Source organism: Trichoplax adhaerens, genomic scaffold (genome assembly GCF_000150275.1).
Source record: "Trichoplax adhaerens TRIADscaffold_3 genomic scaffold, whole genome shotgun sequence".
In the NCBI taxonomy this organism is placed as follows: domain Eukaryota; kingdom Metazoa; phylum Placozoa; class Uniplacotomia; order Trichoplacea; family Trichoplacidae; genus Trichoplax; species Trichoplax adhaerens.
In genome coordinates, this window is record NW_002060945.1 from 5,357,047 (window position 1) to 5,473,835 (window position 116,789).

Sequence of the window (116,789 nt, forward strand, 5' to 3'; positions counted from 1 at the left end):
TCTTGTAAAGATAAAGGAGTAATATGCTAACCGTTAAAATAGAAATTGGAGAATTATTTAAATGAATATCAGTTACGAGCACTTAATTATTGCTCTCAACCTTAATATAACTAAAATTAAAAGAAGTTGATCTATGTCTAAGAATATTATTTCCTGTTTTTAAATAGCCGATGTTACTAGATAGTTATAAATTTGATCTGCGTGTCTACGTTCTCGTTACGTCTTGTGATCCATTAAGAATATTCGTCTATGAAGATGGTTTAGTTCGTCTAGCTACAACTAAATATATTGATCCTACTACCAATAATGTGGTAAGGACTCTTTTAAATTTATTCACCTTACCGGCTTGATCAATAGTTCTATTATATTGTTTTTAAAATATGCATTGGCTAAAAATTTCAACTATGTATCGCTCTTGTATCATTTAGGATAATACCTATATGCATTTAACTAATTATGCCATCAACAAGAATAGCAAAGATTTCATTCGCGATGAGGAATCCGGTAGTAAAAGGTACATCAATTCATTCTCAATTTTTTAGAAAGTAAATAAGAATCTTTACCCACATCCAAATCTACAGAAAAATTAGAATTTGATAGAGTACCTTTTACCCACTCCGTGGTCTATGATTACTGTAAAACTCTTTACTTTTGAGCAAAAATGATGATAACATTTGAAAATTAACGCATTGACTTGAGCTGGAATTTATAAAAAATAGTCGACGATTCTTTCCTATCCGACAATCAGTAGTCAAAATTAAGTCTAGTGCATCTTTTATGTAACATCCAAGTGATGACATCCTATTTGTTCGATAGGAAACTGACAACGTTGAATAAATGGTTTAAGAATAATGGTTATGACGTGGATAAGATATGGAAGGATATCGAGGTAGAGCCTATACGAAAGCCTTTTTATATTCTTGCTGTTGGGTATTTTTGATCGTTTTTTCCAAAGCATGACTAATCATCTGCTTTTCATTAAATCTTTCTAAACACTTTAGGATATCATTATCAAAACTTTAATTACTGCTCATCCCATCCTCGTCCATAACTACAGAACTTGCTTTCCGAACCATAATAAGGGATGTGCTTGCTTTGAAATATTAGGCTTTGACGTAATCCTGGATAAGAAATTAAAACCATGGCTATTGGAAGTAAGTTCTATCGTAGCTATAAATGAAGTAGAATTCGATAGTAAGGTTGATTAATGGATGAACTCTCTCTAATTATCAAGGTTAATCATTCTCCCAGCTTTCATACGGATCATAAGCTGGATAAAGAAGTTAAAGAAGGTCTTTTATACGAAACACTTTGCCTGTTACAATTATCATCATCGGATAAACGAAAGTGCATTGAAGAAGATAAACGAAAAATCAAGGAACGTTTATTCAAAAAGCAAAGCAGCTTTGGAGCCAAGTAAGTCCTTCTTATTAGCAATTGATTTTTACTCTACTTCTACGGTAGTTGTAAGCAAGGTGTTATGAAATACATTTCCTTACTCTGCTATGGATAAGTGTTTAAAAATCTGATAATATAAGATAATTTAAATTGCTATGGACATAATTAGTTCAGTAAAGTAGCTGCTCACGCTTATGATATAGATGTATAAATAGTAATTATTTAAGTTTGATAAGAGTTCAATAATTATATATTTCTGACACGATATTTCTGATCGAATAGGCGAGAAGAAGCTGCCCAAAATTATGAAAAACAACAGAAAGTTTCTAAAGACTATGAAGATAAAAACTGCGTAGGATACAGGTAAATCTTGATCGATTAATCTAATTTTCATCCAATTAACAGAATGAAAAGTGCAAAAACAGTTTAATTAATTAATGGCATAGTTCATAATCGATCTTAATTCTTTATGTATTTAGGCGAATTTATCCTGAAGGTAATGTGGAAGAATATGAAAAATATTTTGTAGAAAGTGGCTCATTATTTCAAGAAACTGCTGCTTCACGATCAAGAAGAGAATTAGCCAAGTAAGTTTGATCCAATCTTTATTCTATATATTGATGTAAAATGAACGAAGATTTTAATTTGCTGATATTAGCAGTAAGATTAAAGCTTATTGCCTAAAACAGACTATTCTTACTAAATTATTCCTAGTCTATCTAAATGATGCGATGTAGTTTTCATTATAGCTTACTAACACAAGAATGGCAGAGTATTAATAAATTTATTTTTACACTGTCATCACAAAACACTTTAGGGCTCAACGGGAAGAAATCAGACAAAAACAAGCTGAATTAGAATCTTTCCGAAATAAGGGAAAAGGCCAAAAGATGCAACGATCATCCTCTATTTGCGATAGTAATTTAAGGCCTGAAAGTCCTGGCAATATTGTCCGTCCAATGAAGATGAAGCAAACTAAGAAACCCCCTGTTCGTCTCGAAAATCGAATTTCCAAATGCTTTAAAACGCCCGAGGTATATTTTAATCTACTCTACTCTATTTAAGGATCAGTATTTATGATGGTCTCTATTTAATTCCATTTAGGATATCGATAATGAGCCACTTCCTGAACCTGTAGATATAACTAAACCTATTGATATCGATGATGTTGAAGAAGCTGCTCGTATAGCTGTCTTGTCGCAACGAGATCATATTGTTCGAACCTCTGGAGTAGTTGAAGTAGTTCGAAGATTATTAGCTCATGTAGCTAATTCTAAAATCCATTTCCGCTCGATTGTAAGTTTTTTGAACTATTAGTATCTCAATTCTAGTGCCTAATAGGTTGAGATGGATAACGCTAAGGTTTTACCTAATAAAATTGGCTAACAAGTATTCTACTCTGTTTTACGTAGAGGAGAGATTCGCAAGAAGCTCTATTAAGATTCAAAATGCTGTCTTTTGATCATGATTGCCTGGAATCCATTGGTAAATTAGGAATAGCTGCTCGACCGTCGTCCACTTCTTCATCTACTGCTGGTGTTCGCCCTAATACGACAGAAACGGATGATCATGATCGCTATCGAGATTGGAATAAATCCGGTTTAAATTTCGATCATGGGCAGATTTCTCTAATCAATCCTAAACTAGCATCGAATAAACGATCGAATAAAACCGATTGGAAGCAGTTATCGGTCTTGGTCGAAGTAGAGGAAGAAAGAGATCATTCTAAGCATCGAAAGGAATCGAATTTAGTAGCAGCACAATACAGACAACAATCGCAACATCCTTCTACATCTCATAATTCATCAAAACAGCAAGCCCAACATCAATCGATGTATAATATTTCCAGCAATCATGCAACTCATCTGCCCATTTACATTCCTATAACAGCATCACAGTATGTTAATTCTGCTTCTTTGCTATCAAGAAGATCGTTTAAAGGCAAGCACCAGAGTAATTTAACTGTAATTTCAAGTCCAGCACCGGTTAGTAAGCGTCCTGGACTCAGCTATATACATCCTCCACAAAGTTTTGATCCACTCCCTAACCCTAATATCATTCATCAAGATGATAAGCTTTTAAGTATAAAGTCTTATTCTAAATTGATACCATCGGTTCATCGACCGCCTACTTTAGTTTCAAAGTAAGTAGAGCTTGTTAATTTTGAGGTATTGTTATAATTAGCGTAATACAGCAGAGATCGATCTTCAATCTTGATAAATTAACCGATTGCCTTTCTATTTATTTCATTTGTTAGAACAACTAGAACTCAACGAGCACGCGATGCAATTAATACCATGAAATTAAAGGTAACTTGGATAGGAAATAATATAAATTTACCGCATTTATTCATGTCTGTGCAGAGTATATTTTTAACAAAATGATAGTTGTTAACTATTTGTCCTATTATTATATTTATAGCAACTGGAATTACAACATAGCCAGCTGGTAACCTTAAATACTAATTAAAAACGTCATTAGAGCTGTGATCATGTGCGCAATTAAAGTATATCCAGAGCGCTCGCTCAAATTTCAAGTTGTCGATCATTTCCATAATGGACTAACAGTGCAGTTAGCAAGCTGTATAATATCATATCTACCAGCATTCGCTAATTTAATCGCCAATGATAAAATCAAGAGATGAAAATCGCACCAAATTAATTTTACTAATCCATTCATCGGTTGTAAAGATGATGTAGAAAATGATTTTAAAATGTTTATGTTTATACTATATTGTATGAAATTGTATTTTTCAATCAAGATATTTGATATCTAGTGCACCAATAAGTATTCTATAATCCAATATATTAGCTATGAACTTGCTATCAAAGTGAGTGATAGATTTAGTTAAATGAGTAATAATAGCGATGATATCGATCACTGATACTGAAATAGAGTCATTATTTCCAATTATGAGCTATCGTTATCAAGATCCCTGGAAGCTGTAAGGATTGAAGATAAATTATCTGGAATATCCCCTGCATTCATGAACCAGATTACCATAAATTGACTAAAAGTATTATTAATTAATATCACGATGGAAATGTAAATAATATTGGATAGGTTACTCGTCTCATTATTTTTTATAATCATAACTGTATACAAAATTTTTCTTTATCAGCTATAATCCAACTTACTCCACCACGATCCTATATTGAGCATGATATTGTATGTTAAACGACTTTAATAGCCATTGATGGCTATCTTCGAATAATAATTATCATATATGCTATTTGACTTTGATGGTATCAATTTCTCTGTCATGGTACTGTCAAATTTATAAACTGTATTTAATACATCTATACATAATGTGATGTATAATGAAAATATGATTCGATTTTTGTAGCAATAATCATCGTAATTTGATATATTTATACGCACATATTGGTAATATACCATGATATATTCAAGTTTATATTGTTATAATCCACTGCAAACAGTGGCGAAAAATATGATATGGTAAATCTTGAAAATAAAATAATCGATTTTCTAAATTTTATTACTGTCCTCATGACATGATGTAGATTAGCTTACGCATGATTTAACTCTCATCGACTACTTTGCTATCGCAAAATATGATTTTGACCTGCATATTTATCGATTTTAAGTTGCCCTCGATTGTACATGCTATTTCAACGACATCCTTTTACGATTGATAGGTTAATCGACATAGTATTTCATAATTATCACATGTATCCATTATGGGCTACCGCATCTTATCTAGTTTCTGAGTTTATCTCGTCGTGTAGAACTTAACTTTCAATATCTATCAACTAGCAAAATTGTCAAGTTGGTTTTATTAATTATATCTTTTTTGAGTTTAGTAGATCAATCGTTTTAATGTTTACTTTTATAATTATCGTATACACCCCTTATAGTCCACCGTATCATGTCTAGTTTCTGTATCCGTATCATCGTGCAGAACTTAACTTATCTTGGTGTGGTGTTGAATACTGATACTATTAACAAAATTGTTCAAGACCGCATGGAATATTGTATCCATTAGTGTTAGTACGAACTCCTAATACTCGTAAACTACTTTAATAAGCAGTTTTTTTAATTAACTTGAACGAAATCTATCCTATCTGTTTTTTCTTCGATTCTTATCTTCATGTAGTTTATTTCCAATATTAATCAATTGGTACAACTTCTCTAACTTACATCTTCCTAATTAATTCTTGTCATAAATCAAGAATTAAAAATTTCGAGATATCTTCATATATTTGAAGTAGCCGAGCATCGTAAAATTAAATATATCCCGAAGTATCTATATCGTTAACAAAGTATAAAAATCCGGACCAATGATTTGATTGACAACATCAAGTAGCAATTGCATACTTTATTTCTGCATAAGGAGTTACAAATTCCTAGAAGCTAGCTAACTTATCACTCCTCACTTGTCATTACTTATTATGCCTATTCCTTTGTCATTGTAATTATATTTCATAAGCAATCTTCACCTACGCAGTAATTAAGATCTGACAAGGGTATAATCCACCGCTCCGAAGTGAGAATACAGGTTGGATTGGTAACTCGACAAAAAAGTGACAATATACAGTATAACACTACACAGGAACGGATAAACAATATTTGCTGTATCATAATCATTTAAATTTGGAAAAGCCAACGATAATGTTGATTGAATTATTGTTTACATGTTATTCGCATATTCTTATCTTGCTTATGCCATATTTTATCTTATTTTACATCGCCTTATCTTGTTTACGCAAAGTCTTATCTTAATTATGGTGTACAGTTTGATCAACACTAATTCGGCTTTTATCCCTTTAGCATTAAAGCAAGAAGAGATAGAAATCGGTCAATTCATTTAGCAGGTTCATTAAAGCTGAATTGATGCCAAATGTTTTCCTTTATTGAATATAAATACTCTCTAAAAATAATATATAGCTTAAATAAAAGCGGCCAGTAGCCTATTATTGCAGTGTAAAATCTTACAGACATGCTGCTATGCGTATTAGATATAAAAGATTTACTTTAAACCATGCTTTCTCTATTTTGTTAATCAATCTGTCTCTATATCGTAGCTATCATTTATTAACCTGTATAAAACTGTATATATATTTCTATATACTATATAGAACATCCATCCTTTGCTCATCTTAAAAATTGCATAGCAGTGATATAATACAAATTGATAGAATTAATACTACGTAGGTCTTTCCAGCGTTTCTAGGCAAGATTGCATATAGTCATCAATATTTTGCGTATTATGAACAGCTTCTTGAATCATATCCTTGATAATGTAAGGCCAAAAGCGTTGGACTATGCTTAACTTTCGATTAATTTTACTTGCGCCTTCGGTATACTTGTGAACTATCGATTTTAACGCTGAACGAATATGTTGATATTCCTACCATTTGATTATCGTAATTAAGAATAAATCATCTCTTAAATTATACTCTAACTGACTGTAATGAAGGTAATCTATTCTACTTACCTCTGTTTGTACTCGATAAGTGCTTGGTTCTTGATATTTTAATAATGATATTGTTGCGGATTTTGATAAGTCCTAAGAGAAGTAGAGAATGTACCATTGACCGTGTATATTCTAGAAAGTAAACTTTTTTCAATTTTTTTTATATTACGAGTACAACGTGGATAAATTATAATTAAAAATATAATTAGCAACATGTAATATACTGACCTCTACCGATTTTGGGTGGGAATAAATATAACAAGATGTTGTGGCTTGCATTAAATTATTAAATAACATTTCACAAGTATTGATATCTTCGCTTGTAATCTAATAGGAAAATACAGAAAATTGGGGAAAATAGTCTTCGTTAACTCCACTACTATGGCAATATTATTGAGTATTAACGGTGGAGAGATAGATGATTAACTGGGCCTACGAGAGCTAATTTTCAAGAGTAATACCTCCTTATGATTAATTGATTGCAACTGCAAATTCGATAGTCGAAATAAGGCATAGTATTTCCATAATTGTAAATGTACTAAACTATTGCCTTCAGGTTCAATAATAAGGTGATCGAGGCTATCCAAGGTAGAAAGTGTATTCAACTGAGAAAGATGGCGTAAATTATTATTTGAAAATCGTAATTCCTGAAAGGCAACGGAAGATAAGATTGAAAATTTTCCCTCATAAGAGTTGATTTTAAGTTGATAAGAATGACAAAATATTTATAAGTGTTGCTTTATTTGCTATAGAGCAGATGGATATAATATTATAGAGAAATTAAGCAATAGACTATAAAATCAAGGGTTGGCTTACTCTTAAGTCCCGAAAGCGATTTTTTAATTTAACCAAGTAAGGAATAATATCGTCAAAAGAAATATATTTAAAGGAGATTGTGTGAACAGTAGATGGCAATTGTAATCGTTCCACGCCTTCCAAGGCACCAGTCCCAAATAAGTGCAGACTATTTTCTTCGATGTCGATTAAATAGCTGTCGGCCATACGGCCACTCGTATCCAGTGATTTTCGACATTGGCTAAATGATACAAATATTATACGCATGTATCAAGATTTCATTTTTAAATCTATCAATTTTTAATGTAGAATCTGTCACAAGTTTTTAGCTAATTGATATACGATTGCTAGTATTAGCCCACAATGGTTTATTTTGGCAAAGCTAATGGCTCGTAAGATCCTTAACAAGGAGCTTATTGCTAACTTTTGGCTGGATTTATATATGGTTAATAGCATTAAAGTAGAACAGATTCAGTTCAATCAAAATTTCTTAACCTTACCTCGTATTGCAAATATCCGAGTTGTAACCTTCTGATTCGCCATCATAGCCATCATGAACTGAATGATTGCTATATGTTAAAGGAAAGGATTGCTTATTTATCAGATTATGTTGAAAATTTGGCATGCTGAATTTAGGAATTTACCTATTTCCAAATTCTAATCGCATTTTCATTTCCCATTCTTTTTGAGCATTGATAATAGCTAGACGTTTTTTCTCCTGATTTATAAATACATGAAAGATGAGAATAAACATCAGATCATTCTTATAATTTCTGTGCGGCCATTATCATATCTTGAATCATTTCTTCTTACTTTCATAATGGCTGCTTTATGGCGTTCTTGTTGTTTTTCTTCTGCTTTACGAGCCATAATTGCGGAGGTTCTTCTCTCTTCCATCTATATTATGTGAGAAAAGGTCTTGCATTCATATTGTCATTATATTTTTTCGCTCGAATTTTATTTTCTCTCATCAATCAAGTGCTAAAGATGTTTGGTTTTAATTTTTAGCCTATCTATGAATACTGATGCTTTATTGTGATAAATTTTTGTTGGAGAAGTAAAGTTTGCCATTTCTTATGATAAAATGAATCACTATCATGGATTAGCTTACTGAAATTTTTTTCCCATCAAGGATTTTCAAATTTTGTAAGTAAATTAAGAAACCCGATCGATATTTTGAAGACTGGATCATGGGATTATCCTCTAACGTCAATTCTATCAAGGCACCGCATTTTAAGACAGAACTTGCATGGGAAAAGCTGGAAGAATTGCAATTAAAGGTTAAAGTATAGTAGATTTTAAGCAATGTTTGATTTTCAATTTTTGTTTTCATTACTTTTAATAAAATAAAACTTATTTTGTGAAATAGATAAAATCATCAATAGTACTTAACCTCACTTTATTCAGACATTGTCTCTATCTCACCTTGCAATTTTATTATGATCTAAAAACAGACGTTGTAGCTTTGGAAGCAGATTAACTTCATCCTGTTAAGAAGTTAGATTAAAATGAGAATCTTGAAGTGAAAAAGATAACTAAGAGAATATGATTTAGTTGAGATAGCTTGTTTATCACTTTGTTACTTGATTGATTGCAACAGTAAATTAACGACATTATTCATAACGTATATTAACTAATTGCCAAGATTCCATCTCCTTTAATTTATTTTATGCTACTCTATTATTTAATAAATTATTCTAGATTGTAAAAGTAAACTATAAACATCCTTCTTATAGCACAGTATATTAACGAACTTCCAGTATTTTTAATTCTTTCAATCAATTTTCTGCTACTCTACTATTTTAATAGTATAGTATAAATGTTATTCGCAAACCTATTTAGTAAATTATCATACTTATTTAGGATTCATCAACACTATTTCAATGCTAAAATCACGTTAAATTACCACTTTTGTAATTTGATTTTTTCTTAAATTCAGCTCTTGCAAGGAGCAAAGTCCTCCAATATTACTGACATAACTAATTTGGTTGCCAGCCAAATTCAATACTCTCAATTCCGTTAAATGATTCAGATTTTCAATCCGGCTAATCTGATTGCAATGCAGATCTAGGACATCTAATTTGGACAGTTGATCTAGATTTCGAATTTGCTTTATCCTATATTAAAACCAATCTAAGATGAGTTCCTTAACGAAAGAAAAGATATGAACTTTTCAATAACTTTACCCCTATGTCATTGGCTATTTACCTATTCTTGCCCAACATTAAGACTCTTAAAAATCTGACCGATTCCAAGTTGGCAATTTCGTCCAAATCATTATCGTATAAATCAATAAATATTAACCTTTTCAACATGGATAAATTATCGATCTTTTGTATGGAATTATGCTGTAAATTAAGTAATTTTAAATTAATATGATCTTCTATTAAGGCCGGTATGGATTTTAACCCACGCCTAATGGAAATAAGATCAATATAGCATACATATATGAGTTTACAGCATATTAATTAGGACATTTTACAAAAGTAATAAACAGTTTGATGTCAGATTTATCTTACCTATCGAGATTTAATCTATCTACTGTAATATCTTGAGCTGTAATAATTGGTTGATTTTCATCAGCAACATTTTCAGTAACTGGTTGGCAGAACGAAGCAGCTACTATCATGTATGAAGAAGAATAAAGTTTATTAGTACGCCTAGTAAGCATCAAAACATTCTAAGTTTCCATTCTATCGCGAAACATAAGTTTAGTAACTAGTACTATGGATATTGGTTTCATTTAGATATAAAGGGATGATGGTAATCTACGGAAGCATACTGACAAAGTCTGAATACTTATTCTATTCTACAACTGAGCTTAAATGTAGACCGAGAAAGGGTTCGATAGAGTACTTGATTTAAATAGTGATGCAATGTGTTTTGTAGGAATAATTCAGATCAGCATATTGGGTAATTCTTAGTTAAATTAGAAATGCAGATAGATTTATTGCTGTATTATATTGAGATTATATCAACTATCAACTGCTTCTAACCTGCTTTATCTGATCTTAGCTGCAGCTGCTTGGTTAAATTACGTATAGTTAACAATCCATCGCCTTGAGTTGAGATCTTTGATAGATGTTGCCTCTTTTCTATACCAGGCTGTTCTTGTGATGGGGGTAATATAACGCAAGCATGACTCTGACTATAGCCAAATCGGGTTGTACTAATGCCTAAATTAGTATGATCTGGTAATTTTTGCCCTAAACATTTCAAGGAATATATAATTTATAGCCAATTCAATTCACATTTTCAGCGTAAAACTTTCATAAAGTGCCGTAATAAATGAGATTCAGCAATGATATACCGTTAAGTTTACTTCTGATAGGAATAATAGATTCTGAAATTACGGCGTTTCCATTTTGGCTATGGTAGGTCTAAGTTAAAAGAGAAAGCATTAAAAATGATTTAGTGTGTTTTTCGTTTTAAAACGAGCAATTTATCTTTGATATTGCTATGATTTAGGGAATAATCTCATCTTGAGTTGGTTGTAATTATTCCCACTAATTAATAGAAACTATCAGGCATCACTTAAAATTATTCATTACCTATTTCAATATAGACAAAATCGCTTAGTAAAGTTACGTTATTATTTAATTTACTTTATTTATTTCTACGAGTTGGATAGTAATTGTTTCTATCAATTTACTATATTTTAGGCTATCTGAAAATCCGATATCGAAAAAATGGCTAGGATTCCTTTATGGAATCCTTTAATTAAAACTGTGACTATATTTCCTTCCTGTTCTCATTTTTTTCAAAGTAAAACCCGTAAAACTGTTGATCATTAATTTAGCTCATTCATTTCTGCTGATTTAGTTATAATTAATCATTTCCAACAGTTGATATAGGACTAGCTAGAAGAGTCTAATGTAGAAAGTGTGGACAGTATTTTCTCATGTTCTCACTTTATAAAAGTTAAACTTTCCGTAAAGCTACTTCAATATTAATTTAGCTCAATTGTTAAATGGAATGTAGTCATTTCTAACTATTACGGTAAGCTATCTAGAAGCCTGATATGAAAAAAATAGAAACCATTTCTTTATACATCTATATTATCAGAAACAAAGCCCCTTAAAAAAGCTACTTGATTAATTATTAATTTAGGTCATTTGCTCTGCTTATGAATTCTGATGATATAAGAAATTTGACCATAAAAGTCTTAAGATAACCATTTGTTAACTAGAAATAGATCTCCTAACTGTTTCTAACACTGACTGAGTTATTAGAAGAGCTGAATCATAAGCGATTATGTAGAAAATTTACGTGAGATGATAGATTGCCATATTAAATTCGTTTCATAAGTCTTCTGAAGATGAGATGCCTTTTATTACCTCTATCAGCAACTTATGGCTGTCTAGAAATTATAATCTAAAGATGACTATCATTTCATTTCGTTCAGTTGTCTTCGCTTAGAACCAATCATATGGTATAGAAATGGATTGCACGATTTCTATTTACATTTTATCGTAAATATGTAATTAAATTTTATGTATGGTTGATAAATCGTTATTTGTCTTTCAATAACTAACAACGACTGGTTATTGCTCTAATTCAAGGTTATTCTACATGATTCCTATCTGCTAAGTGCTATAGCTAATTGAAAGATTTAAACATAGGAAGAGGTTTAAGAATGTTATAAAGTTATAGAAACTAGCTTTTTAAAATAATGACAAAAAATAGAGGCATGACAGTTCTAGCAGCAGTTATAGAAGTATAAAGTAGTTTTTTGAACTTGGCTATATCAATCCACAAAAAATTTTGTTGGAGTACTAGCTGTGTTATTAGTTTATAAGGATATGAAATTGGGAGAACTGCTAATAAACTAATTTAATCGATCATTACTCGTGAGAATTGTAATGATTTTGGCTTCTCGGAAACTAGTTAATACTTGTATTAAAGGCCATAGTGCTAATTTTTTTCCGCTTTTTTCATGGTAACAGTTACATTAAAAGAAAGAAAGAATAGAATTATCACGATTATACTACTCACCTATTTAATTTAATATGGAATTTTATTGAGAAATTTTTAGTCTATAACTTTTATCAAGGATATTTAGAGTTGGCTGAGTTAAGGTAAATCGTACTACAGTATTTCGATTCGATATTTTTTATCAATATAATCAAAAGATAGATTTAAAATCATGTACTGTACAACTGTTTAGCTTATGAAACATTTTATCGTCAAACACGCAGTATTTTATATTATAGCTGAATAGTTTCATTGTAGTTGATCATTGTGAAATTAGATCAGTTGCCCGGATATATTATTTGATAGTACTCCATTTTAATACATTTTATCACATCATTGAATGATGGTTATTATTTTGCGTGGTCAAGCATTTTGGTATAAATTTACTTTCTAACAAAATAATGTAAATACAATTAAAGATTATACAATTTGATAATTTTGATCGTCTTAAGGTACTTCAATTTGATATTTTGGATAGGCGTAATCCTAGGATAGAATCCTAGCTAATATACTGTACAAACAGTCCATAGAATTTGAAAATTTTCCTTCATAAATCTAATATTGCGCTAGCTACGCTAGATTCTAGTCTATAACTACATAATCAAATTATAGCTCACTATAGGCATAGGATTACTTCAGTCCTATTATACTTGATGCTTATGAATGATAGCTGCAGCGCTTCATTTTAATCGGTATAATCAAATTATTGAATCCGAGTTATCATATTATACAACTGCTAATTAATAAGAAATTTGATCAGTAAAATTAGGTCAATTCCTGATTTCGAATTGCCTAATGTGATTAAAACGGATGGATATGAAATTAGTATATCACAGTTTTAGTAGTATATTTTTGAATGATTTCTATCGATGCGATCCCAGCCTAATATTATTGATTTGTCGTTATAATGCATCTTCTATGAAATAATTATCCTTAAACTCGTACATTTATTCTACTATAATGTATTGGAAAGAGTTATAAATTCATTTAGAAGAATCGATTTATAAATAGCCTTAAGAAGGATGACTAATTTCAGCTCAATGGTTTAACCGGTTTAAACGTGAAATCCAATTCGATAACTTTACTAAGAATCATTTTTATACTGGGTAAATGATTCACGACTTGGCGATTACGTTTTCTTTTTCAAATTCGACTTTACATTGCTTCCCTACTCACCACATAGTAATTTAATAACTACAGTAAGTAGGCCTACCCCTGTAGCCATAACAACAATTATCATCAGCAGCAACTATAAATTAATTCTACAGGATATCGATTCGAAATTTCTGTTGCCATTTAACAACACATAGAAAATGATCATTTGAACAAGATTAAACTCTAACTGATATAGATGGATAAGTATTGAATGGATTGGTAGGATACTTCATGAACTGATCGTAGATAAAATTGAGAGAATAAAGTGATGACATTGAATAGTTAATCTTATCGCTTATCGAGTGCATGGTGCTATCTAATTGGCTTAAATTTAGTAGGGAGTTATAATGTTAAGACTAGAGTTAATCGATAATGTAGGCAATACTTTATCTAAGAGAGTTAAATTGATCAATTGTCGGCTAGATTAAAAATCAGAGAGTTGATAAATCCTACTAACGATATAGCTTGAAATTTACAACTTGTTCCTATCCTTCAACGAAGTTTGGAGATAAAAATATTTTTCAAATTCAATTGGAGTTAGCTGGTAATTGTTGGTATTTTATCATAGTAAACAAATCAACTCGGTTAAGAATACTGTTGTTTAACTATTTGTTCCTACTCAATACGGTAGGGATGACTCCTTCAACCTTTCCATAGCCATGTATAAAATGACTCATAGTGCCGCTTGTACTATCAACCGGATTGATGACAACAATTTTTCCACTTACCGGCTTAACAGGCGCATAATTCGATGGTCGATTTAATTTCTGCTTAGGTCGATGATACATGTTCATGCATGTGAAAAAGTTAACGTGGTCAAGAACCGATTTTAAATTCTTTTTCTCATCTACATCTAGGCTCTCATCCCTTCATCAATCATCTTAAATTGGACGTTATTTCTTGTAGAAAAATAACTGTATATTATATAAGATTGCTTTAGAACGTTACTGTATTTAAAATTGGGTTTAAAACAAACAATAGACGGAATAATTATCCTTGTCATTTCTTTGTATCTTCATCGAACAAAAGTATTGACATAATTTGTTTATAAGACAACAGTATGACGTTGCTAATAGAGAATGGATCGGTGACTTGTCTTATTACTATGACATAGTTCATTTTGTAGTATTATTACATTATTTTATTAGAATGGGGCAAAGGATGATGTTAGGGAGAATCCAGTTATAATCGATGGACTATAACAAGCATATGACAGATTCTGGATAGAAACAATGAGCTGCTTGTAAAGTGCGCATAATATCCTGTAGAATATGCTTTGATAGGTAACATATACATACGCAGATCAATTGAAACTGGCATCTATAATAAATCATAGACTATCAGTTTATTGTGAATAAATGCGTAGATTAAGACATGTAGGTAAAAAATATTTCATTAAATTACTTTGCGTTTTGTAATTATATGAAAGATCAATTGAAGCTGCTATAACTAATAATCCTATGCAACCAGTGTAAGAGAACACACAGATAACTAAGATGGCAGAACATCAGCGTCACCTAGCAGGAACACTCTGTATTTGTAGGCCTATCGATGCGATAGAACAGACTGGATTGCTCTAAATTGCTGCTTTTTTACTTCCAAAGAAGTTGTTCCTTGTAGTATGCCCATACTATGCTAATAATAAATACGCAGATGCATGTAATACATATAAAGGATTAGTCTCGCTGGGAAAGTGTAAGAAGCTTAAATTCAATGCTTTTTAATATGCTAAATTTGTTATGCCTCTGATTTACATATGAATGTTATAGTTATATACTGAGCTAAGATGCTAACAGATATCTACGATAGCATGAAATATGTACAACATGACTGATAACGCGCTCAATTTTATCCGATATCGGCCTCGGTTGTTACCAAGCTATCAAGTAACATATTTGATAACTTGACTGCAAAATTTACTGCATATAAATCATGATCGGATAAAAATTCAATGGTATGGTAAAAACCTAGGGAGCACGTTTAGCTTCAATTAATGGCTACCATATAAGTTGCCCTGCCATATTGCCGATAAGAAAGTGTAAATTATGTCATCCAATTAATCATAATCATATCATCATTGCTTCCAAGAATTCTTGCGGTATCATTTATAATATCGATGGAGTAAGCAAGCCTTAGACAATAAAACTGCCCCCATTTATTAGTTACTGTTGAATTTTATTTACAAATTGTCTGAAATGTGATCGTATGACAAAATTATAAAATTTCTCGTTATAAATAGTATCTACATGAGCCTTATACTAATAAAACAGCATTAATGCAACCATCATTTTCTGGATTATTCGTTACTTGCGCATATTTGCCTATATACGAGTACATGCAAGCACAATCATCATGAGTAGGAGATAGGCAAGTAAGGTTGTTAAAATAACTAAAGAATTGCAAATTCTGTAAATCTGTTTTGCTGATATATGCGTATGTTTACTCACCCCAAACTACTTTACCGCCTTGAGTTACTAAACCGAGTTCACTTACATTGACCTAGTCAATTTGAAGGAATAATGAAGTTGTTAAGGATATTACTTACAAATCCTTAATTATATTAATATGCTACAGGCATGATCTGCTAAGTTCGGCTAATACAAAAATATAGATTCTATGCGTTGTGTTAAAGCCTATACGGCGTGGTGTTAAATCCATACAAACCTCTACGACAGTTCCTTTGGTGATAACTCCCAATTGGGTAAACATGGGAGATTGAGGATTCTTTTTGACTCCAATAATTGGAAGGCAAAATGTAGCTTTCAACTAGTAATGGAATTATGTTTTAATAAGTTATTAGTTTTATATATAACTCTAAACTAGAAGCATTTCTCATTGCAAACTTACTTCAGGATGAGTAACATGAGCTTTCTTAAAACGCAACCCCTACAAGATTAAAAATTGTCCGTTTATGCCTGATTAATATTAAAGAAAGTTGACAAATACTTATGTGCTAACCAGAACTAGTATACTGTAGATTCTAAAGTTAACTAAAATGAATACCATAGGTCTTATGAATCGTTCGAATTTAGCAGGTTTTCTGGTAAAGTTTTCTCCAACATAGCACGCCTTAGTAATCATTCTTTTCCAGCCTTTTTCTGATGTTGTAACGTTGAATATGTTTTGAATGGTGATAGCATTAATACATTAATACAGGCGACAATCCTTAAAATAGACAAAACTAAAGAGCACTACGAAGGTAATATATAGAGTAAATTAGATATTTTTGATGATTAGTAGCTTACTTCTGCTTTTGCCAGTTCGAAGAACTTTAAATACCTCCTCTTCGCCAACGGCACGCACCTTTGGCAATGGCACAGTCCATTTACCCTAACGGTTGTTGAAATAGATCAATTTAGCATTATCGTTATAAGTAGCATTGAAGAACAATGCTAATTAAATGTTTATGGAAAGTAAATCTTCTTACAGCCTTCTCTTTCCGCTTCTGCTTAACCATATTACTAAGAATTTTAGCGCGACTTTGGCCTTCTCTGAAGTGATATACAGTACATAATTAAACTGCTAGAATACTTAGATTTACAAACATAAAATATAGTACGTTTATAACGAAGCAATGAGTTTCGATGCTGAAGTAGTTCTTACCTTTCCAACAGATAGGCTGGTACAGCACCTTCAGGAACTGCATCTTCTTTCTTTGTTTTGCTTTTCTTCTTTTCATGCATCTTGAGTCTACCATAATAAATGAAGTATTATTTCTTTGTATGTATATCAACAATTGAGCTATCGATCATAACGTAATATTGTCATACATGCATTGGAACAAATTATCAAGATTTGCTAACAGAGTCTATACTACTTGATTTCTATTAATCCGCTATAAATTGAAGTCAACTTACGTCTTTTGCATCTGTACTTTCTCGGAATATCTTTGTTTATGATAAAGCTTAGCTCTAAAAGTATTGATAGGCAATAAGATTCACTTTACAAATATATAGCAAATGGAGTTTAGCAGCCGGCTGGTAAATGGACATAATATAATAATAATTCAAATTTGATCAGATCAGTAGGTATAAGGTGACGTAGATGACTTACTTTATGCCCTTAAGTTTCTTGGCTTTTTGTGCTAAAGCATGGGGTTTCCTAGCTTCTCTTTTCCGCCTATAAAAGAGTAATAAGATAATTGGAAAATTAAAAAATTTTTAACATACCGCGATAAGTACATTTGATTTATGTTTGGTTATTACTGCGTAGAATTATTGCAAGCACCAATTGTGTATCAGCCAATATGAAACAGGTTGGAAAATAATATTATCCCTGGTATCATTACAGTAATTCGGATAAAGTTGAACGAAATCTAATCTACAGTACTTATTACTTTCAATGCATCTTAAATGACAACAGAATAAATTTACTGTGAGCTACAATCATTATTTCTTATGGATATTATAAGCATACTGCTAATACTTTGATCATTATACTGTATTAAGTATTGTTGATATAAAGTGTCCTGCTGTACATTTAATACTGTGATGAGTACAGTCGAATATGAAATCGATTCTGCTCTCATAGGTAGCACTACCCCTAGTATTATTACAGGTTGTAAAAGTGACTGGAATTTAATCCATTTATGACTTTCTTGATCTCCTATATCTTCAATAATAACAGAATAAGGCTGCTATTTAATAGGATCGCCATTTTATAGTGTATTATAAGTATCCTGCTGTATATTAATACTATGATGAGTACAGTTGAGTATGAAAGAGATTCTGCTCTGGTACGTAGCACTACCCCTGGCATCATTACTGGTCGTAAAAGTGAATGGAATTTAATCCATTTATCACTTTCTTGATCTCTTATATCTTCAATAATAACAGAATAAGGCTACGATTTCATAAGATTGCCATTTTATATTATAAATATCCTGCTGTATATTAATACTATGATGAGTATCGTTACTGGTCGTAAAAGTGACTGGAATTTAATCCATTTATGACTTTCTTGATCTCCTATATCTTCAATAATAATAGAATAAGGCTACGATTTAATAGGATCGCCATTTTATAGTGTATTATAAGTATCCTGCTGTATATTAATACTATGATGAGTACAGTTGAGTATGAGAGAGATTCTGCTCTGGTACGTAGCACTACCCCTGGCATCGTTACTGGTCGTAAAAGTGAATGGATTTCAATCCATTTATGACTTCCTTCGTCTCCTATATCTTCAATAATAACAGAATAAGGCTACTATTCCATGCAATTGCTATTTTTATAGACTACTATAAGAGAATTTTGGTATTTTGATCGTCTTTGTCATGTTCAAGGACACTCGCTTAGCTCGAACACGCTGTACAACACTTACATTCTTTCAAAGTGATCCAAACGTTGGCCATGGCGTTTCCTGGCCAATTCGATATATTCATTTTGAGGCTAGAAGAATTATGCAGTCATGATATTCATGCAAGAATAAATTGAACCATCATCTATACAGCCATTATGATATAATGATAGAATAGTAACTGAATATGGATACTTTACTCACCATGGTGTTCAATATTCAAGTCGGTCTAAGGTCAAGTCCAAAAGAAATAGTCTGTATACTCTAGTATCGTTTACCTTTATACAACAACTCATACAATGGATATATAATTGTCGATTTTATACAGGAATAGTAGACAATCTACAGTGATTTCAATCGATGATTTAAGGTAGATTCTACTGGAAGATGGAGAAGAATTAATGGAACAGCCAAGTCGCAATGGAGGCAGTGCTTCCAGCTTGCCACGTTATTTCGCAAGTGAGCTACAGTTGCCAACGAATTTTGACTACTACGGTATTGCTCTTGACTAGTGTTTGGTCACCACTACTCAAGATCGTCCTCGTTCAGCTCATCTTTTAGCGTCATCGTTGATTGCATTCTTGCCGCTGCACTCGGTAACTATGGTACTCAATCATTGCTCTACTTCCATACTGTACTGTATTAGGAGTACGCCGGTCGGTAGGTTGACTTCAAGGGTAATCCTAAGGCCGATAGGTCAAATGTAAGCCTCGCCATACTAAGTCAAGTACTAGTCTCTATCATGGATAAAGTGCCATACAGTACGCTACAATTCTCCACAACTTCTGGTGTCTAGTCAATACACTATATTTGTACCAAGACGGTCGTTGGAGCTCCATCCTCTAAACTATAAGTATATGTATAATTATATCTATCTACATACGTAACAATAAATAGAGTAAGATATAGACGTAGATAGTCCTGGATAAACTACGTATTGTATAATATTGTATGAAGACGATCGTTCCTGCTAGTTGAAACTAGCATTCTCCATTTTCGAGGCGATACAGAGATAGATATTAACACCCGATGAAGACGTAAATCGAAGATAGGCGAAAGTATTGATCGCATATCTTAGAGGAATATCTTGCAATCGACTCTGCATATTGTTGGGTAGATCGTACGGTATATCTTGGAAGGATACTGGATGACAGTTACAAGCTGCAGATTCGGTATTCTACAAATCTTCCACAATGATTTTTATCGTTATGGGTGTAAGCGGATGTGGCAAGTACGTATAAATTACGAATAGAATAAGCTAATTTATAATTTAGTAACAGGTCTTGATTTGCATTTGGCCTCATAAGCCTCCATTATGGTCCAACAAAGTTACTTTTGCTTAATGTATATTCATTGTGCTGCCTTGAGCAATCTGAGTTCTACAACTTAGCAAAGAATTCATTTTTCTTTCTATAGGACTACTATAGGTAAAGCGTTAGCAAAGAAGGTAATAGACATTATGAATCAAGTTTGCTCAATACAGTACTGTATATATATATATGTTCAGTAATACCCTATATTTGCAATATTGCTATAATTTACAATACTTAATGCATTTTAATCTCTTAAATGTAATTACGTAAAGTACCATACTAGTGTTTTGAGAAGGGTACTTTTTATATTGTAGTCTATTGATGATGATTCGCTACTTTGCCATATACGTGTATGTAGATAGGATGCCTCTTTGCCGATGCTGATGATTTTCATCCACCGGCAAATGTCAATAAAATGAAATCGGGAATACCATTGACTGATCAGGTATCCTATCCTAGATGATATTACCACCTTTTTACACGTTAACAAATTAAACAACATGATTGCAACTCCAATTTTCTGTATCCGAATTGAATTTTTTACAAATTAAAACGCTACTAATGTTGTTTTCATATGATACTTTAATTTTATAGTCATTTATGATATTCAATTATGCGTACATATTCATCATTTTGCATGATTTAATCACTACATTTAGGATCGTACTCCTTGGTTACAAACGCTCAATAGACTAATCCAAGAGTAAATTATGATCTTATAAATTTTGATTTTAGGGTTTATAAAATCAATATTAACTAGGTGTTTGTATAATATAATTTCTACATTATCTTAAGCTAATGGTAAAATATAGCTACTCAGCGTACCTTTGTTTAATCTACAGATGGTCTCAGCAACAATTATCTGCCGTTCTAGCATGCTCTGCTTTAAAAAAAAGCTATCGCATGATCTTGCTAGGCAATATTGGTTGTGGAAAGATTCGCGTTATTTACTTGAAGGGTTCATTTCAGCTCATCAAGGATAGGATGGTACAAAGAAAGGATCATTTCATGCCCATAGCCTTGCTACAATCACAATTTGATGCCCTTCAGGAACCTGGTGAAGACGAAAACTACGTTTTTGCTATTTCTATCGATAATGACCCTTCTACCATCGTACAGTTGATTTGTACGCAAAGTTTCATCAACACGCAGTAATTTAATGTACTATAGATAGCTGAAAATTACAAAGCTTTCCATGATAATAATATTTTTAGACATTCAATGATGGCTAATTGGAATTTCATCAATTTTTAAAAAAGTTGAACTTAGCAATCACACACCAACCGTATTAAGTGATCATAGGGTTGAGAATGACGCACGTTAATCGATATCTAATTTATTATTATCACCGTACTTGACCATACAAAATGTGTATATCATATATACTTTCATTGTTGTAATAATAATATAAATTAGTACACGTGCACTTGCAAATATACGCGAATATCAAGTTACGCCTGATATTTTACCAAGTTATGCTATAACAATTGTTTATATGCAAATTCTATCACCAAAAGCAGGGAAAGAGTTTATTTTAATTATTATAATTATCAGTTATGTATACTATGTCATTTTATGCACGAAGAAAATGATCCTAATATGAAATTATACATTAAAATGAATAAAAATTTCTTAAAAATAAATACACGTAAAGCCTAAATTATAATTAAATAGATATCTTTATAATTAGTTCCTATATTGAATTCTACAGCAGTTTAATACTTCAATTTGTTATGTTTCTATCAAAAGATTCTTAGAATAGATTGATATACGCGCAAATGTAATGATAATTATTATACATATATATATATTATACGAATATATGTACAAATATAACTAGACTTACATTACATACATTAATGAGCCTCATACAATACAGCGACATAAATTTACGTGAAAACAAATAATATAATTTCTAGTAGTATACGCAAACATTCAATTTCTCTTAGACGCAATTATAATCATGATCATCAGTGATTACTACAGAAAGGATGAAAATGTAATCGTAATATAATAATTTCTTTACCATATACATGCTTGAAAATGTGATTATAATTATAACTTATACAGGGCAATGTAGCATATTGAATAATATGACTATTAAAGGCCTTGTATACATAGCATTAAACGATTACAATTAATAATATTGTGATGACAATCTAACGCTTAACATAAATTAATTACAATATTATGAATCCAATACATGAAACATGAACTAATGAACTATATTATTCCAATATTTTCAGTTTATATCAAACCGTAACGTAAGACTGTCGTATGCAGAGCTGCTATAGTAATTTATCATGCATTAGATTATTGTTTATAAACCCATAGAAATATTATTGATATACATAACATTTTGTGATATTGACGGTACATCTTATATCTGCAGCAGTTAAAATTTAAAATTTTAATATTCTTATTACTATTAAAATTGTTCATGCTTAAAAATACAGAGTAATCAATGATTTACACAGATTCATTATTAGCTATCGTTGCTTATCACTTGAGTGAGATTATCGTCTTTGTAGTCACGATAAATTCTTCTAAAAATGAGAAATAATTTCATACGATCTCAACCAAATGCATTCCAAATAGTTTCTTTGACTTCTTGAAATTCTACAAAATTAGTCCAATTTCGTATCGTACAAATAGGGGGAATACTCATTTTGAGAAATTGTCGAATACGTCGCCCTCCACATTTACCGGTGTATATCACTACTTCTATAAAACCACCAGTACCCTAACATTTACAATATCGTTACCAAATTTTTAGTATTTGTGTTATATCAGCATTGAATGGACAAACATAATCACAACACATGTGTACACGAGTCCACAATGCCATGCAATAGAAGTAATCCATCTATATATGCTATGTTCAAGGAAGATTAAAAATCTTTTAATTATTAATGTCTACTGACTTACTCGAATCTTTCTTAAATTTAGAAATCCGGTCGCGTTAATAACTAGATTAGGTACAAATCCCTATATAGCATTATAATTAATTTTTCAGTATAGCAGAATCGTTATTAAGATTAACCTATTAAATCGATTAAGTGTAGGTATCAAATTTTTTCACTGATACCTGTTGTTTATCAATTATGCAGGACTTAACTCTCTCTAGTTTTACGATAGTTTCATCACTCTGAATAAATAATTAATATTTGAAACACAAGCGTATATTAAACAATTGCATTCATAAATTAGTTCAATAAATTTACATTAAGAGACTGTAGTTTCTACCTCGATGTTGGTATGAAATCCAACTACGTGTACATCACAGTAATCGACGTTTTCGAGATATTTTACCCTAAGTGTCAACAACGCGTCATAAAATTCATCATATGCGAGGGCAGCTTCAATTTCCAACTTTGGATCTCTGATTGAAATCCTTGGTTCGATTTGATATCCTTAAAAATTACGCAGCGGTGGCATTAGAAATTATATAATTTCATAAGGTAGAAGTATAAGTAGATATAGTTCATGTTTAGATGTACACGTTTTTATTTTCATAACGAAATCAGTCATACCATGTAACTGGTCCCAGAATATATCAGAAGGAGTTTTTTCTGCCGTTTGTACAACATCATCACACAAGCTCAATTCAATGTCTGTCATATTAGAGACATGATAAGGCTCTTGAGATTCATAGTCATTTATTACGTCTGAAATTAACAGAAGCCGTTTTAGTACAATGAACTTTATAATTACAATAATTTTACGGAGTTGTTTTAAATCACCTTCCTTTGTTTTCTCAAAAATCTCATCGATAGTCATGTCCATTTGCGTTAAGTAATTCTTTAAGTGCTTAACGTAGAGTCCGTTGGTATCAAATCCCCTTTCATAAGCCTTAAAACCTCTAATGGTTCAATGTCATTGAATAGCTAGTTAGTCAGGAAACTAAATATCGCATACTTAATATAATGTAAAATTATTTATTGTATCTTACGAGGAGTAGGCTAAGAAAATATTTTGTCCAATATCCGGTAATCTTTCTTCATAGTGACCGACATCTGACTCGTGATCCCGAACTCTACTGTAGATAGTAGTGAAATTTGAACCAAATCGAGAGTTACGATAAATAAAAACAATAGCTATCAAAAAATTAATTGCATTATTCATAAAATTACCTGGAACCACAAGTATCGCAAAGAAACACAATCCATTTAGGATCATTTTTGGCAATCAGATGAATTATATCTGGAATAGCTAGGTGTTGGCGAGAATCTAGTATTTCTGGCTTGGCATCAATTGGCGTAAAATATCGCTTCTCATTAATGTTCAATCCATGTCCAACCAGGTAGACAAAAACATAAGAGTCTTTCCTTATTAATCTATTCATCATAGCTAAAGCTGCTTCTGCTTCTTCCAGAGTAACGTCAACCAATGTCATCACTTTAAAATCCAACTCAGTCAGTTGTTTGCTCATTACAAGAGCATCATGAAGGCAGTGATTTAATTTTTGCGGATTATACAAGTAATTTTGATTGCACAGAATCAATGCATACTTCGCAGTAGCTAAAAGTCATACAAGTATTGCAGAAATAATAAAAAAAATTGCAAGATCATCTTACGTCAAAAGTATGATTAAAACAGTAGTATAAAGAATAGAATATATCCTAACCCATATGCAATGATGGATTATAATATCCATACTCGTCTTCAGCAACTATAATAAGAAATTATATTCACAGTTTAATAAACATCTCAATTGGTATACAAAGCAAACAGTAATTTTACAGAGGGACTACGGTTATAAGCTGGGAAAGTACATTACTGGCAGTTCAGAACTGAGAAATACAATGGATATGGGTAGTATTCAATTTGATACTTTTACTTTAGCACACTTATAGCTTTGTGAAGGGTCGTGTAAAAATTAACAAATTTTATTTAACATAGACCAATATAATTTATTTAATGGTGGATATTTAGCATGACAAAATTATTAATCAGTTATGATAATTGTTAGTATCAATGTCATTAAATTTTAAGTTTAATGTAGATCAGCATATTTAATATACCTTTTCGAGGTATGTCAGCAAATTGAGGTAATTTTTGATGGTAATGTCTGCCGGACTCTGCGGGATGTGGGATAGCCTCTGGAAATCCCACATCTAAGGAATCGGAAGGAGTAGCAGTATTGTTAAAAGGAATAGTTGTATAAAAATATCGATAAATGTCGAATGAGTCGTTAATTTAGGTGTACGTAGAGTTAAATTACAGATAGCATTATTAATAATTGCTGAGTCTGTAACTATGTCTTACTGTTTATAAAGAGATAATACTCAGAATTTTATGCTATAAGAATAATGCATGGTTTCATATGCTTACTTTCCTCCGAATTTGAACTTGCTAAGCTATCGTAATCGTAGTGGTCATCTTTGAATGAAGAAAGAATAATAGTTACTTTGATATCTAATCTTTTCATGAGCCATATGTACATATTGCACTATGATCTGCTTAAAATACCGTACTACACTCTTGTATTTCTACGCTTGCATTCATGACATTATAAAATTGATGATGATTGAGATGTGTTAGCAGAAAGCGTCAAAATGTATATCATGAATTTTATCACTTCCAATGAGCCCTTAAAATTATAGCATGCTTGCTTTTAGTTCCTAGATTAAACCCTTGCGCCATACTGATGTGAATTGAGCAATAATAAGGTATCGTATGATGAAAGTATTTTTCGTGAATACAACTCTAGTAGACAGTCTAGAAGTAACTGGAAATACTATACATGCGGAAGTAATACTAGGGCTGCAAAACTGTTTATTTACTATGTGTAGTAACAGAAAAGTAAAGGTAGAATGTTAATTCCTTAAGCTATTGCAGCTGATTAATTTTTACTTAATTGATAGGCGATGTATTTTATTACGTGTACACATTCCTGGAAGAGTAACAATAAGGTATATATTGAATTACTAGGAGTGTATTAACACCATTGGATAAAAATACTAAGATTTACTGCAATAATATTATCGGTTGTATTAATATCTAATTGAATTATATATGAAGTATTAGCAAACACGTCAATCTAACCATAATCATCAAAGAGAACTGGATTTCTTCCACTATCGGAAATAAATTCGACGTAGGTACTCCGGGAGCGTCTCATGATTTTTCCATTTGACACGATACATAAATACTCTCCGTTGTAAGTATGATCACCATTACGTATTTCTAATTTACTGATATTATATTGCGATGCAATGCCATCTTTATACCACTGATATCGAATTACGCCTTCGTTGCTTTGAGCAATGCATTCTAGAGTTAAATTACGCCCTCGATGTATTCTTATAGGCTTTGATTTTGGCTGGACGGCAAAAATAATAGGATCTAAAAATGTTGAAATGATGTTAAGCAGGGCATAAATAACTTTTTTTACAGGATAGAATTTTACATGTAATAGCAACTTAAGACTTTTAGTTACATCTCGTATCACAGTTATCCTCATTCTAATACTGTATAGTATATAGTACAGTACTGTACTAGCAGTGTTTGGTGTTATGTCATATTTACCGTATACCTACAGTATTAGCGATCACTAACAGTCTTGAGATTTAACGCAACATTATAATTCAAAAATTGTGCTAGTTATTTCATAAAATCAGTAGAACGTACTGTATATTGATCATTACTGTCTCAGAACGAGAGCAGAGCGATAAGCAAGGGACTTTTCATAAGTCTCCGAGTTTAATCTGTGAGTATAGACATCATTCATTGAAGTTCTGTACAACTTCATTAAGAGGCTCTGTTTTTATACTGGTACTAATTATTAAATCAATTCTTCTCCTGGTCATCAACATGAGGCACGCGTTATAAAATACTGTAAAATGCTGAGTTTGAAATTCAGGTTATGATCGGAAAAGGACCAAGGGCAATATTACGAGAATCTTATCTAGCACAATAAATAAATTGTTTTTGAAAACAAATTGAACAATAAATTGTTGAAACTTTTTCTAACTGACTATTACTGTAATCGACTACATTAGATCATATGTCAAGAATCCTGACGTCAGAGTGCCATTCAAATCATCAAAATTTAATACGCTGTTTCTTGTAATAATTATATCGAAAGTAATAAATTATAATCATTCCTGCCAACACATGTATTGCTATCTAAATCCCGCAAAATGGACCTATAGACTGTGTGTACATCGTAAAGCGTGGTAAAATACTACATCATCGAGATTCAATTAAATAAGTTTCGGAAATAAAATTGGTAGTGAAATGAGTCTAGACTCTCGGATGATTGACTGGTTAGTAAATTACGCCTATAATAATTATAATGAAACTATCGGTCTGTACTGGAGTTACTAGTTAGCGGATTACTGAACGTGCACCACAGTATCATAAGACACATCTGTGTACGAGAATTATACTTGTATACAGTGCAAGTATTGTCATTTTACACAAAATCCTATTTAAATGAATAATGTTGGCTTTTAGACAAACAGTAAAATTTCATCTCATAGCGAGACAACGATAGCTATAAGCGCAACAGTATAACCAGAGTAAGTAATACGTATACTGGATGATACTATAATATTCAATGATTGATTCCAAGATGATCAAGGGCATTCAAGGTACTGAAGTAAAAGGTGAACTAGTCAACCAAAATATATCGTTGGACAAATGTATACGAGACTAATGTCGAAATATTACGCCCATTAATAGAATAAGTGGTTATTAATAATGATAATAACAATACAAATCTTGAAAGTTTCTGAAACTACTACTGAGTCAATTATAAATAACGGATCACTATGAGAGTAGCTTGCGATTAAATATAAGGCTATCTAGTCAGAAAATTTCTGATTTCACCAATAAAGCAACTATAGCGTAAAGTATAACAGTACTGTATGATTAAACTACCGTAGAATTGAACTACAGTAGATCCATTATACGATGTTGAAATGAAAATAAAACTCAAAGTATACTTGTTTGGTTATGACGATGGCTTAATGGCGCGTGTATAAAAGTGATTGGTTTTCTTTTAACAGTATGCACGTCAATATGGAATCGTATTTTCGCTGCAAGAGTAAATCGGAATATATCGGTTGTCGGGTAGTAATGCATTAGTAATATCACGAACTACTAACATAGTGGTATTTTAGTTTAGCTCATGGTCTATGACTTTAAAAATGATTAAAAATATACTTTCAACGAGAATCAATCTATAGTATTACTGCAAGAGAATACCTTCTATGACTGATCTACGCCTGATTTATCTTTCCTTTTTTAACTCCAAGCCTGATCGATCGAAGTGCAAGTTTGCTATACACATACGAGTATTGATTTTTAATGTCGTTGGAATGTTCGGGTTTGGGATTGACCATGAAAGTCAATCTCGATGAATATCATATTGTACAATAATAGTACTACGTGATCAAGCAAGTACACGGAAGTTAGTATGGGTTCTCTTTTTTTCCTTTGTTTTACTTATCAAGTAAAATAAATGTAATAGCAAATCATTCAATACCAGTGTAAAAGATCGACATGTTAGATCATGGAGTCTCTACCTTTGCCGACAAGTATTGCAATATTTTCGATTTATGAAAAATGGACATAAGCATCATCAGTACAATGTACGAGTACAGCATCGATGATGATTTCTAGGGTAAGAAGTAAGTTGCTACTTTAGCTGATACTCAATATTATCGATTGATCCATTTGTAGGAGTCCCTTCTGACTTTGAGTAATAAAAAGACTGTTGTTGAGACTTGGCTGTGGCGACGTAAGTGGTACATTGGCACAGAGGGAAAGGATTAAAGTAGTAATATCAAGCATTCAACTTACAGTAGTTTAGTAATTCTTTACAGGCATCTTGATTTTCAATACTTGATAAGTAGGAAAACAATTCATCAACCGTCATCAATTGAGAACCATAATAACGTAGTATTCCATAAGCAGGATCTGGAGATCGATGTAATTCGTTGAGTTGGGCATTACTTATTTGATACTTTTTTACAGCTTGGACGAGTACTTGCCAATTGTGCTTGACATCATCAGTATTATCCAATATTGTGCATAATGGTTGCTTAATATGGTAAGGCATTTCATGAAGGAAATTGGGTTGATAATCATAGGTTGCATTCCAGATACTTTGCAACTCCATTTTGGATTGATCGGTAGTCCGTGAATGGTGGGGTAGTAAAGGAGGAGAAACTGGATTGAAAATGATCAAGTCTGTTGACTCAATCGATAACCACAGCAGAGGTAAACGATAGATCGGTTAAAAAGAATGCCGCGTTCAATGGTTAATTTCACAGGTTGAAAAGTACCTAATAGTACAGTACGAAGTACATCCACTTGAATACAATCCTTTAGGCCTAAAACAATTTGAAGGCAACGTGAAAAGGAAACATCAAATGGCTCAAATTCTCCATTAAACGTTTGTTATTTTGGCGTGTACGCCGTACAGTTTGATGCTTGTTTAATGCCTTTATAGGCTTGGCCACCCAATCTATTATACTGTACACGTCGTTTAGGACTGAAAATCTCTATGGGAACTCACCGTATTGAAGGTATGTAGACTAAGTCACAAGCCGATTTGGCCCTACAACGACTACCTTGTTCATCTCGCATACATTGATACTATCCCCAACCTCATGTATAGGCTACAGTAAACGCTGGGGTTGTTCCCTTCCGCATCCTTTGTGTTAATTGATTTTAATCGATGGAAAGTGATTTATAGCGCCTGGTCATGTAGAAAATAACTGATTTTGTACGGCTTCTAGGCTTGACCAGGAACTGAAACAGAAAATCAAGTCCTATCGACAGCGGGCTTTATGTTGACCGCGTTGTCTTACTTCCTTGATTGGGGAGCATCATCAGTAAATGTAAAATAATCGATATACAAGTTTTAGTAATAGTCATCCTCGTCGATGATAGACGTGATAGAAATAGAATACATTGACTGTACTGTGCCAAGTATACTTCCTTGATTGGGGAGCATCATCTTTAAATGTAAAATAATCGATATACAAGTTTTAGTAATAGTCATCCTCGTCGATGATAGACGTTATACAGTAGAAATAGAATACATTGACTGTACTGTGCCAAGTATACTTCCTTGATTGGGGAGCATCATCTTTAAATGTAAAATAATCGGTATACAAGTTTTAGTAATATTCATCCTCGTCGATGATAGACGTTATACAGTAGAAATAGAATACATTGACTGTACTGTGCCAACTATACTTCCTTGATTGGGGAGTATCATCTTTAAATGTAAAATAATCGATATACAAGTTTTAGTAATAGTCATCCTCGTCGATGATAGACGAGATAGAAATAGAATACATTGACTGTACTGTGCCAAGTATACTTTCTTGATTGGGGAGCGTCATCTTTAAATGTAAAATAATCTATATACAAGTCTTAGTAATAGTCATCCTCGTCGATGATAGACGTAATAGAAATAGAATACATTGACTGTACTATGCTAAGTATACTTGATTTAGGAGCATCATCAGTAAATGTAAAATAATCTATAGACAAGTCTTAGTAACAGTCGTCCTCGTCGATGATAGACGTTGTAGAAATAGAATACATTGACTGTACTATGCCAAGTATACTTGATTTAGGAGCATCATCAGTAAATGTAAAATAATCTATAGACAAGTCTTAGTAATAGTCGTCCTCGTCGATGATAGACGTTGTAGAAATAGAATACATTGACTGTACTATGCCAAGTATATCGTATCCGGTAAAGTGTTGAAGAGGTTGTGATGGAGACGTTAAAACCCCCTACGAGTAGAAATCGAATCAATAGTGGCCGATTGTAATACAATGCAGATCAAAAGAGCCTCTACTGGGTGTGATGGAGATAAAATTACAACGCGTATTTCACAAGCTACGATCTTGCAAGTGTTGCTAAAACGGAGACGTAATTTGAGTTTCAAGCAGTCACGTTTTCTACTCTAACTCTCTTACTACAGTAGTTTTTAAGACTGCAATAACACCAGCTATGATGGTAATTCAAATGACCGGTTTAACCGCTCAACACTACACCTGTTTACGGTTAAGTAAGAGTATTTCCCTTCAAACTCCCTGTCAAAGATACAGAAATAGTCAAAAAGTACACTTATTGTACAGCAATAACGCTACGCTTTCTCCTCATTGCAGAATTCTGTACAAGCTGCACAATCTCACAAAACTTGATTTGACAAAGTTTGTGAAATAGATAATTTTCGGCCAATTTATAATACACAAGGTTCTAGACAAAAACAGAAATCGATTATCTTTAGCGTCCATTGAATAAATTACCTTCCCATTCCTATTAATTAAATAAATAAAATTGAAAGCATAAGTTCAACCATAACGACTATCGTTATTCCACTTGTGGTGGACTCTAATGTCGTAAGACCATAGAGTTAATATGCATAAAAGACTCCTGACTCATGGACTGTACTGCACAGTACACTATACATTACTGTACGCCCAGTGTATTGTACTGCCATACTGTTTTATATACTATAATGGGACTGGTCTCTATAGAGACCGATGCTCGAAAAACCAGCAACAACTGCCAACTGCAGCCAGTGATTTAGATCAACGCGGTGCTCTTAAGTAGTAAACTATAAAATAATAAAAGGCAAACTCAGCTATCCATCTTGACAGCAAGATATAGATATCGATAGCTCTAGTCTTAATAACTCCTTTAAAAATGCCTATTTTAGTCAAGGACTATACATGGAAAGAGAGTGAAACTGCGGTTATTATCACTGTACCGTTAAAAGGTGTTAAAGCTAATAAAGTCGACGTCTTCAGCACTGATCAATACATAAAGGCACGTAAAATCTGCAACATTTCATTCATTGATTATATTCTTATATGTTAATGATGCTCGTAATCATCGTATGTACATCATTTCATAATCAACTAATCCTTATAATGATTAACTTAACCTTGGTTCTATGAAAGCTATAATATCAGTCTACTATTTTGTATTAAATGGAAATAATGAACCTAATCTAGTCTTCCTCAATGAAGTCATTAGAGGCATGATTGAAAAAGAGAGACGTAACTGCATACCGATATCGATATTTCGCATTATACCATATATGCGAATGCAGTTTATTAAGACAAAATTATCGAACAGATATATGCTTAAATATGCTCAGACCTAGTACGCGTATAAATACCAAAAAGAATAGTCATGCAATTAATTTGGGGACTAATATTAAGCGTGAAATATCCGCTATAGAACCGCATTTAACCGATCTTGAATTGAGCTATTTAGTAAAAAATCATAAATATATTTCATTAAGCTTATACAAAAGAAAAAATAAATTTACATCTGCTTTCATATGCGTATTCTCCTTTGTTAAAACCGTCGTATCTTCAATTCGAAATTATCTTTCAACAGGTGAGCTATCCTCCATACTTGTTTGAGATATACCTATTAGTACCTATAAATGAAGAAGTGAGTGGTTGCAAAGTTGGCGACGGAGCTGTTGTCTTTACTTTAGAAAAGTTAGAGCACATTGTATGGGGCAAATTAACAGAGGTTAATGAAAATGACAAGGAAGCATGGAAAGAATTACGTCAACATGCTGTAGAAAAAGCTCATGAAAAAGTAACAAAAGATGAAGAAGAAAAGGCAAAGAAAAAACGAGAAGAACACCAAATGGCTATTAAACGACAGATTGAAGTAGATACTATGCACATTTTCTATATTGAACTATTAAAGTATCCTATAATATAATAGCCTTCCATTTAATCGATTTAATAACTATATTGTGATACATACATAGTTAGAAAGTGAAGAAAAGAAACGTGTTGAACAAGTGAAAGAAGCAGAGCGTCAAAGAACCACTGAAGAAATTGAATATTGGAAAGAAACAGACACATATCACTCTAAACAAGCTAGGAATGAAAAGAATTCAAGTAATAAATCAAATTTTAGGATTATGTCTATCCATAAATGAATTTTCATAATTTTCTTTATATACATGTATTTTTTCAAACTACACAACTATAATTAAATTAAATGCTTACTTACATCACTCGCTGATCAATTTTAGTTTTTGAAGATAAAGACAAGATACCGTTACCTAGAAGTAGTGGATCGATTCAAGTCAAATTTACTTCTCGAACATTTCCAACTGCTGCTCGGGAATCTAAAGCACAGGAAGAACAGGAGGTAACATTTAAAAAATAAGACTTTTATATGCTTTCAAGGTGAATTTATACTTTGGTAACGTAGTTGAATGGTACTCATAAATTAATTTAATATGGTGATTAGTTAATTAATTAATATGATGATTTCATAATGTTTAGTGGCTGGATAAAATAGCTGCTGCAAGAAGACCAAAAGGAGATGGAAGTGAGAATCCTGAAGAAAGTGATCCAATGTGGCTTAAAGATAAGGGAAGGTTGTATTGAGTCATTTGAATGTAATTCTTTTAAATCGCCTCATCTGATAAATCAGAATATTTATACTTGTTTATAATACATATATTCTTTCTAGTTCTCTATTCAAAGCTGGCGATTATGTTTCTGCAATAAATGCGTTCAATGAAGCAATTAGACTAGAACCAATTTTACCATCGTACGTTCAGTTATGAAATCGTCACTTAATGATATCGATTACTACACATTTGTAATGGTATTATGCTTGCGTTACTGAATAATTTTTACCTCTCATTGTTTTAGGTTATACTTAAATCGATCTGCGTGTTTTTTAAAGATTGGAGACTATCCGTATTGTATCGAAGATTGTTGCAAGGTTAGTACGTTTATCACGAGCCTATCATGAACTAGATAAGATCAATTCTTTGAGAATTAAATAGCATTTATTTGTTTTTAGGCTCTTGAAAGGCTGACTCCACCAGTGCCTGCTAACGCCGCACAGAGGTCAAAAGCCTACGTACGGCGTGGAACAGCTTACTTTAAGCTAGAGTTATATGTCGATGGTAACTCAAAATAACTTAAGCAGTTTGAAAACTTGTAGTCACAGTTCACCTCTTTGTCTATTTTCTTTATTTGTTATCATAGCTTTACAAGATTATGACCAAGCAATCAGCCTCGATCCTGACAATGAAGGCCTTAAACAGGATGCTGATATGATTAGAAAAATTATTCAGGGATCAAATCCATCAGACGAAGATACAGTCGAATGATGTTCCAACCAAATACTTGGTGCAGCTATTTGTATGCAATTACATACTGTACAGTAACTGTATATTAATTATATAAAGTTTCTATAAATGCGTAGTTATTTAAATCTATAGCAGTTTGTAGTGCTTCATAATAGATATTACAAACGAAAATAAAATTTATATTACAGTAATTTGCAATTACATAATTATCGTTAGTATAATATGACATTGTCTATTATACGTGAAAAATAACGTCATTTTGGTAATGTAAACTTTCAATGTTTATCAAAGATGTTAGATAACACTTTTGTTACAGACAAGTAGCAGTTATGAGAGACCTGTACTTGAGCTAAAGAATTTGTTAAAATCAATTCGTAACAACAATTGTGATAAATGCGGACTGGCTTGATGGCTTCTGACACTTGAAAGAATTTTTAATAATAGCGAAGTTTGACGTTCGAAACACTTGTAAGAGAAATATGAATAAAATGAATCAAAACAACAGTTGCAAATTTAATTGCAATATGAACTATAAAAATCGAGGTTACCTTTGATATTTCATCAAATTCTTCTGCGCTTGATTCTAATACTTCGTCACTTTGGCGATTGACAAATGCACAAAATCGCTGACAAAGATTAAGAATTTCATCTAGGCAGTGTGACACCTAGTTTGTTTTAATGAATTCAACGCGATTATTACAGATTTCTCAATCATAACTAAATAGCTTTTATATAACAAGAATTAAAAGAATATGAAATTTTTTACCGGTTTCAACAGACGAAAAGATTGCCCAACAAGAGCACTTATAAATTGATCATGAGCTATTCGAACGTGCTCAAAATCTTTCGTTGATTTTATTTTATCCATCAGGATAGTAAATTGCCCTTCTAAAACGTCAACCTATTGCAACAAATGTTACGGATATCACTTCATACTCTACTCTACGTTTTATCCGCTATATTGATAACATACTTGCAAATAGTATTGCAGATTATCCACAAGAAAAGCCATATGATTTCTGAGATTCCAAATGTTGCGAAATTGAGTTTGTTCTTGCCATTCTTGTCGTTTCTGCATTTGCAATTTCCAACAGTGCTGAAGCTCAAGTTGTATTCTATTTACAGAAATCAGGAAACGAAATAGCACGTTGTACCTAAAGTTAAAAGACAGTAATTTCTGGTTGAGTATATCTTGCATATTTTAGCATAAAGGAGCCAAAAGATGTAATAGAAGGCTATCCTACTTTTCTAGAATGGGTTTAGTCAGTATGAGTTGAAGAGGCCACTGAACATTATATTGTAAATTTAGACATGTCCAGCCACATTCTGCTTCCTCTCTATCACTCTCTTGCTGTTCTATTGGTATATCTACAATGATGTAAAGTCGTTAATTGATCTATTATACTTTGATGTATAGAATTAAGTGCGACATTTAATAGTAAATCTTAGAGCAAATCATCATCCTGCGTATTACAGACTTTTTTGCTCTACTTCCGGCTGAATAATTTTCAGGTGAAATTGGCTAAGAAAGTCTTCATCTGGTAATATAATCTATAATAATACATATAAAGTATGCAGTATATACGCGTATGTTAGGTGTAAGAGACTATTATATTGGCACTGCAATATATAAAGATAGTATGCGGTTACAAAAATAGATAGTCAACCTTATGAGCAGCTTGCTGAAAAGCAAGATTAAGATCTGCAATAGAAATGAAAGAGCTTTAGGTAAATATCTTGAACATGGACTACCAGCTAGAAATTTGTATACGATATATACTCTATGTACGAGCGTACGTGTGACCTGATTTGGATATGTTTACATGTATCTAATTTACCATGTTCTATGATCGTAGATGGAGGTTTCTTTAAAAAATCATTGCATTGATCGATAAAAGCTAAAAATAACTCTCCACGACCAAGTAGGAAAAATTCTTTTAGAATCTAAATTTTAAGAAATTACTCATATTTATTACACAAGGCTGATGATGTAATGCTTGAAAGACGTATGTTGTTGCAATTAGCTATATGAATCTCTATTCTGGTTACCTTAAGATGATCTACAAGGTTAGCGTCATCTACTACGATCCGCCATAGGCTCTAATTTTATGTAATATTAATTATACACATCGGCAATTAGTAAGATGCTGATTACAGTAACCAATATTCATGATTTACCTCTGCTACAGTTGAGCGGATTTCGTCAATAACTTCTTCAAAAACACTCAGTGAAAATACTTGTTGTGAGCTTAAACTCTTCAATCTTACGATAATCTCATTCATCTTATCTCCGTATATAGAGTTTAATTCTGAAGCAATATCAGTTAATGTGGAGAAACATTAATAAGTTGATTACATGAACTATCGCTACTAATCTAGAATCAAGTGATCGATTTACCTCCGTTATTAAGTAACGATAGCTCCCTAGCGTTTTCAAAAATACGGACCGATTCACCAATAAATACAATCTAGTGAACAGGATAAGAGGCTAAGAGCTCTATTGTATTATTTAGCCAACCGTTGTGCTATATTGCACTACCTAACAACACTGTTAATAAATATTCTTGCAATACATACTATGTATCATCGTTTTCTGTACCTTATCTGCTATCCGTGGTGGAATGTGAGCTGGTAATACTTCAGATCTAAGTGTGTATCGAAGATATTTAAATTCCTTCATAATTCGTACAGATTCCTATTTAATGAAAACGGGTTCAGGTTATACGGAAACATAGTGATTGATAATGAGAAAGTAATAATGTCGTTTATTTAATGAAATAGAATAAAGAGTTTGCATTAGATTCCTACACTATCTACAATTTCAATTAATTCTTGACCAGAGGCGGTACTATGATCAAGGTTCGAGTCACTTTCATCTTGGTCCAACGGCCTGGCTTGGCAAATGAAAAATTCTTCATAGCGATCAACAATGAATCCATGTAGTAGCCATGTCGATAGTTGTTTACACATTGCTTTATAGCAAGTATTGATTATTCTGTATTTCAAATGGTACGTGCATATCGATTAATAAAACGGTATAAGCTTAGAGAAAATGAGGTTGAATGTTTTCAACATATAATATTAAGCCGTAAATAACATTACAGTAAGTCATATCAATGCTAATTAACCGTTGTTGATATACTACAATATGTATATTATTATATTATATTTTTACACGACTGTCTTCCTTTTTTAGTACATACATTTGGAGGCAATCTTCAACAGATTTAATTCCGCAGTTTTGCTGTTGATATAAAAGATCAAAGATCCGACAGCCATAGTACTGTAAATCGGCACAAACAGATAGTAACATAGTCAGATAACGGAGGATTGAATATAACTTCAGTATTATAGTCTTATTTAACGATAACTACAGTAATATCTAAGTCTCTATAGTAGAGATGATAACATAGAGTAAGATACGACTATAGGTACGACTATAGCAGCATAAAGAATACTTATTATTATTGATCAATCTTAAGGTGTACCTCTAAACGATAGCAATACTGTATATAAATATCTTTTTCTCTAATATATATTTTAGTACTAAGTCTAATTAAAATTAGTTACTATTAATTATTATTATAATTTTTAACAACTATGACATATATGACTGTATTACATGTTATGTTCACCTTGCCGGATGATAAATAACTTAATGTCTCAGCGAGTACGGGAAAAGTCATTTGGTACTGTAGAAGGACGTTCAAGGTATCGCCAAAAGTAGGTAATAAAAGCAAAAAATTCGTAATTCGCTTAGTCAAATATAGGCTACTTACGTTTAGCCATAGCAATGTAGTGTATTCAACAATAAGATTTACTACGGATCTTAATTTTTGATCCATTGTCATGTTACAATAGTGTAGTCTTGTATTGTAGTAACCTCTTCAAGTTGATGTTGAAGGTAAGAGATAGGTAGGTGAGAATCCCTTAAAACCTGTTGATGAATAGTTTCGTTTAGGAAATGGCACGATATCACTAGGTCACAGTACGTATTTAAAGCTATCAAAGATATTATCGTAATGCATGCTAGAACTTTTGAAGTCTACGTACTTCTTGTTCGATGACGAGTATTGCCTGACGATAAGGTTCTAGGACATTGTCTAAACCAACACAGAAGGCTGATAAGTAAACGCCCGAGCGGAGCTCATTAGGATCATCTTTTCTTTTTTCTAACAGATAGTTATCAAGTTATTAGTTTAGCAATACAACGATTGAATATACTTTTACTCCTGAATGATTTTACAAGTAACATGGTACTACGCGTATGACTGTCATTACTCTCTCTCTCTATATATATGTACAAGCAGGGATCTGCGCAATGCAAAATGATTTGATATTATTCTTGAATCCGCGTATTTCTAGATATGACTTTAAGAGTAAGGTATCTCACAGTCGATGACTTTTTGAGTCTTGTCTCTAACCTGCAATATTCCATAAATGCCTACTGGATGTACTTAGGTATTTGGTAGCAAAGGACTGAAATTGATAGTAGTAATAACCTAGACGACATACTCGATTGATCAAATCGGCCTCACCACTATGGAGAAAGTCAAGATTGGGCAACACCTAGAAGCCATGATTGAATTCAAGATAGCGTTAGAATTCAATATAATTTTGTGTTGGTGCAAATTGAATGAAGGATATCGTAAGATGAGCTAAAAAATAATCAGAAATACTTTAATAACTTCTCATGATAAAATTATTATCCGATGAAATTTTAACTTTATCTACAACGCATAACAAGATACGGGAAAGTTATCTATCACTCTTTCGATTTATTGAAGTCAGTGAACGAGTGAAGCGAATGTTGACGTTGGCTTCATTTCCCGCCTTTCATTTAAACTATTTTCCTTCGTTTTGACAGTGGATACCGTCCATATCGATGGACTTTGCTACCTAAAGGATGATATTTAATATGGTCAATTGATCTACCTTGAAAGTTTTACCATCATCGACAATAATACCGCCGGGATAACCAGAAAGAGCAAGTAAGATTTCGTGCAACATATTAATTTAACGCAAGCTGAATCTGACATGAAATGTTTGTTGATCGTTTAGTACAGTACAGTATAGTTAGTACAGTATGAATGCTGTATGAGTAATTGAGTATGCCTAGAATCGACCTTTCCGGTACAGTATACGCAAGTGCAGTACTACTCGTCGATACCGGTAAGTGATGACGTAACATACGTCACACCAGTTCGAGCACCACCTACTGTACAATGTACAGTACATACTGTACGTACAGTATTCGGTGTCATACTGTACAGTACTGTACTGTACAGTGTACAGCGTACAGTACTGTATAGTAAAGTACTCTACATACTGTACTATACTGTACTGTACAGTGTAAGGTACTGTATAGTGCGGCTGCTTTTATACAATGAGATGAGGGGGCACAGCATAACAATACATCGACCAATCAAGTCAGGACATATTCTGCCGATGTGGTTTGCTATCGACTGACTCCAAACATGATCGTTTGACCGCCACGTCAATAAGTTGAGGCATGTTGCAAGTGGGATACTATGCAACAAGTTGTAACGTGAGGTTGCAGCCAGTTTTGAGCCACCTCACCATTAACTAATAATACTGTCAAGGCGATATCTGCAGGCAAGAATTGAAATTTTGATAGCTCAACGCTACCCAATTTCCTTGCTCATTATTTTGTTCCAGTGGTAAAATACTCTATTAGCAGAAATTGAGTAGAAAGTGCAAGTCTTGCAGGTATTCAAATTGGTCAATGCTTCTTGTTGTGCTCGTCAAATTGAAATTGATTTGTTGTTGTCATTTGGTACATGCAATGCCAGACTAGGTGGTATCGAATTTGAATTTATCCAAGGTAACATTGAGGTGATACAAGTTGTGATGTGTAGAATATGGCAAGATAGACTTCTTGCCCTAACATTCCAATTGGAGCTAGCTCTAACTTACAACTTGGATTGAAAGTGATGACTGCCGACAGCCCTGTAGTAGGATCGTCATTTAAACGACGTCTCGTTTTTCTCTTATCTAATGTAGTGCTCATGTCGGTCTTGATGATCAAAAAAAAATCAACCGCCGCAGCTTGTCTACGCATTGATATATCGTGTATATCGTCTCTGCCTACTGTATAAACTGTATATGCGAAGAACGCATTTTACCTTCATTTTCTCCCATACTTGATATCGTTTGCTTCGATTATCTGCAGATACGCTGCAAAATACTGTTTCCCCCTCCTCTATTGATCCAGTTTCTGGAATGTACGCTGTATTTCGTTATCAGTAAAGTAGCAAGAAATGGTAATATTGTTGAACAAAGTGCTTATTAGAGCCTCGTTGTTTTGACTACTTATTCCTTAGTAACCAACAACGTTTGGCAGCTAAACTGGCAACATTGGATTGTATGGAATAGTTTTTGCATCCTCTTCATAGACGTCAACACATGTTGTAAATACAGTAGTGCATCTTCCTGAGGATCCTCGATTTGTTTACGCAATACAGCTGTAGATTAACACACTGTAGAGCACTGGCCTGCTAACTTTAATATCAAAATTCATTTCCTGTCCACAGATGCATCTGCGTTATTGATCATATTGAAGTATGTGAACTAATTGCAACATTAGATGAATGTACACAACTGGAGCTTATTCGTTTATGCCAACTGATAAACATGCAATTTATAAAATGTTCTACAATCTGGTCAAGGCCTTTATGGATTTTTGGAGGGAAGGGGGATGGCATTATTAGAAGTCCATTACACGTTAGCGCAATATCGAAAATTAACAATTTGCATACCGGCTCAAATGTGCAGTTAAAATAATAAGTTTGAATATTTGGCACTAAATACTTATTGCATTACAATAGAATGCTAAATATTGCAAATTGCCGCTAACGGTGTACTGATGCCTTTTCGAAACGTGGGTGTCTTAGTATACTTGTAAATGCGAGACTGTGTAAAGCAACAATAACGTTCAGTATGTAAATATAGGTCATTCCAATTGGTAGAAAGGCAATCGGAGTATATTGAACAGATTATACAATAACTAATTATAATAATTGCTGTCAAGATCAACGTGTTTGCTTTACGTTTATACCAGGAACATCGAAAACGTATTAAATAAATCACGACATTAGCCGAATGGAAAACGACTCACCACCTTCCGTAATTGAAAGTTCCCAGCAAGAAGATTTAAGTTTAACCGATAATGACACAGCCAGGTCGAAATTACTACAGGATCTTTCTCCTTTGAGCTCTCCGATAGTAAAATTGAAGAAGGTACGTGTATAAATCGTTAATAGGAACATACAGTACATAGGAATGGAGTGTGGAAATGCGTAACTTTCAAGTGAAAAAGTCGTTAGAAACAGATTAATTTTAAAAAAGTATTGCATACAGAAATTAAGGATAAAAACTTTAAAAATTTAACCTATTTTTGCAATGATTTACTACTTCATTTCACCGACTTCTGTTTTACTGACAGTGAGTTCATTTATCTAGAATCAGTTGAAACTATCCAACGAATCCATTCAATCCAAAGATAATAATGATACTACTTCAAAATATTTTAATAATGGAATTAAAATAGACAAAGCAGCTATGCATCCAGGTGGCTCGCAAGATGGCTTAACAGCTGCTGGAAGAGGTGGACATAGTCAAAGTGGAGCTCAACAAACGGGTAATAGTGAAGGAGTTACTGGCAATACCGGTGGTAACAATAATGGCACAACTGGTGGAAGTGGAGGAGACGGTGGTGACAGACGAAAAAATACTGATGATCATGGTAATGATGATGCAGAAGTGCTTGAGGTAGCATCCGAAACAACAACAACAACTTCTTCCAGTGTTGATTCCAGTCTTGGTTCTACTGTTAATCTACCGACAGCAAAAGATCCTTCTCCAATTCCTGAATCTACATCAAATATTGAATCTCGAGTTTCATCTACTGTACTTACTAGCCAGCCTCGCGGTCGTTCAGATAGTAGCGGTGGCAATAGCCCAGTAGGACCTTTACCGTCTGTGGTTACTCCCTCTTTCCGTTCTCGAACGAAAGCTGTAGAATCTGATATATCAGTAACGGTACTTCCTGTAGAACATTTGTCTCGGGCTTCACCTGGCAGCAGTCTAACAACTACAAGTTCAAGCTCTGGCCCTTCATTGGGGGCAGCGGCAACAATTGCTCACTCTTTACGAGAACTTGTAGAAGTCTCTACAGCTGCACCTGAAGATAGCGAACAGGAAGGAGGCAATGAAGGACATTCCGAGAAACACCAAGCAATTTCACAAGTTATAGAAAAATCAAAAGCTGCAAGTCACGAAGCCAAAGATCCTTCATGTCGAGTAGGCTCCTATGAAAGTAGTGACGGAAGTCAAGGATCAGAAGGTAGGCCTGAATAATTTTTTGCTAATTATGAACTTAAAATCATTTTGAATAGTCAAGAATTGTGTTATTACATCATTACCGAATGACTGGTGTTAACATCATATACGCATGGTTTATCAAAGTACCTATAGACGTTCAACGACTATCAAATAGATCGGCGATGCCATTGCAGAGTAGCTCCAGTAGTGGCTCGGGCAGTAGTGTATATCCTGAAAGTAGCCTTTCCTCCTCAGGAAAAAGTGAAACTGAACTATCGGCTGGTAAAGCAAATACTTCCAGTTCGACTGGTGAAACAGCGAGTACACACACTACTGCTTCAGGCCCTGAAGCTACTTCACAAACTGAACCCCCGCCAACAGCAGGTAAACATTTGCTGTCACTACTACTGTTTATTCTGCTGTATACTTGTAAGACTGCAGTCGATTTATATTCTTATTTTATGATAGTTTATTTCTATTACTAAAAAATGCGCGTGTACTCTAGTACTGTACTGAAATACTACAGGATTACAATGCTATGTTGCTGATTACAGTCTTATGCGATTTGTACAGTAGTAAAATAGGTAATTTAACATTTGCATTGTCTATATAAGTTGATGTGATTACCTTAGTTGCGGCTCTACTACCAAATAAAGCTAAATGATAGAGTTCTGATTTAAATGATGGTTTAATAATAGGTGAATTTGCAACCCCGAAAACTCTCGGATCTTTGACAGCAAAAAATTCCAGTAGTTCTAGCAGCAGCGCCGGTCAGGTAAAGGAAAGATATTCAATGGAGGGGGTTATCACTATAGACCCAACAGAGACCGAGAAATCTATAAATTTAATAGCAAAGGATGAAGGTAACCTATTTTATACTATTGCGACTTTACTCAAAATTTTCGTTTTCAATTTATCGGAATGAATATCTTCAGCACTGTCGTTTATAAAAAATTTAAGTAAAGACATAAAACAAATATTGCACATATTTAAAATGACAGTCGAAGTACATGGTACTCCGGAAGGTATTGAATGTCTACAGTTGTCTAAGGAATCAATATTAGTGCAGGAGAGCTTACTTGAAAGGTATGGTATGACGTTCTGTTTCTATCTGATATTTAAGTTAACTACTGTATTTATTAACAAATTCCTACTGTCTCCAGCCTTAAAATGGTACCTGGTTCAGCTGAAGATATTCTTCGAGGTACACCTCGAATTGATCCTAGCTCGCCTACTGCGGATCAAGAAGGTGGCGATGTTGATCCTATGGCAAGTCAGGATATGTTCTCTTCTAATACACCAGCAGAAACCCGTGAGATAAAACCCGAATTGCGACGTCGATCAGATGATGCCCAATCGCAAGAAGATCTAGATGCCCTAGTGGTAATGTTTCTTTGCTTGGGCCATAATGTTCATTAATTTAGACTTTCGTTGTAATAGATCGTACCCTTTTTGCGGCTAGACCTTAGCAAAACATCTCGTGTTGAAAGTATTCACTTTATTAATTATAATATATTTAGAAACGTCAGAAAGCCTGGCAGATAGAACAAGGAAATAACGTTATTGATTCCGGAACATCAGCTAGCAATAGTAGTATCGTGGAAACGAAAGTTTCAGAACCCTCAAATACCGTTAACAAAGAGTTAGGAAGAGAACAACAAGAATGGCAGTCTTTATCATTCATAGTGAGCAAAAATTTCTTAGTTTTTAGATTGTGTTCCCCTTGGAAATATTAAAATGGAAGGATTTGATTTAATGCTGTTTGTGTATCCTGCTAGGACGCTCAGCCTGCTTATACATCGGATGGAGGTGAATCATCCAAGACGAATATCAGTGAAAGAACAAGTAAAAGTAGCAAGAAATCATCTAAGGTATGCGGCGAGGCTATTTTATTTCTAATCAGAAATCTAGTCTGCTGCGTGTATAAATTTGCGCATTATTTTTCAGAGAACTTTTGACGAACTTGATGAACCGGAGCTTTCAGAGGTTGAATACAGCGAATGTATTAGTCTAAACAATGCAATAAACTGGACTTGCAGAAGCTTTAATGTACTAATTTGCAAAATTTACATTATTAGGATGTTTTTCAACCAACGATAAAGAAGGTTTCCAAATCAGGTAATGTTAGAAATACAATATAATTTTACTGTAGATAAGTTAGATTCTATATCACTGTTTTCTAAACTGTTAACAATAATTTGTTCAATAGATTCCACGGCAGCTGACATTGCTAACCCTTATACATTTGCGTCTCAAACCTCAATTTCTTTACATTTAACTCAATCCCAAGACGTTGCGCCATCTGTGGAGAGTTCCGAGAATCGACCACAAACATCGTTATCAGCGGATGAAAGCAAGTTACATACTAAAGATATCAAAGTAAATACAAGTCAGCCGCCGGAAAAGGAGTCAGTACCAATCCGTAAAATCTCAATTTTACAATCTCAGCCCAGTGAACAGTCGCAAAGTCAACCTCTTTTTCAGTTGGGACAGATATTACCGACGAGTAAATCAGTGGCTGCTAGTAATTTAGCGGAACCTTTGACTGAAAAGGCAGTTGTAGGAGAATTAGATAGTGATTCTCATCAATCTTCTGGAATAATTGGGAATACCGCAGATCCTGAACATCAACAATCATTTAGTATTGTAGCAAAAGAATCTCAACCTCATGTGGATGTTGGCAATGCTGCAGCATTGATGCATGATAGCCATAAAAACCTTGCAACCACCGAGGCGGCCGCTCCTTGTCCTATTGTTACAACTACAGTGGATTCACATCTAATAACAACTGCAGCAATAACTGTTACAACATCAACGGTATCAGCTTCTTTCGACGATTCAGCTCCTACTGATCTTACGAACGTTAAAAGTGTTGTTGAGAAAGTTGTGAAAGAAGATTCTTCTGGATCAAGCACTAACTTTCAATTTGCTTTACCAACCACGGGCACAATATTTCGATCTGGTGCTACTAAAATAGCAGAAAAAGCCCCACATGAAGTGTCGACTTCATCAATAACAAAGGAAGCCATGGCCATTGGCAAGCCTATAGCCAGGCAAAGTGATGCATCCGCTACAATGAGAGAATCAGCTTCAGTTGATAGCGAGAAATTTCCGGCATCTATATCGAAAGGCGAGTTAAAATTAATATTACTACGGGAAAGAATTACAACTTTGATCTCATTCTTGATGTTATTTGTAAAGAATCTAAATTTATTTATATGTAATTGAATTAAAAACTGTTATTTTTAGAAAAGCATAAATTAACGGGAGAAACCACAACCTCCAGCGCCACCACTCGGTAACAAACCTTACTAAAATTTAAAATTTCGCATCTCGAGTATCCTAACCATTACAAATGACTATGTAAAAATCATTTATTATTATCAGAGATGAAGAAGTGGACACACGAAACCAATCTTTACTTAATAAACGCCTGTTAGCAACTGAAAATATACCTGCACCTGTGAAACAGAAAATAACGTCGGAAGAAAATCTGTTAGCGTGATTTTGTTGCTTATGATTCATTGATTAATTTATAATGTACTGTATATAGATTGTTGACATTTAATAGTAATATTATGTACGCATTATTAGCGATCCATTTGAATTTCAAGGTAGCAGTGAAGACACCACTTTCAGACACTTTGACCAACCCGCTGATAATTTATCAAAGAAATTTGAGTCGCAGGATATTACTCTTTCTATGGAAGAGGTACACCCTGATTTCATTCATTATTTATACTCTTGGTCTTCGAACTAAAAGTACATGATTCCGTTAGCAATCTGTAGAATCACACCACACAGGAGTTACTTTCAAGAAGACAGTTATTGTTGAAAGATATGAAAATGGTCAACTCATTCATACTGCGAGAAGTGTGGTATGTTGATATTGTAATTAGTGACAGTCTTAGTGATATACTAATTGTTACGTACATCATGTCTCATGCAGGTTTGGCTTAAGGAGGTAAATTGTCAAACCAGTTCTGCTCAAACGAATACACCCAGTAAATCAGAATCCATGAATACGTCGACAGCTAAGGCTTCATTTTCGAAAACTCCTTCTTCCTTGACTTCTGCAAGTACAATAATTTTAGGAAATTCGACAGATAATAGTTTTGCATCTTCAACAAATGTAAGGATGTAATCAAACGAGCATTGGATAAATTTACTAATTATATCAAAGTTCGCAATTAATGATACACTAGACAGCAATACTTCTATACTTTTAGTGATGAATGTTATTATTAACTATTGTTAGGATAAATCTAAAAATCGGAGAAAATCGTCAAGCCGTCGGCTGCAGTGGGCAGTAAAACCCTCTTTGGATCCGACGTCTGCTTCAAAGAAAGGTTCTTTATCAAGTAAGCGCTCAAAATCTGATACTTCTGCTGTGATTACGTCGACCCCTGAGCATGCAAGTAAGTCCGTTACTCCGTCAAGATCCCTTGGTATATCGCCGACTGATTCTTCAATAACGATTGGTAATCGTGTCTTCGCCAGGTGGAGCCTGTCCGATAGTCATTACTATCCTGGACGGGTTGTACGTGGCGATCGTAGCAATAGCAGGTTACTATTTAATTTTTGGAGGCGAATATCTAATTAACTGGGTATTTTTTAATTAATGTTTACATTTCCCTTTACAGATACACTATTGCCTTTGACGATGGAACAAAATCAACAATATCAAGTAAACACATAGTTGTAAAGGTAGGAAATACGCCGTTAAGAATTTAGTTGTTCCTGTGTTTAGTACTCCTGTATGAAGATAGTTATTCTAGTAGTAACGCGCTCGTACGTTTATTTTTCATAGGAGAATCTTGCAATTGGTCAAGCAGTATTATGCCAGGCGGAAGAAAACTATTTTGATCCCGGTAATAAATTAAGTGTGTAGCGTCTATAGTTGAACTCGTAAAAGTGTCTTATCATCTTGTAATTGAATTTTTATGCACGTATTTGTGTAATATTAGGAACGATCATTAATTACGAGGATCAAGACGGCTCAATTTATTACCATGTGAGACTAGATGGAAGTGGCAAAGTGTTGAGGTTTGCTATTGAATGACAAAATCAATTTGTTAGAGGCGATATTGAATGTAAGCACCTTGTACTTGCATTTAATAGATTTCTGCGTAAGGAGATTATTTTGACTGAAAGTCAGGCCCAATCAATAAGGAGCAGTAGTAGTTCCGCTGCGACTACATCCTTATCAGACGCTAGTCCTAGCTTCTCTGGAGGTACACATGAACATACTTAATAATGAACGTTATACATTAGTATTTCACGAAATATTGATGGTCTGATCATGACATTACAGCACGGGATTCTAGCAAAGATAGTAGTAGTGTCACTAGAACAAGCAGTTCCGGAAGTAGAGGTAGCAGAACTAGCGTCCACAAAGAAATTGTTGGCATAGATAAAAATAGCTCAATAGAATCCATGAGAGACGAAATACCCCCACCAGCCAGTAAGATTAGGATTATAATTTAGTGAAAAGTTTGATTTTTTTGCATTTTAAAAGCAACAATTTGTTGTGCATATAATTATTTATAACTTCCTTTCAGAAGCAGTTTCTCCCGCAAAAACCGCTTCTAGAAAGAGAAAAGCTATTCCTATCGAAAAGAAATCACCATCGCCAAAGATGTCACCAATATCGTCGTCGAGAGGTATACGACAGACGAAATCCCGTTCTAGAATCCATACATCAGGTTTAAACGACCGTTTATACGTTTATACCTTGAAGTATGTATACTAAAGGTACCTATTCGTAATTTATATTTACGTCATTGTTTGTACTTCATAGAAGCAAGTCCATTGCAAGATATATCTGCCAAGAAGAGTAAAGTAGATACGGATACTACCGGTAAATGTTAAGTAACATCCTTGTAATGATAATTTCCGGTTCTGATGAATATCCATAACATTTTTGAAATAGAAAAAGGACCAATCCTTCAAAACAGTACAATGTTTGAGGGCCTTGTTTTTATTTTAACACGAAGAGAACGACATAGCGATGAATCTTTTGTTGCATCATGTAAGAATGTTAAAATCAACGGTGTTGCTAAAGTTAATACCTAAAGTAAATTGTCTTTTAATTCGTAGCTGAAGAGCTAACTCCAACTTATGATAAAGAACATGTTAAAAAACAAATTGAAGCAGCTGGTGGACAAGTACTGTCTTCTATTGAAAAGAGTCAGGTTAAAAATTCGTAGCTAGTAACGTCTGTCGTTGTAAGCTGGTTGTATTTTATTCGGCGGATTAAATTTCGTTTATCATAAATCGACTTCTAGATCACTGTAGCGTTGCAATGTTTTCTCATCTCTAATGAATATTGCCGAACAACAAAATATATCCAAGCCTTAGCGGCTGGACTTCCATGTGTTCGTCATACTTGGATAATAGACTGCTGTCAACGGGTTAGAGATATTTTATGTTATGAAATAGCCATTAGGTATGGAAAAACGATAGAAGCAATGGCATTGTCTACTTTATTAGGAAATCGTCTTGGGCTATCATGCGTACTTACTACCAAGTGGATATTCTATAGTAAAAAACTCTTTAGTGGAATGGTAAATAATCTAATCCCAGACTTTGTTATAATGGTTTAGAGGAATACCGTAGCGATAAATTATGTATTGGTTACGAAACCCTGGACTAAATTTATTTTTCTTATAGCTACTTCTACGTCTGATAGCTAGTTTCATATACTAACATTTATAATTGCATAATGATAATCGAATTTACATGTTGCTTACGACATGTCTTGTAGGAATAAACACGGAAAACCTTTGTACGGTCTAAACGTTTATATAGTGTCAAGTAAAGGAACGAAGAAAAAATATGGCAAGAAGGAAACTTTTAAGGCAAGCTAACCATAACCCTCATTCAAGACTGTAATTTCATTTAAATTTGTTAGGTAATGAAAATTATCTATCATTTAAAGGACACATGCGCTGGTATTCTGATGTGGGCTGGCTGCACAGAAGTCAAACGATTGCCTTCTCGACCGGCAAATTTTGTTGATAAAGGTTAATGTTAGGGTTAATACTACGCTATTAGATAAACGTCAAAAATTACGACTTGTCATGAATTAAAATCTCTCTTGCAAATAACTAGATATTAAAGCATGTGATGTAATTATCACCGAAGATAGTGGAGTTATGGATGCCAACACGAATAGAAAGGCAAATGTATGGGGTATTCCAATTATCACTTTTGAGTGGGTTATACAGTCATTAATACACGGATATAGACTGCCTTTTGATGCTCACGAAAAATTTCGTGCATGATTGTACAGTATTATAATGATAATATTGATATTAGAATCAGATATCGATTTGTGATAGATTCTTGTCCAAACGTGAAATTATAACAGTTATTAAGTGTAAATAGTTACCAGAAATCACTTTACTAAAATGTTAAAGCTGACGATACTACTCTGTCCTCACAACTGTCTTGACAACGATGAAAAAAATGGCTTTTATCACTAACACAAATTGGATGTAAATAAAGACATGTACGTATATTGTTAGCGTAAGAACATGCCAATTTACAATATTTAAACGACACGTAGCATGATTTATAAATTCAGAGTAACGAATTTAATTTCATTTTCTATCCTAAATGGTTAACAGTATTTATTTTAGTTACAAATTTGAGTTTGCAATTTATCATATAAATCATAAATGTGTTTATTGCAAGCGAAGTGTACAGTTAATTTACATAGTGTAGTAATTGCTGAAGCAAGATGCAATACTAAGACGCTGTTTGTACTTTGGTACTTGATGTTATAACAAGGCTGTAATAGACACAATAAACCAATACCGACTTTCTATCATTCATGCATCAAAAATTTTTCCTGGCATTTCACTAATTTAAAATTGGAAGAAGGAAATAATTTATAACGAAAGAACGCACAGTGCTGTAGACAATACTGCAGTACTCTGAATTCGTAATAAATCATTGCCCTTTAATAAAATATTATTGTTAATTCATAGTAAAATGCTCGTATAGCATTGCTGCGTTCCGTGAAGTACTGTAGAGAAATATTTTTGTATTTTTTCTGATTAGTAAATGGCGTAACGCCATTCTTTAGAAGGTTATCCCATTTGCAGTACATTAAATTACAATTCGCACTATCATACGTGTAAGACAAGCATTTCCCATCTGCGGTAAGTTGTTAGCACTTAAGCCGCATTACTGACTACGTGACGAATAAGTGCCCTTTCGAAATATTGGATGTTTCAAGCAATTCATTGACGTTCTCCCATGGTATAAATTATACCCTGTGGTCGTACATACGAGTCGATGCTATCTTGGTTTCTCACTATACGTACATGAAAATTTCATGGTATTTCTTTATCATGCTGGTGCTGATGTATGATTTCAATACGCTACACTACGTGTACAATCTATCACTCAAGAGATATGTTGCAGAATCGTATTTTTCTCTAACGTAACTGATAAAATGGGAAGCCGCATTTATCTAGATAAAACGTTACTAAATTGAATGCCATTTTAACCTATCTTTAAAGGCATAAGTTTAAAAAGTCCACCCATTCTATTACGAATCGTCCATATTAGACTACACTGCATGACTAATAACCGACACGAGTATCAATATATCATGATAAAAATCAATTTTTCAGTAATTATCATGAAATGATGACTTTATTACACATATATTTCTTCGTTAAAAGACAATTGTACATTGAATACATTTAGGCTTTGCTAGCGCTGTTTCTGGATGATGAAGCACGCCTTTTTCGGCTCAAATGTTCGGCACGTTTCTCTTTAAGACGCTTAGCCAATAGTTTCTGATATTCGGCAGCTTCTTCCTTATTTTTCTGTGAACGTTGCCTCTTGAGAGCCATCGATTTACGCTTACGTTGCAAGCGTACAGGCGTTACTAATCGTTGAATTTTAGGTGCTTTGGCAGTACGTTTTTTGCCTTCTTTGTCTGGTAATTCTCTACGAATAACATAGCGACGTACGTCGTCTTGTTTATTCAAGTTGAACAATTTACGAATCTTGTTGCAACGTTTAGGGCCAAGACGTCTTGGTAAAGTTCTGTCGGTTAATCCTGGAATCTCATTATCGCCTTTCTTAATAACGACCATGTTGAGTACGCTAAGATTAGAATCCACAATACAACCACGAACGGATTTACGTTTACGTTCACCAGTACGGCGTGGACGATAGCATGAATGGCCTTTAGATAGTAGTAAGCGCACACGACCATTGGTTAAAACACCTTGTTTCATGGGAAAGCCTTGCTTGTCGTTTCCACCAGTGATGCGAAGGATATATCCCTGTAAATGTATAAATAGAAATGGCGTCAACAATCACCCATCGATCTAGTAATTATTACAAGCGTTCTATTTTCAACATCAATAACTATAACCAATACGAATTTTTAATCTACAAATAGTCACTGCTACCTTTGATCTCATTTATGCTATTTTTATATGTCGAATATCAACTGGTAGAATGGCTAATTCAGCTCAGTTTATTTGATATATTACCTTCCATTCTTCGCCTAAGCATTCTGCAGAAACTTCAGCGCTTATGCGTTTTTCGTAAAATTCGCGACTATAAAGTAAAAGCATGCCAACGTTATTATTAATGCTAGTACAAGAAGCAAGGTTAAACCTGTTAGCCACTCTATTTTGTTAACAGCGAATGCACTGCAGTTAGTTATAAATATTATCAATAATGTACAGTCTATTGATAGCAGTAAGTTACTATCTCCTTGTTCACCTTTCTTACTAAGCATATAAATACGATAGCAGCCTTAAAGTTACTTTAGTATATACTGAAATTCTTACAACCTAATCACTACCATTACAAGAACGCCAATGTAAATTACCCCACTTTGACTTTATGCTTTAAATACAATGTATATCTACTGTAGTATACTCACTACTAACCAACAACATCGCTACTTTACTGTAATTAAATGATAGAACTTTGATCACACTCACTAAATCTGCAATAAGGTAAGTGCCAAGTTACTAGCAATTATTGTATTCGAACTATTTTCAGGGTTAGTCAATGTGATCAGGTGATTCAAACATGATTGCAGTTCTTTATCAATTTTCCAGCAGGTTGTAGCATATAACTTAAAGCGACTGCTTGATTTGTTGTTGCCTGGTTGCAAGAATGTTAAGTTCTAATTCATCATTATTAAAGCATTTCAGTACAACTTACTACTTGTGTTCATCTTCGATATCTATCAGTTTTTGACAACCAGTTGCCGGAAATGCAATATTCAACTGAAATAGAAGTAAAACGGAGTTAGCAAGGTTATCTCCACATCATCTTAAAGGCTATGATAACTACAATCCTTTGTGGCTTAACGTCTAGCCTAAGTTGCTGTCCATCTCTCTCTAACTGATAGGCATACAGCTATCTCCATTTTAGGGTATTTTTACGACAGGGAGAGCGCGGTATCCCTTCTATTGGTGCTACTACAGTGATGCGCGTATCGAAATGATTCATCTACAGTCATCGTTTGGAGTGTATTGATGATCATCTCATGTAATAGCGAGAATACGAAGGGATAAGTGTTTTGTTATTAACAGTAAATTCAGTTGGTTTGATATTAGCTATTAGTTCTGTAACGAGAACATCGTTTGGCCATTGACTGCACTTCAGTTTACGCCTTGCCTATTTGGCTATTACACAGTACACTATAGCGATTTCTATCATGGCTGCCTACCACGCCGTCCATGTAAAACTATCGTATGAAATTCGATCCATAAGCAATGTCATCTATGATTGAAATTATCACGTCCAATTTAATGTGATTTCTACTGATCATGGAGATGATTTTGCAGGGCCAAAATGGATTCTGCAAGCAAAAATCTCACCTTCATCTTCCTCGATGGTTGCTGGACGCCACGGCCAAAAGGTAAAAGAAAAGAAAGGGCTCGAAGATACAGCTGACCACGGCTTCGTGTTCACAAGATGTTCAACTGCGTCGGCGCAGTAATTAGTCCAGTACAGTCCAGTACCGTACTGTACAGTACTTCAAATCGTACAGTGTGCATTGTACACTGTACAGTGCACGTGCTCGTTTCTCCAGAAATGGATGACCTACTGTATAATACAGTGTATATAGTTGGTACTAAGTACTATACTTTTGTGATGTCTTCCACAGCCATGCAAGAAGTTTAAGACGACATTCTATACTGTAGCTATCAATAACTGTTGATGGTAAAGGAATGCACTAAATTAGTGCAGGTACTAGCAGGAAAGGACTCCTAAAAATGAAAGAAACGGATACAAGTTAACGTGGACTACTAGAAGAAGGAGGCCTAGTAGGTCATCGTCTTCTAGTAGTCCATGAAGTAACCGTAGATATGTGGCCTTAATAAGAGTCAGAGGCAAGAAATGGTCGTTCAGCAGACTCCAAAAATGCACAGACCGGCTGGCTACTGTATATTGGCTGGTCATTTCAGCCATAACGCATGCGTATAACTGGCCCTACTCAATCAGGGCTAGTGTTACCACTGGACGCTGTCATACTATCCACGGCTATAATACAGTCATACTAGAGTCTACAAGCGTAACACCCAGGCCCAGCCCAGGCCAGTGTGTATCATATATAACATATATACCCCGGGGTTGCGCACCAAGTGAAATGCGCGTGTGATCATATTGAAAGCACTGGCTCAGCAAGTTGGACTCTTCGCCTCCATTCCAATTGGGATATAGTTGCAAAATGAATACAGCTATACAATTATATGAACGTAGTTTAACAGCTATTAATACACCTATACCTCGTATAGTAAAAGAAGATGATGTGGTGATATGTGTATCGCATTCTGGCTTAAGTAAAATGGATGTTCGAGTCATTCGAGGAGACATCAAGATCACCAAACCAGTGATCGCTGGACGCCAACTCAGTGGTACTGTCTATGCATGCGGTAGCAACGTCCAACATATTAAACTTGGCGATCGGTTAGCCTTTACCTATTCTCAATCTTGCTGTATACCTTCTTGACATCTCAAGGGATTCGTTATTCAAACTTCTCTTGTAGTAATGGCAATAACAGTCAATAAAATCAATCAAAGTGGGTGGCTACAGTACAATGCAATACTGACTCTAGGCTAGAGAAGGAGGAATGAGACATTGTTCATCGTCGCTTTGTTCATGTTCACATCCTGCACTAATGAACATCAACCGAGTTCATTAATCTTCTCCAACTGTAAATAGTGATAAAAATTCTACTCACTTGGAAAATGAACCGACATTTTACTGTACTGTCCAATTACGATCTACTCTAGAATCATTATTGATGATAAAATGAGATCAACGTATCGACCATAGTCGTAAACTTTTAGTTTTCGTCCTGGTCAATCGATGACAGCCTATACCTTAGCTCATTCTTCCTACAGTCTTATTAATCTAGACTAGAATTTCTATCAACAGTATGCTAGTATAAAAGGATGCCCACGACCATTTTCATCATCATACAAGATGATTAACCATTCTTCATAATTCTTATTTTGTTACGTGATTCTATCATTTTAATGTTCTTTTATTTTCCCTATTCATCTTAAGTGTTATTCGATAACGACGGTAGATAGAAGGTCGTCGATCATTTTAACCAGTTTGGACGATGTATTTCTCATGGCTAGACCAATAATCGCATGTTTTATTTGATACTCTTACGGTAGATGCAAAGATCGTGGATTAATCCAACGAGTTTTAATTCTAAATTTTATACCATTATCAAACACTTTATTATGATTATTATGTTATGGATCAGTCTAGCCAGTTGTATCGATACTATAGTACTGGACTGTAGACGTCTATGCACAAGTATTGATCAATTGATTGCTTGATCAATCTCACTAATTTTCTAGACCGATGTGACTACAGTTATCATTGGTTCTGATTGATTGATTGTACTATTTTACAGAGTGGTAGTCAATCCAAGAAGCCCTCCTAAATACATGGATCGTTATTGCTGGAGAAATCAATCCCATATGTCCGAGGAATGTAGTATTTATAATGATATTGGTATAGCTAAGAATGGTGGTTGGTCAGAATATTGTCGTATATCAGCGAATCAGGTCTATCTTTTACCGCCTGAAGTACCTGAAAATGTTGCACCCTTATGCGATTCTCTCAGTTCCGTCATTCACACGTGGAATAAATTGGATAATGTTCCTTGTGATGCCAGGATTTTAGTTTGTGGAGCAGGTACATCTTAACATTCGTTGTTCTAATAAACTTTTCCGATGATAAATTCGAATCAAACTAAACGTCATCATTTAGTACTAAAGTAAATTAGAAATATTGAAATTCTTTACATGGATCTGTTAACTCAAGGTTACATACTTATTTGAGCATATTAAATTACTCAAGTTATTGTTTCTAGATATGCGAATAAATAAAGTATACAATGTACAGTGGACATCCTCATGAACGGGATGCTAAAAGATTTAGAATCTATCTTATTTATTCGCTTATATTGTCATTACAATTCATGCTATTGAGAGAACGAACTAGAATTCATACGACAATCAAAGGTTAATATACGTGTAACTCATCAATTAGACGCTTACGTCTATACGATTAAGCTACATGTATTCCATTCACTTTACTGGTGTAAGTTGAAACAATTCTGCTGTAGTTTAAAACCTATTAATATTACCTGGTAAAATTACCTCTTTGTACAATCTTCACACACCTTAAGGAAACTAAGGGTAATTTACTATATCAAATTTGCTCTGTTACACCCATACTGAAATTATTCGGGAAATAGTAAAGTATCACATTACTTGCCTAATAAATTGAATATACAAAATTCTCGTATCCAGGTGTTTACTATTGCTTCAAGCATTGTTATTACCGAAAAGTACTAAATTATGGTAGCTTACCTATATCACTGATAGAAAGAAGTCGTTGTATCGTCCATTCATAGTATTATAGTATTAATGCTATAATAATCAATTTACCATATAGGAATGTCTGGATTACTGTGGATTTCATATCTTCATTTTCGAGGCTTCCGTGAAATAGTGGTCTGTGAGCCAGTTGAAATACGACGTAGGGTTGCAGCTGCTTTAGACTTAGGGTATGAAGTAGTCCATCCGACAAAACTTGATATTTATGGACGTGACGACAAATTAGCATTTGATGTTCTTATCGATACATCAGGTAAGATGAATTAAAAAAATTCGATTGTAGCCTTACCTGTCTAAAGGATAGATATCGCATAGAGACTTAATATTGCTATATTATTTATGTAAACTGGATAATAGGAGACGGAGATGCAATCCAAGACGCTTTAGTAACGTTGCGTAAAGGTGGAAAATTGATTATTTTCAATTATGGGCTAGTTAATACTGAGATCAAAATTAATCCTTATAATATCGTCGCCAAAGAATTAACTATTATTGGCTCATCCGGCAATCCCCTAACTTTTGCACAAGCTGTAGCTGTAGCGAGAGATATGGCCAATTCTTATCTCAATGTAGAGAAACTTGGAATTCGAGTTTACAAATTGAGAGATTATAACTTAGCTTTAACCTCATTGTTACGAATGGAAATTACCCAAGCCATTTTTTCCGTTTCACACTTTGTAATATAGTTAGAGAGTTTATGATAGATAACTAAGTATACGGTATACCAAGACAGAACTATCAATATTTATAGACAATCGATCTGATCGGTATTTCTAAGTATATTTTAACTGGCAATCTGACTCTATATAGTTATCCGAAACAAATTATCGACGTCAATTATATCAGTAAGATTACCTATCCAAGAGCATTAGTTGTAGACAATCCACTAAATATTCGGCAATCAGTATATTCTAATAGTATATTTTACGTACTAATCAGGCGATATATATTCATCATTAATAAAGGCGTGCAGGACATCATTTAGATGATGTTACAATCGCTAATTTGTACAGTGTTTCCTTCTGTTCGTTATTTTAACCCTTCCATATCATTTTTAATAAATATTATTATGTATGAAAGTTTTGGGCTGTTCTTGTAAAGTATTACCAACTTGGAAGTAGACTACCTTATTTAAAGAGCTGTGCAAGCTTAACTATTTCTACAGTATGATCTTATTGCCGACACAATATGCTCATATTATATTTTTTATACCTATCGTAACTTCGCCTAGAATTATTGTTGGACTAAATGCTAGCACATAGCAAAGCCAAGATCAGAATTGTAACTTTCACTAGTGTTTTACGGCAATACGTATTATCAGATCTCAATCAAGAAATTCTAATTATGTAATAGATTTTATTTACGAGGAGTCAACACTTAAGTAAATCTATTATCCACCGTAAATGATAGCCAATTATTATATCTTTAATTAATTATTAATATTATTTACAAAGCTTTTGTTTCAGTAATGATAGTTCGTATTACTACTTTCTCTTAATCGATTAGTTATAAGATATTACTGCCACATTCATTTTGTGATCATCATTGCTAGATCCTTTACAAGTCTCCGTTCGATAACGGATGGTAATCATAGTCTAAGCAAAACTATATTTGATTTACTGATAATATTTACAAAAATTTTGCCACGGTACATACTGTTAAAAGTATTTTCATCCCTTGATAAACAGTAAGATGTAGCGGTTGTACAGTATTAACTGTTATCGCTGTTTACAAAGGGTTTTTATAGATTTTGATTGATAAATCTCTATATATTACTTGTGTAGCAGCGAATCTTGATAAGTTGTAGTTTCTGCTCATTTCTAGGCCATTATTTGCTGCGATTGTTAATAATAGATCAATATTCAGTCTTCTATTCTGCCATCGTTGTAAAATTCAACGATTTTAAATATTATCCGCTAGGCGAAAGTGAATAGATGTGCCCCAGAAATGGCTGCTTCTTTTAAGATCGCTAGAGTTCGTATCTTCTGCTAAGAGAGCATACACAAATATGAAATTAATCCATATGAAGAATATGTATATGCAATTACACTGAAACAATTATACTGTACAATGCACATTCTAGAATATATTCACGGTGTAGCAATTAACATAGCTAATTTATCGATACTAACCAGAGCACTTGCTAAAATCGGATAATTCTGGTGCAATTCTATTTTTTTTCACCTCCTAAGAGTAATCAAGATATTTATATCGTCAGCAACATGCTATTTTATCAGAATATAATTTACTGAATTAGTTCTCTACCTTTGGAGGTATGGAACGTATGACAGTTGGCATGATTTGCGAGTGGCCATCACGATTTCGTTTAATTTGGAGTCTCTTAATAAAATAGTCTTTCACCTATAAACAAAAAGAATTCCATTTTGACCATAGAATAAGAATTTTGTAATGCTCACACAAATAGGTAGATCATATTTTAAATTAAATATTATTTACCTGATGATTTGTGGCACAGTGAAAAATGAATATGAGAAAGCCCTAGTCATCATCATATTACTGTTCATCAGTATTAATTTAAATATGCTTTCACATATACAGTACATATATACAGTATAAACGTAACTTGAACCTAACTATATCTATACCAGTTTATTCTTAATTACATCGGATTATACCTGTAGAGAGTTAATTACGACGAACAAATATCCAAAGGCCAAAGTAGTGCTATTAAGAAAGAGAAGTCCAAATAGCCAAGTCAGGCCAAATAATGGTAATAAAACAATACTTGCGCGGATAGACTTTCTGCATGTTCGATATCAAACGTGGTATGGAATCGAAATCAGGATTAGATTCGGTAAATTGTAGTATCATTAATATTACTATTTAATATACTTCTTCGCAACCTAACAAAATAGTTGTATTTGAATTCGGCTAATCTAGCTCTGTCATGGAATTTAATAGCACTAGCTATGCATTAACTATCAATCTCTTGATCGTCAATATTCATCTAGTTTTAAAAACCAGCAGCAGTTTTAGCTAATCTGTGGCTATAGTATTTTAGCAAATAGTGTGCCATTTATATTTACGCTTATGATTGTACACCTATGTATTTCAGATATATATGATTTGTTGTCTAATCTCACTCAGTTACGGAATTTAATAACGCTAGCTTAATATCGATTATAATTATCAATCTCTTGATCGCCAACATTTCATTTTGTTTTAAAACTACCAGCAGTTTCGATTAATCTACGGCTATAGTATTTTAGTAATATATTCTGCCATTTATATTCATACTTATGATTGTATACCTATATATTTTAAATGTTCATGATTTACTATGAGCTCTAAATAATTACCTATTATTACTATAAACAACTAATTTACCAATTTTAGTTTACCTAACTTTTACAAGATTCGATCTATCTGATACCAACTTCAACGTTAACAAGGACCGAACTGCTAACCCTAAGATAATCCCGTTGATCTAGGTAGAAGGTGATAGAAAAATTACAGTTACAATATAGAAATTATCGTTATAGAGATCCTATGTACATGAAATATCTATACCGCAATAATGATTACAATAGGGCCAATAAAAGCAATATTTAGTCCATTTTTATGGGATATCCAACAACTAAGAAATGAACAGAAATAGGTAAGACTGATAAAAGTATCTAGTTAGTTAACAATTCTTCAAACAACTGTGCTACTTTCAGACATACTAATTGGGGTTACGATAAGTTTCAAAATAAGCTGCCGCAGGGATAGCCACAATAAGAAGCGGTATTCCTATAAGAATTGATGATAGAAAATTTCATTATATTACCAGAAAGGCTCGATATTTCCCATGTAAGTAAATGGTGCAACTTACCCCATCCTATTAATGAATAAATACCATACATGGATGTCAATTTTTCTATCCTGGTCGTATTTCGATATAACCATATAGCTTCGATTAACATCCACATAAAGCTGGCCAAGTAAAAGTAATGAAGGGCCATGGCGATAATAGTGCATAATGGCTTGGTAAATAAATGAGTTAGGATAAATAATAAATCAATTTCATAGCCCGTAATACAATAATATATCCATCAGATATTAATACTATAGTATAGATAGGCTAAGCAATCTGTTTGGAATAGTTAGATTACCTCTTTATCAGTCGAATCGACGCCAGCCACGAATATTAGATCAGCTAGGAGTAGAGCTAATGATAAACAGGCGTGGATGAAATTTCGGAAACACCGTAGTTGCCTAATTTTAAAAAGGATTGCGGAAAAAGAATCAAGTAATATTAGATAACGCAAACGTCTTGGTTTGCTTATAAGTTATTTTAAAACTGTTAATCTTGGGATTGCTTTTAACATTGCAAGTTAGTTAGGATTAAATTCCTATTTAAGGTCTGTCAAAAATAGCTCTTGCTACATAGAATAAAGTAGAGTATCTCGTATTTCTATATTGCAATTTCTAAACGACTACTGTAAGCTATGGCTTTAGAATAACTCTTTCAATTGACTATATACTGGTATACTTTAGGATTTATGCCACTTTAATGTTATCCCTAACACTAAATAAGTTACAAGTATCCGATAAAACCACGAAGGACAATTAAAAGCCGACAATAACAATTTCTTTAGTCCTTGTATTGATAGAACTGTTGAGCCACAAAATCGATCAAGATATTATTTACAGGTTTAAAGTAATGGAACAGTTTGATGTATCGAAATTCTATTCTAATTAGAGTTGAATATTGTAGCCTGTAAGGAATTAAACTATAATTTTAATAAGTACGACATAATATTGTCTAACGATAAAATGAGTTTAAAACAGGTAAAATGATCGACCTAATTTAGGGTATAAAATGTTAACTTAATGTCTGAAATAAGTGGTATTACCTAATCAAAGTAAAGACGGCGACATTGATGCTTAAAGCCACGATAGAAACGGCCAAACCAAATTTTGATATTATACTTAAAATTCTTTCGTGGATTGGTGTAATCTGGTAAGAGATCAGCAACGGAAGCTGTTACTCGTACTAACTTTTCTAATCTACTAATTATTTAGCAGCCATCACTCACCGATATTTCTCGTAAAGACATTAAAATTGTAAAGCTAGTCAAATGATTGGTACTACAAGTAATACAGGATTCATTGCGATTAGCCATGACTACTCCATCGGTTAGCCATTTGCTTTTGGAAATAAGTGAATACAAATTAATTCATTATCAAATGGACGGATAAAATTAGTAAGAGTTTTAAATTCCGACTAAGCGGAGGATATATGTAGCAATATCTCTGGCATAATTTTAAAATAATTATTTTGGTTAAACTCGCATGACATTCAATCACAAACCTCGTATTCCAGTATTGACATATTGGCAAATAAACCGAGGTATCTGACTATTATTTGTAAATAAATGAATAACAGATACAGTATGTATCTAGAAGAATGATATACGCACCAGGCGAGTAATTATTGTTATTGTACTTACTAAATTTGATGCAGTTTATAAGTAATGGAATACCTTAATATCTGTAATAATGTCGATATTCTCTTTAAAAGGTTGTCGTAACTTTGGGTGGGTTACACATGAAATAACTGGAGCACTAAAACCTTTCAGTCGGTACAGGTGACATAGAATGCTTACTTTAGCTATAACATAAGCAAAAGTGAGCATCGATAAGGATCCCTGAACATTTTCAAATCGATTAAAAGGCTAAATTATTGCTCTAACCTTGATGTTGTAGCAGCATAGTTGGTATCATAATCTTGACATTATCATTTTGAGACGGCGATTCAGTGATTCCAATGTTCAACCAGGAGGCATTAGAGCTCATTTCCGAACTCATCAAAGTTGTACCTTTAATCGCTAAAAAGAAAAAATACTTCCATTAATTTGTTTAGCATTTCTATAGACCTTGGTTCATCTTCTCCTGTTATGTAAGAATCGCATTATTATCTAACTATGCAACTATTTCAAAAGCTAGACCCTTTCAAAAAGTTTCTGTCGTTAGTTAGCATTTATGCGAGTATTGTATCATTACTATTGACCGCTAGTTTGGAATTAATGTTGATAGTAGATCCAACTATCGGTACTAATGTTCTATATAATTGGGTAATGAAAGAATGGCCTGTATAACCTTGAAAGGAATCAGCATAAGAAAAGTCGTTGATTTGATATTTCATCATCAAATGAAGCAGCTGATGATCGAAAACATCAACAGCATTTAGGAGCTTGCCGTTAGCACTCTTAATGGAAATTTGAATTGTTAGTAGAATGAAAATGATTTAGCGTTGCAGTTCTCATAATTACAAACTTGAATGATATTTTGACGAATAATCAAGCTAAGTTAGAATGATTGCCGCATGCCTACAATCCTTACCTTAATATGATCAGGGCTATTAGATAGATTTGATTGTGGAGTATCGGAAGAACCATCATTATCGCAACAGGAGTTCATACCAGCTAGAGTTTGATTTCCAATAAAATGCTTCTTAACCATGTCGGTTAAAATTGATTTAATCTTATTGGATGTGGGCTAAAATAAAAGAATATCAATTGTATTACTCTACTGATCACTTGGGAGAAAGTTAATTCTTCAAAGCTTTAGGCAATAGTAATAGCTATTGCTCCTAGGGTAATTCATAGCATTAAAATTGAATATTTACCGTAGGTGTAGAATCAATGATGGATTGAAAATGAGTATGCGAATCATTTGCTTCAATTGCAAGGCCAGCAGTACTAAAAATGGATTTATTTTCTGTCGCCGTACTTGTCGTTAATAGTATCTCGGCTGCTTTTTCGAATGTTAGAGTAATGTATGAATCTTTTACACCATTATACACCAATAATGAACTAGAAATACCACTAGTACTTCTAATAAGATGTAATGGGTTGTAGAATGAACTATCATCCATTCTTGTTAAATGCGATTGAACTGGCCATTTTGCAGTTTGCTCCGCTGAACTTTGCAAGCTAATAACAGAGCTAATACTCAATGCTGAAATAGAAGAAGACATAGATTGATCTGGTGCAACAAATGGCAAGCTAGACTGACTTGAATTTTGCATGCCAATTATAGAGTTACTTAATGCTAAAATGGAAGATTTGCCTTGAATTGATACAGAAGAGGTTAAGGTAGGACTGGTACTCGATATGAAATTAGAAGAAGATTCGACTTGAACTGGTACAGAAGGGGTTAAACTAGAGCTGATACTCGATATGAAATTGGAAGAAGATTTGACTTGAATAAGTGCAATATATAATAAACAAGAGCTACTGGTGGGATTTTCGATACAATCTGTAGTGGAAAAGGCTAGAGATTCTGCTACATTAGATTGAACTGCTGTCGATAGAATCTCAATTCTTCGTTGGATACTCGAACTCTTTTTACTTTGATGCATTGATGAAGCAGTGGCAGTATATGAAACAGAAGTAGTATCATAACTACCCAAGGTATCTATCAGGAAATAAAGGGAAAAAAATTCTGTTCGTAATTCATATTTACGTTTATACCTAGGATAGCACAACCAAAAATTGAGATATACACGAATGATATTACCTATTGTGACCAAATTCTCATCACATGAAAGGAAACTGGTTGTTGAGCTAGAAGTAGAAGCTAGTTCAAGATCAAAGTTTTCAGTTCTTGTAGGACTTACAGAACTAGGTGTCAAGTCTCCTATTTGATCGATGGTAAATGTGGGTGCTGTTACATGGTTACTGGGTACTTTGATCATCATAGTTGGCGCATAGGAAGTTGTTGGCTGATCTAACTGTTCGTGAATGGACGAAATTACTATGAAATCATGTTGTGCTTCCGAGGTTGAGCTAGTTATACTTACAAATAGCTCATTAGAGGTACTGTCTATCATCTGATGATTCACTGAGTTCGTTGAATAATTAGAAGCCGTTTGAACAACATTTTCTTCGGATGCATTGACATCCGTGCTTATACTATTAATTTTATGAAGATTTACGGCATGATAACTTGAAGTAGCTTGAAGATTGGTCGAATTGGATTCTTCATCTAGAGAGGAAAGGGACGACGGATGTAGGATAGTTTTTTCTGCAGTTACACTGTCAATAATGGTTGTCATAATTATGATTGAGCTATCGCCAGGATAATTCAGACTTGATTGCACATGCAAGGATGACTCAATAGCTGAGAGAGTATAAGAACTTTTTAATAGCAACCTGGAACTGACTGTTAGGCTTGGATTTGAATTGATTAGTATATTCATGCCAGAAATGTCAATTAATGGAGTAGCGTATGGCACATCATAACTTGAAGGTTGAGGGTCTGCTATGATATAGAATCAAGATTAGGCACTGTACATATATTAAATTCCTTCTATTCCCTAACAGCAAAATTTAGAATGCATCTATAAGTGTTTTTGTTTATTTTTTACGATACAAATATTTTTTAGTAGAATACTATATATCCTACATTTCTACAATACACAGTAAACATAAGATAATGTTATAACGACAATGTTTCTCTGATATAGAATCAAAATTATTCTATGTTCCGGATACAAATGTTATGTTGCAGTGTATGGGTTCTTAATGTAAATCAATTCTTACTTTATTAACATATACAGCTTTACACTACATAGTACCACTATATTCCCTAACACATAGCTACTGTAATTAGCCGAAATCACTACATATGTCAATAGATTAATATATCGCGCAGTTCTATGATGCACAGTAGACACGGGATAATGAAATAAATTGATGACTGAAATTTAAAATCCTGTTTAATAAAGACTGATGCATTAATATATCTATGAAATATATATCCACTATTGGAGCTTTTGCGGTGTATTTTATAAGTATTGTATTAATATAGCGATCATGAGCTAATTAAAATTCTTAATGGAGAATGGAGATAATTCATTCTCTTACTTTGCAAACGGTATGAGAGCTGTGACTAACATACAAGAAGTGGCTTCAGAAATAGAAAGTAGCGATACTGAAAAGAACTTTGTAATTTTTCCATGTTAACATTCAGTAATAAATTGATTTTATTGCTTAGTGTAACATTTTACCTTCTACCTTCTACTTGATCAATGTTATAATAAACCGGCATGAGCCAGTAGTGTAATATCGGAAAAATGATTACAGCTAATATTCTAAATTATTCATGGTTTCTAGCGCAGTTTAGGAGTATCGAGATGAAAACAATCTCTTATTCTCCTATCACCACAATCTTCCAATAAATACAGTGAAAGGCGACAAGACAACTTGCCTATCAAGATATTCACTTCTCTTCAACATCATTGTATAATAGATCCAATATTTGACTGATATTAACTTACCTTGTTGGCTATCAGGGATAATGCAACTACTTGTGGTTATCTGACTGTAGGGTGCCATTTCTATAATTTGTTCCTGATTGCCTTGCTCACAAATGAAAGCTGATAGATTTTCAACACAACTGACAGCTATCCAAGTTTCGTTGAATAAAGCACCACAAGAATAAGATGGACTTTGAATATCGATTTGGTCCCAGGCATGGAATGATGTATTTTTGACAGGAATTGGATATTTAAATTGCCAATTGAAATCTTGTTTACAAGCCGGTGTTCTCTTCCCAGTTAACCCCAGCCAGTAGGTTTGATTCCTATCTGTTAATTCAATTAATGTATCGTGAATTTCGCTTGTTAAAGCAAGTGCTAAACGACCATAGAGTTCACGGCATCGCTTCATTGCTAGTTCATAATTGGCAGTCTCTTGAATAACTTTATAGCAACGGTGATGTCGATAGATCCAACCATTTTCCGGGCACAGACCTATCCGATAGTGATAATCAAGATAGAGATTGAAGTATTTTTTTAATCATTGCTGATTTCATAGGTAAATTACTTTGATTATGATATTCCAGGATATTAATACTAATAAAAGTAAAATTAGCTTACTAAATGAAACTTTAAACCAATATATGATAGAATGCTTATCCTATAAAAGAGTATTGTAAAGGAAAGCTTTACGTTGCTAATGGAAAATAAATCGATGATTTGACTATTATAATCATTTACTTAATAACCTGTAACATAATACATACTAGTTTCAAAATTATGACATCTACGATTGAGTTTCTACGCTGTCACTAGTAATTTCAATTTGACATTGATCATTTTATTTTTTATTGTATTTCAGTTTTCTAACACTTGATGTTGATGAATATTGTAAGTCAAGCAAGAATAAAACTTTTCTTCTATACTTATACATGATAGATGGAGAATTAACTCAGCTAATAAAGATAAAATCATTTGCAGTATAGGTATGCTATATGGTCAAGAAGTTCGATATCTGGTAATTGAAAGTAAATTAGACAAGAAATGAAGGCTATCAACGCCTTGTAAAGTTTACTTACGCTTTTCACAGATATATTGGTATTGATTCAAGACACAATTGCTTTCAGATAATTGTACATTATCAAGTCTTCTTATTGCAACTGTACATGGACACGATTCAAATTCTGAGTCTAAACTAGCTTGACGCATAGTAATTACGTTCTTAGAAGTAACAGGTTCAAGTGGATCCAATTCTGATAGCTCTGAACTTAGCACTACATACCTTCTTTTATAACTTAGTAATAAATTTAAATATTTTAATTTAGATGCTGTATCTATATTGGCTACACTAGTATCATCTCGATAACCGAACGCTTTGCAGATACCAGGGACATCACAGCCGCTAACATAATTCAATAATGATGATACAAACCAACATATATTTAAATCTGCGTTATAATGCCAATCAATAGGGCAGCCAATATCTAGACAAATTGATGATTAAAAAGATCGAAATATTTCATTATTATTTAAAGAATTGGACTATATTAATAACATCCCACCCTATAAGCTAAATTAGAAGTATCCATATGGCATTACATCTGTCATTAATGTATCTAAATATTTTATCATTATTTCAATTAATGGATTCTGTAAAGGAAATTCCATCTTATAAAGTAAATTAGAAGTATCTTTACGGTACTACATCTGTTCTGAATATTATCTACATACTTCACTATTATTTAAATTAATAGATTCTATAAATGGCATTCCACCTCATAAAGCAAATAAGAAGTATCTCTACGGTACTATATAACCTACCGATATCTACCATGAATATCGGTAGATTCTACTTTGATATCAATCGATATCGCATGTTGTACCATTTGTGACTAACAATTATCTAAAACCTTCATTAAAGTACTATACGGAGGCTTTCCTAAATACAGTTTACTAAATAAGCTCTAGATGTGACTTGTTCATAATTTGTACTAAATAGTATGTACATAGGCATACAAGCAAGTAATCATTATATATTTAGGTAAAGTTAAATCACTTTTAACCTTCCACTTTCTGGTGGATACCCTCCGTGCATAGGATAAATAGTAATTTTTAAGAATGAATTTATACAAGTATTGGAAAAGCTATTTTTCAGTGTATCTCGTAATCTACATAGCGGGACTCCAGTACTTTAAAAAAAAACATTTCCCAACAATAGTTCTTATAATTGGAAATAAAAATGGTACCAGTTCATAAATTATATTAAATAATGTGAACATTTGCATTAAATAAGAAATTGCTATATCCTAACTAGGACTCCAACACAAAGTAAGGTCACTTTTATTCTTCTATTTTCTGGTTGCTACACTCCATACATTGGATAAATTGTAAATTTTAAAAGTGAATTTATACAAGTATTGGAAAACCTATTTCCAACGCATCTTATCGGCTATATAGCTATTATCCAAAACTGACAGAAAATCATTTCATAATAGTAGTTTGTAGAATTGAAATTAAAAATGGTACCTGATGTATTAGTTGCGTTTACCGGGCATTTTGAAATTGTCAGTATAGGTATTACCTAAAAATACATTAAAACATAAATTAATTAGTTTTCGCATTATATAAGGAAATGGGCCAGCCGGTAATTAAGATATAGAAACAAGAAAATAAGATGCATATTATGAGGCGTAGGCAGAAATGCAAATAATGCCCGGTATGTGGATAATGTCAAGTAACTTCATGCATTAGCTTAAATCTCCATGTTTTGAATTTGGATTCGAGGGTTGTGTACAGTACTAGAAATTATAATATTATTTAGGAGAAATTTTACCACTAAATTCCTTATTTTGAGATACGATTAGTAGTAGGATCTGAAACTAACGTTAATAAGAAATTATATCCTTCATTGATTACGCTAATAAAGAACTATGAAGAAAGAGTCTACTACAGATGTGTAATCATGCATAGCTAAGATTATTTATTAGAGATATTTAGATTCGAAAACAGAAACTATCTAGTCAATTCTTTTTCTCTCATATCTACGAAAAAATTTATAAAAGCATTAATTGATTTCACTATTAGGCACTGCATTTTATTTCTATTTCGAGTATTCGTATTGAATTCAAAGTATTCGAACTTTTTTAAGACCAGTAGACAAAAGCTGCTTTCTATTAAGGATCATAACCAATAATTCAACCCGATTGTATTGATATTTAGCTCTAAACTTCTTATAACTATGGAGACTAGACTGTAAATAAATAATATTGTAACACGTGCTCAAAATAAAATCAACCTTCCCTATAAAGTCTATAAAACTGTAAATTATTGTAAACTATCAGTAAACATAATTTATCATTAATTTATAATAGACTTATGTACAGAATCTTGGCACTATCAGTCCTTTACTAATAAAAGTAGAAAACCAATAAATTGAATTTTGTTGCTACAGTTCAAGAAATTAATCATTTCATTGATATCTGATAATATTGCTTTAGTAAGTAGATATTAGCATCATAGACCCTCGAAAGCCACTGAATTGTCCCTTCCTATGTTCAACAAATATGTAATATTAAAAATATACATATTCTGTTTGTATTCTATATTTCAGAAAAGTTATTTACGTATAAGGCACATATATGCAGTATATTGATGCTAAAATAGTAAACATAATCCAATTGTTAATTTTAAAACTAAATTTTAAGCACTACTTAAGGATATAGATTTCATTACAGCACGATCAAACTAGAATACGTATGATGCTTGGCTCTCATTTGTAATATAATGCTATATTACCAATAAAATTTATCTGTTGATGTATTGATAGTCTATGGATGATGTTAAACAGTGATATTCGTCGTCATATATAATTTAGGTTTGTTCTAACATAAATGTCTACGATATATTAATTAGCTATTGTCAGTAGCATGAATGATAGTGTAGAGCAAATGTAATACTATATTTCAGAAAACTTATGCTCAGACAAGAGGGCATATAAATTTATAAAACTTGAATGAAGTAAACATCACTAGTATCAGTACACGAGTACTGTATATTTGAATAATCTTTGAATCGGTATTGGTGATCTTAGGGAAATTATTTCTATTTCTACAAACTGGCATTGCTTTTGAAGTATTTTTTGTGCAGAAAATATCTGTGGAGCTCCAATACAGTTAATGAATAGATCTTCCTTAGATCAATAATCCTGTTTAAGCAATCAAATAAAAGACAAACACAATATCAATAATAACTAGCTATAAAATAGGTATTTACACGTCAAAATGATCAGATTTCTTTTTGTCTAGACATTAATTAAAAATAGCAATACCAAATGATTTATAACTATTGCATTATATCAGCCTACTATTGAGTCTTTATGGGTATAAAATGGATATTCTCGATGAAAGACATTTACGGATAGTACACTCTCTCATTAAAAGATTAAAAACAGCGTTATGAGCACGGTACCAATACTATTAGTTAAATGATATAAAACAGTCAAGTATCACGTCAGATATTATTTAGGGATATGTAAAGGAATTCAAGTAGCGAATGCTTGTATACGTAGTGGAAATGTGCATAATTCAAAACTAAATGATAATTCATAAGGTTACATTAGATAACAGTGTTGTTAAAAGAAAAGTCGAAAAATTGTTTGTATCAGAAGACCAAGTGCAGTAGTAGTTGAGGTATTTAATTTCGCTACTTACTCTTCTGCACATATATAAGATGCTACCTCACCTATCATGCCCTTGCTATCTTATCATTTTTAACTGAGGAAGTACCTAAAATATTAACTGAATCTGTACTAAATAAATAATTCTTTTCAAAATATTGCTGCGATATTATTTAATAGTGTTAATGCTAGAGTGGAGATGGAATAGCGAAAGAATAATTTTACTGGGATATAATTAATTAGAATGATCTTTTCCGAGAAAAAAATTTCCTTATTAGGATCTTATTAATAAGCATTGCTTATTATATTTCACTTGCTCGCAAATTTAAGCGTAGAATTCACTTGAATAAATACATGAAGCATAAATATTAATGCTTTCTTCTTGTCAGACCTTACCTTGAAATCGGAACTATTTCATAAATACAAATTTTGCTAGAGTAATAGAAGCGATAAACTCTCTACTTCTGCCTTATTATGCTATATAATATATTAAGTTTTGAGAATTTCAGTTGTAGAAATATGTATGTATTACATATAGGTTAAGATGTCTTAAATGCTTGTATGATTTATTTTTGAAGATAGTTACTTAAAGCCATGAATTTTTCCGGTAGTATTTTGTTCTATTATATGGCATATTAAACTTAGGAAAGTCTAGTATGAATATTTTCAAGCATTAACCAAAGCAATTAGTATGCTCTAATATATCATGACATGCAGCAAACTATATCCATATTTTGAACTTTCAAATACCAATATAAATTATAGATGGAATGGCTAGAAAATACGGATCAACAGATTCAACCATAAATTAATTATTGTTAATGCATGCCTCATAAACTACACGGATTTTAGAATGATATCAAAATGTTTGGCATGATAATACTTCACTAGATGATAAAATTTAGAAATGAGTAGCTGAGCAAACTGATTCAGCTATTTATGCTAATCATAACACTATCATTTTGTCTGATGCACAGGACGAGGTAATTAGCAAAATTTCCCGTGTGAATCTTGATGCATAAGGACTATAATATGACAAAAGATTTATAGTATGCCGACTATATCCTTAGATGATCCTAGCGTTAGTGTAAATAGATTTATAGAACAAAAAGCACGCTACGTATTGGCAAAATCATAGAATTTGTAAATTATAGCCATCATATGGATTATACCCTTGATAATAACATGCTGAAATACTGCAACTACGAGTATATCAGCGCAACAATTAAGTAGAAACTGATGAATGACGAACGAATTAAGCATTAGAAAGATTTATAACTATTTCTACTAAAATAATTGATGACAGCCTACTGATGGAATAGCAAACAAAACAATGATTACAAAACTGAAAATCTATCAAGATGGCATACAGTAGTTGAAATAATAAGGATCTGTTCCGTTATCAATTCTTATTATTTACTAGAAGAGTTAATAGACAATCATTGATATAAAATTTATATTAGTTTAACGACAGAAGCATACTAGAAAAATAAATTGATTCAAATAGTTATAGAGATTAAGTTTATACAACTATGGAAATTCTGAAATGTGAAGTATTGCATTGAAGTCTATGCCGATATCTACAACTGTAAATAGATAAATTGTTCTTGGCACTTAACATAAATTTAAAACAAATTTTATAATAATAAGTATACGAAAATAAAAAATTGATCAATTCAAATATCATGAAGGAAATGTAAAGCTGAATTAAGGACTAGAAACTCTCATGTATTTGTTTCCCTGAAAGAATTGATATCATTTACTACTACAGTACTGAGCTTATACAATGTGATTATTATAGTCGATCAGCTACGATAGCTTAATTCTATAAGAATTGAAAAATTATCTATTAAACAAGGTCTACTATATTGTCATAATCTATATTAACTGTAGGTCTCTCAACAATTGTATTTACTATAGAATCACTGCCATTAGATTGAATAAAAAAAGAAAAATCAAAAAGAAATTTCAGAGATGATCAGAAATAGACTAGATGTTATGATAGACCTTACAGTATAAATAGTAAAATCGATGAATGCCATTTTACCAAATTAACTAGAAATAGCTTTAACCATTCAGTTTTTTTGCAAAAATAAAACTTTCACCGGATTAAGGAGGTATTTTTAGTTGTAAACTATACTTTAAAGGGCTATATTATGCCACACTACCTTATATACATTACCCAAATTTATCAGCTATATCTATCAGTATGCATAACTTTAGATATAAATTGTAGGACATTGATTTTGAACGCGGAACTATTACTTATATTACCAAAGTATCAAGGATAATTAAGAAATTCGATATTTAAATTTATTCTTAATTTCCTCTTTAGTCATAAAGAACAAAATAAACGTAAAATTAATTGCAGTTACTTCACTAAGTTTTTAAAAATATTCTTACCCATACGATTAATACTGTGATGGACGATAACTTTGCCATGCTTTAACTTGCTTTTAGGAATAGGGAATCGATTACTACAATCCAAACGACAAACTGGGCAAGCAGTCGTCAGATATAGGGCCTTAGTTTAAGGGGCAGGAAAAAATTAAAGTAGTTTGTATTGACTAGTAAGTGATTTACGATAATATGAATAAATAATTATATTCTTGATCTATGGTTAATTTTACAGTGATTAAAATTTGATCAATTACAATCTTGATAACTTGAGCATTGTATTTAGCGAAGAGAACTGGATGAATTGATCAAAGGAAGCAAGAAAATCATCATTTGGTGATCAAAGTGACGTCAAGACAAGAGGGAAAGAGAATCAACTTGTGAGGAATCACCATTAATAATGACCTTATTACCATGTGTATAATAGATAAAGAATAATAAACGAAATATGTTTATTTATGTTTATCATTGCAATTGTGAGAATATCATTATTGATAACAGATGTTCTGTCTAGCTTATTATCCATATATAAGTTGCCTTGATTGAGATAGGATGCTCGATTTATCCGGAAAATCATATGTGATTATAAATTATTAATCAGAATTGATACGAAAGCAGCGATGACATGTATAGCCTACTATTCTCAATCGATAGTGTTACTTTGTTATTGTTTCAATATCTTGCTGTTAAGCTTGAAAAAGGTGTAATAAGCGTAGTCGTATTGATATTATATGAAATGAATACTTTTTTTCTGATAGAATTACTCCATGGCTAATATACTATCACGTTAAGGTTATTTAAAATTAGCACTACGCCAATGTAAGACAGATATTTATAGATAAATAATTTCAATCTACTTTACCTGTTTATTGAGTATCGCTACTGATATTTGGGAGTGCACATAAAAATACAGCCGATGTTTATACAGGATCGATATTTCCCGTTGATAGCATTGTACTACTAATTAATTTAATATTAATATCATAAAAATTTAAAATTGACTGGGTTAGAGGCCTAACATTCATACAGAAATGATATTTTCAGTTGATGGGGTTTGCTAAGTTTGCCAACTCTATATTACTTTATCAGGATTTGGGTCAGTAGAATAATAGGACTGATCTCTATAGATTGATATTTTTAGTTAATAGTACTAATTACTTAATTTAATATTGTGTGATCTAAAGTAAGAATTAGTAAATATTCTAAATTAATACATAGTCAATAGAAATACTCTAGTTATCAGTTTATATGATGTTATGATGGCGATTAATCATAACTGTAGATAGATAGTATATTGATTTGCTTCATCAATATCCTAGCTTTAGCAGTTAAATTACTTGGTATAACTTAATTTCATTTCTTCCCTGCAGAGTCAATAGAACTATTCGAGCTGTTAGTGTTGTATGATACTATAGTAACAGCTTGCATAATTATAATTTTAGATCGATGTTAGCTTGATTTATTTCATCAATCATAGATCGTGAGTAGTTAAATTACTTTACATATTTTAATATTGTTTCTTTTCCATAGATAATCTCTTTAGTATTTCATACTAAGTTGGACTAATAGTTTAAATTTTATGCTGATACTGTTATACTTATTATGTGAGTTCATTTGATATTTTTCTACGCGCAAAATTGGCTATTGGTACGCGGTTGATGGTAAATTTTTATTTGTTCTTATTTCACTATTCTAGAACTAATATTTCTGAAAGAATTAAGATATCAATCTATATTGATATTTAGTGTTGACGGCATCATTCCGTTTTTTGTGTAACTTATACTAAAATTGCTTTTTATCAGGATTTTGTTATGATATTCATATCTTATAGCAATAACTACTATTTAGTTCAGTAATATTTAATTCTAAATACAACAATATTGGAAACACTACTGATGATATTTTATAGCATAAAATAATTTTATCTCATGTTTTGATCCATAAGAAACGATATCTAAAACTACAGTAATATAGAGTTATCATTATACCGATCCTAATGTGAGTGTTTCCGATTCATTTATTGTAATTACCGTATCTTAGTAAATTATATTTAAATTGTGACTACATTCCCTAATATTTGATATTGAAATATCTATCGCTCGAGTTGAAATGATTAACAAAAATTCAGTTGATATCAGTTTAGGTTCTTGTAACTGCGATAATTAACATTAGCCTCGACCATATAGATATTTTTAATATCCATCTATGATCTTGCTAGTGTACAAATTGTGGATAAGCGAATGAAGATAAAATTAAAAATCGATTTCGCATCGATAGTATTAATTTATAGTTTTTTGTTCCTTACTCAACATATCATTTGTTATCACGTGATAATTCGCCAATATTGGTTGGAATATTATCATTTACAGTGATATTAAGTATACTGGCCAATCCGTTAAATTCTACAAGAATCATTATAGTGATGGCTATAAAACCAAATTCATACCGATATTAACAAGATTAAGGTAGTCGGTGACGTTCTTAAATAATTTTTGCTAATTGCAAATATTATATTTGATATGTCATTGACGCTACCTGAGACTCAAAATCTATGCGATAATTCAACATCATATTGACTGAGTTGCAATTTCATCTGATGAGGACATTATTAAAATAAAATGTTACACAATTGCGTAATACTGCTGACTAGTCCTCCCCTTCGTCAATGTGCTTTTTAACATTCTGATCATAACCGTTATCAGTAATATTGTTCATATTAAGTTTGATAAATCTTTGATTTATATGGTCGGTTAGATGTTCATTTTATGACTTAACTTCATATTAACAGTATTTATGTTTAATATTACATCCACATTACTGATATAAATAATTAGATGCGAAAAGAATCAATTGATTGGGTTAGTTAGTGATGCATAGCTCGATAATCTTGCCGTTGTTTATATTCTCCGTTATCAATTAATTTTAAATACTGATAGCAACCGGCATCAGTGATACTGTTAAAGTTAAACTAGGTAAATCATTGATTTATATGACCATTTCAAAAGTGTCCGTGTAATGATTTAATATCTTATAAGGCATACTGGAATTTAACTTGTCGAAATTATTGTCATCAATTTTCAGATTTAGTACCGTACCTGTAATTAAAATGTTTTTAATACAGTTATTTTTGTTATTTACTGTACTACTCAATAATGTCATAGTATTCATGAGTTTATACTAAAGTTTGACATGGTTCTCATTAGCAGTGAAGACATTTGATAGATATTGGTTTTATTGAAGCCAGCTACACAGTTAATCAAACCAATTTCCATACGAGCTTTACATTTTCAAATTATTTTGTTGGCAATATTAGTCAAACACACATTAATATTTACTCTCACACTTATCTTAACGCAAATAATGCGTTAAATTTCAAATTTTGGGAAATCATTGTTTTGTATGTATTTACGACTGTTTTATCTTATTGATTTCGTCTCCAAAGACTTGTAAATAAACTGCTTTCCTACTAATTGATACTATCGTCACAATTGTACGTGATAAATTAAAAATTTAAACTTTTTATTTATTGATACCGGACTTGTTTAATTTTTTGTCCACGCTCTAATAAATATTCAGGGGCGGAAGTAAAGGTCAAAGGGAAAGTCATTGATCTGATTTATTTGTGGATTAACTAATGTACTGTTGCAATGGTGCTGTGATTGAATATGAATTAATACCGGTACCTTATAAGTGTATACTATATCGATGTTCTACTTTTTCGCAAAAATTACGGTTTTATCCACTGGTCGTTGAATACCGTAGCCTAAATTAAATATTAAGCATGGATTATTATATCTTATTTACTACTTTATCTCATTCATGTATTGAATCTTTGTATCTATTTAGGGATTGTCTTGGATTGTAGCTAAATTAGATATAATTGTTGATTTACGCAATATCTATAGGTTTAAATAATAAAAAATCAAACTTTCAAACGTCTATGTTACTAGATGTATCAAATTTTAATCAGCATTGCTTATGAGAACAACAACAAATATATTAACAAAAATAAATTCACAATCTTAAAGCTGCCTTTATTGTTATTAGTCTATATCCATATTCAGAAAAGTTTTCGCTGATATGGCTAACATAACGATTTGGTTGTCTTTCAATTTAATTTATAGCTAAAAACAGGGTTTAACCTTTTAAAACCTATAGCAACGTAAAAACCTTTGATATTTTTACCCATAATTATAATTTTTACTTCTATTTTTAACTAAGAAAAAGTGGCACTACGTATACTTTATCATTAAAAATGAAATCCAGTAAGTTATATTTTGACACAAGAGATAGAATTATAATTACATCAATCATTAATAACTGATCTTTGTGTTTACCTTAATAGTAATATAATTATTATAATAGGTCTTTTACGACAGCATTGATACTTGTAATAAACACTCATCGGGAACATCACGAATCCAATTGATGCATATGAGGGGAAATGGGTAAATATTGATAATATAAATACAGTAATAGTATTTTTAAAATTAATTTGATACGAAATGATTCTGATACTACGTTAATCGATATCAACTGTGATCAAGTCTAGGTATGCATATCAATGTCTTCTTTCTTAGCCTGGCCACTCAATTAGAGTTAATTGGTTCTATAAACCGGAAACATTTGATAGAAATGATGATTTTATACAGCTAGATCAGCTCTTAATTAAGTTAAATTATCTTGCACCTGTTCCGATAAATAGCTAAAATAAGTGATAGTGGAAGCATTATAATGCTATTTGATCAATAATTAACATAAATCATCGTTTATAATTTATTTATTCAATTTCGTAGATACTAATTATGCAGTACACGGGTATGATTACGACAGTAAAAGTTGTAGCAGTTCAATTGATTTTATCTTGCTATCACTAATTGATTGATCTCGAATGTAGCTGCAGAGAACAATCTATTATATTAGAATAGTAAATCAGTAAAATTTTAGTTAATACATGATTCAAGCCACGACATAAATAGTACGCTACGAATTTCATATCATGTCCGGAATTGCCTATACCATAAATTGAAGATACCGAAATATTTCGGAATATCCTAAGGCTCATTAATCTATATGTCAATTCAAGAACGATGAAAAAATTTATAGCATAGCAAAGTATATTAACCCGAAGTATCGTGAGTGGAAGATTCTATCAATAAGACTTAATAATCAAATATCACAGTCATTCGATAGTATAGATAGATATTACGAGCTGCACTAGTACAGTGTAAAATGCATGTAAGTAATTGATATTTGGATCTAGATTGCGTTTATGAAGCCTCAATGTACATCATTAAGTTAGACCCCGAGAACATGTGAGTATTTGATTGTCACTAGAGATGTACTTGATGCTCGGTAAAACTATTGATTTATGTAATAAAGTGAAAACTCAACGAGAAATCCGAGTCTTGCTATATTAATTTTAAGACACTTTATTACGGGTAGTGTTAATCTTGATATGTACATACCGTATATTACTTATGGCTAATTGTCTTGACTAAATTGGCCTCTTGATCATTATGAATGCTATAAAGAAATATACATACTGTAGGCTGACAAGTAGATTGTAATATGAATATAATTTGGATTGTGAAAAGTAGATTAAAAAGATACGAATTGATGTATAACTATAAATAATGGCGCGATGGTCTACAGATAGTATCTCAGAAGTTCCGATAGATCTTAAAATCGCACAATATAATGTAGGCCAACTGAAATAGATCTAAAAGTATCCTATGTTATAAAGATATGAACAGGACATTCTACTGATATTACAGTTATATAATTACAATTAATGATTGATGTCATATGGAATACGAAACTGTGAAACTATAAAAGTAATTTTGATCCTTGGACTAATAAATAAAGCTTGCTATAAAGCTTTGAAGCAGTATACAACTCATTAAGCCCTTTATAGCTAGTAGAGCATCTTTATGTACTCAGTGTGCAGTCATAGTGAAATAAGATGATCTGATAAATTCCTTAAAATGAAGGACTGTCGTGTTTCAATAAAGACTATAGTAATATCAAGCAATCTTCATCCTACGGCAAAATGTCACATTTTCTGTTGATTATTGCCTTTATGGTGGATGTAAGGTGATATTGACATGCTAGTAATCAATTTAAAAGACTTATAGAAAAATAATGTATTAAACGTTGAAGCGGCCTGCATTTATGCAAACAGTCAATCTTAAATTTTGAACTCTTTCAATACTCGATATTTGTAATTATCATCTGATTTATTGTACAATGCACAGTAGAAGCATGTGTTAGTGAGATAATGCTAAAATACCGATACAAGAAAACTGCTATTACTTGAGAGTAAAATATTGCTGTTTGAAAAGTAATGACTTCAAGTGAGTAATTTTGTTTTATAATCATAAAATTAACATCCATTATCAATGCTATTACGTCAGGATACTAATAGATCTCTCAATAAGTAACAATTATTCCATCTGATAGTAACTATAAGCTTTGAGATGTTATCTTGTACAAGTATACTAGCAATGAGGATCGTGCAATAATATATGAGCATTTTTACAGTTTAAATTACTGTTATCCTTTTAGTATGCTCCCATAGATCAAAATAGGAATACCATATTCTACTACAAGTTCTGTAATATACTATTGTTACAAATATAATCTTGGATGAGTTATTTAGCATTCAACAATACGATGCAATTATCGGCTGCCGATTGTGTACTAGTCAATATGCTACTAGCTAATTTTCCCCGTAAATACTTCCATCAGATCGCTTATTTATTTTGCAATACACTAAAGCAAATGAAGGATACGGAGCTAAAATTTTGGTGGCATATAAAAAAGATGAATTAACTGTATAGCACGTATATCCTAGGAGCAGCGTTAAGGATTAGCAATTGGAAATATTTTAAATAAAATTAGTTCAATTCAACCCGTTGTGAATTTTAACATTATTGATATACTCGTACGTAATTGTTGATAATAGCACTTTATCAATAATAACGTACTGGATATACGAATAAAATCTTAATAGCAAATTATTAATTAGCTTTATAGTATCTATTCCGTACGAAAAGCTTTAGTGAAGATTAATAATTGGAAACATTTTAAATCAAATCAGTTTAATTGAAATAGTAGTGTAGATATTTTAACATTATTGATGCATGCAATTACTGATTCCAGCGTTTGATCAACAATAACGTATTTAATATACAAATAAAATTTCAACAGGAAATGACTAATTAGCTCAATAAATACCTGTACTATCAAATTACCGAAATAGAAGATTTGTAAATAGAATATTTTGAGTATAAATCAATTTAATTTAAATAGTAGTCGATTATCATGTTTCCACCTATATATAACTTCTGACACTAACATTTGATATAATCCTACAATAGATAACAGTTATAACTCAGATCGACTACTGAATTAATACTGCCGTGCATCTACTGATTGCTTCTGAAAATGATGTTACCTAATTAGCTCGAAATTAACATGCTTGAACCCATTTCTACAATATTACGATATTGTTACCAATTACTAAAGATTCTTTAAGCTAGACATTATTTCAATTATTGAGAAAATGATGATTCATGTCTATCGATGTAATTGATATTCTTGGAAGTAAACTAGTTACGACTTTAGACGTTTATTTATTCAAGGAATATTTATAATGGACTAAAGCTATTGCATTAGTATTAGATGATAATTGATTATAATTACTCTATTTCTATGGTGTGCTACAATGCGATATGTGTAGAGATCTATATACTGATACACAGAAGAAGGTGAAAGTATACCCTATAAAAATTGTTCTATAGGACATTTATATAATTTTTTCCGCCTGCAGAATGTTTAAAGAGAACTCGACTTAAATTGAGCTTGGTTTGTAGAATACGTTTATGATGCTCTTGATTTTAAAGCTTGTACAGTGCAATTGCTAATCCATCAGTGTTCAATTTCATCTCAAATTGGCTGGTATTGGCCTATATCATTTTGATCAGTTGCTGCTGTGATAGTTATTGATCTTAAAAAACTTGCGTTAGACCAAATGAACAGCTTTGTATCGAGCTAGAAGAATTAGATGCAATCATGCTTGTTGGCATTGTTTGATGTTGTTAAAACCATGGTATTATCCTTGAATATGACAATAATTTCAATAGATGATAAAATCCTTCGGTAAACTACTGCTAAAGTAATCCATGACGATAGTCAGTTTTTAATTACGTCGGGTAGAATAAACTTAATCTTTGATATTATACACGTATCGCCAGACTGCCATTAATAAATAATTTTAACTCTTACGTAACGCCAACTAGGACTATAAAATTTAGTTGCTTTTAGAATGCTCGCTTATTCCTATTCATAACTGAACACATGGCTTGTGATATTAAGAATGAAGCAACTGCAGGTAAAACAATTTATTGAAATTCATTTTTGAGCCATTTGAGAGTGTGGTAATTATTTTAATTGGCGTGATGGATTGAAGAATGAATCTAAAGTATCCTTAAAAATCGAGCTATTTGCTATGGATAGTTTCTAGTTTGAAATAATTGACGACGTGATCTGTTATGCAATATTTCTGTTATGTAATGACTACAGTTTAGTCATCTTATAATATGAGTTATTGCATTGGCTATAATGGTATTTGATGATGATTATTACGATCATGATAAAGTCCCTTTATTATTAAGACAATATATTAGCGATTAAGTCGTGAGTATTCTTAATGAATGCGAAATATTTTTACATTTATTTGTACATTAACGTTAAAATAAGATTCGAATGACATCGTGACTTATGAACTTGAATTATGATTGTTATCCTGTACTTGTAAGTTTAATTAATAAAGAAATTATCATTGTAGTGATGCACCCATATTTGATTATACGGATAGCTATATTTGATATAGTTAGGTTGTTTTGAATAGGTATTATTAGAAATTCTGGATGACTAATAGTAGCCAGTTGACTAATTATGGTACAAGATTTATGTAGCTAGAAACACTGTAGTTGTTGAGATGTCCTTCGGAGAAAGGGCCTAGACCTTAATAGAATAGTAGTAACATCTTAAATAGAATGATTTAGACTGTAGAAAATAATGATGTACTATTAGAGAAAAGTATTTGTTTGATGACTCATGTCTGATTGTAGATAAATCAAGTTGTCATAAATGGATTTAACGAGATGTTTATAAGAACTGCAGAGATGAGCTCACAGAGAATAAGAGACTTTACTTCGCTTTGAGCTCGGAATACTTTAGATTTTAGACTAGATTCGTGTAGTAATTAATTATTGCTCTACTATTCCTAAAATTTTGTAATAAAAGCCTTTTAGAAAATACCATTTGACTAAGATAGTTATTGTGAGACGCATTTATTACAGTCATGTAAAAGATTTTCTCAATTTTAATAATTAAAATTTTGAGTTAGTGAATTTTGAACTTCAAAGGTTTATAGCTCATTTTTCAACCGGTTTGATAATCCATTCACTACTTATATTGTAAAATGTCTAAAATAGATCATGGTGGACCGATTTTGTTCTTCGAATTAGGTTTGGACTTTGCTCTTCATATCATACGAGCGATTGGATTATTTTGAAAACCCTAATATAGTCTAAAGTCTAAACTACGTCGATGTACTTTGAAATAGAAGCTTCATGTTAATGTCCTATTCCCACTATCTATTTGTGCAGACTTTTTGCACTGAAATTAACTGTCCACTTTGTTTACAATAATACCTTGTGAGAAGATCAGTCCATTGGGATAGTTCAATATCATCGTTTACCTAGTAAGAGAATGTCCAAATGAGTTTTTTTTACATATTCTTTACCGGATGCCTTGATTGACGGTATACCGTACTGTATATGCGGTAGAATCATTTAAGGATGAATATTGATCCTAGTTTACTGCTAGTTTCACTATCTTTCTTCCTACGTCCTGATACGGATTAGGTGAAGATGTAGACGTGATTGGATCATCGCTGAAGAGGATCTAAATACGTCGAATTGCGTCATTTCCTTGCCGGAAACCTGACAATGTCATCATGCGTACAGTAGGTTATCCTATACGGATCGGTGTGGATCCCATAGTGGTAAAAAAAAAAAATAGAATAGTGGTTTTTTATATCTCTGTGGTGGATCCTAATCAATTTATAGATGAATTTACGGTCTTTCCTGGATCTTGATACGCGTAGAGCTAAAATTTGGCATGAATTACTAGATACGCGTAGATATACTGCATCATGGGTTGAAAGAAGATTGTCTCCTATTCGATCTCCCAATTGTAGTGAATAAAGTTATTAATAAAAATCGACATCGATGTAATGAAGGTTAATATGTAGTCTTGCAGTCATGGTATAACTCATTGGGCCTACACATATATCATAGATACGCCTATATTGATATTGATATACAGGCATATTAAAATTGATAATACATAGTGCTACCGTCCTAATTTAGGATGCAGCACTGTGGCCTAACACGGAATTATGCAGATTAATACGTATGTATTGAAAGATAGTATCTACAAGAGGTGTAGTCTTTATACATCAATGAGTTGGATAGTACTTGGATGCTTAACTAGTTCAAGTTGTGCTCAATCATAACACAAATGATGAGCATCGACTAACGAAAAATCAATGTTTTAAGGTGGTTGCATCGATTGCGCTTTCTGGTCCTGGAATTCAGTATATCTTCTAGTCAGTTTTACAACTCTATTCCAAAGGAAGACGATCATCGTCATTTTTGATCGTTAATATTATTATTATTCTTGCCTTTCTGATTTTCCCTACTCATTTCCCTATCAAGTTAATGAGCCTAGTTACCGTTGAAATTAGAACAGGCATGCTGGAAAATGGCCAAGAATTTGCGTGCAAGGATGATGCAATCATACCTTAACTTGCCATCTCCCGTCCCGTCCGTCCCGCCGGCCGGCCGGCCTACGTGGCAAAATTGCCCTTTGCTTTGTTGACCTGTCTCCAATCGGAGGGGCTCCGATCGCGAGCTAGAATGACGATGTGTAAAAATATAGTAGTGAAAAGCAAGGTATTTTTACCACTGATTGAGTAGTAAACCTACAGAACTGATCACGTGAGTGATGACGTTTCGTACACCACCCACTTCTTACCCCAAATGGCAGGATCCTGCTATTTTCTAACCTTGTCATCCATCAAGACGAGAAAATGGACAGTCTGTTATGTATTTATGTCCTCTACTAGTTGCACTTGTTATTATCCAGTCAAGTACAGTAGAATCCTGGAGACTGATATTTCTTCTTTCTGCAAGTGCAATAGCTGATCGTGATGAGGTGAAGGATTGTGGTCATGATGCAGCTTAAAAAGATGATGCTGCATTCTATCTTGATGCAATACTAGCTATCTATTTCTTGAAATTACAGGATAGACCGTTATGAAAACTCTGATGACGAACAGTACAATTTACTCGCCTAATATAGAGTAGTCTACAGTATAAACTTTAGTTTTCTTTGTTCTTTCCTTCCTTGTTACAGTATATCTGATTTTTCTGTCTTGTAATGATATTTAATTGAAGTAAGAACGATCGAGGTAAGACATGGAGGTATTCTCCTTACTTCTATGGTAAAGACAACCAATATATAATGATATCCACGATAACCCACCCCATGCGATGATGTTGCTACTACGACAGTACTGTCAAAGTGTCAATTCCTCCTTACAACTCTACTGCAGACATTGATATAGATTGTCCTTGGCAGAAGAACTGATTGATGTCACTGAGTGATCTTGAGCAAGAAATTAGCAAGTCTTGTTGTATTCATTCATTTTGAGATTCAAAGCGATGAATAAGAACTACTCAAGGTCCCTGTTCAAAGCATGCATAGTGTCCAAGATGTTGCAAAATCTTCCACTGCAAGCTTGCATAGGTCATTTGCATCAAAGAGACAGGGACTACTCAACACGAATTCGAATTTTGGGTTTCGCTATCTGGTCTGTGCCATGCGTTCTAAATCGTGCTGGAGAAATCCACGCCAGTACAGTACAGTACTACACACTGAACTAGAGCGCGACCACCACGGAATCCAGGACGGACGCCCGTCACCTTTTCCTATACAGTATTTATACCCCAGACAAGAGGTCGTGACGACATCCGTTGACGTGACGCCTAACTGGCAGTAGAGCTTGACTGGATCTTTTTTCCTCTCCACTTTTCTCTTCAGCCATTTTTGGCCTTCTTTGCATCTCTTTTTCAAGCGTAGCCGCAAGGTAAAATTCAATCTAACATCATGGCTGATCATCCAGCACAATCCTTCGATACCGATTGCATGACTTTAACTCGATTTGTGCTCAATGAGCAGCAAAAATTTCCTCAAGCCAGTGGTGATTTAACGCAGTTACTCAATTCTTTACTGACAGCCATTAAAGCAGTTTCTTCGGCAGTCCGTAAAGCTGGCATAGCTAAACTGTAAGTTTCTCTGCTATCCAACATGGATTTCAATGTTATTTTTTACTAGCTTAATGCTTGACTAATGAGAGAGTGTATAGACAAGTCCATCATCCAATCCTGCTATGGGGGGGGGGACATTTAGTTTCAGTCATTTCTCTTCGATAGATCATTCAATGGCTTAGAACTCCTCTTGCTTGCCTTCGTAGTCGTAGTAGTTCGGAGTACGCCCTCTACAGCACAGAAAAGGCAAAGGATACTGTAGATACACTGTCGATATTGCTCAACATAACAGCTTTCATTCATAGATAGTTCTATCAAGAACGATCCAAAAACCCACTAGGCTTTGACCAGGGATGTCCCTGCTTTGACTATGGCTACATCGCTCGCAGTTTTTTCAGGACGATACGACCGTATCCTGACACTTTGATCCCTTGCGATCCAAAACATTTCCGGCTATCACTTCTTGACGTACTATATTGACAGTCAGGACATGATCGCCGCAGGCTGCCATGGTGATAAATAAAGGCAAATGAATAAAACGTAGGAAAAAAAAAGGTGGAGAATGACAGTATTGGCGTAGGTAGAATAGCAGGATTGACCTCTGTTTGATGTTCTCTTTCCACTGTTTGTATTAACTAGCGTATGCAATCAGCCAAGGTGCAATCAATTATGCTAATTCATGATTACCCAATCAACACCACAACTTTTTTCGTCAATCGCGCATTTGTAAGTCTACAACATGGTCTATTCCGATACTTATAAATACAAGTCGGTTTGAAGGGAATCAAAAGATCAGTGGATGGCTATGCTGCTACGTTGCAGCTGGAATCGGGATCGCGTCTTGCTGTTGAGTTGGTACCAGGACGAGGTTCTGGAGTGCAAGGTAATAGTAGTCCCTTGACGTATACTGCATTCAATGAAACTAAAGCCAGACTGCCATTTCTACCTTTGATAACCATCGGATAGACTAAGAAATGGAATCTTTAACAAGGATAGAACTGTATTGGCAAAAATGATTGTATAAACTAAATCACAGGCTCTTTTTTTGAATTAAAGGCAGTTCGAACCAGCACATTCATCATGCTGCTCTGCATGAATACACGAATAAACAATTTACCAGCTGACACGACTCTCTTCATTTGCTAAGTGCCCGTAACCTTGCAGGCATGACTGTGCTTAGCCCTTCCTCTTGCAACAAGCACAGAGAATAAGATGGAATCATATTGTCTACTAATAATATAATTTACATGTTTACTTACTGTTAGCCCTGGACAAAAAGGTCATACGTACAGTACAGTACAGTACAGTATCGCAGATAGAATGTTTACATAGCGTAACAACTCCAATTTTATATCCATTCTGAGTCAGTGATTTGGTGATGATGATAGCCTTTAAATATTACCCTTTACCCTGTATGATCTGTTTCCTTCGTACATATCGTCTATACAAAGTTATTTTAAAATTGAGATACATAAACCAAGTTTGGATCAACATTTTTCCTCTCTAATACACCTACATACAATTCATAAACCCATTGATTCTAAGATTCTCATGTCTTAAATAATTCACTAATTAATAAACTTTCTATCATTTTTATCGCCTAACAGCTTCGGTATTGCCGGTGAAATCAATGTGCAAGGTGAAGAAGTCAAAAAATTGGATGTCTTAGCTAATGAATTATTCATTAATATGTTAAAGTCATCCTACACTGTTGCTGCCATGGTATCGGAAGAGAATGAGAAAATGATTGAAGTAGAAACGGAGAAACAAGGAAAATATATCGTCTATTTTGATCCTTTGGATGGCTCCTCTAATATAGATTGCTTAGTTTCCATTGGTTCTATATTTGCGATAGGCAAAAAGGTACATCACAACAGTCTATACTATGTTGCAAACGTGTATTAATGCATTATAGATCGCAATTTTATCATTTATAGTCGAAATGAAGGATGGCCTTCACTGTTAATGTCGTCTTCAATACAGTACGATTAATTGTTTATTAGCTACTTAATAACCCTGTAAAAAAATAGCAATTACTCAATTAAATTTGAATTAAACTACGTATTCTTGGAACTATCTTGTACGTATACCTTAGAATTGTGATGGAACGCCAACTGAAAAAGATTGCCTTTGCAGCGGTCGCAACATTGTTGCTGCTGGCTACGCCTTATATGGCAGTGCTACCATGGTTGTTTTATCAACTGGTAATGGTGTCAATGGATTTACCTTAGATCCAGTAAGTGTAAAAGTTGTGTTACTGTACAGTACAATTGAACCGCTTGATGTGTCTCAAAATATCACAAATTTCCTGTCGCAACTGTTATACCGTAAATTTTTGCTCTTTATAATTAATTTTACAACGCGTATGTAGGCATAACCATTAACCACTTGTACCCGTAAATAGCTTGATATTATCGATGATACTATTATACCTAAGATAAATATTCTATCAAATGCGTTATGTAGTCTATCGGAGAATTCGTCTTGACTCATGCAGATATGCAATGCAAACCGAATGGCAAAAAAATCTATAGCTTGAATGAAGGCTATGCACAATATTTTGATCCTGCTGTAACAGAATTTTTGGAAAGGAAAAAGTTTCCCAAAGTATGGCCTAAAATAATTTCATCGCTAACAAATTATGCTTTTTATAATAAAGCTAAAATTCTTGAAAATTTTTGTCTTTTTTGTATCATATAACTTACAATCTACTGTAAGTTTACACTTATTCATTTACTACTTCGTTCCTTGTTTAGGATGGCTCTGCGCCTTATTCTGCTCGATACGTCGGTTCTATGGTATCGGACGTTCACAGGACGCTGATGTATGGCGGTATTTTTATGTATCCTGCTAATGTAAAGAGTCCTAAAGGCAAAGTAAGATTAATTAATTGATTCAATATATCAGGTTCAGCGCGAATGTCTTTTAGTCATTGCTGGTCAATTGCATAAATAAATAAAATTATGTTATTATTTAATTTCACCAGTTGAGATTATTGTATGAATGCATACCAATGGCGTATGTAATGGAACAAGCTGGTGGTCTGGCAACTACAGGCGAGAAAGATATCTTGGACGTTGAACCGAAATCAATCCACGATCGTTGCCCCATCTTCCTTGGCTCAAAGCGTGACGTAGAAGACGTCATAGATCTATACAGTAAACATAAGTCGGGTTAATTCTGACTACTCTTAATTATGACGAAAGCCTGTTTTCGTATTGTAGTCGTTTTATTTCATCTATTGCTTACGTTTATGTGTATTGCAATATCAATTAATAATCATATTATGGACGACATTACGATTTACTGAGTGCGGTATACTGGGATATAGCCTCAAATGAATTCAAATTATTTCATGCTCTTCATGTCTTTTGATTAAACAATTTTTAGTGGCTAAATTTAGAAGGTAGTCAATACTAGATTACTTTTAATGGGCTAATAAGTACTCTTTAAGATTATATCTAATTAGTTAAGATCATTCTGAAGTATAACTAAACCTGGATGTACTGCTTGATGTAATGGCAATAAAGAGTACTTCAGTAAAATTAGTATTACCTTAACGTTTAGTACGATTGAATTCCGCTTACTGGATATTTTGTAAGGATGTTTAGTGTTTTAAAGAACGCACCAATGAGGTAGATAAGATAGGTCACTACCTATGGTATTTTGCATCTCGTACTACAATACTGCATCTAATCGATTTTGTTATAAAAATCTTTAGTTTCGTATATTAAAAAAACGTCTAAGCTTCTTGTCGATCAGCTAATCGGCACAGTTAATATCTCAGTTGAGCAGAATATTTTAGAAAGTTAAAAGATACACACCCAAATAAAAGAAAATTTACAAAGTACTCACCAGCCTTAGCTGTTATGATAGTTACCAAATTTTTATTATTCTTATAACAAAATTAAAATAAATGACCACCTATACAAGTGTATAGGTTATCAAGGTCTTAGATAGCTATTAGCTTTCTATGAAAACATCAACAAAATTGTCTCGTCGTCACAAATATAAAAATATAATTTTAGCGATTGATATTATAGTTATTAGGCCATAATTGGTGATGATACTGCAACACATTAAGATGAATAGGTACGCACTGTAGAAATAGGTATAAGATCCATGTAATCGATAAGTAATGATCACATTTTGTCATAGCCAGTCCTTATTCAAAGGCTGTTAATAAGTTACTCGGTAAGCACCAGTACTCATCTTAGTGTCATTATACAGTTGAAAGAGCGATCAGCAAAAGAAGTAGAGAAAATTTGCCGGCAACTTGTATACAATCGGATCGAATAGAGCCTCGTACATTTCGCCAAGGGTATCTTAAACTAAATAACTACATTGCTAGTAATTACGATATATAAAAATACGACGTGCGCATAAACGAAATTATAAAAATAAATTGAAGTCATTATTTGGTATGCCCGTATAACTTGACAGGCAAGCAAAAAAACACCTAGTAAAACCAATAAATCAGTGTAATTGGATTAATTGTACAATCTTCGAACAAGTGTCATTTATAATTTGAAAACGCATTGGCTTAGATATAGTTTTATGCCTTAGGATTATAGTTATAGAAGTACTAATATTATTTAGCTGAATCATCTTCTTCTTCGGCTGTCTCTCCTTGTTTCAGTTTATCGATTATCTGTAAAGTAGATAGTTTGTAATATAACTTTAGCATAGGTCTACTGTATATTGTATTTTAGGAATACGAAAATGTCCTTTTCTAGAAATACGATCAATATCATTTAAATAAACACTTTTTGATTTAACGATAAATGACAGAAAAATTCTTACTCCTTTCAGTCTGGCAATTTCTTTGCTTTCAGCGTTCTTTTTAGCATCATTAGTGATAAGTTTGACACGAGAAGCATAGCTATAAAAAGTTTAATGGAATAGAGAGAATAAATGGGTCATCAGGATTTTCATTTAATTGACATTTAAAATTCCTAATTTAAATTTCTCAATTACATATTTTATAATGGCGCTTACGTTAATGATACAAGAGTTTCATCAGTATTGTAATCAGCTGGTGAGATGTTTACAAACATAAGAGTTTTTGCATTACCACCTAAATAAGAATCATTTAATGTTAGAAAATGTAACAGAGAACTTAAAATTTCTCAAGCAAAGATAAATTTATTATTATGGGATGTTATTAGAACAGTTTTCCTGAAGTTTGGATAAATTAACTTGTTTAACTTCTACTGTATTGCTTTAAAATTAGACGGTATTTCAGTATGACAATTTTTAACTAATCTGAGTCTATGATGATACAACGTACCTAGTGAATCCTGCATTAACATGGTTAACTTGTTATTACGATATGGAATGAAAGATTGTTCACTGGATAATGCAGCAATAACGTCTCCCAATGCGCTTAAACTTTTATTAATTGATTGTGCTTCCTAAATATACAGCAATGTTTCATTATAAATTAAAATAATTCCATAATATTCCAGCGAGACCATTTTTAATTTCTTTTAAATGAGACAAGTAAAGTTTAGCTTTCAATAATGCGAATTTTCATATAATTCCATACTTTTAACTGTGCTGCTGATGCTCCTGTTTTAGCGGCTCTTTCAGATCCAGCCAAATCGACCAGACTTAGCTAAGTAGCAAAAAGCAATGTGATTAATAGGTATGATGAAATTTTACAATTTTTGCATGATTGCCAATATCGTTTTTGATTGAAATTGTGCCACGTTGCAATCGTTGATCAGATTTAGTTAAATTTTTATATTAATTGATAACATGCAATCAAGCTGATTCTCATTGGAATTTCTAATTAGTTATTCAAAATCGTGTTAAGAATTATATCAAATAATCATAATTTTAGGAAAAATCTCTTACCTTGCCGTTAATCTTATTACCAGTGGCTAAATTTGTACTTTCAATAATAATACCAATAACTAAATGAGACCTGGAGCTTTCAGAATTCATTTCTATTTATTAAAGGAATTGAGACAATTTTTTACTAGATTACAATTGACAAGATTCTATCTAAAACTATCATTACTTTATGGGAAAAGTAACGAATTTAAAAGTTGCAGAGTTATACAAGTATTTATCTATTTCGGCCCATTATCAGAAAATAGTAGCTAATTTACTCACTTGTCGAAGCAGTATGCCTATTTTTAGATCCTTCTTCGAATATAGTCATCAATTCGGAACTCGTTTCTGCGTATTTTATATTTGAATTGGTAATTCTAACCATGCCCTATATCAACAAGATTATTCAATAAAAAATCCTTCTTAGCTACCTTATATTTTTCGTTATGTCATGATACATTAAATAAATGATTAAGAGAAACTTACATTCTTATCTTTCTTAATATCCATCTTTGCTGGTTGATGTAAAGTCAAGGAAAAAAAAATTCCTCATGTTGACGACTCCATTCACAAGTCGAAAAAAACAACATAGTTTATTATAAACTTTCGCTAATAATTGTATATTATTTATTATAAAAAGGATATCTCAGAATTGACTGCCGCCAGCAGGTCCAATAAGCGATCGTTGTATAACTCCAACATGTAACAGGATATTTTGAATGTATATTTTTTCCTGTAACAATCCCATTAATCAGATTTGTTATTAAAAGTTGAATGTTATAGAATAAAAGATATCAATAACTTTTGCATTATTTACTCATTCTCTTTGACCAAGTTGAAGATTCTATCAAATGCTCTTGGAGCAATACCAGGATATTTCATGTCGCCATCACCAATCATGGTATAAGTAAATATAGTTAAGGTAAATTTAGTCTCTCAGCTGGTATAATTAAAGTACGATCATGAAGGTTATTATTTTTGACGTGAAGAAGTATCTCACACGAATAATTATTTATCTCTCATGGTAGTGCAAGCTGATTTTAAGCTATATTCTCTAATAGAGCACACCGTAAGGTTATATTAAAAGCAATAAGGAGTAGATAAATTATGTTCGTTCTAATCATGATGAAAAAGGATATGTTTTTCCAGAGCCAGTTTGACCATAGGCAAAAATACATACGTTGTAGCCGTCAACAGCCGATTGGACTAAATTCTACAGGTTAACATGAGGTTTTAAATGAATTACTTAATTTCAGTATAACAGAAAGGTATTTTATTTCCAGAATTAAATAGCATAGTGTAAGTGAGATAGTATTAATAGATGATAATACAGTTAAAGGAAAAAGGATTTCCTATCGAGAACGTTTGCTTACATAAGTATCTTCAAAAACTCTCTCTTGTGATGAATCTGGCATGAAAATCTGATCAAATTGAAATTCTTTCTTTCCTTTATGGCTTGAGACATTAATCGAGTATTCATCGGGTGATTCAATAACGGAATAATTATTCTGATTTAGAGTGGGTAAGGAAACAAAAAATTATCAATTAATAATAAGCTTGAAATATAGGCCAAGATTTCAATCATTAATCGTTTGAGATGTGATATGGAAGAGGGTAATATAATCACAATATCGATAAATGTATACAGTATAATATATTAATTAAGCAGAACCAAAATAAGCATAGATTAATTTAACTTACCCTCTCCTTTTCACTAGAACTAAGTGGACGAGCACGACAATAAACGCGGATTTTTCCTTTCATATCTTCAATAATATTGTAGTACTTCTTTCTTAATAACTAAATTGGGATATAAACATATATGAATTAATGAATTATCAAATTTTACAGCATTTACACGCAATAAATGTATTATAATACTGCCAATTTTTACTAATAGCTAAAGAAATAGTTCCATCATGGCAGACTTACCCTTTCAGTATTAAAGTTCTCGCTTAAGGTCTTGTTGTCAGTTTCTAAATTGCTGACTTTTTTTTTAAGTTGATCTCTTTCTTCCATAGCTTGCAATCCTTCCTGTAATTTAAAATGTCCATTAATTGGGTTTACAATCGATATAAAAAGAATTTATTTAATTAAGGACATGGAATCAATCAACTAAACCCACTAAAATGCTCTTATATTTATACTGATAGTTATACCTGAGCAGCTACGCCTAATTTGGCAATCTCCGCCTCGTTTGCTTTATTTTGAGTGTCTAAACTGTTATAGTCCTATAAGATAAAGTATCAAAAAATATATGTTCTATTATGACGCATACTTTTAATAGAGCTTTGCATTTCCAATCTAGTAATAAATTGTAAGCAGTTCGCATTTATTCGTGTTTACGGTACTATACCTTTTTCAATTGAGCAAGTTCTTCTTCCGTTTTAGCTAATGTACTTTGCGTTTTTTCCAATTTATTATTGGTTGAATCTAGTTGCTTTTGGATATCTGTAGTATGTAATTATAACAGTTACTTAAATATTATATTACTAAAGTTTCTGTCAATCACGTTATATCTCTCGCATTTTTATTACAGTAGTGTAAGAAAAAAAACTTCCAATAAACTAACCCTTGATTTGTTTCTCAGCTTTCTTTAATGCTGCTTTCTAAAATATGGAAAGTTAAAAATAATTGGTTGAATAATAATTGTAGATGAAGTAAAATTGTTATGAGCTGTCTATAATCCGCGGGTATTTACCAAAGGTAACTCAAAATTGCAAGGAGAAATAAAATTTATCATGGGCTAATAATATCTCTAAATATTGTTTTGAACTCACATCTTCTGCTAATTTTAATTTCTCTTTCATTTCTTGTTCATATTTCTTATACTTCAGTTGTTCTTCGGTAACATTCTTCTTTAAGTTAGCAACTTGTTCTTGAAGATTTTTCATTTTTTCTTGCATTTTAGGATCCACTTTTGGACCATCATTTTTCTTGGTTTTAATATCAACTTCTAGAGATTTTATCTTTTAGAACAAAAAGTAATAATCAGATTAAGTTGATTCCAATACTATAGCAGGTCTCATCTATTGAGGGACTTTAATATCTAGTGTTTCTATTAATATTCATATCATTTAAAATGCTTAGAATAAGAAGCAATAATCGAATTAAGTTGATTCTAATACTATAGTAGGTCTCGTCTATTGAAGAACGCTAATGTCTAGTATTCTTATTAACTTTCATACCATTAAAATGCTTAAGAAATAAATGATACTAGCGCAGTTAATTATCAGTATTGCTTAGAGAAAAAATTATAATAACTGTAAATAAATGTTTTCTAATATTTTTAATTAACGGGTACCAGTCTAATAAATTAATAGCAAGATTACTTTCTTAAGTATTATGGAAGAATTGCTCGTACCTTTCCTTCTAGAGCTGCAACCTTATTCTTTTCTTGTAGCGCTCTTTCGTTTTCTTTCTCTTGATTCTTTTTCATTATTTCTTTAACTTGTTTATCCTTATCAGCACGCATCTTATCATTTTTTGCCTTCGAAAATTAACACATGATTAGTTCATAGGCAATACTACGCTGAAATAGCCTTTTCCATGATGCTAAAAAAGTGGAATTATACTATAGCAGTTAAGATAATATACTGCGGTAAGTTTGCATGATGCAATACTAAAGGAATTGATCTAGTAACCAATCCCCTAATATTACCATGTCGAATCATAAAAAATTACATCAATTTTTCTAATCTTAGGATCCATACAGCAAATGTAATTGAATTGCAAAGAGAAATTCTTACCTTTAGATCTGTAGCAGTCGATTTTTCTTTCGCTAGCGATTTCTTAATTGAGTCCACCTCCGTTTGCAGTTCCTTAACTGCATTTTGCGCTTTTGCAGCTTTTTCATTCGAGCTTTGTTTTTCTTTTTCTAAGGTTTTCTATAAAAAAGTTTAGAATTAAACATTAATTGTATGATAATCCATGAAAAGGTTGAAATATGGATGATCGATAAAGAATTTATAGAGAATTATAATTGAGAATGAGTTAATACAACTAGCGATGAGTGGATATTTTACATTTCTATCTATCCGACATACAATTTTAGCCATATATTGTTTCATTTCTTTAGCTGTATCGATAGGAACTGCCTTAAGTTGAGCATTTTGTAAACTCTCAATTGTGGCCGTTGCTTCATCCAATGCCTAAGTTAATATTTAAGAGAATATTAATTATTAATATTGCAGAAATACTGGTGTAGCTAGCATGTACAATATTTGGTTTTCACGCATAAAATATCTACTATGCGTATTTGGTATAATATCTCTACAATGTTGTAACTTTCAGTTAAAGGACGGCAGATGGATTATTGAAATAACAACTTATTCAAATAACGTTTTCCTATAGGATCTAAGCTCTTAGATAGCACTGTGACGTAGAAGAAATTTTACCTTCTGCTTAGTATCGATTTCAGCTTGTAAATTATTTTTAACAGATTCAATCTTTCTAGCTGTTTCTTGATTATCATCCGATGAATTCTCCTTCAAAGCTTGCAGCTCCTGTCGACGATATATTAATTAGTTCGGATATTTGCTAATTTTTATTTAATTCTAAGTTGTAATTCAATTTTTCTTTGCTTTACTAGCTAGGCTACAAAAAAGTGTAATTCTACCTCCTTTAAAGCCTCTAGTTCTTCTAGATGAGAGGCGTGATTTACACGTTCTAATTCCAATTCCGATTCCAATGTTTGAACCTGACCTTGTAGAGCAGCTAGTTGTTGTTCTACCTCCTAAAGTAGATAACGAATGATATGATTTTATCGATTGCCTTTATTTACTATCATCAATTGCTTCATTATTTTTACCTCCAGATTCTCTGTATTGACTTCAATGGGTGCAACGACTGGAACTGGAGCTGGAGCTGGAGCTGGAGCACTGGTAACGGCAACAGCTGTAACAGCTGTAGCAGTTGCTGCTGCAGCAGCATCGGATAATTTACTATTTAATTCTTCGATTTGCTGCTTTAATTCAGCTATTTTGCTTTCTAGCTCTTGGTTTGAATCTTGTAATTTATCCACAGAATCGGTTAGTTGTGATTTCTTCTCTAAGAGTGCATCTCTTTCTTCGGTAATATCCTTTAGTTGATCTTGTAGATCAGCAATTTGAGCCTCAAATACAGCTAAAGTTTATAAAATTCAAACAGATTTATAGCATCTAGAATAGGCTTATCATTAATGTATGTTCGGTTGTATATCTCAAGCAAAATCAAATCGTAGACTGGCTATATAATTCGATCCTAGTTTAAAAGTTATTTTACCTGTTGAAGCTGATGCTGTTTCTTGAACTACCAGATCATCAGGCACAACTCCATCACGTAACATGGTTAGTGCAGCAACTGTTCCTTCAGCTTGATGCAATAGTTTTTCTTTATCTTCTAACTGTGCTTGGAGCGCCTTAAGTTGATCTTCCCTATATACAATATGGTGATTAGCAATGTCAATAATTTGTAGCTGTAAAATGTCCCCAAAATGTGGGCTCATAATAAGTTAAAATCGGATTGTATCTGGGCAAGAATTTTTACATCGTTTAACGCTCTTACCTGTCTTTATCGTCTGCTTTGGGGCCATCCTCTTTCTCAACTTGTTTTTCTAACTTGCCAATCTGTTCTTGAAGCTCTTCTCGTTCTTTAGTGATGCTGTCTTTCTGCTTTTCAGCGTCATTAATATCTTTATCGACATGTTCGGACTTTGCAGCACCCTCTGATTTAGTTTCATTGATTACAACTTGAAGGCTATTCTGTAGCATAACAGCCTTAGCTTCTGCTTTCTTCAAATCTTCCATCATGGTAAGCATTCTTTGATTCAAGCGTTTATTTTCCTTTTCCAGATTTTGATTTGACTGCACAGTATCCTCTACTTTACGTTCTGCTTCTTTTAGATTTCTTTCAGCCTCTTTTTGCGACTGCAATGATTTATCCAGATTAGCTTTAACTTCATCTAATTCCTTTTGCAGCTTTTCTGTTTGTTCCTTGGCTGCAGCAACGGCAGCCGGATCCATCACTGGGATAAACAGGGATAAAATTGTCATACATGGTTCAATTTTAGATATCAAACAATATTTGATCTATGTTCTAGTCTAGTTGCGTAACAATAATTGAGTTCTAAAATATATTTCAGGATAATTGAAACCTAAATTGTAATTGGTATTATTTTCATATTTCAGTGGCATAGCTCTTTTTAACTAATCAATCGACTAATGGAGTAAATCTCTAGATCTGTGTCGGTATATTATTATGATCAAAGAAACAGATTAGTGTTGTTTATTCATACCTGGCCTATCAACAGGTTTTTCGACATAAACCGTCTCAGTTTTAATAACTACTTGCGGTTCTAGCTGAGGCAATTCTGCTACATTGCCCTCCTTTAGCATCTTTTGAACTTCAAGTTGTTGTTCATTTGTATTTATTTTTTCATCCAAAGCTTGCAATTCAGCTTGCAAATCAGCTTGTAGTTGTTCTTTTACTTCATCTCTGCATGATTGATATGGTCAATTAGATGCATACTATAGCCATAAAGATTGTTCAAAATTGAAAAATTAATACGAACTCTTTAGGTTCCTGAGATTCTTCAACTTCTTGCGATTTTTCTTCGGTATTATTAAGCTCTTCTAATTTTTGTTGTAGTTCAACTTTTTTTGCATTAAGTTCTTTAGCCTCTGATTCAGCTTTTTCTAATGTTTCATCGGCTGATGTTTTAATGGCTTCATTTGTAGCTACTGTAGCCAGTACTGCTTGTAAACGTTCTTGTAATGCGTTATACTGTAGTTTAACAGCGTTTAATTCCTAAAAGCAGAAAAATTTGTAAGTATATTAACATGTTTTATCAGCTACAGACGAATGATACGGTAGTCTCTAAAATACAAATATTGATCATTATATCTAATCGTAATCCGTTGCTTGAGAGAAAAAATGAAGTTAAAATATGATTAAGATTAGAAGAGCTATGAATTTTTACCACTTTAGCGGCAGTAGCTTCTTCTTCTAGTCTCTCTTTCTCTTCTAGGCTTATTCCTTGCGGTTGAGGTGGAGGAGCAGATGTTACTAATGCTTCTGTTGTAACGACAGCAGCAACTGCTGCCTCTTGGTTTGCGTCTACGGTATCAGCCCTATAATATTAAGAAGAAATCGAACGAAAAGATTTTAAGATGAGGTAACTCCTGATCATTTACCATTTAAAATTTCTAGTATGTTTAACTTGTTTCTACTATATTATGCCTACAATATTATAGAAATGAGAGTTAAAAATTTCCTTTGGAATTGATAATTGGATAGCTGTAATCTTTAACTCGAAAGTAATAGTAAAGTAATTGCTCATCGTCACATCATCTCAGACACTAATGACCTTTTCAGTAGTCTTTCTTTTTCTTCTTCCCATGATTCCTTTTCTTTCTCATGCTGATCGATTTGCTCTTTTAACTTATTAATATCCTCATCGAAATTTTCTCTTATTCTTGCAATATCTTTTTCGTGATCATCATTAATGGATTGAATTTTTTCTTCTAATTTAGACTTGTCCGATTGCATTAAAGCTGCCGCATCTTCCAGATCTATAACCCAGAAATAAATTACATTAGGCTCGGCTGATATGAAACAACCTAGTATCAATGGATATACACTCTACTATTGATGTATTGAAAAATTTTATTGGAAATTAACCTGCTGTGTATTTGGCTCTTTCAGTATCTAACTGTTTGGTTAATTCGTTAATCATGTCCACCTGGAAAGCAAAATTTTTATCATATCAATAATACTGTGATATACGTATACCCTCTGCTATAGCCTATAACCAAGCAATATCATTATATTACTTTTTCTTTCTCTATTCTTTCATATTCCTCTTTATTATAAAGCATCAAGGCTCGATTCTCTTTCATTAGTGTTGAATTCTTGTCGGTTAGGCTCTAAATGGTTAAAAAAAATGAAGTATTCATAAATCAATGTATATTATCATATCGATCTTGGTCACTAGAATAGCAAGATTTTCTAGTTTAACCGTTAAATGTTACTCTGGTAGCTTATCTAAAATCTACTTATCACCACAATTGCTCTCCTACATTTAAGGAAGAATTCCAATATTCCTCTTTGTTGCTTAAATCATTCCTATGTATTGTTATGACCTCCTTGAACATAGTGATTTTGCTGTTGTGATGAGTTCTCAAATTAATAACGAAATGATTGAATTGATTCTACAAGGGAGTCGATGTTCAATAAAATAATACCCGATTAAACTTGGAAATAATTGATATCTCAAATTGAAGAGAATATAACGTCAATAGTTTTACTTGTGTATCATCTTCAATATTCTTATAAGTTTCTTCAATTTGGGTTACAATACTCAAGTGATTGGCTTTCATTTTCTTCATATCTTCGGTAATCTATTTTATAACATCGAGAATATCATACAAAGTTTATGAAAGATACTACATTAGGTTAAGTACTGACTAAGCAAATTCAAATAAGCCATCGTCGAAGAACAGCTACCTTAGTGAGACAATCTTTTGCTTGACTCCACGGCACATAAGCACTGGATTGAAGCGCTGTTACAGGTTGGGCAAGAAGTGAATTATTGGATGATCTTCGATCTTCGCCAGCTAAATTATAAATGTCAAAGTAAAGCTTTGTATTTCATGATGTGTATACTACGGCTAACTAAATCGGTACATAATATATTTACGATATTTTCAAATTGACATAATCATATTGAGATACTAACCACGTTCTCGGATAGATCCAGTAACAGATTTTTTGGATATATTGGATCCACGCTAATATAAGAAATAGCACAAGTAAATTGAGACACATTGAATAAAAAATGTTAGATTCTGTCCATACACTTTAAAGTCATTAACGTAAAGATTCGATACTTACTCTGGATAACGATTCATTCTTTTCATTTTGTCTTTCTATTTCTGAAAGGGAACGTAAGCTAGTAACACTTCCAGATTGTTCACCATTAGTGACATTTTTATTAGAACGAACACTTGTTGTACTACCCATAGGTTGCGAAGATTCTCCTTTAGTTTGTTGGCCATTGCGTAAACTAGATCGACTACCTGTCAGCTGAGTCGTTTCGCCGTTAGCTTGTTCGATTTTAGGTAAACTTATCTTGTCTCCTGTCTCAACAGGAGTATTTTCACCAATGATTTCTTCCTTTAAGTTGATTTTACTACCAGTTTGATTGGCATTATCGACTGGTTCTTTACTTCGTACACTGATTACACTGCCAGATTTAGAGTTTGCAGTTTGATTTTCTGCAGGTTGTTGGCGATTTCTTAAACTTACTTGGCTCCCAGTTTTAGAATTTGGGACGTTTTCTGATACTTGTTGATTTCGAAGACTGACTTGACTTCCAGCTTTGGAATTTGGAATTTTAGTATTCTCTGATGCTTGTTGATTGCGTACGCTGACTTGACTTCCAGCTTTGGAATTTGGAATATTAGTGTTCTCTGATGCTTGTTGATTGCGAACACTAGCTTGACTTCCAGTTTTGGAATTTGAAATGTTAGTATTCTCTGATACTTGTTGATTGCGAACACTAGCTTGACTTCCAGATTTAGAACTTGGAACTTTTTTCTCATTCGATTCCGGCTGTTTTTGAAGATTTGGATTGCTATTAGTTACTGCTGAATCTGTAGCTGGTTGTTGTTTTTCACGTAGACTAGCGTGGCTGCCGTTGATGGTAGGCTCGTTTCCGTTTATGACCTTAGCTTCTGCATTATTTTCGTCTATAAGAAGTTGGATAAGGATAAGAGATAAATTCTTTTTAGAACTTTTAGGACGTATTGATTAATGCTACATCAACGCATAAATTAGTAATCGAATATTTTATTAAGTTGAATCAGACCTTTTGCAGCTTTCTTATTCGCTGAGGCTGGTCGGCTTGGCGTTTCTTCCACCATGAAAGCATTACGTTTAGCGGATGGTGGTCGACTATTGCTAGCATCATTTTTACTACTCTTGTTTGCTGTGCTAGGCCTACTCGTGTTAACTTCTTGTTTCTTTGCGGCTGACGTGGGACGACTACTCGCTTGTTTATTATCTTCTGTGCCATTAACTGTCTTTGGTTCTGAAGATGATTCTGCATTAGGTTTGAAGCCATTTTTAGCTGATCCTGGTCTAGCCGTTGCGGATGGTGGACGCCCTGATTTGGATGCAGTTCCAGGACGTTGGCTAGCACTTGTTGGTCGACTCTGTGAGGGATTGATTTATTTTTAGTTAGACTAATTTAATTGTATATTGGTTTCTGAAGGTACGATTAAATTAATTCAGTTCTTCATCTATTAATACTACTATACCTGAGGAGGACCCATAGGCTCATCTACTATCGATCCAGGCAAGCTGGCAACATCGGCAGCAATAGAATGTGTTGTGCTATGAATACTAGCGGTTTCTGGATCTTTTCGTTGTTGGACAACGACATCGTGTTCATTGTCATCAACTTTTTGATTATCAAATTCTTTAATTCGACTTTTTCCGGCGGAAGATCCTAGAATTGATTACATTTAAAATAAAAATTAAGATATAGCCTGTTTAAAGGATAATTATCTCATTTTACAAGTTTATGTATCGAGAATATTTTAAAATTTTTGACTACAACTCATTCCAATACGGGTCCTCCATTATGATGCTTAAAAAAAGTACTCTCTTCATACGACATTTAATCAAATTACCAGTACTTGAAATTTCCATATTAATTTATGCTGTTGATAAGTTTATTCTGTTTAACTTGTTATAATAGAATGTTATTTACAGTTACGCTTATAATATTCTGCAACTTTGAACTATCGGTTGATCCGGTAGTACGGTATTAATTAGTAGACATTATAACTTTCTAACGATAATCATAATTGTCATATCACCTATGCGACGATTTTATTTTCTCAAACATTTGTGGCCTAGCATTACAGTTAGGATTGATGATACTATTCTTTTCTAACTATAAAAAATATTTTGCAATGCAATATACTGAGAAGCGCTTAAGTAAAATGGATGCTGTGATTTTTTTCTAATACGTCTATCAGTGTTCGATACAGCGGGTATCAAGAAAATAAAATCTTCCTGACTAGATTATCAACGTTATCATTGGCATTGAATTATATCTTTAGTTACTTTTATAGGACGATAATATAGACTATCAAGCGATAAATTACTTTATTCCTGATTATTGTAGTATAAAGCGTATTATGCTTTGATTAATAGTCAAGATAAATACGACCACCATATTATTTTATTGGCATCGCCCAGAATACAATACTATAGAATCCCTAAAAATGATGTTTTATCCTCTTCAAAAAGGATAAAATTTTATCATTCCAGTTACTAGATTGATGATTACCTCGTTTATTACTTCCAGATTGTACCGCAACTGGTTCTACCTTGGTTTTGCGTTTTTTAACGGCTACGGAAGCCATGTTTATTAGTTTGATTTAATATGCTTCGATGATTATTCGACGGTATATTGATACACTGTTCGCTCTCTCTTACTATAAGTATATGACATCCAGCGGAGATTCTATTGGAATACAGTAGAAACTTGATCCATGAACAGTTTTATGATCCTTTTAACATCGATGATTCTATGAAACAATATAGCTAAAAATGGATATGATAGAATGTATAAGATTACAATTAGCCTAACAGACGTCATTAACCAATGATCTGGTTGCTAATGGCAACATGAAGTGGAAACAAAGGTTGGTGACGTCACGAATATGGGCTCGGTATGGACTCTTTCTGCACGCTTTGCACTGCGCAGTAGCAGTAAGCTGTAAACTATTACAAAATTTTAATCTTGTGTATAGTGTATCATACAATCAGCATGACAGTACGATCATTATGGAGCACCGTACTATGTACAGTATCGTATGCTATCTTGGAGACTTTGGTTACTTACTGTCCCTTTTCATCTACTTTAACTCGTTATATCCGATATACATTGCTGTACACTGTCTATATAAGTCTATGATACATTACTGTACATGACTGCAACGAATTAAATATTGATTTAAATCGAGCTAACTTTACGTTTGCAACACTATACTGCATACGAGCGTATAATAATCCCCATTTGTATCTTTTTATACAGTGCACAGTACACAGTACTTAACAAAGTACGGTACACTGTACACTGTAGTACAGTACGGTACGGTCTGTATCTAGTAGTCCATCGTAAAGGTAAATATCCCCCTTTACGTTATACTGTAGCTATGTAGTATCTCAAAACGACAGGCCTTACCAGTCTATTTAGCTATTATAATAAGCCGATCTAGAATAGCTCAATAAAATATTTCGATAGTGCAGCAGCAACGCAACTTGCAAAAGCTGCTCAATTGAGCTGGAAAGCCTCACGGTATAGTGGATTTCTAAGTTATAATGACAAGGAAAGAATGATTCTTGTTCTACAGTATTGTTTAAACAACTTATACGAATATGCTACCAAAGTATAGCATCGTATAGAAGCCTGCGGTAGAGGGACAAGCCAAAAACCATCATGTCCAGAAAAAAGCAAGACTTGCAAGCTTCAGATCGCTTTCCTGCTGCAAACTTTTCATATTCTAGCCGATCTAGAAAATCTCTTTCCTTTGTAGATTATGGTGAAAGTCCTGCATATTTATTTAAGCTCAGCAGTTGCAATGACGATAGAACAACTTTTGGACGTGAAGCTATTATACGCAAGCATCACGGAAATGGTAAAACTTTTATTGCATCTTGTATGCTACAGTCGGACATTAATATAAACTACATACTGACAAATACCTCTCTTCAGTTCCACAGTAGTTTTTTGCATTCGTACATTGTTGACTGTTGCATGGTGATCTTATCTCGATCTCATTTGATCGTATATTGCAAGGGCTGCAGAAGCTGAGTTCGTACTGCACTCAGCTATAACATACAGCAGAGGACAAAATAATTACTGCTAAACAAGAGACTAATAAAAATCTACGTAGATTGAGTTGTACTGTACTGACAGTGAGTTGGTAATGATTATTCTATCTACTGCTCTATTCAACGTACGCTCGCATATTCTAACATCAGATGATAAATTTCAATTGCTGTACTATTCAAGCTGTGAAAGCAGTTAGAAGATGGACGCATCAATAGTTGAACGTGTTATTGATAAGATTGTGTAAATTTCTGAAAGTGAATAGAAATAGCATCTTTTGCATGTATGTTATTGATAATATGTTTTCATTATTGGTAGATTCTAAGCTAAGCCTTATTGCATCACAGCCGACACTACCTTTGACGATGCCGAATGCAAGTATGTTGTAGAAGGAAGACCTTGTAATTATAGAATTGAAATTTAACTTTTGAGCTACATTGTGTAACCTCTTCCTATACGCATACTGCAGTTTATTTGCATGTGTCGCCCATTAGTACTGATGGAAGTTGACCAACTTATAAATGCAATTATCCGACATATTTTTAAGGAATTCACGAAAACTTCGGTCCAATTAGTGCTATCACTACTAATGTGCAAAACCAGGTAACATCCCTGCTGATGTTATGAAGACTTTTTTAGCCTTTAACTCGTAATTAAAGTAATAGCTTAGGATAATTAAAATACTACTTCAAGGTTACTGTTACCAGAACGTGATATACTGTGGTATCTATAGCCTAAGTTAATGCAACAATTTCTTTTAAAATTACATATTAGATACTGTATTTCCAAAATCGTTATGATGATGTTATCTTCCAATCTTTACGCAGTCTTTTTGGATATGAATTAAAAGATAACATAAAGTTCTCCAAGGTTGTATAGAATACTTTGCACTGTTTCGTCACAGCTTATAGTATGCACATTGGAAGATACTATAAAATAGCTTTTATTGAGTTACCTTTTTTATGACTAATTTGTTACCATAAATGATATTTGAATTATGATCTAGACAAATCATGGACACACTCTATCTTTGAGTGAAGCTATAGTTGATCTACCCTTAGATTTACTCGAAGAGTACCTTGGTGAAAGTTTAGAAATAGAAAGAAAAAAATCGGTATGTTATCGTTATTGAAAGCGATACATATTGATTTTGATTGCTAGTAATTAACATAACTACACAACTATGATGAAACTTAGCAATTTTTAGATAGCTAACATTTAATTTCTTTGCAGACGGAAAATTGCTTCCACGGTAATTGTATTTCGTATCACCCTTTTGATAACAGTGCCAATAAAGCTAACGTAAAAGCTAATGGAATCCTGATATATCCTAGTGGCAAATCTCATAGCATTTTAAGTATGATATCGATTACATTTATTTGTATAGAATTACCTGAATGATCGATTCATAGTTGACACTCTGATATAGATGCGGCAATGATTAAGAGCGAATTAAAAGATTATCACTTTGCGAATAAACTCCCATTTTGCAGCCTAAAACTGAGCAAAAAGCAAAGTTTTGCAATAAATGGACAAATCCATGAAATAACACCAGTTATTGGCAGTAAGAAAATCTTAACTTGTTGACGGCTTCATTGGTAAAGCTTTCAACTAATTCTTGCTATAATTAATTATTGAAGATCTTGTAGGCGTGAGGGCTGACTATAATTGTGCCTTATTAAAGGTAACAAGATATTTTACTAATATTATTTAAATTAGAAGCTTCCTTGAATGATATTTCGATTGACTATTAATTACAACAGGTGAAGTGCCATGATATCGGAAATTTTCTCAATAACGATGATGTAAGCGATGATTTCCCTGAAATTTCTCTATTGAAGTAGCTAATTTAATTGATTGTGTAATTATTTTCAGATCGAGTGTAGTTTTTTAGAATGTTGCAGTACATTTCAATTGAACTATCCTCCCCGATCAATTTGTCTTAAGTGAGTTTGTATTTAGATATAAAGTTATTTCTTATATGCGAAAGTAAAGATATGAATAATTAGATTACCACTTTAACGCAGTCCTTACATTAATGGGGAAATGGCTATCGTTTGCAGTTCAGGTGGTATACAAGTCTGGTCTGAATCAAATGGGTAAGCATAAATTCCTCTTTTGCTAGTAAATTATAATAATTATATTACTCCTCTAAGATATTGAGGTGAATCTAATTTGCAGATCTCGAGAAATACGGGCAAATAGTAATTATTTATCACATGAGGAGCTGCTTTCATCGTGGTACGGCTGTCAATTTGCTGGTCATCCGAGACTTCTTGCGGTTGCGTCTTCAAGTGATTTCGATCTTATAGATTTTAGGGTCTGTATAAAATGAAAAATTAATATTAACAACAATTTTATGAATCTTGCACTTAAGGAATTTTTTTTCGTATAGGTAAAGCCTTTAAAGCGACGAAGCTTGTTTGCAATTCCCACATCACATTTACTAATAAATGAGAAGTTCGTCGCAATACAACGCCATTCTCGCCCATTTTACCATCTTCTTGGTACACAACAGTCTTTACTGTTACTGGATGAACGTTTTCCATCTCATCCGGTTAATTTCTTACTTTTGTATATCTGACGTTTGGTATTAATTATTCCCGGCACTGTAGTAATGGCATATTTGATCTGCTGATAGGTGTTGAAATGGCGACATCATTTACGTTCTAATCCCTTTTGCATATCAACTGTCCAAGACATTTTTTCTAACCAACCTGATGGTATTTGATAGAAAATATATAGTAGTTGATATATATACTTTACTTTTATACAGCTACGTTAGATGTGAATCATTATGATGTACTTGCTGGCATAATACAGCAATTCAGCTAGAGATTTTCTATACCTAAGACAAACTGACATGAAAAATTTTTCTCTGACATAGATCTCGCATTGATTGGTAGCTATAATTCGCACGAAATACATTGTTATCAGTTCACTAGTAAGAGATATTGTAATATTAAATTTCATTCTTAAGGTTTATGATTAAATGTAATGCCGTTATGTATACATTATTCCCTTCGACAAGTATTTTCAGTTACTGTAAATGCATTTTATTTCAGCTGCTACAGCTTCTACTGCTCCGATCGTGCCATTATTAGATCGAGAAGACTCTTGTGTTGGGCCACCGCGGTCGACAGAATTACACTGGCAGATATCGAATTACAGGTAAAGCTACATTAATAGTTTGAGCCGTATAGCTTCGTCATTTAATGTAACTTAACTAGTATACTAACTTCTTTAATTGGCTATATGGTAGTGAATGGCCGGCTCTCATTAATAAGGGAAAGCTTGGACTATGGTTAGCTTCTGATAAGAGACTCGATGCACCACTAATTGGAATGACAACAGTATCTCACGATGCAAGTGAAGGTGGTGGTCTACATGTGATTCAGGCAAGCATTTATTCAGTATGAAGTTAAATGTGAAACTGTAACAAAGCTACACTCCATTATTACAAAAATATATATTGTTTACACCTGATATATTTGGTTATTGATGAAATAGCTGTCAGCTTGTGGCGATATATTCTACCAAACATATGCCACCGTTGAGAGAAACAGAATGTTACTAGGCTTGGAAGATTACGATAAAACTTGCAGCCTTCACTTTTGCCAGTCTGTGCCGGAAACTCCAGATTTTATTAAGCAGTTGTGCTTAGATTGGAGTTATCAAGCAGAACAAATTCACAAAGTATAAAATTGATAAATTTAGAATTCTTCTACCAATATTTTATTATTCTTGCACTTTATAACTTATCATAGGACTTAGAACACAAGCAAGGAGGGACTGTTTCGTATGATTACAACTTGTTATCCGCATCAGATCTTCGCCAATGTATGAATTACTTTTCTAGACTCACAAATTATACTTTGGATGTTGTCTTTAATAGTTTATTTGATCTTCTGATTAGGTCTTATAGATACTACAGCTACGCAAGATTACCTCTGTCCTTGTTGTCAGAGATATCCCGAAAATATACAGTCGATTAATTCTTCACATAATTTCAATTTAAATTCTCAACAATGCAGCTGCGGTCTGACAACAGATAAATCAACTGTACTTTTTAATGCTTACAAGGAAGGCGCCATTTTAAAAAGTAATGGTGATACACGTAATGAGGCCAGCGATTTAATACTTGTTCAAAATCCAAAGAGTTTTTCTGATCAATTTAGTAAAAACATATGGTCTATTTGGGATATTAATGAAAATATTGGTAGGCCTAGTTCCGGAAGACAAAACTTACAATCATCAGATATGGTACAAAGTTTTCAACAAAGAGAAATATTATCAGGATCCCAAACTGAAACTTTACTCAATGATCCAGTAATAAATCCCAGTAGAACATCTCAGCTACCACAATCTTCGACTTTAAATGTTAGTAAGACTCATTTCTTGCTGTTCTTATTATAGTTCTCCACTACATTTAGTTGATGTTTATCGGTTTATCGTTACCATTATTATAAATGAAAAGATGTGCGCATTTCGTGATTTATTCATTTGAACTTGTAACGTCGTGATAGATTCGAGAAAATAATAACCGAAAAAGAGTAAGCGAAAGTAATAAAGGTAAGGATTTGCGATATATTTATAGTGTTTATTATGGTTAATTGGGAGCTATAATTTTGAACGATGTTGTGAAACAATGCCATCGATCTCAGATTTAATCATTCCAACACACAGATAGCCGGAGACGTTTATCCACGCGGCTGTCGGATAAGAGTGCCAAGAAAACGAATAGGTCATTACGGACTAAAATTGGATTCTAAACAGTGTTTGATCTAATGTTTTTATTTGTTAACTGTTTGTATTATTGTGTAAATATGTTTAAGTTATCATGTACGTGTGTACAAAATTAAACAAATTTATATATGGTGCCAATACCTAGGCTGATTTCAGGACCTGCAAACTCATAATTTATGTCTAACTATGTCATATCACAACGCTTTAATTTTTAATGATATTGAAAATTTGAACCATTTGTTTATGCTATAAGAAAGCTTGCGTTTCATTTGCTGCTGTTATTATTACCTAAATATAACCAAAAATATATTTATAGCGTGAAAAGCTTCTTATGCTAAATTTTAATAGGACTGACAGCATCAACTAAACTTCAGATTTATTACTGGATATACGAAAGTTATAATTAATGTAACACATATATGTAAATGTGCTCTGTATATCTAGTACGAAGATACTTATATCTAACCTGCGAGTATATGTACAGCTTAAGATGGGAGTTATAAAGTGAAATCTGCAAGCTACCATACGAAACAAATTATCAAAATTGTTATAATTCTTGATCGTTTCAAGTTAACCTATCACCAAGGAGTGACAACACATCCTCTATGTTTTATGTTTTATAATATTAGAAGTTATCCTGTATTAAACTTATCCGTGAAAGTGATTTAATATTCAGATTAGAATTTTTTCGGTGGCATATGTTGACTACGCTATAAGCTTGTATTTCCTAAATACTTGTATCATAAGTAATCTAATTTTGTTGCAAGTACTGATAAGAATTCTAATATCAATCGCATATTGGGTATGGCTATTATCAAATCTGAACTGGTGATAACATATCGACAATATCGTCTGTTTATTGAAGCCCTTTAAGTTAAAGGATGAGTATAGTACTTAAATTACTATCCTTATCCAGTACAAGGCAAGATGTGTTAAATCATGGACTACTGATTAAATGCAACACAATTTATCGTCAGTTAACCTCATAAGTACTACGAATGCACCTATAGTATTATACAGTAATGCACAAATCCAAAGCTATTAAATCGTGTTACTATGGAAACGTGGATTCTAATTGTATTTGTAGTAAGGCTAACGTTGTATTACTGCAGATTATAATATTATACATCTGATATCTCACGGACGGAATGCAAGCTTCAATTCATCGTTAAATAACTAAGTTAATGGTGAATAAGTAACTTGGCGTAAGCTTCAACATCATTAATTAATTATACAGTATATTTGATAGAGTGCATGCTACAAATAGTGAGTACCAGTAGTATACATATTAGCTTGCAATTGAGGGTAATTGTAACGAGCTCGACTTTACGAATTTATCAAGCAGGTTTCATACCATACAATGCATTGGTAAGTTGTATTCATTTACTGTTATCTAATTTAGCAATTACAGAACTGATCTTTGTTAACATTAGATATGGTTTAGGCCAGCGTAGTAGTGAAGATGTGTTGCTATCAGACGAATATAGTTATTGTATAGCTTTGACTCATCGGCACATCAAATTCGATATCATGAAAGTGTTAAGATTATGAGCTATCATATAAGATTTTTTTATTGCTCGGCTGATTTTCTAGTAGCTGGAATGTACAAGAGATATTATGATGATACATTGCCCAATATACCGTAATATCATATCAACAGCTATAGTGATAATCGTTGCTCATAACATCTTTTTATGAGGCGGTAAATATGCAAGATAAAGTAGCAAAGTACAAGTATTTTTCCATAATGCTCAACATCTGTTCTATCTTTATCCTAATAGGTTAAGCTTTATTTATAAAACGGTATTGTAAACAATATTACAGTGCTCGTTTACTAACTCTTCATTGTACATCACATTATAGAATAAGCAATAGTATGATGATAGTAGACATATCACAATTCATCTTGACATTTAACATTGATTTGATCTACATTGAAACTCATTTATCTAATGATACCATGAACAATTTTATTCATTTACTATTATATATATATTATCACATCACCTCATATTCCATAAAAAACCCAACAGTATATGCATGTTGATAGTTAGCAGACCAACACACTAATCAGACCTAAATTCGTAAATTTATTTTCATTAACGTAAGATTTGTATATCAGCTTCGGTATTATAGACATTATTATACTACTATTATGTTAAATTAGGTTGGCTTTAGCTAGCTCTTCATTTCACCATTTAAGTAATATACTGTAGAAGAGGAAATTAAAAATAATACGACGAATCTCTAAAATGGTGGAGAAAATTGTTGGTAAGCATGGATATTAATATTAACTCTATAATTTGTATAATACTAGTAGTTGACAATAGCTATGATTAGGCTGAATGAATTCTTTAAAGATAGAAGATCGTTACATATGCAAGATGGCATAAATTTAATTTGGAAACTTTATCACGAGTTTGCATCTATAAGAGGTAAAATGATTACGATTTCATATTGTTCCAGATGGAGTTTTAACAGTGGATTATCTCAAGTCAACATCAGAAGAATTTGACGTAGATAGTATTCGAGAAATAATTCTAAGGCGCATGGGTAAGTTATAGCATCATTATATCAGGCTCAGTCATATAAGATTTAATCTTTTGCAGTCAATTATCGCCACTTTTACAAATTTTAGCGTTGAAACAGACTAATATTTGTGCTAGTATTAAAAGAAGAATGTCATCAAAGATGTTTTAAGTGATATTTGTGTTGTGCAGAGTTTAGTTTATGATGGTTTTATTTCGAGGCAAATAGAACATTTTTATCAATATATGCTACTTAGAAGATAGTGATTTGTTCGTTTGGTAATTCACTGTCATTATAATATTAATTAGAAGATGAGTATAATCTAAGCAAATTATAATTATCAATTTCAGGATTACGAGACATAACATGCGTTAATCAATGCAGAAACGTAGTAAGACTGGTTTTATCTGATAATAAAATAAGAAATTTATCAGCTTTAGGTGAGGAATGTGGTTAAGTAGGCGTTATTACTACTACAAGCCGTGTTAGTATTGATTGACTATGTTTTTGGAAAACGATGATACAATATGGTTTTTTAATGGATGTAATACTATAAGTCTTATTACTGTATATTTGATATTTAATTTTTTTTATTATTACACTGCTAACATCTGCCTTTGTATTTATCTCATAATTAATTAAGCATTCTTGCTGGTTACTACTGTACTATACAGTATATACACTATTATCTAGCTTACTATTTAATTGTATACAATATTTATTCTATACGTTGTCTTGCTTTCTTGAATCAAAAGTCGCTATTCTTATAAAAAATTGTAAAGTAAGAAAATAGCTACTAGTAATTGTACACAAATGATATGCACTACAGAACCTCCTAAATACTACTGCCAGTGCAAAGTATCACTATGTCACGAATCTATTAGCAAATCTAATACAAAGCTTGAAGGAGATATTTACAGCTAATATTGATGTTAGAAAAGAAGTTGCTTGGTGATTAAATGCCAGCTTTTAGACTATCACAGCAGAATACGATCACTTTCTAGAAGTGATTATGTGGTGATTTCGTCTTTAAAGTGATATTTTCACGATTTTTGCTAAAAATATTATGTAAATGAGATCATGAATAAGTTAAAATTTATTGAAACTCCGAATTATTTTTCAGATGGATTAACAGAATTGACTCTCCTTAATTTATCGTCTAATGACATCACTACTTTAGGTGGGTTGATAATACGTGTACAAAGATTTGATTTGAGACTAAGTTTATCATTACAGTGTGTTACTAGGATTCGATTGTTGAAACACAGTACTATAACACTCGAGTATGTAGAATGACGAAAGTGTGATTGACAAGTTTTATTATTTTCTCAGACGGGCTTAACAACCTTGAAAAGTTGACTACACTCAATTTAGCCGGCAATTCTATCGCAACGTTAGTTACTGTTGTAATTTGATCTTTATATTGTCGATGATAAATAACTAAACTTTTCTTAAAGCTGCACTTGTCCAACACTTTGTTTTACGTAGAATCGAGGCTCTGAGTTCATTAAGCAATCTGAAGGCTTTGACCAATTTACGGCTTCATGATGATATGCGTGGGATCTCTAATCCAGGTATAATAATGATTGTACCCTTGATGATTGGAAAACATCATGATACACGCTCGTATGTCTACGATCATATATAGTAGAATATTTTGTTTCTACTGTAGGCAATTTATTATTTTCTCTTCCTATAATTCTAGTCTGCCAGCTAAATAATTATCAATCTGCTGTCGTTGGATATTGTCCTAATTTAAGAATATTAAACGGTATGTATAGTTTGCCTATTTTAACTTGGTTGACTAATCATGTGCTGGCCAGGTCAACTAATTAGATTAGAATTGATGATAAAAACAATATTACACTATTATACTAGACAAATGATAACTAACTGCAAAGTAAATATACAGGTGAGATTATAAAAGGTGATGGAAGTACTCTATTCAGCCTATTTCGAGAGATGGATAAGAAAATTGACGGTAAGTTGTATTGAAAACGAAAATTATCACCATAGGTAATCTATATATAATCGATTGGTTACAATTGTATTTGGAGACCATTGCCGAAGCTGAGATACCACAGTAACTACAGTTTCTACATGATGAGCTTTTATGCAATTATTGTTTAGCAATTATCGAGAACTGTAAGGCATAATCAAATTTTACTAATAATACTGTAAAATGGACATGATACAAAAAATGGTTAGTTTAAATTAAGTAAACAGCGGTCATATTAGTTCCAGCGATGACATTTACAATAGTGATGGTAGAGTGTGAGTGTACAGTATAAATAGAAGAGAATTTAATCGTTGATTTTAATTGCAATACTGTACGAGTATTGATCACTAAATTGAGAACTGATACTGAAATACTTAAATTCATGTGCATCGTAAGAGCGATGCTAATTATGTGAATGATACAGTACGGCCTGTTCTTAACATGACATTTTCAAAATTTTAATTTTCTGTAGATCTAAAGCCACTCAGTTCATGATATCAGAGTTACATTTTTAACCAGGAACTGTTCCATAATAATGAGATTTTCGAGTTTGATTCTTTCTTTGTAAATTGATATAGTTTAATTAATTAATCCCGGTCTTGAAATATTGTCTAGCATTCCTTTTATAGCGTTCAAGTGTGTAAAGTATACGATGACATCACTTAAGGACAAATGTTTTTGATACTCAAAGATACCACGCTCTCGGTCAATCATTTTTTTACTTTTCATTTACATTATTTTTTTAGCCTGGTCTTTATAGAACCTATAATACAACATCGCACCTATTGAAAACTTTTATGATTAAATGTTAATTATCTTATTTAAATTTTCTAAAAAAATTGCTATTGTGATTGATGCAACGATACTGTAAAATTGTCCATTGATAGACTATTTTAAGCAAGAGATGGGTTAGATGTTTATGAAGTTAGCCATTATATTAGAGATGGATTGAATAGTGCCTTTGGTATGACTAATAAATGTACGAGTAATGGTATGTGTAAGGAGAGAAAGAAAGGCAAAATAGACGAATATTTGAAAGATGTAATTTGTATGACTTGGAAGATGTTGAAATAAAATGATCTATTTACAAAGGAAGAGAAAGAAGCGGAAAAAATTACTGGAAGTAGAGTATGCTTGATCCCATCTATTTTCAAGAGTTATTGTGTCTAAGCGTGTTGATGAGGTACTATATAATGAAGTTGAAGAGTGTAAGCTGTTCTAAGCATGCAATAACTGCATCAAAAGATTGTACAGTGGACATTGACGTCACTACATGCGTGGGTTTTCGTTCTAGCGTTGTCTGAGGACAATCTGCTTGATAGCTAAGGTTCTTTACGGTATGATCTCTTTCCAACCTAGGCTGCACATTCCACCGTGAATAAAGATGATCTTGAACTTTGTAAATGATGATCATCATGATTGTAGTCCTAACGTAACTTTGAATGATCCTAGTTATTCTGGGCGTTACCTATTGAAATTCGATTGCTTTACTGGTTCTTACTATCGAATTCGTGACATTAAAATGGCTGCATCACAGTTTAACTTTTGGGGGGTAAATTTTCGTTTTTTTTCTCCTGATATATAGGGTGCGTGATAGAAGGAAGGTTTTCTTTCCGCAATGTGCCAAATATAGTTTATTCTACGTCATAAGTTTTCATGCTTAGAATAAATATAATAATCAAATGGTGTAAGGCCTTATAAGGCATTGAAGTTACGCGTGATTATGAGTCATTTTAAGAATTTTTAAATAGTAGTGACTGAGTGGCATATAGTGCAGACCTAGAAAATTTTTTCTAAGTTTGCTGCTATTGCCAAAATTGAATCAGTTAGGATTGAAATTGATCGAACTTTCCTTCCAGTCTACTTGAAGACGAAACTGAATACTTACAATCTGCTAGTTTTGGCTTGACTAAATTGAGCTGGAATCCTAGTCAATACAGGTAAAAGCTAGTACGTAGCAATCGTTTTTGTAAGTTGCCGAGCCGGCGTGATGAAGTGTAAAAAGGACGAAAGGTTTCTGCTCGATTTTATATTCACGGTTCATTGACGTTTTTGTCAATTAAGGTTTTTACGCTAGTAGTCTTTCTTATCATCCGAGATGAGCTAGAAGTAAGCAGTACAAAATTTCTCTGCATTTCATTTCACTGTTATTTGTAAATGTACTGGTTTTAGTTGTAATCTATCAAGCGGGGATATGGCATAACAAACAAACTGGTCCAAGTCCCTACTCGATTCCATTCCATTTCACGTTTAATATGGCGCTTATAGAGAGATTGAATATTCACGCATAACGTCGTGAATTTGGTTTTACCCCATTGCGTTGAAATAGAAATACCTACTAGTCCATACTAGTCAAAGCTAGTAGGAATTCTATTGATACAGTAACTCCTGTGCCAAGATGTACAAAATTGCCTGCTTGAAATCAATTTCCGGCAGATATTGTACAAGGTTGGAAAAGCCATTTACTCGTACCGGCTTTTCCCCTTGGCGTTTGAAATCCTAATCGTTACTGGTAAACTGACATAGTCAACATAGCTAATCGTTATTGTAAGTGACTCAAGCAAAATAAGGTGTCAAAACTGCAAAGATCTCTCGCTAGATTCCATTTCACCGCTCATTTGCTCAAGAGCATTACTGATATGTCAATAACTTGCGACCATGCGTTTACCTTATAGAGTTCAGTGTTTTTTTTCTCTTAACTCTATGGTTTAGCTGCATTTACTGAGTAACCATGATCGTGCTCCATGTGGCTAATATGAATTGACACCTCGTCAACTTGATCTTTCTCTTTGTACAGGAGTAATAAAATAGTGATTCTTATTGTAAGCCATCAAGGCAGTAAAGATGATGGAGTGAAAGAGGTTAATCAATTTGAAATTCATCAACAGTTGTAGATTGGTATTGATATCATTGTGAAATAAAAAGTGCCAAAGAAAAACTTATGCTGGGCAGTCTAGCTTTTCTTTATGGAGATTTTTTATCGGGCCCTAATCAATCGACTGTACAATACAATAAATTTAAAAGTATGTTTTACTGTTAATTTAGAGATTGGGAGCGTATCTAGGTAGTAGTATTTTCTTTTTCTTCTTTTTTTTTGGATAGCGTGTTCTTTCATGCTACCTGAAATAATGTTACTGTAATAATTTTACAGTAGTAATTGGAATAGCTATTGTCAGGACGGCATGAACTATTTATAGAATCTGACGTCAAAGTAATACCGGAAAAGATAGTGGCCATTGGCACAATTCAATTAACAACAACAGTATGGTAATGGATGACATACTGCCTTTCCCCACA

The 116,789-nt window shown here is 32.8% G+C and overlaps 15 protein-coding genes across 15 annotated transcripts in view; 7 read left to right on the forward strand and 8 right to left on the reverse strand.

Moving 5' to 3' along the window:
• TRIADDRAFT_22537 (uncharacterized protein) overlaps positions 1-1,989 on the forward strand; it is a gene marked incomplete at both ends in the record, with an annotated part of 6,046 nt that extends 4,057 nt beyond the window's left edge. Inside the window, 7 exons of the mRNA XM_002110482.1 lie at positions 168-311; positions 429-514; positions 817-889; positions 1,002-1,154; positions 1,235-1,416; positions 1,681-1,761; positions 1,878-1,989. Of these exons, the coding sequence (XP_002110518.1) occupies positions 168-311; positions 429-514; positions 817-889; positions 1,002-1,154; positions 1,235-1,416; positions 1,681-1,761; positions 1,878-1,989 (831 nt within the window). The remainder of the gene's footprint in view (positions 1-167; positions 312-428; positions 515-816; positions 890-1,001; positions 1,155-1,234; positions 1,417-1,680; positions 1,762-1,877) is intronic.
• Positions 1,990-6,565: 4,576 nt separating this feature from the next.
• Positions 6,566-14,547, reverse strand: TRIADDRAFT_54619 (uncharacterized protein; the record flags this gene model as incomplete). The annotated part of the gene is made up of 16 exons (XM_002111029.1): positions 6,566-6,769; positions 6,857-6,928; positions 7,064-7,162; positions 7,297-7,482; positions 7,652-7,871; positions 8,131-8,199; positions 8,275-8,348; positions 8,444-8,527; positions 8,742-8,889; positions 9,056-9,117; positions 9,537-9,747; positions 9,839-10,045; positions 10,150-10,252; positions 10,627-10,836; positions 10,941-11,010; positions 14,488-14,547. 16 exons carry the CDS (start codon positions 14,545-14,547, stop codon positions 6,566-6,568), a joined length of 2,079 nt encoding a protein of 692 aa, XP_002111065.1.
• A 1,465-nt stretch (positions 14,548-16,012) lies between these two features.
• TRIADDRAFT_54620 (uncharacterized protein) lies at positions 16,013-19,264 on the reverse strand (the record flags this gene model as incomplete). The annotated part of the gene is made up of 12 exons (XM_002111030.1): positions 16,013-16,080; positions 16,207-16,258; positions 16,424-16,525; positions 16,607-16,645; positions 16,763-16,857; positions 17,005-17,089; positions 17,187-17,250; positions 17,363-17,449; positions 17,617-17,670; positions 17,813-17,878; positions 19,082-19,149; positions 19,262-19,264. The coding sequence occupies 12 exons, from the start codon at positions 19,262-19,264 to the stop codon at positions 16,013-16,015; spliced, it is 783 nt and encodes a 260-aa protein (XP_002111066.1).
• Positions 19,265-20,250: 986 nt separating this feature from the next.
• On the forward strand, positions 20,251-21,525 carry TRIADDRAFT_54621 (uncharacterized protein; the record flags this gene model as incomplete). The annotated part of the gene is made up of 4 exons (XM_002110483.1): positions 20,251-20,288; positions 20,474-20,504; positions 20,729-20,815; positions 21,166-21,525. The coding sequence occupies 4 exons, from the start codon at positions 20,251-20,253 to the stop codon at positions 21,523-21,525; spliced, it is 516 nt and encodes a 171-aa protein (XP_002110519.1).
• Positions 21,526-22,945: 1,420 nt separating this feature from the next.
• Positions 22,946-25,816, reverse strand: TRIADDRAFT_54622 (uncharacterized protein; the record flags this gene model as incomplete). The annotated part of the gene is made up of 11 exons (XM_002111031.1): positions 22,946-23,113; positions 23,299-23,358; positions 23,459-23,518; positions 23,617-23,783; positions 23,904-24,038; positions 24,114-24,232; positions 24,323-24,409; positions 24,504-24,891; positions 24,998-25,042; positions 25,395-25,487; positions 25,705-25,816. The coding sequence occupies 11 exons, from the start codon at positions 25,814-25,816 to the stop codon at positions 22,946-22,948; spliced, it is 1,434 nt and encodes a 477-aa protein (XP_002111067.1).
• Positions 25,817-26,413: 597 nt separating this feature from the next.
• TRIADDRAFT_54623 (uncharacterized protein) lies at positions 26,414-29,500 on the reverse strand (the record flags this gene model as incomplete). Its single annotated transcript, XM_002111032.1, has 2 exons — positions 26,414-26,718; positions 29,182-29,500. 2 exons carry the CDS (start codon positions 29,498-29,500, stop codon positions 26,414-26,416), a joined length of 624 nt encoding a protein of 207 aa, XP_002111068.1.
• Positions 29,501-34,817: 5,317 nt separating this feature from the next.
• TRIADDRAFT_23331 (uncharacterized protein) lies at positions 34,818-39,500 on the reverse strand (the record flags this gene model as incomplete). The annotated part of the gene is made up of 19 exons (XM_002111033.1): positions 34,818-34,955; positions 35,039-35,155; positions 35,257-35,391; positions 35,464-35,644; positions 35,735-35,858; positions 35,969-36,041; positions 36,158-36,192; positions 36,329-36,434; positions 36,540-36,590; positions 36,669-36,799; positions 36,889-36,958; positions 37,090-37,185; positions 37,308-37,485; positions 37,694-37,773; positions 38,126-38,182; positions 38,374-38,427; positions 38,544-38,662; positions 38,939-39,059; positions 39,426-39,500. The coding sequence occupies 19 exons, from the start codon at positions 39,498-39,500 to the stop codon at positions 34,818-34,820; spliced, it is 1,941 nt and encodes a 646-aa protein (XP_002111069.1).
• Positions 39,501-42,071: 2,571 nt separating this feature from the next.
• TRIADDRAFT_54626 (uncharacterized protein) lies at positions 42,072-50,119 on the forward strand (the record flags this gene model as incomplete). The annotated part of the gene is made up of 24 exons (XM_002110484.1): positions 42,072-42,855; positions 42,987-43,217; positions 43,532-43,696; positions 43,835-43,919; positions 43,997-44,216; positions 44,354-44,518; positions 44,612-44,704; positions 44,912-44,951; positions 45,043-45,967; positions 46,428-46,545; positions 46,783-46,965; positions 47,092-47,399; positions 47,477-47,540; positions 47,644-47,704; positions 47,801-47,879; positions 47,955-48,067; positions 48,148-48,297; positions 48,395-48,496; positions 48,634-48,693; positions 48,766-48,864; positions 48,933-49,027; positions 49,121-49,246; positions 49,774-49,858; positions 49,947-50,119. 24 exons carry the CDS (start codon positions 42,072-42,074, stop codon positions 50,117-50,119), a joined length of 4,524 nt encoding a protein of 1,507 aa, XP_002110520.1.
• Positions 50,120-51,488: 1,369 nt separating this feature from the next.
• Positions 51,489-54,296, reverse strand: TRIADDRAFT_63768 (expressed hypothetical protein; the record flags this gene model as incomplete). Its single annotated transcript, XM_002111034.1, has 5 exons — positions 51,489-52,141; positions 52,355-52,421; positions 53,040-53,104; positions 53,702-53,783; positions 54,259-54,296. The coding sequence occupies 5 exons, from the start codon at positions 54,294-54,296 to the stop codon at positions 51,551-51,553; spliced, it is 843 nt and encodes a 280-aa protein (XP_002111070.1). The 3' UTR covers positions 51,489-51,550.
• Positions 54,297-54,555: 259 nt separating this feature from the next.
• Positions 54,556-57,436, forward strand: TRIADDRAFT_54628 (uncharacterized protein; the record flags this gene model as incomplete). Its single annotated transcript, XM_002110485.1, has 4 exons — positions 54,556-54,794; positions 55,760-56,043; positions 56,809-57,003; positions 57,108-57,436. The coding sequence occupies 4 exons, from the start codon at positions 54,556-54,558 to the stop codon at positions 57,434-57,436; spliced, it is 1,047 nt and encodes a 348-aa protein (XP_002110521.1).
• A 1,441-nt stretch (positions 57,437-58,877) lies between these two features.
• Positions 58,878-67,904, reverse strand: TRIADDRAFT_54629 (uncharacterized protein; the record flags this gene model as incomplete). Its single annotated transcript, XM_002111035.1, has 20 exons — positions 58,878-58,937; positions 59,016-59,111; positions 59,208-59,249; positions 59,387-59,513; positions 60,113-60,198; positions 60,282-60,348; positions 60,437-60,503; positions 60,586-60,736; positions 60,866-60,968; positions 61,610-61,713; positions 61,793-61,904; positions 62,068-62,114; positions 62,240-62,367; positions 62,450-62,584; positions 62,856-62,964; positions 63,099-63,254; positions 63,385-65,021; positions 66,040-66,513; positions 67,098-67,420; positions 67,840-67,904. The coding sequence occupies 20 exons, from the start codon at positions 67,902-67,904 to the stop codon at positions 58,878-58,880; spliced, it is 4,089 nt and encodes a 1,362-aa protein (XP_002111071.1).
• Positions 67,905-85,281: 17,377 nt separating this feature from the next.
• TRIADDRAFT_37385 (uncharacterized protein) lies at positions 85,282-88,672 on the forward strand (the record flags this gene model as incomplete). Its single annotated transcript, XM_002110486.1, has 6 exons — positions 85,282-85,512; positions 87,102-87,357; positions 87,590-87,730; positions 87,961-88,101; positions 88,251-88,370; positions 88,481-88,672. Exons 1-6 carry the CDS (start codon positions 85,334-85,336, stop codon positions 88,670-88,672), a joined length of 1,029 nt encoding a protein of 342 aa, XP_002110522.1. The 5' UTR covers positions 85,282-85,333.
• Positions 88,673-90,085: 1,413 nt separating this feature from the next.
• TRIADDRAFT_54631 (uncharacterized protein) lies at positions 90,086-91,842 on the reverse strand (the record flags this gene model as incomplete). Its single annotated transcript, XM_002111036.1, has 8 exons — positions 90,086-90,145; positions 90,298-90,376; positions 90,493-90,571; positions 90,785-90,908; positions 91,043-91,111; positions 91,354-91,445; positions 91,615-91,720; positions 91,819-91,842. The coding sequence occupies 8 exons, from the start codon at positions 91,840-91,842 to the stop codon at positions 90,086-90,088; spliced, it is 633 nt and encodes a 210-aa protein (XP_002111072.1).
• Positions 91,843-103,825: 11,983 nt separating this feature from the next.
• On the forward strand, positions 103,826-108,634 carry TRIADDRAFT_54633 (uncharacterized protein; the record flags this gene model as incomplete). Its single annotated transcript, XM_002110487.1, has 15 exons — positions 103,826-104,024; positions 104,537-104,596; positions 104,766-104,821; positions 105,225-105,332; positions 105,452-105,575; positions 105,648-105,782; positions 105,859-105,902; positions 105,982-106,023; positions 106,614-106,775; positions 106,860-106,941; positions 107,284-107,389; positions 107,481-107,631; positions 107,729-107,914; positions 107,986-108,058; positions 108,135-108,634. 15 exons carry the CDS (start codon positions 103,826-103,828, stop codon positions 108,632-108,634), a joined length of 2,028 nt encoding a protein of 675 aa, XP_002110523.1.
• Positions 108,635-111,216: 2,582 nt separating this feature from the next.
• TRIADDRAFT_54634 (uncharacterized protein) lies at positions 111,217-114,252 on the forward strand (the record flags this gene model as incomplete). The annotated part of the gene is made up of 8 exons (XM_002110488.1): positions 111,217-111,235; positions 111,431-111,517; positions 111,844-111,933; positions 112,617-112,673; positions 112,951-113,067; positions 113,199-113,264; positions 113,406-113,474; positions 114,239-114,252. The coding sequence occupies 8 exons, from the start codon at positions 111,217-111,219 to the stop codon at positions 114,250-114,252; spliced, it is 519 nt and encodes a 172-aa protein (XP_002110524.1).
• Positions 114,253-116,789: the final 2,537 nt, after the last annotated feature.